General features: G+C 41.8%; 4 protein-coding genes across 6 annotated transcripts in view; all 4 read left to right on the top strand.

Moving 5' to 3' along the window:
* The window catches only part of PRRG1 (proline rich and Gla domain 1), a 43,413-nt gene extending 41,667 nt beyond the window's left edge, over positions 1–1,746 (top strand). For both annotated transcript variants that reach the window (XM_074905387.1, XM_074905395.1), the window contains one exon: positions 1–1,746. This exon is cut by the window's left edge and continues 2,370 nt beyond it. The gene's annotated coding sequence lies outside the window, so the exon portion shown is untranslated.
* A 39,742-nt stretch (positions 1,747–41,488) lies between these two features.
* Positions 41,489–81,195, top strand: LANCL3 (LanC like family member 3). The gene is made up of 5 exons (XM_074905372.1): positions 41,489–42,046; positions 68,630–68,753; positions 69,820–70,017; positions 72,828–73,035; positions 74,138–81,195. Exons 1-5 carry the CDS (start codon positions 41,501–41,503, stop codon positions 74,295–74,297), a joined length of 1,236 nt encoding a protein of 411 aa, XP_074761473.1. The 5' UTR covers positions 41,489–41,500; the 3' UTR covers positions 74,298–81,195.
* Positions 81,196–82,922: 1,727 nt separating this feature from the next.
* XK (X-linked Kx blood group antigen, Kell and VPS13A binding protein) lies at positions 82,923–101,980 on the top strand. The gene is made up of 3 exons (XM_074929612.1): positions 82,923–83,178; positions 91,636–91,898; positions 97,985–101,980. Exons 1-3 carry the CDS (start codon positions 82,934–82,936, stop codon positions 98,809–98,811), a joined length of 1,335 nt encoding a protein of 444 aa, XP_074785713.1. The 5' UTR covers positions 82,923–82,933; the 3' UTR covers positions 98,812–101,980.
* An 11,567-nt stretch (positions 101,981–113,547) lies between these two features.
* CYBB (cytochrome b-245 beta chain) lies at positions 113,548–135,481 on the top strand. Of its 2 annotated transcripts, XM_074929599.1 has the most exons (14): positions 113,548–113,619; positions 116,332–116,427; positions 117,849–117,959; positions 119,461–119,463; positions 121,806–121,890; positions 123,160–123,305; positions 124,101–124,291; positions 128,293–128,422; positions 129,252–129,344; positions 130,769–131,022; positions 131,309–131,471; positions 132,303–132,449; positions 133,663–133,787; positions 134,389–135,481. In XM_074929599.1, the coding sequence occupies exons 1-14, from the start codon at positions 113,575–113,577 to the stop codon at positions 134,513–134,515; spliced, it is 1,716 nt and encodes a 571-aa protein (XP_074785700.1). In that variant the 5' UTR covers positions 113,548–113,574; the 3' UTR covers positions 134,516–135,481. The 2 variants fall into 2 exon arrangements, with proteins under 2 accessions (XP_074785700.1, XP_074785691.1); XM_074929590.1 differs by lacking the exon at positions 119,461–119,463.
* The last annotated feature ends 8,698 nt before the right edge of the window (positions 135,482–144,179 follow it).

The following is a 144,179-nucleotide window of genomic DNA, read 5'->3' as shown; positions in this document are numbered from 1 at the left end:
CCCAAATGAAATGCCAGTGGCATCCATTTGAAATTGCTGTTAATGTCTGAGATGTGTGCTGAGATGTCTGCCGTCTCATAGGGGCTTGGCCTGTCTTTTCCCTAAGGCATTTTACAGAAAGTGGCTGAATGAAAAGAAATATATGGTCATAGGTGGGTATGTATATGCACATTTATGTAAGAATTAGATAGAATGTATTGACAAGTGAAGTAAGGATTTTAGGATTAAATTTATGTTCTCGTTTTTGAAAAAGAATAGGTTGCCTAAGTTGTCTGCTGGAGATCTTCAGTTGCTAAGGTAAATTGTATTAGAGTTAATAGAGGAACTCCAGGCCAAACTGTTGTCAAAAAGATAACTCTTATTTATATTTATTATATATAACAGATATTGGGTGGATAAGTACAGTATGTTCTGGACACTTGTAGTAAGAATTGCCTAGGTTTTGTTTTTGGACTGTCTGACCTTTTCTTTTGAAGTGGTTTTAGCTCTTATGTGTCTGAATTGCCACCTGTAGAAGTTAAAAGTTCCTTTTATACTGAGCAACTGCTACATAGTGCTTTAGGCAGATGTTACCAAAACAAAGTGCCTCATCTCAACATGCAGGAACCACCTCAAAAAGAGCTGGTATTTCAACATCCATGCCATATTGGCATTTCCTGTGCCTGGGAGCACAGCTAGTAGTTTTAGCACTAACTCTTTTTGTTTGGATATAAGACTTTCCTGTAGGAAATGCATAGAGATCACCCATTTCACATTAGGTCATTCAGCAGCTGTCATCATTCCCTGAACAGGAGCACCATCATTTTAGAGATGAGCTGGCTTTTTTTTTTTTTAATTACTCTTATGTTCCACTATCACTTTTAACAGCTTTATTTTTCTGGCTCTGAGTTGAATATGTTGCTGTATCCTGTAGATACTTTTATGTGCAGTGCAAAAATTACGCTTTTCTTTCAAAAAAGGCCACAACCAAATATTTAAAATGATCTGTGAGTTGAATTTATCGGGCTATGCCTTTTCCCTGTACATGATCATAAAAGCCATTGTGGGCTATAACCTTATGTCTCAGTGAATAAATTTCATTATTAAACAAAACTTGCGTGGGACAGTTATCCAAATGCATTTCCTGTAAGTCATGAACAGCTTTCTCCATATTGGAATAATATCAAACTACAAATGATTTTGTTCTGTTTTGTGAAGTATGGGAAAATGGCTTAGTCTTCTGGCTGGCTTTTCTAATCTGATTGAAAAATAAAATTTCATTTTTACTGGGTTTTTATACAGCTTTTATTACAGGTCACTTAGTTGTTTTACCTATCCTGTAATTACATTGTCATGTAATAAATATTATAAATTTTTAGTGGTACCTCTAAAAGTTTTGCAAGTCTGAATGCAGTACTGTCTTGACTGATGACATCAATAGTCAGGATACTGACTTTCCCAGTTCTGAATATAACATTGGATTTCATATTAGGACTGAGATGATTTATCAGCTAAAACTAACTTAAATGTAAGTGTTGCTGTTTTATGAAATCATGGAAATTAATTATTTGCTTAGATGATACTTGGCATTAGTGAAGGTTGTTCTGTCTTCACTGGATGTAAATAACCTCTGATTACAGTATTGCATATTTTAAAGGGGTTTGGTTTACATTAAATTATCCTATTTAAACATTTTTGCCTATGTTTATAGAAAAACTTTTGTAACATTTGTTTTTGGATATGATAAATAAAATTTTTTAAGATGCCTCTAATGTTTCAAAATGTCAATTCTACAACTACAGTGAGAATTAATTCTGTATTTGAGTGGTGGCCTTTTGATTTTCGTTGTTATATATACTTATTCTGTTGCAGTGAATCAATTGTTTTGGTAACTTAAAATACAAATATTTTGTTTGCAGGTAGACTTGGTATTGTTTCAAAATTCAGGCTTGTTTTTAATCAGATTTATGAATTTATTTTTTTCCTTTTTTTGTTGTAGCCATAGCTAACAGTTACAGGCAGAGGGAAAACAGAAATTGTTCTCTGTTACAACATATTGAAACAGTACACTGTAGCAACAAATGTTTAAGTCAGAGGACTTAATTTCAGAGTTGGCTTCAGCTGTTTGAAAGAAAGTGATTGCAAAAGTTTGCATCAGCTCTGGGAATGATATATTAATAACAAACAAAAAAAAAAAAACCAAAACCCAAACCCAGCAAACCAACCTTGCATTAGTGATCCCTGCTGGAAACTAAAGATTTCCATTCCAGCTAAGAAAAAGTTTCTCTCACCCTTTCTCACTCAGCTGCTAGTAAATAGGATGTGTCCCTGGTATTTTTCACTAGCTTACCACAGGACTGGAGTCTGTTGGAGATGTTAGTGAGGCCTCAGAGGAGGTATGTATCTCAGAGTTCTGTGAACACGAGTGCAGTGTTGTACAAAAGTACCAGAAGAGTCACCTGGAGCAACAAAGTGTATGTGACTTTCCAAGCTGTCACGTGCATAGTGTAGCACCTTGATCCCCTTGGTAAGCTTTTATGTGCATAGCTCAGACCAACACCATCCAAACAGAAGGCTCTGTGTTTGGTTAAGTGGCATTTGCAGTGCAGATACACGTCCAGTGTCCTGACCATACATCCATCAGCACTGGCTCATGTGTTTGCACGTGGTTCAGTGCACAATTGCCTCTGCATGCCTGGCTTCTAGCTATTGAAACGTGGCAGATAAAATGTTAAAGTGGTATCATGAATCTTCGTGTCTATAAAAATCAAATCATCCCACCAGGTTACTAGTGATGAATGTTCATTATTTATTGTTTCGTATGCCCTGAACACTGTTCTCTGCTGCTCTAAATCACACCGATAGATTCTTTTTTATCTTCTGCATAATGTGAACTTTGTATTTCCTAGTGCTACTTGGTGATTTTTAAAAAGAAGGAAAGTCTCATGTTTGACTGAAAGTGAAGTGATATCCATAGTATTTCATTGCTTGTTGCACACATATTTGATTGATTTGCTACAGGATAATTGAACTTTGAGCTTTGCCAGAAAGTTGAACTACACTTGTCTTCTGCAGTGGGATCTCAGTAATTGTATTTTTGATTTGGCAGTGAGTTATTGAATCAAGCCAAGTAACGAGTCGGTGCAAGAAATGCCTTGCCTCTATTCTCTGGATTGTATATATTAGGCAGCATCTTCTTACCATTTAGCTCTCTGCAACAATGTTTGCTGTAATATTAGGACCTGTCTTCTTTTTCCTTGTCCTGTCTCAGTGTACCATTCAATAAAAGTGCACTGACTGCTGTGCTGTTTTTTCCCTGTCTTAGAAACAACATCATCTAAGAATCAAAACAAAACCTTTCAGCGTGACCTGCTGTTTTCTTCTCCACTTGGAAGCTTTGTATGTACCTGCGTGGCTCCTGGGGTTATCTGAGGAGCTTAAAGCAAGAAGGAAACAAGTACTTATAAAACCTATTTTCATACTCACAGCAATTAAATCTCTGTGTAAGGAGTAATCTGTACCAGACAGACCCTGGACCAATTCCATAGGTCAGAGGCTCCGAATTTGATTTTTCTTTATTTTCTCACTCAACTGTCACTGCTGGCAGTGGCACAGCACCTGCTCTTCACTGTGCACAAGGACTCAAGTTGTTTTCTTAATGACTACGTACTGCAAGATCTGTATATATGAGAATCCAGGACCCAACCTTGCCAACTTTCCTTCCTTGTCCTCTTACCTTGCTGGCTTGCTTACACCCCCTGCAGTATTTCAGTGCTGGACAAACACAGCTGAGAGGCTGAATGCAGGTATTTGGGTCCAGATGCAGGCATCAGTCTGATGTGACATGTGGTGAGGCACAGACTGTTACCACCTGTGGCCTTTTAACTTCCAGTCTCAAAGCAGCCACCACACATGGATCATTTCCAAGATAAAAACCACTGAAGAAGCATTTCTTGCCAGGATTTTCTGTGGAAAGAGATACTGCCAGAGAATAGCAAGGACAATGTGACCAGCTCAAAAATTTTCCCTGTCTAGTATCCCTAAACTGTCATCACAAGTCATTTCTTTCCATTTACTATTAGAATTGCTATTATTTTTTTTCCTTTAATTTTTGTAGCATCTGCTTTTCTGTTCATGGTTCTATTGTAACCATAGCTTTTTCTCTATGTGTGGATGAAGATTAAATATATCTACCCTCTGAAAGAACATCCCATGCATGAAAGTTGGTCAGACTACATTTTTCATATGTATCCACCTCACTGGCGTTTTAAATAAAACCAAAAAGTTCCACACTGATGTCTGCTGTGTTGCCCAATACTTACTTACACCTCAGTAACCCCTTTTCACGTGCAATCTTGTGGGTTTGCATTTCTGAACACTAGGTTGGTGTCTCTAAATGTACTTCTTCCATCCAGCAACCATGTGAAATCGTGTTTTGGATTGTTTCCAACTCACCTACAACTTTGAGAGTGCTAGTAAAAGTATAATAAAGGCTGGGCACACTTCCATATTCATTTGCAAAGTAGTAGTGTAGGCGTTTGTAAGCAAATTCCTCTGTGGAAGCAGCTGATGTGTGGGGAGGGTTGAAGGTAAATATCAAGTTTAAAGTGAAAACAGCTGCCTTCCATGAAAAAAAAAAAAAAAAGTGCTGACCCCAAAGCTAAGCCTGACTGCTGCCCTGAGCGGTTGCGCTGCAGCAGAGCGGGTTTGGCAGAGGACCGGCAATCTGTGGCACGGCTGTTTGTGCTCGGTGGGCAGCAGCCCGTCTGCCGGCATAGCAAGACTTGTGGGCTGGGAGAAGGCCCGGCATCCTGACGCTCAGCATAACCCAGCCACTTGTTCACGGGCCCTTCTGTGGGTTTTGCCCACAGTAAGCATATTGTATTGTTTTAGGTTCTGCCCTCCGCGTGTGGGTGCTCACCAAAAATCGAGGCGCGGGGGCAGCTGAGAACAAAACGTTGCTTTAATGTCTGTGTGCCCCTCGCGGTCTCCATGGGCCAGTGATGTGAGACGTCCATGCTGTTTTGCCGGCTCTGCCCAGCGCAACATCCAAGTTCTCCCACACCAGCCGGTGCCTCTGTGGAGCCTGCGCCAGGCAAAGCTATGAAAGCCCTACTCCGAGTAGAATTGTTACTGGCTGTAGGAATTGCTACTAACATTTCTGTAACTTTTTACTCTTGGTCTAAGCTCCAGAATTTTTTTAACAGTTCCATAACTTTTGCAAAATGAAAGGATATCTACAATGTTTAGTCAGGTAGTGTAGCAACGGTAAAAAGCCAGATGCATCATTTTTCTATTTCATTTTTTTTTCCTCTTAACTTTTGCACACTTCTGAATAATGTTACGTCCTTGTTCTGTTCCCGCATAAAAGCTTTCACATGGTATTATATCAAAGTGCTTAAAAGTTGATATTCTTATTGTGCAGGTTCTGTAGTAGAAATGTAGCTTTGGAGATAATTTTTACTGTTATATTCTCTTTGATAATTTTTTTCAGCCTTATAAATTGTTATTTGTAGCTCAGTTTCCCTTTTTGTACCTATTTGTGCTGCCACTTTCATTACCTTTCAGCCTTTTCACACAGGCAGCTTGGCCCTGTGAAAATGCTACCCTCTCCCACATTGGCAGAAGTATTTAGAAATAGCTTTTCTGTCCTGCACAGTGCTTTTCAGATTTCAACGTTTACGGTTCTGCATCAGCACAAAATTGACAGCCTGAAGACTGTTCACAAAATCACGATATCAGTGCCAAAATACTCAGTGGCTTGGGGCTGTCAGCATTCCCCCAGCTCATGAGGAAGGCTGGTTCTTGCCATGACCTTGCCATTCACCCACATCCCTGGAGCAAGGATTTGAACTCGGGTTTCCTCCATTGCAGGGTATTAGGCTGCTTTGCACACTAGACTAGGCTAGCAGTCTTCATCTTTTTCAAACTTCAAAATCCCTTGAAATTTCCTATTTCTGTGTATAGTGAATTTAAACTATATACCATAGACGTAATTTACTTACTTAGCTTCTTATGGGTTGCTGGAAAGCAGACCAGTATTTTTCTGTTATAGCGATATCACAGGGTGTGGCAGCTACTTTCGGGTTTTTTGTATGCTGGTGACACCAACCTTCCCATTATACTTTACAGGTCACAAATTCCACCTGGAACCTGAAGTCTCTGCCAGTGCAGGTTTTGCTGCTTGTTTTTGTCAAAACTGGCATGGTCCCATGAGCAATTTTAGCTTCATTGAATTTCTCTTCAGTATAGAAGAGTTTATTAAAAAAAACCCCGAGCAGCAGTAGTTGATGGTTATATGATTGACTACACTGATGTATCCTAGCAACTTGGCTGAAAAAAGAGCATCCAACATTGCTAATTTGTCCAAAGATTTCCAGATTGCTGAGAAAAAATGTGTTTATCTTGATGAGACTGACTAAACCATATCTCACTTTACCAGTATGTCCTACACCAAACTTTGTGCCATACTGTTGAAAATGCTTCTCCAAGAGCGACATTAAAGGTATAAGCCCCTCTCAGACTCCTGTTCTGGGGGCAAGACACATGCAAAATGCCCTCCCAGACAGTTGAGTAGCACTATCCCACATCACCAAAACATTCACTTCCCTCTGGCCTGCCCTTTCCCAGCAGCTCTTCCATGCCAGGGCTTGCAAAAGGTAAAGAAAGACCCGTTGAGTTCATTTAGCTGTCAGACACAGGTCTTTGCAGTCAGGGACAGCCTGTGGACCTTTCACCTGGCATCTCCTCTGTGTTGCTGATGATGACAAATAATAGTCTTGCTAATAGTTAACATAATTTCAATCTTTTAAAGAGATTGCTATCATTAGTTGTGAACAAATGCTCCTCTTCCACCAGATTTTGCAGATGAGATGCTGCAAGATCCTACCCTGCTATCCCCCTTCTCATGGCATTCCTCTCTGCTTTCTCAGATGATAGCCTTCTCAGGCTTCAGTGACACTGTATGCCACCGTCACAACCACTATCTGTGTTGATCAGAAGCTGGCTAACATTCAGCACAGGGATGATGGAGACATTGCTAGGTGACAGAAATGGCCGAGGTGCTGTCCTTTCCCCCTCCTGAAGAAGAGCATCCAGCATTGATGGAGAGCTCATCAACAGGATGTGGTCCTGAGTACAAGCTGCTGTGGTGCATGCCCTACAGTAGCAGTCAGTCTGTCTGACCTGCTGACTGCATTTGACCATAAAGTAATGCCTCTGAGAAGCAGATGCTGTCACTGCTTAGAGGCCATTTTTGCTTCAGCACCAGCCTATTGCAACACGTGGTGCATGACCAAAGCTAATGTGGAAAGAACTGCTCAAGCTACAAGCGAGACATGTATCTGCAGGGCTGTGAGACCTGTGCCAGTTGCCCGTTGGTCTGAGGTAGCCATTCTGCTTTACAAACCCCTAAGGTGCTATGGCCCTCTCTACTTGAGAGATCACTTCTCTCCTTGTGCTATACCCCTGCAACTACAGGCTGCAACATCTTAGTTGAATTTGTACTGCAAAGGAGGTTGAGTGAGCATCAAAAGCTTTCCAGGTCCATGGAGTTGCCTCTCTCTCTCTCTCTGACATGTGGCCTTAATTTTAATTTCTTGAAGCCATGTTGTAAAAGCTGCAATTTTTTACAAGGCTTTGAAGGGAGTATAAAGAAATTATGTGAGTGTGCTTTTGAAATGTTCCTGCCATCACTGTCCAGTGCCTGATACAAATTTTTTTCTTCACTTTGTTATTTAAACTGCTGGCAGGTGAGTTAATTATTTTTAATAGAATGCTACAGGGTGGGTTTTGCAAGTCTAATTATTAGAAGGGCACTCAGGAATGTTAAAATGTCTCTTTTAATGCTAAATCTAAAGAAAGCGATACAATTAAGTAATGGTCTAGTATTTTTCTTAGTTAAAAATAAAGGAAAAGAGAAAAAGAAAAGGAAGAGGCCAGGTCAATTGAAGTAATTACACTAGTAAGAGTACAGGAGTGTTAGAAGTCCTCCATATCCCTTGGTTTTGTTCATGTACACATATCTGTGATAGCTTTCTAGCTCCATTGTCTATATTTGGATCTAGTTAAAGCAGACTTCCCTGCTTTGTCTCGGCCTGACTTTATACTGTGGATTATATCAAGATACCCAGCAAATCCACAGTAGAGAGATCATCAAAACAGGGATATTGGACCAGTCACACAGTATCAAGCACCCTCAAGGGCAACCAGAGATACTGGTCCACTAAACTGGATCAGCCGGTGCAGACACCGGTGGTATCTGTGTGAAAGAGTCAGCCTCCAGAGACAGTTCTTCAGAGGCTCCTTGGCATGGCAGGAGGGAGGGGGTCAGGGAGGTGTGCAGGAATGCTGAGGTTATCTCAGCAACCTTGCAGTGATTGTCTAACCTGATAGGTGTTTGCATTCCTTAGGATTTTTTAAATCATCTATCTGCTCCTTTGGTGGTGTTTCTAAGGTTATCTCTACAGGGCAAGTAGATAGTGTCCCCTAAAGCCAAGAGATTTGCAATATTTTTCTTGTAGAAAATAATTTCTGTCATCAACATGTCTCCTTGTCATTTCCCTTTTAAGGCTCTGTCTGTAACAACAATACAGTTTGACCTGCTGTATTTCACATGAAGAAATCAACAGAGTGGTTGAAGTTGGATTTCTACATATGTTTATGTATTCAGTTATCAACTGTGCTCTACCTTGGGTGTGAGAATACCCAATACCCCTGAGGTTAGAGTAGCAAGTTTCTGTACCTTTGTCTGGCCTTAAATGATTAATGTGTTGAACGATCGACTCTTGCGGTGGTCGAAAAGCACTGATAAGGAACTGTGGAGAGTTATATCTTGCTGTATTTCAGGTATTTTCCCTTTAGTCATGTTCCTCTTGAACTGAACACTCTTCAGAACAACTCTTCACAGATTAGGCTTTCTTTTTTATTCTAGCCTATGCCAAGGTAAATTTATAATAGAAGTTTTCTTTCACTTGTGTATGACCTTAAGAAAGATTCTTTCAGCTGGTAGTTTGACTAACCTTACAAAGAACAGAGTTGAACAATTTCGTCTAACCTCATCATGTCGGAAAAGAGGTATTAAGCCTGTATTAAGAAATGAAAAGATTAAAAATACAGGGGTTGTGCACAAGTCCATTCTCATTACAACTTTCCAAGTGCCATTTCAAGCTTTTGTATGTTGTTGAGCTTTGTTTTTGTCGCTAATAAAAACAATATGAGACAAATAATGAAATATTGATTTAGCAACTTGAAACTTTTTAAACTGCCGTTTTATTCAGTGCATCCATAGGCAGCGCAGCAGACTGAAAGTTTTATTGTAGACTGAATGAACCTATTGGTTTGAGTATGACACAATGAAATTGTAACATAGCAATAAAATTGCAGGGCACATTTATGCTATCTGTTTCATAGTGGAAAAGCAAAAAAACATTTTGGTGATGGCCCCAAATAATAAATCTGAGTTTAGAAAAGAAAAACAATTGGAGCTTGTAATATTAGGAACAGCCTAAGATGTTGCACATCCTCCTTCCCCTACTGTTGCTCAGCTGCAAAGTTCTCCCAAATGTTTCTTGTTTTAGGCATCCTTAGCTGTTATAGTCTGCTGGGTTAAGGGTTTTTAAAAAGCCATCTCAAAGTCACAGAACACTGATTCAACAGATGTTTGCTTCTTCCTATCTTTATTGCCTTTATCACCTTTCCATTTTTGGAGAGGGCAGGAAGACAGGCGGTCAGGTTGCATTGCTCCACGATCAGTCACTGACAGGAAACAAAAGTTAAAGGGTCACGATCTATTAGCAGGAGGGAAGCATGAAACAGTTTTGTTCAGTCTTCCATGAGAACAATGTAAAATCTATGACCTGAACCTTGTGTTATCAGAAAATGAGGGGACTAGATTATTGTAAAACATGTAGTATGTGCAGAAAAGGTGTTTTCCTTGGGAAAGCAGTAATGTAAGATAAGAGGGTTCTCTTATTGTGACTACTCTTCAAATATTCGTTATTGTGGCCCTTATATTTTTAAATATCCTGTGACCTTAAAGAAGGGCCCATAAAATACTGTCCCTGTAGCTATTGAAATCTGTAGATATGGAATGTGATTAAGATGGGTATTAAATCCTTTTAAAAATTATTTTTGTTGCAAGGTTATAAATGTTAGTGCATATATACCTAATAAACAAAAAATATCTTTCTTCTTTGGTGGGTGGGATCTCTTGCAGGGAGTTTCTCCACAGTTTCTTACTGTTTTCTGTGTGTCCCCTTTGCCACAACAGTCCTCTGTAATGTACCTGAATGATCTTCTGTAATGGTATCTGTTCAAAGTCTGTATATTGCCTTTTGGAGGGGAGAAGACAAAAGATGTTATTGAAGCCACTAGTTTCTGGTCCAACTACAGCACTATAATCGCCTCGGAGCATCTGTGTAAACTCCCAGTGGCAAAACCCCTCTCTAGCATGTCCTCCTCAGTTCACCTGCCCGTCCCCAGTTCCTAGACCTGGTTCCTCAGTCTGCTAAAACATGGAGAGTACACACTTCTGTACAGTCTCCTCCACATTCATCTGCTTTATAGAGTGAGACCATCGTAGATAATTGCTGAGTCTACCATCAACTTCTGTGAAGGAGGTTTTCATCCTTACCCAGCTGTCTCCATTAGACATCTGGTTACCTGCCTGGCACAAATCCATGCTCATTGGATTTTAAATGAGAAGGATGGAAGCAACTGGGTTTGTTTGTGTTTAAGCTGCAGAAGGCACAGTTTTCAGGGTTTTTTAGTGTTTGCCAGTTTTAAGATGAGAGCTTGAAAAATGCCATTAAAATAAAGACTGGTCACAAGGTAATAAAGAAACAATCTTCTTGCTTTAAGGACTTGAGCTAAAAGCTAAATGACTGTAGTGGCTCCGACTGTAAAAGCAGTGAGAAATTTAATGAACAGTGACCCCACAGGAAAGTCAATCTGTCTGCTAATGTTTAGTTTTGTCATTTCTTCTGATAAGTAATAAACTTCTATTATATAATCTATTGGTTATGGAACCCGGGGGTCAGGCTCCCATTGAGCTTAACTCTGCCAATCTGTCTTATCTGAAATTACCAACCTTCCCCACGTAATAGGTAACCATCCCAGGCAAGAAATAAGTATGCAGATACTGAGGGAAACAGCTATGGCTGTGAGGAAAGGAAATTGTCATGAACTTGACTGCAAAAGCTCTAAACGGTTTGCAAATTCCCTTAATATTAAGCTGATTCAGTCAGTTAAATTATTTAAAATATAAAGAATGAAACTGTGATTATTAATAGTGGCTGATGCCCCATTTCTATAACATGGGATTCATCTGGATGCTGTAGAGTATTCATTGCAAATCTCATAGCAAAGGTGGCAAACATATAAGAGATAAAAATATGAACCTCTTTGCTTATGTCTAGCTATTAAGAACATGTATTTACTTAACAAGGTAGTGGGAAGAGGCACCTTGAAAGCTAGCTCATTTAAAGAAGGGTATTTTAGCTACAGGCTAAAATAATTAAGCTAAAACCAGGAAAACTGCAAACAGGATAGCACCATCCACACAGGTTGCTGCTGTGAGCACTGTCATGGAAGAGGCTGATGAAGTTGTCTGCTCCTGTCCCCTGCCACAAGACAGAACCAGCCCTGTCCTATAAAGTTTTTCATTTGGGCTAAAGTTTCAGGTTTGCTTTGTTTTATCTACTTCAATCAAAAGCTGATCCTGACTGGTTATGCTTTGTGACCAGCATGTTTGTGTGGCAGCTGCTTTCACAGCAGCTGCTCCTGTGAGAATGGGACTGTGCATGAGTGGAATGTGACTTTGGAAGGGGCTGAGCTGACAAAACTCTTCAGGCTTCTCCACTCTTCTTTTTTTCCCCAGTTAAATAGTGGAGATTTTCCAGAGTTCAACCTCTAAACATGCACATCCCTCACAATGTTAAAATTTAACTGGAGATTTATGAATTGGTTATCTACTGCATGTCACACTATATATTCTTCTTTACGATGCTTTAATAAAAATTGTGTAGCCCTATTTACATATGTGTCTCACAGACTAAATTTCTTTACTCAAGCTTATTTTCACTTAAAAGCCTATTGCAATTTACTGTCAAATATATAACACAAGTGAACTTCACATTTAAAAAGTCACAGAGTTTTTCGTAGTTTCTGAGGTTTTTTCCCCCTTTTCTCTTTTCTGTTGCTGGCTGCCATTTGGTTCTGTGGGCTGGAAAAACTGCTTTCCCCAATAACAATGTCCTTTTCCATTAAGCAAATTTTGTGGATGTAAAGGAAATTTTCCAGCTGGCAGTTTGCTATTGCTGAAGTACAGTGAAAAGTTGGTAAAAAATAGTCTGAAGAAGGCCACTATTTTAATGAAAAAGAACGAACCTATAAAGGATCTTGCTGGTCTCCAGGCTGTCCTGGCAGCAGGGCAGCCCTGGGGCAGAGCCAGGATGGGGATGGTGACCAGGGAGCACCACAGACTCAAGGACCACCACAGACTCAAGGACCACCAGGCACAGCTGGGGATACGGGGCAGCTCCGTGGCCAGGCCAGGGGCCCCACAGGTGAAGCTGAGGCACCAGGGTCTGCTCCCAACCGAGCAGAGACCCGCGATCCTCTTGCTCGTTGGCTTGCCCCACCAGGCCTGGTCCTGGGCAGGGGCTGCAGAGCTCTAGGCACCCCAGCTCTGGCCTGGACAATGGGTTGAACCCCATAACCAGCAGGATCCTCCTTTTGATGCCACCTGTTGCCTTCTGCCTCCTCTGCATGGGTGTGACAGGGCAGGCAGGAGGGCAGCAGCCTCCCAGCCTGGCTCTGGTGCACTCTTTGCCCCGTTGGCACGCCTGGGCGCAGTCCTGCTATACCACTATTTTTACTCATTCTTTAATTTGCTAAGCATTCTTATCAGAAATATTTTCTTTCTCTTTTCCCTGGCATCGGTGTGCATGTTTCGTGTTTGTGTCTAGCACCAGCCACTCAGTTCCCCCCTGCCCTGGAGTGTATCCAGCTTTGTGCTGCACCACTCCCACCACACCATTTTCTGAGCTGAGCTTCCTCGTGTCTTTCCTGAAATAAATTTGGAAACTACAGACTTATTAAAGAATACACTTTGCAGGGAAAGATACCACATCAGACCACACCATGAGTGCACAGTGCCTCTCTGGCCAGCAGAAAAGCCATGGGCAGAAGTGCAGAGGTAACAGTGCTCCCTGCCCATCCACAGCGTCCAAAGGAAAGACAAAACAAAAATGAGAGTAAATTAATTTTTAATTTTTCATTATGGCAGCACAGCCACTTCTCAGCAGAGCAAGGGACTGTTAAAGACTGATCTGTCCTCATCGTTACAGAAGTGTTTGCTTCATTCAGGCAACTATATGAGTGCCAGTTTCTTTCCAACCTGCCGAGACTCGCCCCCTCAGCGCTGCCACAGCCTCTGTGGCATAAATGACTCTGCTTTCCACCATCTTCTCTCCAGCCCTGGGAGGACAGAGGCACACCCTCACAAATGATGGTGGCTTAGTGCATGTGTCTAATACCACATGTGCAGGGGACCGTGTGCATGAGCAACAATGTCATGAACAGTGACTAACCAAACTAGTTACTTCCTCCATTCTACAGAGCTGCCTGATGGTTTACAGCAATTAAATAGCATGATCTGTGGGATAAGCACACATACTAATGTCTATGCCATGCTAAAAATGTTGACCCTTTTCTGTCCGTGGGCCTGGCACAACCTGCACCCTGTTGCTGCCATCTGACCATGCTGGTGTGCTCAGCGGCAGGCTGACCAGCCAGTTTGTTCCAGAGGAGTCAGTGCTGCGTCCCTGCAACGTCCTCCCTGCCTTCCCGTCTTCATCATCTGCTGTTCATCCTGCCACAAATAGTGCAGTCATAGCTGGTACCGTCCTTTATCTCACCTTACTTATTTATTCATTTTAAGCAGTTGCTTGTAAGAATGTCTTTTCTCCTTCCAACAGTGGTAGTCATAGCATTTCTGATGTGGTTTGTCTCTCATTTATCTGTCAAGATCTGGTTAACGACTCTGTGTTCTCCTTTCTAATAGCTGGTGACACTGCAAATCACTAGCAGAGCCTGGAGCTGGCAAGTAACTTCTGTATAACATAAAGCGAAGACAAATCACTCGTTTAGAACTGAATCACTCAGAAGAAAAATATCTCAGCTGCATCTGATAAGACAGCTGCAAAATATGCGTGGCCTTTTGGAATTTAAGACAGAATATGAAATATGTGGAAAAAAAACCTTTCTGGATGGCATTATCAAAAATGTTTAGCATATGGTTAGCAGTTTCCAGCCGAGTGGAAGATAAACCTTTTATAGACTGCAGTAGGAGCAGTGATTTGCTGTCAGTGGCACTTTCAAAAAGCTTATTCACATCAACCAGGTTAGGAGGTGATACAGAAATTTGTCATCTAAACAAGGGAGGTTACAGACCCGAGGGCAAGATACAAAACAAGGTATTTAATTGCATAAGGCCCAATGAAAGTAAGGACATGAATCTACAGAATTTTATTCATACTGTTAGTCCTATTAAAACGACTGATAAACAGGCTACCCCCTGAGGATGAGTTGTAGCTCTGAGCCTCCAGTTTAGTTGTCTTATAGACTGTCTGAGATATAAAAAATGAGAATTTTTATTCCAACGTTTAGTTGTCCTAGATTGGATAGCAGCAGAGGGTCATATTAGCTTCTGTGAGATGAAAGAAATTTAATGCATACTGATTATATGTTACTGCTATAAGCAAAATAGCAACACTTTAAGAGAGTAAATGCTCTTTCTATAAATACCATGCATATATTGTAGAATGAAATTCTCAATTCGAGAGCTTGGTCCTTTTTTAATTAAGGGAGGGAAGTGCAATGGATGTTGCTATATTGCCCTCTCGTGGGGTGAGCCTGGAAACAGCAGCTAAAGGGGCCGGAGCTGCCAGCTCCATTCTCTCCGTGTCACGGGTTTTCACCGGCCTGAGCCGACAGCCAAGTGCTGCCCTGCCTGAGGAGAAAGTGTTGGTAAATATTTAGTCAAATAAGTCAATTACCCCATAAATCTTCTGTTTCTGAATTTCTGTAGGAAAAAGCTCCGAAGCTAGGTCACTACTGGAACTGCAAAGATTGTCCCATAACATCAAAACAATAAACAGTCCAAATACAGTACAACTCTCCCAATTCTTTTTCTGGGAGACTTGATGCAGCAAACAGTAATTAAAAACCAGGAGGATGAACAGCATTATTTTGTGACATAGTGAGTGGATGAAGTGCATGCCAGAAGTGAAGAGAGCGTACTAGGGATGAAAGTCTACACACAGATCCATTTCGCCTTACTGTGAATGATGCCGTCTATCACACAGATTGCTGCAGTCACCTCCCACGTTGCTATATCTCATCTCTATTCTGTGCTATTCTTCTGGGGATTTTAAAACAGCGTATTCCTGTCTAGCCAAGGTACTTTTGTCACCTGCACTGAGAGAGTTGTCTGAGTACTTCATAGTCTCTGAAATATTTATCCTCTCACTTTTCTTGTCAGGTGAGGAAATTCTCCATTTTGCAGATGACAAAGTGAGGCCCACGGATTAATTCGCAGTTCCAAAAAAGAGATTTATGCATACAAAGTGGTGCTTTGGCAGAATTCAAGAGTCTATATCCAACATGTACATTGTGAAAAGCCCCATTCAAGGGCTGGCGGTGTCTGGTGGCAGGCAGGAAGCTGGCAAGGAGTTGCCTTCTCTGCCCAAGGGAGCAGAAAAGTGATAGTGGTTCAGCTCCTTGTTATGAGCCACTTATTTCTGTATATGAAATAGAAGTTCCTGAATAAAACTGCATTCAGCTAGGAGTTCACATACAGCCTGTGATACTAGCAGTCATGCTGGGGTGGAAGAGAAGGCATAGCCTGCAAAGCTCCCAGAGGGGAAGGAGTCAAGATAAAATCTTGTCCTATCCTGCTGTGACTAGTTGAGGGAAACGCTGTCTCCCTTGTTTTGTGCACATGGGACAGCTACATCCCCAGAGAAAATCTTCCCTGAGAGCCTACTGCAGTGTCAACAGGCACGTTATACCTGCTTCTCTGAGCTGACAATCTAAGTTTAGGCTTAATTTGTGAGGCGGTTTGGGGCCTGGCCTACTGTTCAGAATACATTTCACAATCCTGAACTATCCTGGAGTTCAGTTAAGATGACTTTATCACAAAACATGATGTCCTACTTCAGTCCAATAACCTAGAGCACTGCTCCAGAAAATATAAAACCTGCATCATAGGCTCTTCTAATCCCATGAAAGTTTGAACTTCCACCTCTGTGGCACCAGCAGAGAGCAGCCGTGACCTGGAGCTGTGTGTTCACTGAAGGCAGGACTCTGGCTCCTACTCATTTTCTCCATCTTATGCGCGCTATGTTCCAATTTTCTTAGTAACCTGAGGAACCACAGAGCATCCCTCCCCAGGCAAAGTGACTACAGCCAAGGCTACAGATCCAGTCCCCCATGGGAACCCTGGCCTTATGTTCCCACAAATTCAGCACTTTTGACTACAGAACAGTATACATTGTGTAAGAGAGATGAGGAGTGCCTCTGTAAAAAATGTCCCATAAGCTGGCAGCTAATATATTTTCCTGTAATGCAGAGCCATTTGTTGAAATGCTGGCAACGGTGATACTGGTTTGGGATTTAGCTGTCGCCTCCTGGGCACATTTTGTAATCCCTGGCTACAGAAGAGAGCAGGCAAGACATGGCAGATAATGCTTTCTGGGCTCTGAATTCCTGTTTCCCTGGGGGAACATCAAAGACAAGATTTCAGCTCTCTTGGTGTTTCTGATTGACTAGTTTAAAACTCCCACGTGCTCAACAACTTGGAAGACAGGAAAATCACACATCCAAATGAGAATGTCCAAGAGCCATGAACAGTGACTGTCACCCCACCAAGTCACCCTTGCAGATGGCATGGGAGGGTGGGTGCTGATAACAGAGATGCTGCCTGCTGTATATCACATCTCCTGTAGCCTGTTGCCAAACACCTGCTAACATACTCTTGACTGTTGAAAGCAAACAGCCATGCTGGACAGACAATTTTCACTTCTTCCTTGCATTTAGGACAAATAGTGATTTTAGAGCACATCTCCCCTGAAATATTTTGTCTGAAAGAGATCATTCGTGTTGCTTACTAACAGCACTTGCATTTAGGCAACTAATTAAGACATCTAAGTGGGGAGACTAGCCTGCATCATTTCCCTTGTATGGTGTGTGGAGAAATAAAAACTCACCCAGAAGCTTTTCAAAGCTGGAACTAAAGGTCAGGGGCTGTTTGAAAGTCAGTGTTGGGCTAGGTAAAAAATGCAGTGCAACATGTGGATTTTCTGATTTGTCCTCTAAAGGACTCTATCCTGTGCAACTGTAAGACTAGGCACATAGAAGACTAGGCACTTTCTTCCATTAAGTAATGTATCTGAGGAGGTGTTTTGCTAATTATTAGGCCTAGCATAAAGGACACAGCCAGCATAAAGATAAACCAATAACCAAATTGTATTTGATACAAAAGAGTCAGTACATGGGTGAGCACTGGGGGTACAAACAAGTCAGATTATACATAATCAACATCAATCCCACTGACCCCAACACCACCACCACACAACCAACAATGAGAGGAATAAATGGTGAAATGCAGTTTCCCATAGAAGGGACAGGAGACAACCAAGTCAACAAGCCAAATACATAAGACCAAGGAAGCTACATACTGAATCTCTACACAGCCCACATTCACAAAGGCCAGACCTGCCTGGAGCCCAGTTCCAAGGAGGCAGGAGGTCCTTCCCCAACAGGGAACTCTGCACAGCACATCCACCTCACAGACAGACACTGCCCCTTCCTGCAAGTGGTCCCAGCTTTTATCCCTAAGTGGGACACCTGACCTTTGTTTACTTACTGCAGACACCTGGGGCTCATTTACCCAATGGCTCTCCCTGCAAGGCAGCTGCCCCCTGGAGGGAAGCCTAAAGGCAAACTCACTCCCCTTTGTGAAGGACTGTGGGAATCACCCATATGTCAACCTTAACTTGGGGCTTGGGGTTGAAACCCCAGCATTTCAGGAGGTCCCAACAGATTGGCCAATGTGACGCCCATCCATAAGACTGGTCAGAAGGATGATCCAGGAAATTACAGGCCTGTCAGCTTGACATCAGTGCCCAGGAAGCTGATGGAGCAGCTCATGCTGAGTGCCATCATACAGCACATGCGAGACAACCAGATGCTCAGGCCTAGTCAGCAGGGGTTTATGAAAGGCAGGTCCTGCTTGACAAACCTGATCTCCTTCTACAACAGGGTGACCTGCTTATTGGATGAGGGAAAGGCTGTGGATGTTGTTTACCTTGACTTTAGCAAGGCCTTTGGCACCATTTCCCACAGCATTCTCCTGGCAAAACTGGCTGCTTGTGGCTTGGGATGGGCACACACTTTGCTGGGTAAAAAACTGGCTGGATGGCCGGGCCCAAAGAGTTGTGGTGAACGGAGTTAAATCCAGTTGGCGGCCGGTCATGAGTGGTGTCCCCCAGGGCTCGGTGTTGGGGCCACTCCTGTTTAACATCTTTATTGATGATCTAGACGAGGGGATCGAGTGCACCCTCAGTCAGTTTGCAGATGACACCAGGTTGGGTGGGAGTGTTGATGTGCTCGAGGGTAGGGAGGCTCTGCAGAGAGACCTGGACAGGCTGGAGCCATGGGCTGAGGCCAACTGGAGGAGTTTCCATAAGGCCAAATGCCAGGGGCTGCACTTGGGCCACAGCAACCCCCAGCAGCGCTACAGGCTTGGGGAGGAGTGGCTGGAGAGCTGCCAGTCAGAGAGGGACCTGGGGGTGTTGACTGACAGCCGGCTGAACAGGAGCCAGCAGTGTGCCCAGGTGGCCAAGAAGGCCAATGGCATCCTGGCTTGTGTCAGCAATAGCGTGGCCAGCAGGGACAGGGAAGGGATCTGACCCCTGTACTCGGCACTGGTGAGGCCGCACCTCTATTCCTGTGTTCAGTTTTGGGCCCCTCACTCCAAAAAGGACATTGAATGACTCGAGCGTGTCCAGAGAAGGGCAACGAAGCTGGTGAAGGCTCTGGAGCACAGGTGGTACGGGGAGCGGCTGAGGGAACTGGGGGTGTTTAGTCTGGAGAAGAGGAGGCTGAGGGGAGACCTCATCGCCCTCTACAGCTGCCTGAAAGGAGGTTGCAGAGAGCTGGGGATGAGCCTCTTTAACCAAGTAATAAGCAATAGGACAAGAGGGAATGGCCTCAAGTTGTGCCAGGGAAGGTTTAGAATGGATATGAGGAAGCATTTCTTTCCAGAAGGGGTTGTTAGGCGTTGGAATGGGCTGCCCAGGGAGGTGGTGGAGTCCCCATCCCTGGAGGTGTTTAAGAGTCGGGTCGACACAGCGCTGAGGGATATGGTGTAGTTGGGAACTGTCAGTGCTAGGTTAATGGTTGGACTAGATGATCTTCAAGGTCTTTTCCAACCTAGAAGATTCTGTGATTCTGTATCTATCTCCTAAATGTGCCTGTGTGAGGAGGAGTAGCATTAATACTTCTCTACTTGATAATGCAGCTCAGCAGTAAAGGAAAATGTTACATTAGAAAACATACTCTTTTTGTGTAGACTGAAGATACCATCTTTTGAAGCCTCAGTTAGCAAATGACCTGGGAGTTGATTCAAAGCCCACGCAAAGAAGATCACGTCTTAGTATGTACACGTCTTTAAGCAGATGTCTAAGGACATCTCTATTCAGCAAAGCGCACAAATGTGTGTTTAAGTCCCACTGAAGGCCAATTTTACCCATAAGTGCATTATTGAATTGGGATTTTGAAATATATCATCACCCCTGTTTGAAATCTTTCCTCACTTTGGAGCTCTACTGTTTCAGAAAGAAAAGCCATATGGAACTAATCATGCACATTTTGTCTAGCAGATAGGCATTATAGCAGATTGTGTTTTCCCTCCAAGTGATTGTCCATATGAGCATGCAAACTGTGGTGTGCATATATCCAAACATGCAAGACAAGATTTTTAGCCTTAACATCATCTTTCTTTACTGATGTACCTCCTGCTTAGTTACATAATAATTATAATAGATGAGCACACTCATCACTGCCTGTCTACCAGCCAGACGAGGCTTTTTTCTTTTATTTTATTTTACTTTTTGTGTCCTGCCCTCACAAAGACTTCACTCTTTTTTGAGCTTGTTTTCATCCTTATTTGCTTTCATTTAACAATTGGACTTTTTTCCTTGTCTATTGGCTCCTCAGAAACATACAGTAGAGCTCAGATTACATGAGAGATATTTCCCTTTCTGGCAGATATGCTATACACTACTATATTGCCTCAGAGAAAAGTATGTTTCTGGGAAGTATATGATTTCCTGAAACTTCAGTAGTGGCTAACAGGGAAACAAGAGAGGACCAGCACTGCAGAATTTCTACCAACCATAACTCCAGGGCTAGAAAGGAGGCATCAATCACCTGCAAAGCAGCCCAGAAAAGTGGCTCTCCATCACTAATGACACCTTCATGATATGAGATATCTATCTTTGAAGTATATAAAGAGGTTTGAGTGAGCTCCCTTTCCTTATCACTGCCCCCAGACTGGCATGGTTGGTCTCTAACATGTAATGAAAATGAAAAAGACAATATGTGGCTTCTCTTTCACCCACTAAAGCATCTCCTTCTTTGGATTTCAGGGCACTTCAGAGGCACATCCTCAGACCTGAGTCTTATCAACAAGCAATGAATGAGGACTTTATATTTCTCAAGATAATCTAGATTTTTTTTAAAAAAAAAAAAAAAAAAAACAACACACCAGTTTTATTCTCAACTTCTCCTGCCTGCCAGAACAAGATCTGACAGTGGAAAGGGATTTCACCAGAGGAACTCTCTCCTAGTCCCACATGTGGCTCTAAGGCACTAGTCAGGTAGGCAAACTTGGGCCCTTGCCTCAGGCCAGGCTCTTCCCAGAGCCTCTTCAGCCCCCGAGATACTGTACAGACTGCTCCTCACGACTAGGCTATCTCCCTTCAGTTTCCCCCAAATCTTGCACCAATAACCAAAAAATCTTCAAATTAAATGCACTGGGATGTGTCTCAAGTTCCTTTGAGACGGTTTATGGCGTGGCATCTGTATGATATATACCTTCCTCTTCTCCACACTGATCCTTCTAGCTGTAGCTTGTTTGCAGCCTGTTTGGTAGACAGCATGGGCAGACTGTGGAGGTCACATTTTCTCAGCACCCAAGACAGAGGAGACCCTGCAAGTGCACACTCTCACTTCGGGCCATCTTCCTACAACAGACCTTCTTATTACTTCTTTGCCTTGGTAGGAATGGGTTTCTTTGCAGGTTCATCCAAGGTACACAGTCCTTGGCTCTTATGAGATGAAATAGTAGGTGCCCTCAAACTGCCCTATGCTAGGACTCAAGTATGATGTAACATCCATTTTATATCCATGTGCACTATTTCAAGTAAATCAATCAGTCAATCCAAACATGATGGACACTATCTTCTTGATCTGGACCCTGTACAGCACCTAAGTCAAGATGTGAACTAGTGACAAAGGCACCCTGCATCTGAAATTGGTTTTCTTTTAAATTCAGCTTGCCCTGGACTGATAAGTGACAGCAGGAACCTTGAAAAAGACTCAGCTGTCCAATAATCCTTATGTGAGAAGTCTGGAGAGAGAGGATACAGTAAGTGAATGGTTGTACATAGCAAATATTTTTATTTATAATCCTCCAATATGGAGTTCTTTTCACCCTTTATACACCTCTCTTCATCTAAACGACAGCAGTTGTTGATGATCTGTCTCAAGGTAAAGCTCTTAATCTTTTCCTTATTCAAGCTGTCACATTTATGAGTGTCTTACAAGTGAAACTTGATGCCATGGTCACTGACATTCAGTGCTTTGCCTCTTCAGTCAAGGTAAAATGCATGCAGGGGAAAAGCAGAAGGCACCAGAGGATCTTCTTTTGTCACAGAAAAGATGAGACTCTAGGTGGTTCAAGAAGTCAAAGGCTACCATTTGATTTCTAAGAATATCTGGAACCACTAAGCACAAACAACAATGTACACTATGTTTATCTATTAGTGTGGTCAGTCCAGAAGCCAGTCATCCTCACACAGTCTTGAAATACCAAGGTTCAGCTAGACATCACTGTTGCTGGAGACCACTTGTTTGTACCTACAGTCTCTTATACCTTCATATTCTACAGAATAGTTCTGAAGGCATATTGAAGGATACAGTCTTTCTCTCCTCCCATACTATCTTCATTATCAATCATATTCAACAACTAATTAGCCAGGTATCTTTCTACTCTTGAATCAACCATATTAGAAGCTGAAGTGTTGGACAATGCAACTCATGGAGACAGACCACAGTCGTTTCTTTGGTGCTACGTATTCACCTTCCTCATCCCTTTTTTGGACACTCTTCTCACCGTTTTCAACTTCTGCAGCAACTGGCTTATCTTCTAGCACAGGGGCTAGACAACCAGCCCCCCTCATCTCAGAAAGAAGGAAATTCACATCAGTGACTCTTTTCCCTCAGAAAACCTTTGGATTACCTACCAGCAGACTCTCAGTGTCAACTACTTTGACAGACCCCTGCCTGACTGTATTCCCTCTTATAGTAGCATAAACCTTTAAGTAGCTGGAGGAAGTATGCTTTCAAAACAAAACTCTGACCGAGTCAATCTGTACCAGATGCCTCAAGGCTTGAATATAGTGTACGAATTTGTTCATTCTTGTAAAATTGGGTTTCCTGCCCACTGAAGTGATTGTTTGTGCATCAGTGCTTTAGAGATGTGCACTGTCTGGAAAGTGTGTGAGCCCTTCTTTTCATATCAAGGCAAGGATGGCCAATGCTAATTCTACAAGCAAGAAGTGAAGTACTTTGAGAAGCAGCAAACCTCTGTATCTGGGGCGTGATGTCTCAGTCCAGTTTTCTGCAGTCTACCCCTCCACCACTCAAATTACAGGTCATGTTACCATTCTTACATATACTCCAAGTCAGTACAAACAGTTCAAGACAGTAGCTTCACAAAATTTTCTATGATCAGGGATGTCCCATGATCAATCTTCTTGAGACTTGGAAAGGTAGAAGGTCATGGACTTCCTGTAATGGGATTTTGGGAAGAGCGGCTTCGTCTAAACCCAAGGTCCCTGCATCTCACAGCACTGTGGCTGGAAGACTCTTGGGATGAGAGCATACTGATCTTGCCTAGGATGAAACCTCTTTATAAAGATCAAAAAGGAGTCTACTAAATCTGAATGGCCAGTGAAGGTCTCTTTTGACATTACATATACATGTGCCTGTGACACATAGGCAGATTCTTTAAGCATGATCCTACAGTACTTGTTGAAATTTAAGAATACAGAGCTCTCCATCAGTTTGTTGAACGTGTGTCTGACAGCTGTAGCCACTTTGCCCTTTCCATAGAAAAATGCTTTATTTTTCCAATGGACTGTTACACCTCTTCAGAGTTTCTCTGCCAGTCAGGCATCTGCTCCCTGACTGGGACATAAATTTGGTTCTTGTAATGGTAGCGGGCCATACATTTGAATTCAGCATGTCCAGTATCTGCTCTTACCTTTCTCTCTCATCACTTTGGATCGAAATCTCTCTTACCACTTTGGAGAGATTCAGACTCTCATGACTGCTTCGTGACTATTACTCCTTGTATAAGCCTTTCTAGGGAATGACATTTCATTTCAGATATATCCAGAGTTCTTAATCAAACTGGGTTTTACTCCTACCTATCTTTTAAAAAATATCCTTCTTTGGTCATGACTAAAACAGCCTTTATCAGCAACAGAGGCAACACAACAGACTAGTTGTTAAACATGGGGGTTTTATTTAGAGAGGATGCAGCCCTTCCTCAGTTCTTTACATCCAACACAAAGAGATCATATGATAATTACAGTAGCAAGCAGCTTGCATTTGAGATGATCCAAATGTAATACCAGTAGAACAGGTAACACAATTTTTAAAGTAGCATGTAACTACTCCTGTTATCACTCATGTGGTGAGTACTGGATTCACCTAGAGTGGGACCTTATTCTTGATTCAAAGACATATAGCAGATTGTTGAACTGTGTAAGTCAGATGCCGATAAAGACCTAACAGTAAAGTTTAGCAACTCACAAAGCACACTGCCTTCTTTCTCTTTAAAAGTGATGGGTATAGTTCCAACTCAAATTGCAGTGTCTGTCATTGTGTCATTGTTCATGTCACAACACTGGGGCTACAAGGCAAATTCGTCCCAGGCCTTATCTCTTAAGGCTTCTTAGCATGAGGCATTCTGAGTATTTTATTAGCAATTGTTTGGACTCTAAAGATGACATGCTCACCCCAAATCTTGCAAATAAACCTATGCATTATGTCAGGAAACTATCTAATTTACACACATATAAACACACCTAGTACAGATAGATAAGTATGTATATTATTTTCTACTGAAAATATATATTTTAAATATTTATCAGAATATGCTAACAATGTTTTGGGAGGTGAATATTTTAATTTCTGAAAGTGTAAACATTTTTATTAATCCTTGTATGTAAATCAGGAGAGAGAAAACCCAAGAGTAATACAGGCAAAATTTCTCAAATGTTTCCTAAAATACTCTTCTATGCATTAAGCTTCCCTGTGTTTCAAGTTGTGTACCTCAGCACTCTCCAGTTCTCTAAACTAGGGTAGTGGATATATATTCTGGGAGACTCCAAAGCTCCTTGTTCCATTAGCATTTTAGCTCTGAATTGCATTCCATTGATCCTACCTCAAATACTTGTCCAATATGGAATATCAAATGCCAGGAGAAGGTAATATTGAGGAATTTAAATTTCCCACATGGGAGATGGATGTGAAGGGAGATGGTAGGACTTTATGGCAGGGTGAGAATTTGAAACATTTTTTGTAATGGCTATCATTTGTATTAGACAGATGATTGTTGTGTCAAATAGGCTTCCAGCAGAATGAGAGGAAGAAGTTAAATTTTCTTTTGGAGCTATAGTTCATTATATAGCTGTACTTGTGAGTGTATAACTATTTCCTTAATACATATCTAAGAGAATGAAAAGGGTATGTTATCTACATAAACAAACATTCATATTTTATAGTCCAAGCTGGGACTTAATAAATATTTTATGAACTGAAAAGGCAGTTTGAGCTCACTTGGCACAGTTCACATGGCAGATAATTTGAAGCTGGCCTTAATTTGAGCTGTAAGGTTCGCGGTGAGGGAGAATGTAATTGAGGAGGTAGGTGCGTGTGCTTCCTTGTATACAGCAATACTTGGTCTTGAAAACTCTCACTGAAGTACCAATTTGATATAAAATACTTTAAAATTAATGGACACAATGACTCAGACTTGTTTGTTCTGTCAGCAGGTCAGTGCTGCAATGACCATGCAATAGGTTTGCTTAGTCCCTAATTCTGGCCAATGCTAAAGGTGAAGAGATTTACTTCACCAGGAACAGGCAGCAGTGATGATGTTTGCCCTTGCTTCGTAAGGTCGTGCAATCAAAGGCAGGGAGTAAGCAGTCCTTTGAGAGAGAGAAACTATTGATCCAAATCTGCATGAGCTCTATTAATCAAGTTATGAGAAGTTCTGAAAACAAATCACATTTCATTTTTCAGTGGCTTAGAGTAGTGGGGAGGTTGGGTTGATTTGCAGTATTTTCATTGTTCGGCCACTTCAGTGAGAAATCAATCATTTGAAAAACATGAGTGGTTAGAAACTCTCAACTAGCTTTTGATTAAAAGAGAATAGGAATATAGAAAAAAATTCTATTTTTCAGATGGGTTATGTTATATATTTTATACTGCTGTGTGATTTGATTGTTCTTGACAACTTTCCACACATGATGCAGAATTCTCCATCTGGAAAAAATATTAACTCACCTCCCTTATAGAGAAGAAAAATAAGGACGTCTATTGGGCTTAGGCCTGCGAGCTGAAACAGTGTGTTGCACTCTCTGACGATGTGAAGAGAACAATGTCGAAAGGAATTATTCTGGAAAGGTTAAATAATTATAAAAGATGCCATAATTATGATTTTATCTTGCTTCTTATGTTTACCTTTTTCTGATTTTTGCAAAGTGTTTGTTGCTTGTGGTTATTCAGAACACGAGAAATTTTAAAAGGCCAGTGTGCATATGTGTGTGTGTTTGACAAATGCAATAAATAAAATTTTATTTATAGTTCTTATTCTCGAGCTTTGCATTCCTTGCTATAAACACATAAAAGATAGTTTGCAAATAAGTATGACATATCACTGTTTGGTTGCTTCGGTCATTACTCAATGAGATTGTGAAGGTTAAATATGTAAGTGAAAGTGGTAGATTTATATATCTTATTTGAAAAAGCTCAATACCAAAGTCCAGCCACAGTCAAATAAAAATAAAATTTCACTTGTATATGTCTCAATAATATTTCACTTTTAATTTAGAGTCCTCTTTATCATGGGTACTTAAAATATAATAAAATCTCAGTAAGATTTCAGAATATTTTTCACCTGAGCAGCTCTTCTCTTTATGATGAAAAACACGTCCTACTCTCCCTACTCTATATCTGAGAAATTGCCACAGACACTGGAGGCACACAGTAGATCATTAGCCAAGGCAAGAACTGAGATGAGTTTCTCTGATTTGTGAATCTGCATCCTAGCCACCTGATTAGGTAACTTTTATTCCAGTAACAAATATTCAATCTTTATTATGTGCACTGCAGTACAATCTAGGAAGCTACAAGAAGGGGGTTGAAACCTACTGTTTCAGGCACTTTGAAAACACAAACCAAAAATACCACGTAGCAGGGAAAAATGGGAGATGAAAGAGTAGTGCACAAGAGCAGATTTTTTTCTGAGGGCATTTCTCCTTGTTTTTCTGCATATCCTGGCAATACTACAGCCTTAAGATGAATTTGACAGCCTTAAAAGTCTTCTTTCCATTCTTTGGACAACTGATGATGAAATACGATTTCTGAAGCAAACAGTGGCCATGCAGAAGCTGTCATTCAGTGCTCAATATGCAGCAGAGCCACAAGTGCCAATTTTGCGCTTGTCTCAACAAAATCAGTAAAGACTGGAAAGGTAAACTTCATTCATGTATAGTATGAAGCTAGTCTTTTTCTGATGTCACATTTTAAAGAGAATGGTCTCAAACATTACCTTTGTGACTCAGGAAATACTAACCAGCAGCCCTCTGCAGGCTCTCTTCAGCAGGGGCTATTAGACACTTACAATGAAAAGACCACACATAGAACTTGCAAATTTTTATTGTGTCTATGATAGGTAATGGAGTATTAATGACATGGCCAGCCTTATCTGTCAGGACCAGCACTGACCAGAGAAAGCAGAGACTAAGTTATTCTTAGTGTATGACATGCTAAGTGTTGCGAGGACCTTTGGTAGTGCATGTCTCTACATTTTATGAATGCTCACAGCTCTGCAGAGCAGAAGAGCCGGGTGAAGCAGCAATGCAAGCGGTGCAGCTCCAAGGAAAGGAAAGTGAAGGCTGGGCAGCATCACAGGTGCCTGGGAGAACTGAAATCTTGTGGGCAGCAGGGCAGCTGAACAGAGCATGATCCCAGGCAGAGCCTGACCATAAGGGTGTCTACTTAGTTTTGGTGTTTTTTTCTGACTTGAGATTTATATGTAAGAAGAAATATGGAAAATGACTGGACTTCTCAAATGAGCCTCAGGTGAGGATTCAGCCTAATTATTACATGACACTGCAGCAGTAGAATCACAGAATCACTTAGGTTGGAAAAGATCATCAAGTCCAACTGTTAACCTAGCACTGTCAAGTCCAACACTAAACCATGTTCCCAAGTGCCAAATCTACATGTCTTATAAATACCTCCAGGGACGGTGACTCAACCAGTTCCCTGGGCAGCCTGTTCCAATGCTTGACAGCCCTTTCACTGAAGACATTTTTCATAATAGCCAATCAGAACCTCCCATGGCACAACTTGAGGCTGTTTTCTCTTGTCGTATCATTTGTTACTTGGAAGAAGAGACTACACCCGCCTCGCTACAACCTTTCAGGTAATTGTAGAGAGCAATAAGGTCTCCCCTGAGCCTCCTTTTCTCCAGGCTAAAGAACTCCAGTTCCCTCAGCCGCTCCTCACAAGTGCTCTAGACCCTTCACCAGCTTCGTTGACCTTCTTTGGACTCACTCCAGCACCTCAATGTCTTTCTTGTAGTGAGGGACCCAAAACTGAACATGGTATTTGAGGTGCGGCCTCACGAGTGCTGAGTACAGGGGTAAGATCCCTTCCCTGTCCCTGCTGGCCACGCTATTGCTGACACAAGCCAGGATGCCATTGGCCTTCTTGGCCACCTGGGCACACTGCTGGCTCCTGTTCAGCCGGCTGTCAATCAACACCCCCAGGTCTCTCTCTGACTGGCAGCTCTCCAGCCACTCCTCCCCAAGCCTGTAGCGCTGCTGGGGGTTGCTGTGGCCCAAGTGCAGCCCCCAACATTTGGCCTTATGGAAACTTCTCCAGTTGGCCTCAGCCCATGGCTCCAGCCTGTCCAGGTCTCTCTGCAGAGCCTCCCTACCCTCGAGCACATCAACACTCCCACCCAACCTGGTGTCATCTGCAAACTGACTGAGGGTGCACTCGATCTCCTCATCCAGATCACTGATAAAGATATTAGACAGAACTGGCCGCAGTACTGAGGCCAGTTGGGGAACACACTTTTGACTGGCTGCCAACTGGATTTAACTCAATTCACCACAAGTCTGTGAGCTCGGCCATCCAGTCAGTTTTTTACTCAGCAGAGTACAGTTTCTCAAGGACAATGTTGTGGGAAATGGTGTCAAAGGCTTTACTAAAGTCCAGGTAAACAACATCCACAGCCTCTCCCTCATCCACTAAGCAGGTCATCACCTCTTCATAGAAGGAGATCAGATTAGTAAAGCAGGACCTGCCTTTCATAAACCCTTGCTGACCGAGCCTTATCACCTGGCTGTCCTGTATGTGATGCATGATGACACTCTAAATGACCTGCTTCATAACCTTCTCTGCCACTGAAGTTAGACTGATGGGCCTGTAGTTCCCTGGATCCTCCTTCCAGCCCTTCTTGTATATGGGCATCACATTTGCTAATCTCCAGTCAACTTGGACCTCCCTGGTCAGCCAGGACTGCTGGTAAATGATAGAATATGGACATCAGATCTCACAGCAGATTTGTCTGCAGCACAGAATAAGGTATTTTGATGGATTTCCATTGAGTTGTTCAATTTCTAATTGTGGGTGCAAAAAAAACATAGTGCTTGCAGTATTTCTTATCTGTGCTTACCAAAAACACTTCCAGCATTTCAAAAGTATAAAATGAAAAAGGAAAACCAGTTATCTTAGTCTCTCACACAAATGTCACAGTAAACTTAGAACTAGTTTTATTTTTTTACTCCACCTTTGTGTTTGTAGGGGCATACAGCAAAGGATGTGCATTCAAGAAATGTGTTAAAACAGGCAGAGTTTTGCTATAGTAAAAACGTCACTTCCAAATAAAGCTTACAGGATTAAACTGCCATGGAAATCAAGTATTATTAGCTTTTCATATCTTTATTAAAGTCTCATATATAGAGAGACCCGAGTATGGTCTCATGGACATTTCATGGATGTCAGCTCTGACAACAGGCATCCCAATTCTCCGTGCTTTATAGAACAGGTAAACTGCTCTTCCAGAGAGGATCAATTTACCTCTCTGTTTATTCTGCAAATGAAAAGAAGGGCTGGGAGTGAGACCAAGACTCTTTACAGTCATATTTAGTGATTTCACCAGCACGAACACTCTTTCCAAAAGCAGGGTGCACCAAAGGACAGGCCTGCGGGGCAGTCTATGATCCAAGCTCTTCTCGGTCATAGGATTAGCCTGGCCCAGTCACGTGTATGTTCTACCTCATTGCATGAGCATTAACTTAGAGTAAAGAAGCATTAGTGTAGAATAAATGAAATGCATTTTAATTTCTGTCCCCATTAAACACAGCAAATTTCAAGACAACCACAGTCTGTATATAGAATCAAGAGGACTTGACACACCAGTCTTTAAACAAAATACAATATGTGTCTTTAATTCTGGGAGAGTGCCACTACCCTGTAGCATCACTGGTATTTTAATTAAAATATCTCAAAGGAAAGAATAACAAGGAGCTTGTAAAAAAATATGAGAAATGGTTTATGTGTGCAGATGTCAAAGAGAAGCATAAAATATGACACACACAAATTTTTTCTTTTTGTTGCTTTCCCCTTCCCTTCCCTTCCCTTCCTCTGTAATTCCTCGAGGTCGATGTTATCAATACTTCATCTGACGATTTATAACAGAGAAGTCGGGTTTTTGACATGACACGAGACTCTTCAATGTGTCTCATACCCAGGTACGCTTGAGGCCCACCGAGGAATTCCGTCCAGAGCAAGCTAAGCCCGGCTCCCCTTGCTGAGAGCCTGAGTGCGGAGGCATGGCATTACCGGGATGGCTCACCAGATGTCTCCCTTGTATTAAATTCTTAGGTGCAAAGTTTTTGTTGAGGTCCAATTAGAAAATCTTCATGAATTCCATTTAAAAGATGTCATATACACGACTATGTAAATATTGCTGCATAGTCATTTGTTCACTAGAGAAGACAGTTTTAAAGTAGTTTCTCCATTTTAAATTATAATGTTCCTTAAAAGAACATCGTTTGCTGATTAGAGAGATCAGTTTGTTTAGCTGCAGTGCCTGAAGCTTCAAATTTGATTGCATTCATTTTAATCACATAACTGATCTTATTTTCAGTAACATGGAGCTGTTCATTCCAAATGCATTTATGAATTCTTATCTCGGTTATGCCACATGCTGGAAATGATATTACTCTTACTAATTCCTAACACCAGACAACCCCAACCTACACAGAGGAGAAAGTGCTGGAAGAATGAAGCAACTTCTGAATTTATTTAAACTACACCGACTTTTCAAATCTTCAGTCCTGGTTATGCTGCCCTAAGAGACAGGCTCCAAAACCACACATAACTCTTGTGCCTCTGATATGAAAAGACCAGTCAAGTCTCACACACTGAGAGTGACACTAATACGCTTGGCTCAAGTCACACTTTCTCTGGCTGTGGCTACACCTCACCTGCCTGCCATGCTTTACCATTTCTTCCTTCTTACTAGATGAAACCTACATCCCAGAAGCAGCCAGCTCCAGCTGCTATCCCTTATTTCTCCAGCCTACAGGACAAGGGAGGAGAAATGGACTAAGCGAGGGAGTGTCACTTCACAGCACACTTCCTGGCTCCGGTACCATCTCTGCCCCGTGATCAGAGTGCCTACCCACCCTGTGTGTGGGATCTTACTCTTTGGGAGAAGAAAAACCTGAGATTTCTGGGCCTTCAAGGCAAGCATCAAAGAGGGTAAAGTTTTAACAAAGTAAGGCAGGGAGAGGTTTTGGTGAAGGAAGATATTGCACCCGGCAAGTCACCTTCTACAGAACTTGTCTTTTTTCTGCAGCATGTTGGAGGCAGAGACAGCTTTTCAGAAATCTTCATTTTCTGTCAAGGGTTAGAGCAGGACCTACAATGAATTAACTAATAATTTTACAGATAACACATGTAAACCTCTGTTCCTAAGCTCGTACATTTAACGGTCATGCCTGTGGGCCATAAGGTGAAGAACAGGGATCCAAGGACATAATGCGTTAGCAACAAATTGTTGCCTGAGTGCCACAGAACTCCTTTCACAGTCCACTTGCTGCCTGCCAGTGAGCAGGGAGTGCCCACACTCCCCAGGACATATGTGCTGGAGAGAATGTAGGTAGGAGGAGTAGGAGGTTCATTACATTGTTCCAGAAGCTAATGGTCTTTGGGTGCTGTTTTAGGAAGAGGTCATCACTGGGCCATAAAATGCTTGGAACATGTCCCCTCTCACCCAGAAACTCCCTCTGTGGCAACGGTGGGGAGGATGCCAGTGGAAAATTCCTGTACATAATAATATTGGATGTACTGGGTTTCCATCTTTTATAACTGCCCAAGCAGTGAAAAGCAACTGCAGTGACAGCCAAGGCTGATCCAGATGCCGCTTCAGGAAATGTTATTTAGGAAATGTTATAGGACCTTGATGTAAATGGGAGTCCAGGACCTCAATGCAAATGGGATACAAGCCTATTTAAAATATCAGCCTGATCTCCTGCTGAGATACATTTGCTCTAATAATTGAAATTTAAATCCATCTCCTGAACACAACAATAACTAAATCTAAAGTCAAATATGGGAAAATGTGATTGAGTACCCCAGCGTGTGCCTCTGAGCCCTCCTACGCTGGAAGGCAAAGTGACATTAAAAAGAGAGAACAGTTTGTACATTGGCTAACGTGCAGAGGTTTAATTTCTCCACAGTAGGTAACAAGCACTGACATCTGTGAAAGTCACTATGCATTGAAGAACGAGCGTACAAATGTGGGGCATCCAGAAAGCCAGCCAGTTCAGCCCTGCCAGCATCAGCAGCTGCACTTCCAAGCACAAAGACAAAGGTTTTACTGCAGTGACTTCTGATGATTGTGCCCAGCATCCTTTCCAAAGGAGAGGCTTTTCATCAAACTGTGTATTAATGCCTGATTCCGGAGAGCTGATGGCTTTGTTTCATAATATGACTCTGACAGAGGGGAAGAGCAAAGGAGAGGCAGCAAGAGAAGGTGGCAAACACAGGCAAATTCTAAACTAGTGATTCTAAAAAGTAGTGTCGAGGTTGTTCTTTGTACAAGTGCTGAAAGCAATGAGGTGACACAAAAAAGGTTGATTTTACCAACAACAGTGTGGAAACCAACAAATTAACGAAGCAGTAAATGAGTTGGTATAACTGGATTTGTTTGGTTTTAATGAGGTGCAATAATAAAGGTAAAAATCATGGAAAGGAACAGTTACATTTTAAAATTATTTTCAAATTCACCAGAGCAAGTTTTATTTTCAAATTTGAAACATGAGATTATGCATACATATATATAATGAAAGTTTGTGTATAAATATTACATATATATCACTTCCTTTATCTACATCACCTTCCTCATTAAAGAACTTGAATCATCCAGCTTACACAGAGAACTTAAAATAACCATGTTTGTGTGGAAAGGTGGTGCGTTTTTTTCTGTCATTCACTAGTGTGACTTTGTGAAGTCTTATGTGGTTTAAAATGCCCTTTAAACAGCCTTAATTCTGCCTACTTCAGAGAAATCTCAATTTACAGAAAGCTGGAAGGGGTAAATCCTGTGCCAAAGCAGTATAGGTCTGATCCACTCAAGCATGTGCTTTATATCAAGTATGTGAGCAATACTTCTGACCCATATGGTTTACTGAATCAGAGCCTAATTTTGTACTATCCCATCCAAATTTATATCTTAGTACCTGAACATTTTGTCTTATCAACAGGGAACAAGAATGTCTCCCTGCATAATTCATGAAGCTGTGAATTATTTTTATATATCCTCTAGCTTTTTTTAAGACAGGCATTTGCAAACTGAAGACTAGAAAAACAAAAATGCTTAAAGACATTCTGAAACAATCTTAGACCATGATCTTGCAAACAATATTTACTGAAAGCAGTGAGGGACTATTCCTATTTATAAGATAAATCCCAGGTGTAAATATTTCCTGCATCATAGCTTACAGATTTGAGGGTGCAAAAATAAATCAAAATATTTTTGTTCAAAGTCCAATAACAATATTTCATATTATTTTAATTTATAACTTCAAACGACTAATAAAGCTTGCTCCTGCTAAAAAAATCCCTGAACAAACAGAGTATAATATATTTCACCTTTCTGTTATCTACCCTTGGATGTTGAACAAGGAAAACAGCATAAACTGCTACAGATGAATCTTCATCTAGCAGTCTAGCACAGCTTCTATGCATCCCATCAGACTAACATACAGCAGTGAAATGAAGACAGACGGTGTACTAAGTGCAAGAGCTGTAAGTGAATGTGAACAGAAATTGATTTTGAAATGTTCTTGGCACTTTCCCAAGAAAACATTATCTCTGTATTTAAAAAAAAAAAAAAAAAAAAAAAAGGTGCTCCATGCATTGTTTCAGGATTCCTAAGAATTAAAAACTTTGGCCTCCTTAGTTCTCTTCTGAGACCTATTTTCAGTTTAGTTGCAACATGCACATAAAAAACAAACAAGCTTTTATGGACTCTTAAATTTAGTAGACCAAGAATAGTACTGAAGTGCTGTGTCTAGTTCTGTGGTCCCCAGTACAAGACAAATATGGAGCTACTGGAGAGAGGCCAGTGAAGGGTCACGAAGATTACAAATGGCCTGGCGCATCTCTCATGAGGAAAGGCTGATAGAGCTGGGACTGCTCATTCTGGAGAAAAGAAAGCTCAGGAAGGGATCTCATCAGTGTATATAAATACTTGAAGGGAGAGCGCAAAGAGAATGGAGCCAGGATCTTACTGGTGGTTCCCAGTGACAGGACAAGAGGAAAAGGGCACAAACTGAAACACAGGAGGTTCTGTCTGTACATCAGGAAACACTTTTTCACAGTGAGGGTGACCAACACTGGCACAGACTGCCCCAGGAGGTTGTGAAGTCTCCATGCTCAGATAGTCAAAATTCTTCTGGACATGGACCTGGTCAACTGGCTCTGGTGACCCTGCTTGAGAAGGAGTTGGACCAGAAGACCTCCAGAGGTCCCTTCCAACCACAGCCATTCTGTCATCCTGTGAATATATCAAGGATTGTGATATAAAATGTGTCAGTCAAAAAAAATTCCTGAGGAGCTTGCAGTTTTCTTGAGTATCAACCTCATTAATTTTCAATGTCTTAAATTAAGCCATCTGTTCCATTCTTTGAGTGGACAGTAACTATACATGCCAAGTCAGGTTATTTTATGTTTTCCTAGGTCTTCAGCCGTAAGGGATAATTGATTAGCATCCCATGGAGAGAAGTCAGTATTCTGCAGATTCATGAAAGCCTCTAGACCAGGCTGTTCTCACTTGCACAAAGCTGGACCCGTGCAATTTTGCAAGACTCAGCGTTCCCTAACCTAGGCTACTTTACTCCTTAGGTTATGCTAAAAATAGCCAGGATAGAAAGTTCTCAGAAAAAGTTTCATATTGAGGTTTTCCTTTTTGTAAACCCAGCCTTGTCTTACAGTTTTGCTAGTTTGACCAAAAAAATCCACAACAAAACAAACAAATGAAAAAATGCACAAAAAAACCCCCCAACAAACCACCTGAAAGAGGTTTTGTTTCTGGACAAAATTGTATTTCTATGTGCGTGTGTATGTATCTTGTAACACACAGCATATCAGCTGGCACTATGAATGTCTCAAATATGTCAAGCTAAGAGATTTAGACCTGGTCAATATGCATGGCCAAGATAGAAATTTTTTAAAAAGGTCAAATGCTGCACTAGTTTTGATGATTCAGAACTTGGAAATTTTCCATCTATATTAGCATGTATCTAACTTCCTAGCATATCACTAAAGGGTAACTTGTTTCCGGAGGTGTCATCTTTCCTCAAGGACCATTATTATCATTATCATTATCATCATTAGTTGTATTTAAGACCCCAGCACATTTTCTTATCAGAATTAGTCTTATAGCCTGAAATTCCTAGGGTTGCAATTGGCCTGCACTGTCCCCAGATCTCTTCATCACCTGGAGGTGCTGTGGGATGAGGCCCACTGGGCAAGGTCACTGCCCTGGCAAGTAGAAGCATGATTCGTAATAAAAGTCTAACATTTTCATCACAGCAATTACTGAGATGAGCTAGCACAAAGGCAACAGCAAAATGTACAGAGAAGAAAATTCAAGTAAAACATTGTGGATAAAAATGTTAGCTGCATTCAGGTAAAACACTATTTGATTTCAGATATTGATTTTTGTTCCTGTACTTTGAAATGCTTCCAAATTCCAGATCCAACAAATACGTTACAATTAAAATCTTGGATATCACACTGACATCAACTGTAGAAAAGATGCACTCAAGGAAATTTAGAATTTACAATATATGTTGTACTGACAGACTAATTAGTAAGACAAAAATAACTTATTTTGTTTTATTATTAACAGTGGAATGCACAGTGGGATTTTTTGCTTCCTTATTCCAATTAGACAATGTCAGAACCATCATGCAAGAGAACTGCAGATGAACTACTGCTCTCTAAGCATGTAAGAGTACTCATGGTTCATTAGAAATCACCTTGAATGTAAAAAAATGGACATAATCTGCTGAACAAAGAAACTTGTGGATTGTGACAGCCATGTCTACAGAAAAGAGCTCCACCATCCTGTTAGTTTCTGTAGGTTCAAGCCAAGCGAAAGAACACTAGGAATAACAATGCCTATGGAAAAAGCTCAGGATAGGGTCAAGGTAATGCTATTTTGAAGTTAGATTTTTACCAGTTAAGCCAAAACTCAGAATTTCAAACCTCCTGCTCTGCAGAAAGCCCTGGCATTTGTCAACAGCTGAATGGTGATTCACCCATCACAAATAAGTCTACGCAGGGATACTGAAAGATGTAATACTCTCTTCAGAGACTTCATAACAGCTGCCATGTTTTTATCTAAACTGAAACTCTTACCAAAATTAACCCACCCCTCCAAATAGAAGATGTGGTATTATGTAAGCAGAACCAATTCTGTAACAATGAGTACCCACACTTTCAGTGTCTTGTTACAAGAACCTTTAAGTTGTTCACTGTATATCCTCACCAGAAGGAAAAAAAAAAAAACACAACCAAACAACAAAAAGCCACCATCACCTGAACACTTTGTAGCCTTGTTTCTTAAGGAAGCAAGGTTTGCATGATCATGCATGACATTTCCCATTACCTCCATAATTTTGAATCTGTTGGCCAATTTAAACCAAATTTGGTAATAAAGACAGAGTCTCAAAGAAACTGAACCCCTGTTCAATTCCTAAGTTTCACGAAGCTGAGTAGTGGACAGAAATTCAGTGTGCTCTTGGAGCAAAAAGCAATTCAGTGCAGCCCCTTACCATGGGCCAGTTGTAAGACAATTCCACCCGCCAGCCACAGACATCTGCCAAGTCCCCCAAGCCATCTGCAGCACATGCTTCCCACCAAATAGGAAGGGGATGGCTGGGATGCAGAGACCAACGTGAGAAATGCGACACCAGAGAGGCCTGGGAATAAGAAGGTGATAATGGAAAGCAGAAAACAAATCAGACACCAGACCTTATTAGTTCCACTGCTCGCGGACCAGCTTGATTAACAACAAATACATGCAAGTCTCAGGGTGTAGGTCTGCTGCATAAAAGCACAAAAGCAGTCATTGTATACCTATTGGAATTCAAATGAGGTAGGAGAATTTAAATATCTGACATAATATTTAACATAATCTCTGTGAAATAACATGCTTTATCTTCTGATGTGTAATGTTCCTTGTGATTAAACAGCAATAAGTCCACTAAAACTTACATCACTTCTGTCACACAGTTTGTATTATCAACTATACACAAGTAACAGAATAAAAGGTTGACAGGAAAAAAGATTCCATAGCACAATGCCAAGAAGCCTTGTTTTTCAAAACAGGTCCTCATATCGCTTTGTCAGTTGATCATCATGGAACAAAAAACACAAAAGCTTTTGTGTAGCTTTGTAAGTGGAGTCCGTACAGGGCAGGATAGCTCAACTTGAGAAATGAAAAAAACACTTATGGCGAGAAACAGAATATACTGAGCCACCAGAGACTGCTGAGGTGATGTGGCTACCAAATGACAGTGCTATGAAATGCTTGGGGCTGCTTCCACAGCATGACTCCTCCGTATTCTGGCTACTAGCATGGTCTTTGCAGTGCACAGTGATAATTTCCTCTTCCTGAACCCATGTCAGGGAAGACAGAAGAAGGACATACCGGGAATACAAGTACTTCTTTTCTAATGTGGTCATGGAACAGTGCTGCCTAATTCATTCCCTTCTGCCAAATGCCCAAAGGCCAGCTGCCTACCAAATGTGAACCGATGACAGGACAGGGATAGAGGTGATGCTGTAAACCCCAGAGCCACTTGTTTAGGAGTGTGTATTCCCACTACAAAGCCGAAACAGGCAGGGAGAGGAGCTAACTGCAAAGCTGACCTGCAGTGGCAAAGCCCTCTGGGCAGGGAAGAGCAGCACTGGCCAGTAAGGGGTACTGATGGCTGATTTTAACAGGTAGAGTGGGAACTAATTTTGAATTTAACAGTCTGTGCGCTCAAACCAGCCTGAAGACCTTCTCGCACAACCCTGCTAATGTGTTCACACCACTAAGCACACTTCTGTTACTGAAGCTCTCAGCCTGTGTTTGGGAGTCCAGCGTTTCACCTTTGGCTCAGGAAACATGGGGAATACTGGGTAAGAACAAAACTGGCAACCATGTGGGTATCCAAAAATCCTGAAGGCGCACTAAAATGTTACATCAGTAAAAAGTACAGAAGACAAATGACAGACTAACCCGTAAGACATTTTTTAGAAGCCTCCGGTCCCTACACTGCAACTGAGGAGAGGCTACTGTGCTCTGTTGGAAATATCAGATGGCACAGATTCCCTGAAGGAATATATAGATAAACAAATAGAAGTAAACATGCATACATGAACAAGTACACCAATAAGTAGTTAGCCCTACTTTGAGCATGGGTTGGATGAGATGACCTCCTAAGATCCCTCCCAACCTAAATTATTCCATGATTTTACAGTTTATCAATATGCAGCAAGCATATCTCCAGAATATATGTTCTATCATGATGGATTTACTAGAACAGAAGAAACAGCTTTGAGGCTTCAGCTCCCTCCTCCACCATCAAATCCACCCACCACACCAGTATCATATCCCTTCCTTCTATAATCCATATTTTTTTTCCTGCTCCTTGGCTTGCTGCATCAGATTTACAGAGCCAAAAGAGGAGGCAAGGCATGCCCAGGGAGCAGAAACCAGGGAGCTGCAGCAGTGCAGAGGGGCAAGAGGGGAGAATTCACATTTTTCTCAAGCTGAAGCCATACACTGGAGGCCCACACTTACTCAGAGATCCAAGAGGAGGGCAAACCTCAAAGGATGATCTGACGAGAGATACATGATCTACATCTATGAATCACCCCTACTCGTCTTCCATTTGTATCAGGACTGCATCTGTGCTTGGTTGAGTGACAAAGATACAGAACACATTCTGTCTAAAAGCATGAAACTTTTGTACATGAAAACACAAACAGTTTAAGACATTTTTTTTTACAGCTGTAAGAGCATATGTGTAATTTTAATGTAGCTCTCTTTTTGGCTCTGGTGGTTTAATACTTTTACACAGAAGTACAGCAGAAACTGTCATCCTCATTTCTTGCTTGATTGCTGTATGACATCTGCTAACCCTACGGTGGCTAAGCACACTTTACTTTGTCAAAAGACTCTCCAGAGCACGTAAGGTGTTCCTTTTTGGCATGTCCTTATTGACTCCTTTTTGAAAAATATTGTAGCAGTCCAATTTGACCCTCATACAGAAAAGGGTGGCTAACTCAACCGATTTTCTGTGTTTTTCTTAAATCTTTTGCTGCTGAAACTAGCAGAGATCCATTTCCCCTTGCTGAGGTTCTCAAAAAGAGGTGTCTGCACCAAGGTTACTTTCAGTGCAGGGAGACAAACATCTCCAGTGAGAGGATACCTTCACATCAACGGGAAGACCGTGTCTGAGACACCTCCCACCCCAGAAGACTGCGGGAAAATACCAGCCCTTTTAATCTGAGAAAAAAGCTTGAAAACATGAGCAAGCATCCGCAAAATGTGGAATGGTGTGAGAATGAAAAATCAAAATTCCCAGACTTCCACTTAAAAGAGCACTTAGGGAATACACTTCTCTACAACCAACAGGAATTATGCTGGAAAATCCTCATCTACACGCTGAACCCTATCAACAGGCCCAAATTAGCCAATTATGACATAAAATAATGTATGAATGAGATGTCCTATACATTGGCAGAGCATTTTTGTATTCTCAATGATCTAGATTGTCAAGATTTGTCTGGTGGAAACATCATATGGTACGGTTGTGAATAAGACAGAAAATGGGGCTTTAAGGAACGCTGTTCAAACACAGACTAATGGGTGTACATAAACATGGCAAAAATGCACTGATGGAAGGTCTAGAACCCAAAATCAGAGGGTGGATGCAAACATCTCTGAGCAGATCATAAACCCAAAAAGAAGGAAGGGAAAAAGACAGGTGAGTTGAAATGAAAAGTGGGTGTGAAAGTGCAGATGAGGCGCTGCACAGTTGAAGGTACTTTGAGGCGGAGGCAGGAAGAGGGCTGAAACAAGCAGCCAGCATGAAGCAGAGAGAAGCCAGCCATAACTCTAGAAACGTCTTTCAAAGTCCAAAGGACTGTGCTCTAGCTCTTGCTAGTGCTGTTCCAGCTGCTGGCTACTGGCTGGAGCCTCCAGCAAGCTCCTCTTTCCACCTTCTTTTGGGGAGGCCCTCAATTATGGAGGCTGCATCTCCAGAGAAAGTACCAGAGACCACCAGGTGACCATAAGCCATGGATTTTTGATGATAAATGCACTAACGCGGCGCAAGTTCACATCATCGGGGAAGATGTGACAGCTGTGTTTTTGTATTATGTAAGAGCTGCTCTTAGTACCTGCCTCAAGATTTTCCTTCTGTTTTTACTTTTTCCTTTAACTAGGAACGTATTCAGTGGCCTAAATTTTCTGTTCCTCATAAGCTCTGCTCGGCTCATAGATGAAGGGGCCAAAGGCAGCCTTGTGCCATTGCTGGTCTGCCGGGGACCTGCTTAGCTTTCCATGTAGACCGGCTTCGGGCTGCCCTCGTTTGGATTTGGCTCCCTCCTGCAGCTCTGGCGGCACCAGCGCCCGAGGGGCTGTTCCACAGCCAGGAGTAACTCAGCAGCAGCCCTCCGGCCACCCTTCCCGGCCCCGGAGCTCTCCCGCAGGCCCGGCACTCATCATCCCCGAGCCGGGTCCCCCGGCAGCAGCGGGGCGGGCGAGGATGGAAACCCACAGACCCCCTTTTCCTCGGGGTCTGCAGAGGGGCCGGGCGAAGGCGCGGCAGGGCCTTCGATGTGGGTAGGGCGAAGCCCCCCGCCGGCACGAACGGAACGCCGCGGCGGTCAGAGCCGCCCGGCCGGCAGCTGAGCGGCCGCTCAGGCAGCGCTCGCCAAGAACCGGCGGGGCGGCGGCGGCCGCGCCCGGGGTCGCCGAGGCGGACGGCGGCGGCGGACGGCGGCGGCCGCCGCGCCCGCGCTGGGGCAGACCCGTCCGCGGCGCTGCCGGGGCGAGCGGCCGCTCTCGACCCCCCAGCGCCGCTCCCCTCCCGGAGGCTCGGCCACGGCCGCCCGCCCCGCCGCGCCCCCTCCCCGGCAGCCGGCGGGCGTCGGCGCCCCTTTCCCGCCTCTCCCGCCGCCTCCCGCCTCCCCGCGCTCCCTCCTCCCCGCTCCCCCGCCCCCTCCCCCGGCAGCTCCCTCCCGCCGCTCCCCGCTGCGCAGAGCGCCGCGCCGCGCCGGCGGGGGCATGGAGAGCCAGCGCTGCTTCGCCAACCGCTTCGATGACTACCCGGGCAGCCCGGCGGCGGCGCCGGACAGGGAGGCGGCGGTGCCGCTGGTGACGGCCACCATCGAGCGGATCCTGCGGGAGCTGCCGCCCCTGGGCGGCCCCCGCGGCTGCCAGGGCGGGCTGTACGGCGGCGTGGCCGGCGTGGCCTACATGCTGTACCACGTCGCGCAGTGCCCGCTGTTCGCGCCGTCGCGGGAGGCCTACCTGCGGGCCGCCCGCCGCGTCGTGGACGCCTGCCTGCGCTACCAGGAGGGCGGCGGCGAGGCCGACGCCGACACCCGCGCCGCCTTCCTGCTGGGCGGCGCCGGGGTGTACGCGGTGGCCGCGCTGGTCTACCGCGCCCTGGGGCTGCCCGACTTCGCCCGGCCGCTCGGCAAGTTCCGGGAGCTGAGCGAGGTCTGCGCCCCGCTCTCCTTCCTCGAGTGCGGCTCCGACGAGCTCTTCGTCGGCCGCGCCGGCTACCTGTGCGCCGCCCTGGTGCTGAAGCAGCGGCTGGGCATGGAGGTAAGGGGCGGGCGGGCGGCGGGTCACACACCCACCACCACAGCCCTCCCCCCCACACACCGCAGGGGACCGACCCCGCCGTCGGGGCCGTCGGCGGGTCCCCTTGGAGCTGGCGGCGGCCCCTCGGGCCGGCAGCTCCGCGTCCCGCCCCGCGCTGCTGCCGCCGAGGCGGGGCTGTGCCCTCCTCGCCTCCGGTCCGCCGTGGGGGGGGATGCACCGGTGCCGGGGCTCTCCCCAAGAGAAAGAAAATTTTGAAAAGCGCCTTTTCCAGCTTGCGCTTTGGGGGCTTCAGGAAGAGCTCTCGCGGGGCTTTCTCTAGCCGCCGTTTCCCCGCAGCGCTCCTCCGCTAAATAAACGCCGCATCTCTTGCGAGGGGGAGCGCCGGAGGGTGCGGTCCTGCTGCTGGAACCGGGCGCTGCCCCCCGCCGCAGGGCGCTCCCCGGCACGCCGGGAGCATCAGCGCCGGCTGCCAGGTGCTGAGTTATTTGGCAGGAGCCACTCCGGGCTTTTCAAGAATATTTCCGTAAAATGAAGTGGGTTAGAAAAGGAATAGTGTTGGGTGACAGCGTAAGGCACCTTGTAACTTACTTATTAGTGATGCTGTGCTATAATTTGCAAGCAAGGAACCACATTTTTAGAGGCGCTTTGTCTTGCTAAACCCAGTGTACAGCAGCTGGGAGTCTTGGAAATCTGGCCATGTATTTTGCGGCTTTTCATGGATGAAAGCTGGTTTTTTTTTGGAAGCGTGAGATGTGATTATGATTCAACGTGCTGTTTATTTCAGCAGTCGGGACTTTACCCTAGGATATTGTCATTGTCAGCGCTGACAGTTCAGGCCTTCCACTGACTACAGCATAATAGTGCAAGTGGTTCTGTTTGCTGTGCTGTTCGTTACTGGTCAGTGCAACATCTGAGCAGGCATTTGTTAGATTTTTTTTGTTCCTGTCCCTCTTGTCAGGTCCAATCTGTGTTTCCTCTGTTAATCACTGATTTGCAAGTTCATATGCTTCTGGCTTGCTTTCCTCCTGGGAGAGGAAGCAACTATTGCCAGTAAATAAAAGATGTAAAAACAAGAGGCTCTCCCCCATCCAATACCAGTCACTGCAATTAGAGTCCAAGGAAGTTCATTTAAAGGAGGACTCAGGAGGCTCCAGGGTATTCAGAGAAGGCAAGAAGAATGTTAAGTCAGTTGAGAGTTTTGATTGCCTTGAACAAAAATTCTTACATCACTAAGTATCATACCATATGTGCTGTTTCTTTGTATAGGATTGTCTGACAATCATAACTGTAAAAATACTTATGTTATTTTTAACCATAACGTAACCAAACTTTTCATTCTGACAGCATTTTCTATGAGAGGAAAGTTTTGTAGACATCACAATCCTATGTGCAGCGTGCAGCAGTGCCAGCCTGAGGGATGGTTCCTCGCAGAGGAAAAAGCCATCCCTGGTAGTTCAGTTTGCACCGGGGGAGTGTATCTAGTACCCATGTCAGTGCTTATGATGGTGTTGTGACATACCAGCTGAATGAGGTGGCACCCTGGACTCTGCTGCTTCATTAATTCCATCATCTATTTGTCTTATGCCCTATTGAGAGCAATCGCTGAACAGTGTGGAGAGTAGGTGCAATCACCTCTGACAGACAGTGTGAGGAGGGGGAAAGCTCTCCTCTCTGCTTGCTTGTTGAAAAATTACACTTTATGCAGCTGTAAAGGGTTAAACATCCCCACAGATGAACACAAGTATACGCTTATTGTGGGATCCATTGTAATCTATCATTACAATCATAGAGGGGTTTATTTTGCCAATAAAACGTGTTCTGTGTCCCCTTGCTGATGTTTTCATTGGTAAACATGCTTCCGTAGTATTATGTATTCTGTCACTGCATTGTGATTTTAGATGTATAGTGCAGGAAAGAAATCAAAATAATCTAAACTGTTAAGTATTAATAAAACCAACTTTTAGTTTTTAATTGTAACAAAAATTGAAACTTCTAATTGAAATATTTTACTCTTTAATGAGGAAAACAGTAATGATTTCTAGTCCACGGGTACGCATGCTTGCGTGGAATTTGGGTCCTTTGATAAATGTTCCTATCCTAATACAGAATTATTTTAATTAGTACATTGCCAGACCAGACCTTGCATCTTTTTACAAATGAAGAAAGGGATGCCCAGAGAGAGTGCATATCATTTATTACCCAAGGTCAAACGGTAAGCCAGGTACATCCCAAAATAGAAGCAATGTCTTGTGATTCGAACCACTGGAAAACGCTACCTCCTGTAATTTGATTGTGCACAGCCTCACATGGCTCATTGCGGCTTGTTTTCTTGTTTCCCACGTTCTTGTTTTTTTGAAGATGCTGTGCAAACATATCCAGCACAAAGTGAAATCCATTCCTTACATTGAAATACAGCCGCTGCTGTCCATGTGGTTGTTTTTCCCTCTGAAGAAGTCAAATGGTGACCTATATACAAGACATTGTTTGACCTTGAAGAAAGGCTTTTTGAGCAAATTTTACAATTTATGTTATGGGTTTGGTTTTTGTCTTTTCTGGGCAGGGAAGGAAGGAGGCTGTTTTATTTCAGTAAATGCCAATTTAGCTTAGCTGCTGTGTCCTGATGCTTCAGTTTCTTTCTAAAGAGTCTCTGTGTTTTAAAGCTTCGCATGTTCTTCAGAAAGTTAATGGACTGTCCTGAAGCACCCAGTCTGTTGAATAACATTGACCTCACGTGAAGAAGTCATTTGCATTCAGCTGGTTTTCAGAGTTTTAGGCTAATGCAGCATTTCCCCCTGATGAATTAATTGAGATTTTTTGCATGAGTAAGGATTACTTCAACAGTCAAGGCTTAACAGGATCTGACTTTCATGATGCACTATGCATTAGAAAATAAGTTTGTTTTCATCCTTTCTCTGATTTCCATTACATTGCAGTCAGTGCTTCCTGGGCAAGATGGGTAAAATATTGTTTTGGCAGAAACAGGGCATCATTTGCATAAGGTACATATGAATAAGGTGCGGGTACTTTAGCTGTCTTTAACTGTTTTGTTTTTAAGGTTTGGGAGAAATTTCTGTTCTGTCTTCTTTCAGCACCTCTTTTTCTGATGCTTCTAGTGTTGGTTTATCATGTGTTCTTGGGAGGATCTGTCAGCCCTGCTTTTAATTCTCTTCATTCAGTCTCTGTTTGCTTGTGCAAATGGTAGTAAGACACCGTTAAAATGGTGGCCCCATCCTGTTGGACAGTATTTTATCTTCTCATTTTTTTCTCGGTGATGTTTCTGTCCCATTTTGTGGTTGATGGAGCATGGTGTGTCTCAGTAGTTGCACATCCTTCTGGCAGTGTAACTGTCAGATGAGGGAGGAAAAGGTACAGAAGTTCAAGTGGCTTCTTGCATCACCATCTGCTAAGATGTTACTGCCTTTTAGCACAGGTCAGGTTTTCTTTTAGTAACTGACTGAACCGATGGGCTTGACTGCCTTCTACTTAGCTCTGGCTTGCAGCAGAAAAGACAGCAACGGATAGCAGTGTACCACGTAGGAGGCAGGGCAGCATCTTGCATGACTGCCCGGTGCTGTGGTTTCAATAGAGACTGTGGTTTTGAAAGACACTGGGGACACTGTAAGAGACCCTTGCCTGCAGTTGCAGTGGTGAGAAGCTGAACCAGCACACTATACCAGCAACAGGGCCAAACCAGTCCCCTCGGGGGTTGAGCCACTGGGGTGAGTCTTGAGAGCCTGCAGAGACCTTAAGCTCTTTCATGACACTGTGTGGTTAAGATTTCTGTCTGTGTGGCAGAGGGGCATCTCAGTTTCCTTTTCCAACAAATGCAACGTTGTGATTTGGTATGTGTTTCTGAGGTTGCTGTCCCATCACAAGGAGGGAACAATTCTGATGTTACTCTGTTACGGGATGTCCAGAAAGGCCAATGGTCTTTCTAGTAGGACTCCTGAGTGTAGCCCCAGGGCTACAAGTGATACTTAACCCTGGCTGCTGTCTATCGCTGGAGCCTCTTTTCTCATGGGCCACGCAAGATTGCAGATCAAGCTGACCAACCTCAGCTGGTATGTGGAAAACAGAAATAGCACTGCTGTGTGATGTCTAGGATTTGGCTGCCACAGCAAGGGAAGTGTGAGGCAGGACTGGCTTCAAAAGGCGGTAGAACAGACTGATGTGCAATGCATGGGACCTGACAGGTCCAGCCAGTGTATTTAGCAATATTATGGGAGAGAAGACATAAATAAATGAAAATTACTTTCTTTCAACTCCTCAGACAACTCTAGATGATATTACTTGTTCCTTAGAGTTCCTTTAAACACCTCCAGCTGGTGTTTAAAGACTAGTAGGTTAATTTGCTCCATGTTTCTTTCAATATCTTAGAAAAAAAATCGGAAAGTATGAAAGGAAGGAGTTTTCTGAATCCTGCCTAGAACATGTTCATTTGCAACTCTTTAAAGTGGAATATAAATGCATTAATGCTGAACGTAGTGCTTATGAAAGACCCTCAATCGACTGATCTTAGAAAGGGAGATCTGCAAAATACCCACAGAAGAGTCTCCAAGTACAGTCTCCAAGCACTGCAGCACAGAGTCCCCATGTTTAATCTTACTTGCACCTCAAAGGGAAGGGTTGTCCTTTGAGGTGAGATTTCATTCCTTCTCTATGCCCATTAAAGTCCTTTCTCTGTGTAGAAGAATTTGCCAGTTTATCTGAAACGTGGTGGTGTTTGAAATGTCAAATATCGTAGTGCTAGCTGGAGCTGTACTGATTTCATTATTTCATTTTACACAGGCCACTACACAGCCAGGATGTCGGTTTTTGCCACAGAGAATTAAAATGAGATAACAGTAAAGATAAAAAGCATTTGATCCTAGCCTGCCTCTTTTAAATGTACATTCTTCTTGCCACGGTTTCCCAAACCATACACTGGGGCTAGATTTTACATTAATTTGTTTAAATTGATGAATTTAAACTGGGAGCTGAAAATAGGAGTTTTCTAAAGTGAACAGTGAAACAAAGGGGATTATTTGCATCTGGATTTTTTTGGAAAGCATTCTGAAATAGTTTGGGTTTACATTTTAGAACTTCTCTGTTTCTCTTCAGCAGGGCAACATGAATCTTTTTTATTTTAAACAATCTTCAAATTCTGTGATGGGGATGTCTTGATAATGGCTGCTGGGATTCAGTTCAATGCACTGGACACTGAATATCGAGTTAAGAGTTAAAGTAGAGAATATGGGGTTGAAAATGTTGAATTTCAAGTGTATTATTTAACATCCAGTAAAAAAGCACTGCAGTACAGAGAGTTTGGTGTGGATCCTGCCAGGATTGGAGGTTTGATTGACAGAAGTTTAGCTACATACATTATATATTCTGTTGCAGAAATACGGATTTCAGCTGCTTATAGCTGAAGAGTGGTATTAATCTGCCATCGTCTTCTAAAAAGACAGTTTTGTACAGAAGCAGTGTTGTATCTCTGTACTGCTTTGTGCTGTTGGAAGGATGTTTGCCTATGCAGCAGTATCTTTTTGCTGAAAAATCAGCCCAAGCAGTAATACTGATGTTAAAATATCAGTTTTTAACCCCCCAAAAAAAAACCAAAACAGAAACATCTCTTGTATCCAGAATAGATTTCTACTTTCCTGTCCTTCTTCTACCTCCTTTAAGTTTCACATATTGGAAGTCAGCTCTTAAACCTTGTTCGTTCAGTCATCTTCCTCATCATCACCATGGACAACTTTTAAGTCACCATTTGGAATTTGTCAGTACTGCTCCTTAGCCTGCTAGAAGCAGAGGTGTTGAATACAGTCTTTGTTCTCTGCAGAGCAGGGTGTGCTGCCTCTGGCTTGAAGATGAGATTTGCGGAACAAAATACAGGAATTGGAACAAGGGCAAAAGTTTTTGTGGAAAAGGTACTGCGCAGTTCTTTGGACCTGTGGAGTGTATCTGGTGACTGAATCTCTGGAAGCATCCAGAGCTATCAGAGCATTTGAAGCAGAGAAGCAGGAGACCTCTCCAGCAGAGAGGTGCAAGGGCTTCTGTGGAAGCTACTGTTCTTCATAGAGTTACTTGTGGTCGGTTCACTGATACAGTGCAGGAAGTTTCTTGACTCTGTTGCCTTAGGTTTTCAGATTTTTGTGTGTTGTATTTTATACATATTTCAAAGAACTTTATTACAATACCGTGTTTCTACAGGTAGTTATATTTGACATTTATAGTTTTCCTCTGTGACAAAGGCTAATAGTGATTTTTTGGCATGGTTCTCACAAAGGACCAAAAGCACAGTTAACTGTGTCAACACATCACAGTTAACACTGGACAATGACACAGCAGAAGGAAAGAGTGCATGTGTAGAACATGTAGATATGGTGGAGTGTGTGAAGGCAAAGAAGCAGGCAGGCATGGGGAAACAAGACGTTAGCAGAAGCCAAACAGAGAGGAGAAAGACAAAGCCAACAAAAAAATTACCAAAAAGTAAAAGAGTAAGTTGCTGGCAAAAATATAAAAATGGAAAGCTGCAGAGGGGTAGCAGAATCAAAAGATTAAGAGGAAAAGGCAGGAAATAATGTAGACCCTGGAGCAGGGCGAATTTAAAACTAAAATCAGGTTCTGTGTCAAAGTCATGTGGATCTGATGGCTAATGAACTCGATTTAAAAGAAGATAAAAGTTCAACACAAGAGTAGAGACAGGGAGAAAACAGATTAGGGAGCGAGCAGAAGAGTAAACTACGTTTCGTGGAGGAAAATTACTATTTTTGTCTGCTTGTTTTTTGTTTGTCACTCTTCTGTCACCATATTCTCTTTGCATAGGCTCATACACTTACAAAAATAGCTGTCATCACATTCAGTGCTTGAAAATTCAGAGCACAACATTACGTCTTACATTCTATATTTTCTTTTAGGAGATAACTACTTGATGTCTGGAAGCAATTATGGGCATTTTCATGAACATTGATGTACTTCTTCTGACACTGACATTTGCCTATTATATGCATATGATTCTATAAATTAGTATGTAACCTAAACTGCAATACTGTTAGTAAACCTTACTCTGGTATCTGGCTAAAGAAGCAAAAACGTGAAAGGCTGAACTGGTCCTGAGAGGAAGAAAAGGGCATGAGGCTAACAACAATTACCAATGAAAGCATAACATCCTCAGCACTTCACAGCACTGAAATGGAGGGATAAAATTAAGCCTTAAGTTTCTCTGTAGTCATTTAATACACATCATTAGAACATTAGATTTGTATGTAAATCATAGCACAACTATGCACCACAACTAGCAGGGCCCAAATATAGAAATCATCTTCATTTCTTCTCTGCTTCATTAAATCAATAGACCCTACTTCTCTCTGTTAATTCAACTGGACAGTCTTAAAATCAACCTACCACCCTGTTGACAGGGTGTATAAAGACTGCAGAGCAGTTTACTCAGCCAATAAACGGCTGTCTTCAGCCTTGCCTCCAAGCAGTGGATGAGCTCTAGAGAGGATCAGTGAGGCAATTAAAATGGGTAAGTCCCATGGTCCCACTCTGCTGATGTGGGAGCCTCCCATCACGGCATGGTGTAAGGCATTTGCTGTACATGGCAGTTTTGTTTGTAAGCCAACTTCTCTGTTCCACCCCCTTTTTAAAAAATCAGAATTCGATATATATAATCAGGTCATTATTTTTTGGTAAGACAGTCTGTCAAAATGGCTCTTTGTCCGTGTCTGTAGTGCAGTGCTTTGACTATTGACAAGCATGAGATTAAGCACCAAGTGATGTTGCATAACCTTCTGTCCACTCCATTACAACAGAGCTCAATGAAAATACCGTGTCAAAACCAATTATTTCTTATCTATGTTGTAGGATAATTTTCAAGTGGTGGTTAGTGAGCTGATTAATTTTTCTAGGAGTAGCAAGGCAAAATAATTGAAATAGCAATTTCATTTTAGGCAAATATGATCAAGAAGTATCTCAATAGCTGTCCAAGCTGTTTCTGAGTCATTTGGTGTTTCTCATCTTGGTATATTTTGATGTCTGAAAGCAGAACCATAAATCTGTTTTTGCAGCAGATCAGCATTCCTGAATTCCTCGTTTTAATGGCTTAATATCTCCTGTTGAAGATCATCATCAAGATCATGAGTGAGATGGAATGGATGTCAGATAGCACGGAATGACCCAGGGGAAAAAAAATGTGGCAGATAAATACACCTTCTAGCTGCCCAAGGCATTTAGTTACTTTGTGTGGCTAATCCTTTTCTTCACAGGATACTTCTACTCCCTCGTTGGTACAATGTTAAATTAATTGAGGATTGTAGGTTGGGGATATGCTGGTCACATTTAGATTTCAGTATCAGGGAAATGTAAGCTGCTCTTAGAAGCGTGTGGGCATGGGGCTAGAAACAGCACAGGACAAAGCAGCGCTCCACCGCAAAATTGGAAAATGGTGGGTATTACATATTCCATACTGGCAGTGTTCTGCAGTTTGTCTGCTCAGTCCTGACAACCAAATGATATCGCTACCAGAATCAAAGAACTGTTGGGGACCTTGTGAGGTAATTCAGGCTGCCCTCTAGACCCTCAGTCAGGCGTATCTGTGCCTGTGTCATACCTGGCAGCCTCTCTTCATGTTCCCGAGTGATGGAAGGTCTGTAGTCTGCCTTGGTTGTCTGAAACACTGTTTTGTTAGCTTTCCTATTAGAAAGTCTAGCCTACGGACTAATCTGAATCTTTCTGTAATTTGAGACTGATATTCCTTTTCCAGTCCATTGAGAAATTGTGAGAAGTTCTGTTCCTCTTTACGGAAGCTCTTCATATATCTCAAGACTGTTACAATTTCTATCCTTAATCTTCTCTAAATAAACAATCCTTCCAGGCTTCCAATGTGTGTCATATTTTCTACGCTTCTAGTCATTCCCATTGCACTCTGCCAGCCTCCCTCCCGCCTTTCCTGAAAGTTAGTTGCATGGTTCTGGCACAAGCCTTTCTAATTGAGGAAGAGAGATAACTGTGTTTCTTCCAGGTCTTGTTTCTATTTATACAGCTCGGTAGGGTGTTTGCATCTCGCACCAGTGTGACACTGACTCACATCCACCTCATGACCTGCTGTTATCCAGCAGTGGGCCAGTGCTACATGGACAAGTATTCATTAAGAAAAGCCTCTGAAAAAGTGGAGTAGGTAGAGGTCATTTAAAGGCAGGGAATCACTGAACCGCAGAAGCTGTGCTGTGATACGCAAAATGAGAAGCTTCTTCAGCTGAAGGAGCTTTGTTTAATTAATGCTAACTAGAGAATCTCCTTTGCTTTGTTCCCTGATTAAAACTGGGAATATGTTATTCTATGTTGTAATACCAAATTATATATTCGGGGACATCTGTGAAGTGGTAAAAGTTCCTTTGTGGAAGTATAGTTGGAGCAATATATTTGAGAGGACCATATTAAGTCATTTATTTTGTCCACATTAGAAATCAAGGGATAAGTGAAATGTGAAGTGTCTGGAGGTTAAACTTAGTCTGTTCTTGTGATTTAATTTCGTTGCTAGTCTAAATGTAAAGCTGAGTGCTGTCTCTCTCCCTAATTCTGTCATCTTCAGTGAGGACCATTTTATATATCCTTGGATTCACCAGCAACATGAGCCAATGCAAATCCATCCTTTTATTTTTATGTAAGTTTCTTGTGACTACATCCTGCATCGCCAGGTGTGGTTTTTTGGCTTACTGGAACCATCCTAACAAAAGCAAAGATTGTCTTGCAGTAAAGTAATGCTGCAAGCAGGAGTTGAGAGAACCAGCCTTGCCATAGATGCTCATAGGACTTTGAGCGTGCCATTTTCACTAAGGTACTTCTCCCTTTGTAAAGTTAACTCCCGATCTCTAGGTATTTCTACTTGCCATATGTGAAATGGATAGTGTTATATTTAATTGATATAGTTTTCTAAGGCTAAGCCAGTGATTAATTAGTTAAAATTACGGTTACAATAGCAAGGGACCCCAAGATACACATTATCCACATGCAGCTGTTTAAATTTGATCAGACATAAGTTGGTTAGTTATGGACTTGGGGAAAATTCTTAGTAGTAGAACAGCAAAACAAACCTCAGGCTCTTTAAATAAATATTGATTTGTTTGTTCTTGGTCTTGCAGAGCTGAATCAATCATAAGCTCTTTTATGCCAGGCTGCCATTTGTGTACATAAACATATTTATTATGCCAGCAAAAATACCCGGGAATAATGTGTATATAACTGCTACACATCCAGAAAACAAAATGTAGACAGAGTTATAGTATGAATACATTTGTCCTATTTTTTTTTTGTTCTCTAAGCACTGTGGGACTGCTAACTTATTTTGGTAAAACAAATATTGTGAGATGATTTTTTTAAAAAATCACACAGGTAAGCTGAGTCAAACTCAGAGTTGAATCTGAAGATCTCTAGAGGAGTAAAATCTACACCATCTGTCTGAACAGAGTATTGACATAGTCACTTATATTTGGCTTTGTCTCAGTCATAGAGTCAAAGCATGGCCAAGACTGGAAGGCACCTCTGAAGATCTTCTGGTCCAGCCCCCTCCGCAGAGCAGAGTCCACAAGTGCAGGTTGTTCAGGGCCGTGTCCACTTGGTTTTGAATATCTTCACTCTACAGCCTCCCTGGGCAACCTGTTCCTGTGTTTGGTCACCCTCACTGTAAAAGCTTTCTTTTTAAGTAGAATTTTCTGTCACTGGGCACTGCTGAGAAGAGACTGGCTTCGTCTTCTCTACTCTCTCCAATCAGATGTTTATACACATTGATAAAATCTTGCCTGAGCCTCCTCTTCTCCAGGCTGAACAATCCCTGAGTTTAACACATGGAAAGCACCTGTGGAGGGCCATAAAAATTAAATGTGACTCCCAGAAATTGCAGTCATTCCTGCTCTGTTTGCCTCTTTCCCCAAAAGCAGGCTCACGGTGCTGTTCCACCTCCTCTAACTTCCTCTAGTACCTTGAACAGGCAAAGGATTGCACCTTTTTTCCCCTGCTGTTGCAAGGAGGGAAGAGCCTGAAGTCCAGAAGTGTTGAAAGGAGCCATTCAGCACCACGCTCTTCCACAGAGCCTTCAAACACTGGTTGCATCCCTCCTTGTCAAGCTTTGCTGTATCAAGGAAGGGCGAAATCTTCCCCCAGTAGCTAAGTATTAAGGTTGACAAAATTGTTCCTGGCTTTTGCAGGTAATTGAAGTACTGGATTTGAACAGCTTTAGTGTAAAAAATGGCTTTTTAACAAAAACAAAACAGTCTTAGAGCATGGTGCAACCCGTGGGCTTTTCAGTGCCTTGCTCCCCTGCAGCACTGAACATCTGCTAGTGAAAATGTCTGGATGATCATAAGAGGTGGACCATGCCCCACAGTTAAAGGAAGACAAAAAATACCCTAAAAGTAGCTGTCCCACTGAGCTATGGGAAGATTATTTCCTAAGTGCCCATGTTAACCAAACACCTCAGATTGCTGCATGCCAGTGGAGGAGGGGAGTTCCTTGTCCCACATTATGTGTGAGGAGCCAAGGATGCGGCAGGGGAAGAAGGCGAAACCTTTTTCTGAAAGCTGAGTTACAGGCCAGAGGTGATAAAACATTCTTCCTGAAGATAGGCAGGACACCCCTCAAGCATGGTTTTCTTTCTGTTGGGTTTTTTATGGGATATTTTTCAAATTTTGCAAGACAGACATCAGAGGATTTATGTGTCCTTATGAGTTCTTGAAGCTGCTTTATTCCAAGAGCATCAGAATATTAAGCACACAGAATAGGTAGGAAGCATGTCTGGCAAAAAATTTTAAATGCATGTAGTTTGACTTAACAAGCTTGACTTGGAAAACACATTTTGTCATCTGTAGGTCCAGAAATAGCTGGATGGGCCCTCCCGTCTCACTTTGCACAGTTCTTCCTGTAGGGCTGCAGAGAACAGTCGTGTAAAATGACAAATCCAGAAAAAGAGAAGCATGGCATTGAGTGCTCCCCAGGCAGCAACACCACCATGTAATCTGTAGCATGAGGTAATAGTAACTCCTGTTAGTTAATTATATAGCACTTTGAGATCTTCAAATGCAAGGTAATGGCTGGGTGCAGTGAATATTTGTTTATTATTGGTGGTGGTGGTATGATTTGTCTCATGGCTCTTACTCCTCTTCCTCCTTTCTGTGAAGTTTGAGCTCTTCTAGAATAATCAATGGCTCCTTCTGTCACAGCAGTCTTTTTTTCCAAAGCATGCTTGGTTTATGCACAGTCACAACCGAGAATAAGTAGCGCAAAGGGAAGATTGATAACACTTTTCTGATTTTATTATGGGACCAAATGGTAGTCTTTTAACCGGGACAAAAGTACAGATGATGATCCCATTATTTACCAAGTAAGCTACAGTTTAAAGAGCACAGTATCCCACACTTCCTCAAATTAATCCCATGACTCTTACTCTGCCCTTGAAATGTGGCAGTATTGAATTATAAGCGACTGTCTGTATCTGAAGTATGACTTGAATTGTATTTGCAGTTGTGGGCATATTTCCAGGCAATGCTAATGACACAGTATGCCACTGGAAACTCTTTTGTTACTGTCTTTTGCTTTAGAGCTGTCTTTGTTGATGTGCCTGGGAGGATCTGGGAGCCACACACAGATCATCAGGATTTTTACTACAAGAGACTGCTACCACAGTCTATGAGTAGGGTAAAATTCACATGACTCAGAGCACTTGATCACCTTCATCTGGTTTTCATGCATTACATTGTCAGCATTCTTCTTGTAGCTTAAGTTGATATTTCTGTTCAGTGGCTTATTGGCATGGCACAAATTGCAGATCATCTCGCAAAGTAGAAGTGGCATGATGCCAGCATGGAGTTCTCTAGAATTACCTTTGCTTGAAAGCAGTGCTGGTGCTACTTGAAAGTGACTAATTTATGCTTCTGTTAGCCTATGAATGATGCTGGTGTGTCTTTTACCTCATTTAATTTCACAGGTAGCCACCTTGTTCCTCAACAGCAAATATTTAGACATACTTCTAGGTGTCACATGCCTCCTAAATATCTGCATAACAGCACTATGCATATAAAGCAGCATGACTTAGAAGAATAAAGAAGTCTTGCGAGACAAACAAGATCACTTGTTGTAAATAACAGATTTATAAAATTAGTGGCTGATGAAAGAGCAGTAGCCAATACCTTGTTTACATTTGAATAGGGCTTTTGATGCAGTGTCAAAGATAATCCTGAAAACTTAATTCATGCTGGCTTGGATGGGGACATTGTGGATTTGTTATTGGCCGAAAGACCACAAGCAAAGCTAATCGTAACTACTAATAAAGGACTGATGTAGGAACCATCCTTATTTATTATCTTTACTAATGATCCAGAAGAGGCAGTTCACTGGGTAAGAATTGCTTTGGCTTTTAAACTGAGACAAGTGCCAAATACCATACACAGGCAGAGGGAAAGTATGAAAGCAGCTCAAGAGATTAAAAAATGAGCTAAAACGAGGTTTATTTTTAGCAGTACAAGCACATGTATCTGGGGAGAATTATCTATAGTACTTACCCTCTATTCAGGAAGAAACTGAGATTCAAGTAAGCTGCACATGACAGAGCCTGAGTTACTCATGTACTCAGTTCACGTGAGTGTTAGTATATTGTCTGCATGCGTGCTGCATCACTGCTCGTACATCTGGATGTAACATGATAGCACATCAGAGTTCTACACTTACTTTAATGTAAATTAACGTTACATTTCATTTATTCTGCATGGGAATGAACAGTTAATATAAATGAAAAGTTATAACCGGTCCTGATAGACGTTAACCCAACATGGCATCCAGAAAGTCAGTGAAATTTTGGACTGTCTACGCAGCTGTACCACCCAACAGAGATGTTATGGATTCACTCTCTATGATTCTTCAGGCCTTTCCATCGCCTGAAACCCACTCTGGATGCCAAGACGCAAAAGTTCTGTAGTCAGAACTTTCCCCTGTTGGTGACTGAAGTTGGATATGCCGAAATGTACAAGGCACCTAGTTTATGCCCTTGAAAGTCTTCTGGGCATCCTTTGATAGGCACGCAAATCCTGAGAGTGCTGCCTTGTGGGGTACATAAGTCACGCCAAATTCATAAGCCAGTGGCTGCATCACTCTACCATCCATGGAGCTCTGGTACAGATTTACAGTGCTCTCTTTTCTCCATAGTGTTTATGCAACTACTTCCAGGTGCCTTCCCACAGTAGCAGCAGTTTGCACTCCATCTCATTTGCTGTAATTCATCTCTTCCTCCTCCAAGGGAGGCTGCAAAGCTGCAGCTGGGGAGCAGGTCCCACCTAGCTCTTCTTTCACTGTTGCAGTCTCTCCTGGTTTGCTGGAGGTGCTCTTCTCACAGAGCCCCAGGCAGGGTCTGGCCTGCTGTAGAGTAAAAATGAACTAAGCATCACGTTTTTTCCCATTAGCAAGGGCAGAATGTGTTCACCTCTCATCATCCTTACACGTTTTAAGACCAAATTGGGCTCTGAGCAAATTACAGTCCAAGTGGGGGTCATAGTCTCTTCCTTTTTATGTGCAATAACCTTGAGATTTCATCACTAACCTGGTAATTCAAATTCACATCCCTTATTTTTCTGGCATAGTGCAAGAATTTAAGCTTGTAAATTGAGAGTGCTGATGGCCAGAGCAAGTCTCTCTTATTGCAGCTCTGATTGAAACTACTTATATAAAATACTGAAATCTTCTTCAGTGCAGGCCTGGAGGGAAGTGCCCCAAACTCCAGACTCCAAAGTCACTCAGTTTCTTTGTCACCCCAAGCATAAGCATGGAAATAAACTCTGTGTGCAGTGACACACTAACTGCAAAACAGGTTTGAGTGACAGTTTTCAAACTGTGCTACATGCAGCACAACATGAACATTGTCTGAACAGTTAAATGCTTCCACTCTCTTGTGGTGAGGAACATGGTAATATACAAACAAATCTTTCTTCTTCAACGTTTGTTTCCAATACTCCATCTGGTTTAATATCTTGTACCAGTACAAGTTGACTCACAGTAACTGCACAAATGTTGGTGGAAGGTAATTTGAAATGTGTTGTCTGTGACATGCCTAACTGACATTTTTTAAGGACTAGTTTTATGCTCTGAAGCACAAGGGTTTACGTTTCTTCCAGAATTGGTTGGCTAAGTTCTTGGAGTTGATTGGATGACTTGACCTTGCAACATATTGTCAGGAATAGATGTTCTTACATTGTAATATTTAATGAGTTAAAAGGTGATAAAATACTAATTTAAATAACACAGGCTCTGAAGAATTGTCATTTAATTCAGTTGGAGTGGCAGGACACTTCTGGCAGTTAACCCAAAAATCTTTTTTAAAAATTTTCACCTTAATTATAGAGAGATTCAGTTTGTTTGTTAAAATTCCACAATGCAGGTGGACTCAACTAGATTTTGCAAAAATAAATTATCTAACTTCCTTGAGTTCTGAGTGAAGAGAAATATTTTGTCTTTAAACTTGCTGCTTTTCATAAGCTATCATTTTGTTCTTACATTATAAGATAAAAAAACTTTTTGTATTCTTTATCACATTAATTATCTTCTGTCCAGAAAATAACTGCAGTCTTTTTTAGCTTAACTTCTCAGGAGAATCTCTTACTTCTCTCTAGAATACCTATTTCTGTTTGATTTGGGGTTTTTTTTTGTTTTTTTTTTTTTTATTTTGTTACTGGGAAAACAGACCCGGAGAAGTATCAGAAGAAAGAACAAAGCAATGACTGCTAAAGTAGCTTTTTAATAAGCATTTCAGTATCACTGCTATGCATCCTGACACTTTTTGTTTGCTTTTTACAGTGCTGCAGTACACTAAGCAGAGATTTTCACTGAGCTGTTCACAGCACTATGCAAATTGTCACATATAGTTTAGGTCCTTCTCTTCCATAAGTGTAAAATTTTGAGGAGGGAGAGGACTCCTCTAAGGTACCGAACTGTTACAACTGTGCATGTATTATACAGCCACTATCAGGGCACTGCGTGCATCCCTATGTAGCATTTTAAGATGTAAAAGTAAGCTTTTATTGGTTTTAAACAGGGAAAAACCCCACAACATTGAAAGCATTGCGGTTGGGAGCTTCTAGCACTGGCAGCAACTGTGTTCTCTTTCTTGAACCTTTATTTGAAACAGATGAAGAATAGTATTTTGCTTTTCTGTGCTTCTGTAGTTAATATCTGCAAATTTAGTAGAGTAGCCAGCCATAAAGTCTTTAATGGATAGTTTTCCAAATGCTACTTTCTGTAGCAGAATTCATTAGCATTTGGTACTGTTGGTTCTGAGGTGGGAGTGAAATACTTTGGGTTTAGGTAGAAGAGCGCAAAATGGATGCTCTGCCTTGGCCTCTTCTCTCAGCCAGTGTCCTCCCCTATCTTTTTTTTTTTTTTTGTTCTGACACTTATGCCATGAAGCTTTGAGGAGGTATAGCTGTTTTCTTATTTAGTTCGCTAATCCTGTGAATGTAGTATGTTCACTTGTATAGAGGGAGGAGGTATGAACACTCAGAAAACAGGCCTAAAGGCGACTAGGCATCGCTGCACAGGGAAGATAAGAGGACTAGATGGTGATGAAAGATGAGGAATTCATTACCCTTAACATAAAGAGGAAAAGAAACATAAGGCAGCTTAATGATGTATAAAGTGAAGTCTCTGTCTTCCTGTGATTCAGATACATCCAGCATATTTTGTGAGTTGCAGTCATGTGAACAATGCTAAACAAAAAAATGATGCAGCCAAAAAAAGGAGGAACAAATAAGTTATGATACCCAGCAACCTGCTTCATATGTATAAGTAAATGGATGTACAATTACTTACATTGCAATATTTGATTAGTTGAAAATGGTAAAATGTTTTTGACAGGTCTACTACAGACCCAATCCTGTAGTCCTGACAGAAGACAGTTCCCCCAGGAAAACAGTGGAAATTTGACCTGTGTCCTACAGTCACAGCTACATCTGTGAACCATGACCTAGCATAAGAGTTTGAAAGGCAAAGGAATTCCAGTTAAACTGAATATCAAGTGAAATCACATAGTTCTGTCCAGTACAAAAGGTGTATACACAGGGTGCATAAACTGTAATCTTCCATTTTATTGATAGGTTTCTAGTTCCTCAAACAATGTATTTGCAGTAACAAGGAAGCTTTACAGCAAGAGTGTAAAGCTCTGTTGCAACACAAAATATAAACCATTATTTGGAATTCTGGCTTCAGGGAGGTGCTAACTCATACCTCAGCTGAAATTTTTAATCCTCTGATATATTGCCCATCTTATCACAGGAAACAATCTCCTTGAGAATATTTATTGACATGAAGTAAATTCTTCCAGAAGTTCCAGGGAAGACTACTGCTTATAAATGTGGCTACATTGAATAGAGGCGTAGAGTTGTACATAGCTTTGAATTGAAGAAAAAGTGATGAAAAAGCCTAAATATTTCTATTGTGTGTAAGTCATTCACTCCACATTGGTGTAGATCAACGAATGAGAAGGCATCTGCTAGTGGCTTCCCCCCAAACTGACTAAAATGAGAGTGGGATCAATCCTTGAAGAGTTAAATGTTTGCTCAGCTCTATCTGTTAGGTTTCTGCAAGCAAGATCAACATTTTGCTTTGTCAGGTAAGCCACATTCATGTAGTCTCAATCTTTAAAGGCTACTACAGACAAAATTATTATCAGTCTCAACAGACTATGAGCCAGCCCCATGGTATTATTGACAAGACATGGAATAACAAGAATTTGTAAGTATAATCACATGGCATAGAAACTCCGGTTTTTCAACCTGGTTACTAAGTGAATTATTGGACTCCTTTCCTGGAGGTCATGAAATTGCTCTATTTTTATATCTGTGTTAGATATTACACCAACTGGTAAAACTTCCTGCATTTCTTATATAATATTTGCCAGGAGTGACACCCCCCCAAGGCAAGACCCATTCAGGTCAGTGGGGACTTTTATATTAAAAGCAGTATGAATGATCTAATACGTAAAACGACTTTGACAGATTGAAAAAGGCTCTTCTCCATCACTCTGAGTGATTAAGGTGATGGTATTACTTAAGATGAATTGAACTATGAACATTCTTAGAGATATTCTCAAGGAACTAGCAATCAGTCTTTCTCTGTCCCCATTGTATACTTCTTATTTATTGTATTACATAGTTGTTTTCACTGAAATATTTTAGTTTTATTAATCTTTTCTGGTGATCTCACATGAACAACATATTTACTGTTGTTGAAACAAGTGAAGCTTTAATGTTCTATACGATGGCAGCATGAAAATGGTACTTAGGATAAGCTGGAAATGGATAAAAGGTTGTGTGACCATACAGGTTCTGTGAAGTAATTTGGTCAGAGAGATGCCTCAGTGAAGGGTGCAGTAGAAAAACATTTAATCATCCAAATATGCTATCTGTTTTCTCCAGGCCAGTACCTCACTGAATTTGGATGCAGACGATTCTCTTCAGACACAGCTAGTTAAACATAGCCTGTGAGGGCCAGGAGCTCTTTCACTCTTTAAGCTCTCTCTTTCTCTCTCTTTAACCTCTTTCCCTCTCTCTCAGGACCAGTTACACCAACCCGTCTCTGTTTTGTGGCACCCTTTGTAATGTAGCACCAAGCTGACCCTTCCCAGCCCAGATGAGGAGTACAAGAGCTAGCCAGCCGCCAGGCACGTAGCCTCTACAGGAAGAGATCACTACAGCAGTAAAGTTTTGTTAAGTCAGGTGTATAAAGTGATACACAGTGCTCTTGTCTCTTTGTCTTTCTTGACCAAACATCAGTTTAAAAGAACTTTACAGGTATTACCAGTTTCCCATAGAAAACTAGACTAAATTTCTCAGAGCTTCAGCTTTGAAGATGAACCAGAGATGTCCTTGTTTGCTCTTGCCCCTTGCAACAGTGCTTTGTTGTGCCTGATTTTACTTCTCTAATTTAGTGGCATCTTCAAAGTTAACTATGTCTTCATGAACTTGACAGCAGTACAATTCATAATCTTTAGAGGTACTAGCATGAACATTTCTATGTGCACATTTATACCCCTCAGAAATAAACACATTACATGTTATTAGATCAGTGCCCTGTCAGATGCTGAATGCTCTCCTTTGCAGATGAAGTAAAGGAATGAAGGAGTGAAAGTGTCCAGTTCTTTCTGGAGACCTTCAGGACATCTTAAAATATGGCTCATCAACTTTCTTCAGTTTCTAGATACAGCTGCCATTTTCGTTTGTAGAACTCTAAGCCTCGGTCAGCTTCCCTGTGAAAAATATTAGCCTTTACTGACTGACTTGAGATCAAGTTCTGCCCATCTCATGGTGACCTGCAGATATGTACAAACACTAACAAATCCATTTTTCCAAGGAGCAGTCTGCCTAAGTTCCCAGTAGCAAATGGTGGCCAATTAAACTGGACTTGTATCATTTTTCAATTCAAACTACAGACACTGCCACGGTTACTATAATGTTTGGGGAGGCTCTGTCATCCATGTTACAAATCCTGTTTCCTGCTGCTCTGGAGCTGGACGAATGCACAGCACTTCTTATGCCTCTGCATAGGTTGCAGGCATCAATCAGTTCAAGCACTGGGGCAGCTTTGCTACAAGAAGAAACGTCTGTGGAACAGATGAAGGCATGGATTCACTTCCAATAAACTAGCAGACCCGCTGTTAAGGGGAAGTAAACTGATCCAAAATACATGGGCAGAGCAGATGTTCCTTGCTTACCAGTATAAAAAATTGAATGGGATCCTGGGGCAGGACAGCTACAACACACTGGGCTGCCTGTTACCCAGCCAAAGTGGAAAGCTTGGAAGATGTTTATCATCATAACACAGAATTGTCAGGGACACTTACCTAGAGTGCAGAAGGATAGATCTCCCATCAGGAAATGACAGCTCTGTGCTGCAGTTTTGGCATAAGCTAACTGCAGTACTCATGTACTGATGTACATTTTGTCTGAGACTAAGCAGTCAAAGGATTTCCCACTGATGAAGTTTTTACATGAATAATCTTCCTCCTACCTGTGCAGGGAGCATCAATGGAAGGAAAGCGGTATGCATGCAGCACTCATTTGCAGCTGTGATATACCGCTCCGATGTCTGGTGGAGGAGTGGTTGACACACAGGAGTTCCAAAAAAGGATTTAGGTTGCAGAAAGGTGATCACTGATACATCCATTTTGGCCAGTTCTCAGGGTCTGTGCCCTCAGGATGGCTCAGCCATGTATTATGAGGCTGACAAATAATAATAATAAAGGAAAAAAAGAATTCTACTTGTTTGTTGAAAAAAATTGTGGTGGAATTCTGTAATGTAGAAAAAAGCCTCTCCAGGCAGCACCGGGTTTGTTTCTCAGTTAATTTGCAAATCTTATATTTTTACTGTTTTTAAACATGCTTTTCAATTCATACTCTCGGATTTGGGTGCAATTCTAGGGAGAGATGCTTGAAATTAAATTGTTGGCTCTCTGTGCTCTGTGTTAATTAACCCTCTACTAGGCAGAAGAGAGCATGCAGCTGGGGTGCAGATGGCTGTCATTTGAAAGCTGTAACACAGTAGTGCATCCCAGGGTACTTCACTTCTGTGATGGGACTTTTACCCCTGAACAATTTCCTGCCATCTTTGCTGTTGACCAGCCACATTCAGCTGAACAGCCTCTAAGCTCTCAAGACGCAGACTGATACCTCCTAAGTCATGTTGGTTATCTGAACTGCTCTGCTCTTAGAGATGTTCCTTGAAACCCTTCCTGCTTCTCCAGCCGCAGAGAGAGGGCGGTTGCGCTTCCTGGCTTTCTTCAAGTAAAAAGGGTCTCCCAAGACATAGGAGAACTGCTATATTAGAACTTGATAGCTGTATCCAGCCAGACCCTGGTGCAGCTGCATGAGAGATGTTGGGGGCTGTCTTTAATTGGGGGGCAGGGATGTGGGGATAGATAGGAAAGAGGCACAGAGTGTAACTGGAGAAGCTCATGCTCTCTCTGTTCACTGACTCAGGATAGGGGGAGCTTGAAAAAAGGCCAGTTGCTGTTTTTTCATTGCAACTCTCCAGTGTTTAAGTTGAGACACAATGAATACAGATGCTTGTTGCATTTGACCAACTGTGTACCAGCACCAGCTGCTCTCAGCCAGCTTCCTAGCTACAGTAACAGTTGTGCTCCAGCCTTTTCTGTAACACTTCCTTTGCAGCCATGTCTGAAATTTCTCCCTTCTGAAGGACAGGTTTAACAGCAGAATTTGGGGGGTTTAGTGCTACACAGCACTGACAAGTGAGACCCGTGGAAATTTTGTACTCTATTAACAATAACAAAAAGTGCTGTATTGTCTTATTTACAAGTAATCTGATTCATTAGGAATAAATGCCTTCAGTTTCTGATTGGACTCATAGTTAGTGTCCCATGAAAACAGAATAGGAGTGGCATTGCTGTTTCTATGCTGCTGAGGCAAAGAGCAAGCCTCAAAACGCCCCAAATTTTCATGTTAAAACCAAGCAATACCAATGGGATCTGTGGGAAAGCCTGTTTTACTCAAGATTGCAGTCAAGTACCATTTTCCAGCAAACTGACACAATTGTATTAGTAGTTTTGCAGAGTCTACACACGCTGTCATGTAGTTGTATTAATATGAGAAATTTGGGTAAGTGTGCTTGCTAGGAAGTACTGTTCATGGTGCTGTTACAGTATGAAACATACTGCACTAGCAACAGTGTCAGTAGTACTTCAGGAACGAATCTGATTACTTGAACAGAGTTTTCAGGGCATTTAAAAAAAAATGTTTCTTTCTCAAAAGAAGGGTGTATGTGACACTGCTTGTAAGGAAAGCAAACAGCTGTGCACTTGGAGCTGGGTTTCCAGCTGTGTTGCAGGAGAGGTACATCTGTCAAACTGCAGTAACACTAGGGGGAGGCAGACCCCTCTGTCTTTGTACCTGATACTTTTCCCTGGCTTCAGATGTTAGCATCCTCTGAAAGAAGAAAAAACTGGCCATGACATTGCACAGAAAGGTCCCTGAACAATCCCAGCCCCTGTCTTTCGTAGAAAAAGATCAAGCTTAAGAAGTGAGCTTAAACATCATGCAGCGCAGTATCATTAAATTACCAAGCTGGCTCCAGCATCTTTCTGCTTGAGTCAATTGTCCTGCTGAACACAGACATGTGTATCTTCTTCTACAGCATTTTTGAGTATTATAACTAATTCACAAGCTCCCTCTGCTGGGCTTCCGGCATAGGAAACGAATGGCAAAGCTCCTGTTGGGTCACTTGTAGACTGACCCATTTTTTTCAGCTTACTTTTGACACTTTCTATGGCATCAGAAAAAGTGTATGATCAAATTCATGTAAATGGTTTTTTAGAAGCGTGACAGAGAGAGGTTTGATGGGTTAGATGCATATTAAACTTTTTTACATGCATAGAAGGCGGCTTTTTCCATAATAATGTAAGTGTAGCTATTACCTCTTAAAAGTACTGATGCATCTATAAAAAGATAATGGTACTTGGCTTTCAGTAATACCTTCTGTTACTTACATACAGGAGAGAGCTCTAAGAAAATAAATACAGATCTTTTGAAAGAATTAAAGGCTTACAGCCTTCAAATATATCCAATAGAGTATGCAGGTTTATGTAGCAGTGGTTTTCACAAGGCAGCCAGAGGGCCTCTAGCAGGCATTCAGAGTGCTGAAATGGAGTGCTGAAAATGTTACTGTAATCAGAAGCAAAGAGCTAGTCCTGCTTCTTTCTGCCTAATCCTCAAGGTCAAGATACCTGTCTGCAGTTTTTGAAACACTTATCTAGGGCCTAGCATTGTCATAACCAATATATTATGCAGTCTCTCAGAATCACAGAAGCATCTAGGTCGGAAAAGACCTTGAAAATCATCTAGTCCAACCATTAAATCTCTCAGTAGATTAAAAGGAGTTGTGAAATTAATTACTTTCAACTAAACAATCTCGGGCTGAGAAAGACTGCTAACAACAAAAAGGACAGTGTTCTGTGATTGCTGTAGACATAGCACTTTCTTGCTGACTTTTTGACAGGGATTTACTGAATAAAGTACCTTCCTTACAGAATCCACAAATTTGTGGAGGGCCTTAATGGAAGAAGGCATATTGTCTGCAGTGGCACAAGAGAAAAATGGAGAGACTTGAGAAACAATCACAGTAGCTTTTTTACTGCAAGTAGGGCTCCTAGGTACCGGTAGTAGTACCAATACTAAGTGTTATAGTGCTGCTTAAGTCTTACGCCTAAAGTAAAAGGTATATGGGAATGCACGTGTCACCAGTGTGAGTGGAATGGTTATTTAACAGCACACAGCATCACTGGACAATTATTTAAAACAGAAAATAAAGAACTTCACCAACCAATTGATGCAGAAATTGCAGGTGAAATTGGAATGCATGTATTCCAAACTTTGATCCAGTGAGGAGAGTAAAATGACAACTTCAAATGTGATAGGATAGGTTGTGGTGTCTTTAAAAATACAAAAAGACTTAGCTGAAATACTAAACCATCAGCACTATATCTCTTAGTGTTAGTCATCTTTTGGCTAAGTACTGACATAATAAAGAATAATTTTACCTACTGTGTAGCCAGCTCATATTAAATGACATCCAAGAAGTTTGTCAAAAAAATGTAGCTACCTCAAGCATGAAATTTTCTTCTGGGTAGCATATTCTCATATTGGCTTTATTCTTCATCAAAGCATCTGACATCTTTCACCAGAGGATGCGATATCAATATGCGATTTATCCTTTCAAAGCCTCTGGGATGATCAGTGTATTTCTTTGCTGTCCCTAATTAAACATATTGCTTCAGTAATTCCCAGGGACAAGGAGGCGTTGCGACTACACTGAAATTAAAATGAACTCTAGAACCATGGCTACACCATCTGTGGTTATGATTAATTTATTTTATGATTGTAATTTTGATCATAAGTTCTTAGCTGTTTTATTAAAGATATTGAGAGGGAGTATACAGAGACTAGCCACAGATTTTATTTCTTGTCAAGGTGAAAGATATCTGAGCTTTTGAAACAGAATTGATTGAAACAAAATGTAGCAAGCCACTGGAGATCTGAAGTGTGATTTCTGATCATTCAGCCTTTTGAAGGCCACTACTAATGGTGGTGAGGGTTTCTGTTATAGCCAAGCATTTTCTAGAATAAGGAGCAAATACAAATCTGTCATATTTAAGTGTGTTGGAAAACAGAGGCAGAAGCCCTACAATGCAGTGGATTGAAGCACTAGATAAGAGATATTTGGAGTCAGCACAAAAATTTCTTATTTTGCTATCAGGACACATCCCCTACCTGCCTTAAGCACGCCTTAAGGTCCGTCCAAGTGGCCAGAGGGAATGTTGCTTTCAAGATAGACAGGTTATTTTCTTTTGCATTTTCTTTGGTAATGTGGACGTGGCTCAAGATGGGTTGTTTCCTATCATCCATTCTAATCATGATTTTAAATAATAATTTTTCATCTGGCTTTGCATGTGGGCTTTTTTTGCATTCTGAAAAAGAGGTGATACTCATTAGCATACTGCGTGATGTCAGCCAAAAGGGTATACTGTGTATACACTTAAGTAATCATACTGTTTAAATGTTTGGCTTTTTACACTTGCTTTATATTAAAAAATGGTGAACAATGCATTTCTTGCTAGCTGATACTTCTTTATGCAGCATTGTGCAAGGCTGGATTTAGGCAGAAGTTTAAATCTATTTAAAATACACAATCAGCATTTTAAAATAGTTTTTAATTCGATTTAAACACACTGAAGATAATAAGCTTATCAAAACGTGGTTTGTATTGAAAGCCAGTTGATTTATTAAGTAAAGAAACATACAGAAAATGAACTGATTATTATTTTTCTAACCAGCATGCCTTTGCCTTCCAGAGTTACAACTAGGAGATCTTACCCTTCACATTTATTTTTAAAGGGTTACCTTACTAATCCTTTTACAAAGTATAGAATTTGCAGGACTAGGACCCAAACTGCAAGATGGTAAAATGAGAGCTCTGGAGAGAATGCAGTGTGTCTCACCATGTCTCTGCTCACCTCATTTGCTTAGGATTTAAACTGTTTCTTGAAGTTCAGTGAAGCTAAAACAATTCATTTAAACATGACTGGAAATGAATGAAGTCTCCAGATGTTAAGGGCTTATTTATTTCTACTGCAGTAACGTTAAAGAACAGTAATCAAGATCACAAGTAGGTTGTTCTCCAGATTGTACAAATTTCATAGTCATTTGGAGAAACTTTAATAAAATGCCTTGTTGTCAGGCAGCAAGGTAAGATAAACCAACAAGATTTTTCAACCATTAGTTTCCAGTCAAGTTTTAAGTGACATTAATTATCTGTAGCATCTTTTACATGCCAAATGAGAGAATATAATTTATAACAGATGCTACCTTCACACTTAATGCTAACAGTATTTTTTAAACTTGAAGAACTGTAAATCCTATGATAATACAAATAATAGCAGAAATATTTTAGTGACAATATCTTGATATTCCAGTTAGTTTTAGGATTACTGTTTATCCCATCAAGGCTATTTCTACAGCCTTTTTCTTTTTTCTGCCTCATTTTGCATTTTTTCTGTTCTCTTTTCATAAGTTGAAATATATTTTTGCAAAGTACAGCTGCCATACAGGCTTTCCCCTAAAGCCAAAGCACTACTTAAACTGTATTATTTTAATGACATATGTATTGGTCAGTAATGTACAGACAGATTTGGCTGACACAAATTGTAGATGATTGCAGTGAATTGCATGGCATTGGAGCTGTAGTTAAAACCTGTAAACCCAATTCCTCACTGAATGCCTTAGGTCAGTAACTTGGAAAAGCTTGTGTCTGGTGAAATACATGATTTGTCAATCTTACTTACATTTGACATCACTAAGAGTAAGGCATTAGTCATTTCTTAGGACTGCATTAAAGGCAGTGTTGACCTGTCATGATGCTGAAAGTCCCATAGACATAGCTAGCCTCTCTCCTTGGAAACCTGTCTTGCACTTCATTTTTCTTATCATTTTATTCAAGTAAGAAGGCCTGATTCTTTTACTAAGATGTTTCTGAACCCACATATGTAGTATTGATTTTCAGTAAAATTTAGTACCCTCTTCCTTGCTTTGTCTTTTATATTCTCCAAGAAAAATCTGTCTAGTTCAGTTGTCCCAATAAAGCCTGTAACATTTACTTCTTCTGTAGGTCTGTTTTCCTTTGTCTCTCCTAATGTCTGTTCCTCCAGTCTGGAGGCTGTTGTTCTACAGCTCTCTTGGTGCTTCTTGTCAGCTTCCATCAGACTGATGGATCTCTGGGCAGGAAAGGCAGGAGCTCTTAGGGGACCTCTTTTCACCACATTTGTGCAGCTAAAGATTTGACATTCACTTTCCTGAAACGGGATGAAACTGTTTTTGAGAAACATTATGTAAATTTAGTTTTATGTAAGGAACTCTTAATAATGATGTACATTATGGCATGCTCATAAGACTCAAGGCAGTACTTTGTCTAGTGCACCAGCAAAAAAGCAGCATTTTGAAAATGTCTAAAAAATAGAATTATTATAATAGACTTGATGTTTGTTTTGATTCTTCTGTTTAGGTGCTGACCTCAGCACAAATAAAATCAATTTGCCTGGCCATACTAGAATCAGGAAAGCAGTATGCAGTGAAGAAGAGAAAACCATTCCCACTCATGTATTCCTACTATGGAACAGAGTATCTTGGTGAGTAAAACACACCAACTACTTCGAAAGTGATGCTCAGCCAATAGATGCTTCAGAAATAAAATATATAAAACCTACAGTGTGGGATTTCTCCTGACTGAGGTGGGATCATCCAACCTCCTGCAACTGCTAAGTGGGACTGAGGAGCTGGAGGGAAGGACTGATGCTGCCTAGCGCTGGGGAATGCAAGAGGTGCCTGTGCTGCACCAGGGGAGCAGCAGGCAGCAGCTTCTTCTTCTCCTTTCTGCCCTGATAAATCTGCCCTTGCCAGATGGAGGCAGTGAGGTGTGGTGCCTGTGTAGAGAAGGTTACCAGAGAGAACTGTCAGATGTTATTTGTAAGCTGTTAGTGCCACGTGGGGACTTGCAGAGCATTTTTGGCCGTAGCAGTGCAGCTCAAGCATATGCTTGGCTCCAGCCCATTGTGAGTAGCTTAGTTGGAACTCATCTGAGCAGTGGTAAGGGGTCAGTGAACAGGTCCCTAGCAGGGTCCACAAGGCAGAATCCCACTGCAGAAAGAGTGAGATTGGTTAGCAGATGTTAGTGAATTCTCTGTCAGGGGAGCAAGGGAGAAGTCAGTGAGTGGTGCTGCTCCATAGACCCTGGCAGGTACAGACAATTCCTGCAGTGAAATTCTGGTTTTAGCTAACTTATACTGTCAGTCAATAGCTGGAATAACATAAATGGTCCAGTCTCAATTTGAGTTCAACAAAGACTTCAGAATAATGGTCTAGATTTGGTAGTGTGTCAAGAAGAATAACGTCATGAAACATTATTCAGTTTAGGTTCAGTTTAACTTTACGCACTGAGTTTCAGGCATACAGAGTGAGAGCAGAAAAAACTCCCATATTTTTTTATAGCTAGGGGAACTGGAAATGACAGAAGTAGTAACAAATCATAGTGTCATGCACTTAGAAAGCTTTTATTCCAAGCACTGTTGTAATATGCATAAGGAAGATAAAAGAGCCATGCGCTTGACAAGGAAATCAGTCCTGAGGGAGAGTTGCTGTGAGGTGGGGGTAGGACCTAAACCTACCCTCGAATTTGACTGTTTCTGTTCTTTACAGGTGCAGCACATGGGCTTTCATCAATACTTCAGATGTTGCTTTCCTATTATGAGTACCTGCAACCAGCAGATCAGGAGCTTGTGTGGCAGAGCGTGGATTTTCTTATGGACCAAGAACAGAACAGCAACTGGCCTCCAGAGCTGGGAGAGACAATCGAGCGGGAGAATGAGCTTGTACACTGGTGTCATGGAGCTCCAGGTTCTTTTCCCATTGGTGCTATGTATAGCCAGATGTTGATCACATTGCTTTTCCACATTAGATGGTTCCATGTAAAAGATAATCTCAGGTTAAATTTGACCGATTTTGACATTTCATGAGATGCAGGCAAACAATTTAGGGTTTTTATTCCAGTTAAGACTGTTTTGTTTATTGCTGAGCAGTTGGAAGGATAGGCATATATTCTCCCTTAAAAGCATAGGTGATCATAGCGAAAAGAATTGTAGCAATCCGGAACTGTATGTTTACTGCTCTTGCTCACTTTTGTGACAAGACCTCAAGGAATGGTACAGCTGAGTCAGCATATTGCTGGACAGAGAAATAATATGCAAAATAACATAGATGCAGACACATCTGTGAGTTTAGGAAGTCCTTCAGAATAGCTCTTTTTCCCCCTCATCAGAATCAAAGTTTAAGCTGCACTTACTACGTTAATAACGCATAAACTCAACCAGTCTTTTCATGTGAAGGGGAGTTTTTACTAGCAAGAGGTATTTTTTCTGAAAGTCACCCATATAAAACTGCTTTTCAGAAAAAAAGAGAATCAATCCTTAGTTTGGGTTCATGAGGTAAGGCTGATGTGTGTCAGTTCAGAATCTAATACTATATGTTAGCAATTTTGGCAAGTAATGCTGTATATTGAAATTGCTTTTTTACCCCCAGGCAGAATTGTATTGGTAACTAGTCATATTGGCTTGGTAACACGAACCTAGAATGTTACAGAAAAAGTTATTTTTTAAAGAATGTCCGTGAGCATTGATGGATTGCTTTAAAAGTGTGCTATTTAAATTACAGAAGTACATTGTAATTAACATCCCTTAAATGTGCTTTTTGTTGGTATGATTAAGGAACAGGATTCTTGCTTTCACAGTCTAATGAAGTGAAGTGAAAACAGCTTTTGCTTACCAACCTTTTTTATTTTTAAGAGATAAAAAATAAATCTACATCATGGCTGGCCTAGTGATGAAACCTGCCTTCTTCATTTCAGTATCTTAAGAGTGGTTTAACTGTTATTGGAGACATATGCTGTGAGACTCGACCAAAGTGACAAAATCCCAAAGGGCATCCCAAATGTCTCCTAAAGTTACTTAAGGAGACATATAGAGATATGCAAATTCATTAATTGCTATTGTTCTTCCCCAGAAAATCCCGTTTCCCATCACTGTTCTTGGGTGATAGCGCACATGTAACTTACAAGAACATTTTCAGCTACTTCAGTGTATGTTATATTCATACCACAAGTGAGCTATTCTAAATACTTCCTTAGGCGCTTGATTTGGTTATGTGTCATACACATTCTTTTAAGGTTACCATGAACTGACCTGTGCAGTGCTCTGTTGAAGATTATGATTAATTTATTTGAATCCCCTCTAAAAATAAGCCAAATATCTTCTTCGGTGGGTTTTTTTTAAACAACAGTTAGCATGCATAACTGTTTATAACTAGAATAAATAGAAATGTTTCTGTAAGTATGTGAGCAGCAAAAGAAAGACCAGGGAGAGTCTCCATCCCCTGCTAGATGCAGAAGGAAACATGGTAACAAGTGATGAGGAAAAGGCTGAGGTGCTTAATGCCTTCTTTGCCTCAGTCTTTAATAGCAAGACCAGTTGTACTGAGGGAATCCGGCCTCCTCAGCCAGAAGACAGAGAAGAAGAGAATGAACCGCCCTGCAGTCCAGGAGCCAGCAGTGTGCCCAGGTGGCCAAGAAGGCCAATGGCATCCTGGCTTGTGTCAGCAATAGCATGGCCAGCAGGGACAGGGAAGGGATCTTGCCCCTGTACTCGGCACTGGTGAGGCCGCCCCTCGATTCCTCTGTTCAGTTTTGGGCCCCTCACTACAAAAAGGACATTGAATGACTCGAGCGTGTCCAGAGAAGGGCAACGAAGCTGGTGAAGGCTCTGGAGCACAGGTCGTATGGGGAGCGGCTGAGGGAACTGGGGGTGTTTAGTCTGGAGAAGAGGAGGCTGAGGGGAGACCTCATCGCCCTCTACAGCTCCCTGAAAGGAGGTTGCAGAGAGCTGGGGATGAGCCTCTTTAACCAAGTAATAAGCAATAGGACAAGAGGGAATGGCCTCAAGTTGTGCCAGGGAAGGTTTAGACTAGATATTAGGAAGCATTTCTTTACAGAATGGGTTGTTGGAATGGGCTGCCCAGGGAGGTGGTGGAGTCCCCATCCCTGGAGGTGTTTAAGAGTTGGGTCGACATAGTGCTGAGGGATATGGTGTAGCTGGGAACTGTCAGTGTTAGGTTAATGGTTGGACTGGATGATCTTTAAGATATTTTGTAACCTATACAATTCTGTGATTCTGTAAAGCAGCATGGACCCCACTGAAAAAAAAAAAAAAAAAAAGCAAGTTTCTTTTTCTCATTCAGTAAAAAATTGCATCTGTTGCCAATGTAAGAAATTATCTTGCCCATCCTTTTGTTTCTGTCACTGTAAATAGGTGAGATGAATGGGGATTTGAAACCAATGGAAGACAGTGCTAAGAGTTTACTATTTTAAAGGCAAAAATTTGACTACTGTTTTAAATAGATAAAATATTGGGAATGTTAGAATAAACCCTGAAAAGGTTAAGAGTGGTGTTGTCACAGGCAGTGGATAAGTGCATCTTAGCATATGCTTTTTAGCATACCAGAACCTCTGCCCTTCATATGTAGCATATAGATATGTAATGTTGATGTGTAGAGCATGAGACTTCATTTTTAAAGTGTATTAATCTTTATTTTCTTTGTGTTCTATGAAACCCTTGGCCTACCTATTACAAAAGACAATCTCACTGCTATTTTCCTAGGCATTGCATATCTGTTTGCCAAAGCTTACCTGGTTTCCAAGAAGCCTCAATATCTGGACACTTGTATCCGCTGTGGAGAGCTAACTTGGCGGAAAGGCCTGTTGAAGAAGGGACCTGGAATCTGCCATGGAGTGGCTGGTAGTGCTTACGTGTTTCTGCTGCTGTATAGGCTCACTGGAAACTCAAAATACATATACAGGGCACAAAGGTTAGCATTCCTACCTTTCTGGATTCAGGGTAATACCGGAAGGTTTCAGGAACATGTATAAAACAGCTCAGAGTCTGTGATCACCACCCTCGGCTGTAACCTGAGTGTTTACGCCTCAGGTGCAATTCTACCGGGGGGTTGTGGGGCAGGCGAGCTCTGGGAGGAGCCCTGCAGTCCTGCTTCCAGGCTGCCTGCGGCAAGTTCCCCCCGACCCCCTCCCTCCCTGCCTGAGAGCCTGTGCTCCTGTGGAGGGGACCAGGGTGGAGGGAGAGGAACTGCACACATCCAGGTCTCATCCTGACATGAGGTCGGAAACAAGCCAAGCTGCATCCAGGAGCAGCGTAAAATGTAATTTGTTCTGATTTTCAGAGCATTTAACGCTATTCCTTACTACTAGAAGTGGAACTTAAGTATAGGACCTGATTTGCTGTTATTTTACAGGTTTTTAATTTATCATTCCCAGATTTAGCCAGTTTGACATTGTGCTGTTCAGCTTAGCTAGTGGGGTTAATTCCATTTTGTCCTGATGCAAGCAAGCATGGTTCACTGAAAAGTCTGTCACAATGCTGCAATTATCTTTAATTTTTCTGTATTTTACTGTACATGTTTAAAAACATATTATTCAATGTTTGTTACCGTTTTCTTTACAGCATAAAATAATGAGGGGAAGATATATAGAAATCAGGGTGACTTATTTTCAGCTGTTTTGAAGTGAAAACATTTTTATTCTGTAGTTATTTCAGCATTACAGAATTTGTTGCATCAGTGTGAAACATTGCTTGCATCCTGCTGAAAATAACAAGCATGATAAAAGTTACTAAAAAGTATTTCTTTAACAATAGATCTCAGAAATCGAAAAAGTTTATGGCTCTCAAAGAGGCATAACACATGTACAGTTCACAAAGGTCCAGCTTTTCTAGATCTCATGGACCTCAGTTTATTGTGGAAATCAGAGTGTAAAATGTGCACTTAAGGTTAAATAATGAACATTCTACTTTTTTTAATCATTGAATGTTATTAAGATGATGCTTTTGAACAACAAGTAAACATCCAGGGACACCAAATAATAACAAACTCTTTTTTTCTTTTTCCTGTTTCTTAGGTTTGCAGAGTTCTTATTTACAGAAGAATTTAAGGCTGGTTCCCGGGCGTTAGAAAGTGTATATAGTCTGTATGAAGGCTTCTCGGGAACTGTGTGTTTCCTGACTGACTTGCTGCAGCCCAACCAAGCTGAGTTTCCTCTCTTCAGTGTCTTTGTCTAGAGAGCAACATTCTCCAGGGCCACATCCTAGGGGCGAGGGGAGGGGGCACTGCGGTTTCACTTACTTGTCGAGAGAGGCTATTTACAAAACAAGCCAGTGGTACCACTAATGCTAGCCTTAACGTAGCTGGGAGTCGGGTGAAAAAGAAAATACACTGGGGCTTTGGGAGGGAAGTGTGTGGTCAAAAAAACAGGTCAATGACAAAAAACATGGGGGAAGTGATTAAATCAGATAGGGTAGATATTTAGCTCTTAATACAAAGCAAAATCTAATTACTCAAGTGAGAGAGAAAGAGGCATTATTAAACTTTTAATTTGGTGGTTACACAGGGGAAAAAAAAAGGCAAGCTAGAATTACAGGGACATGCAAAGAAGAAACAGTGATGCATCCAGCAGGTTTTTAAGAGACCTGCAAAACAAATCTTCATGCAGCGATGGACTTAGTGGAGAGGGTGTTGTAGACATGTCACTACACTTCACAAAGGCAAAATCTGGGATTTTTTACCTAAACCACATCTACTAGTTCTAGTAACATGTATTAGAAATACCTGTATCTTGCAGCTCTTTCATCTTTGTATACATATAATGATCATTATGTAGATAGCTGTATATTCAGCCTGTAGTTTCACAGGTTCATTTCAGCTAGCGGGGTTTCATGTGTGTAAATGAGAACTGAATTTGACCCTTCCTTTCAGAGCTCAGTCTGTGGTGAGGAGCTGGTGTCCTTACTGATTTCTGTAACCATGTCACTTCTTGTCAGTACTTTCCCTGTCACAGGGAAGATGAGTGGAGCCACAGACAAGACTTGGATCAAAAAGTTCTATAGCAAAGATACAGCAGGCAGATGCTTTTTTCATGGTACAGCATTACTAGATAAATATTGTTCAGTAATGCAAAAGCTTCCTTTACAAATTAATTATCTTTAGCAACATGCCTGAACAATAACATACATATTTCAGAAAATGGAAAAACTGTTTTCCTTGATAAATTTTCACTACAAACCCTGCAATCTGAATGCAAAACTTTGGATGGCATACTGATCTTAAGAAAAACCAATACAACTCAAAAATGCTTCTTCTCCTAGTTAATAAAATAATGTATATGTCCAAATGATCTATAACTATAGAAATAAATGGGTTGCTCAACACTAGTTGCACTAGCACTTAAGATTGCAGTTATATGCTGTTTTATATGTATTATATGTATGACAAGGTACTTGAAAGCTAAAGAAAATGCTAACGTAGGTTTGTACTAAAAAAACTATAAAATCAATAGCTATTTAAAATACACTTACTATTTATTTTTATTTATATGAGAATAATGTAATGCAATTATCTTTAAAGACAGATTTGGGAAGCCCAGTATGTCAAAAATTGCAGTTATAGTAAAAAACTGCCAAACAATGCAGTCTCTCTTCCTGCATTCTCAGCTGGAGGAGATTACAATTTCTTTATTTTTAATGCCTAATGGATTAAAGTTCCTATTTAATTTCAGTGGGCCTTGATCGGGCTATAAGTTGGAGCCAGGTCTTGCAGTCCTTCCACATTTTAATATAGTAATCCTATTCTTACTCTTGCCACTGTTATTTTAATGAGATAGCTTGCATTATTATGAGCTGCAGATTAGGATTTCTGCTATTCTGTTTTGCACTATGCAGCTCTAATTAATTACTTAATCATAGAAGTAACCATATTTCATTGGTGAATAAAGCAATGCAGTCTGTATCAGTTTGTCAAGAATTTCGGGATTTTTTGGTGAATGGAAATGTTAAAATTCAATATACAGTTGATATATGTTTATTATTTCTGGGATAAAAGGTCTTTTAAGAAAATGTCACTTACTGTGTTACTCTGAGAAGTGAGATGTTTACACATAGGGGTTAAGTATTTCACAGGGAGGTATACATATGAGGCTAAATCAAAAAGGCAGTGGAGATGTCTGCGTGCTCTGCCCACCCAGGTTGCAATGCTCTCTGGGAGATCAGAGCAAAGTCAGTTGTCAGTAGTGAAGATCCTAAGTCTGTTAGGATTCTTCTCTAGTTGCTTGCTGTAATGTGGGTGTCCAATACATTTCATAACTGGAATCTTTTTAAACATATTTAAGGAAGGTAAAACTTGGCCTTTCCACTTTTTCCCTGGGGTCAATAGCTTTTCAGTCTCAATTTTTATTGTAGGGTGATGTCACTCAGCTAAAACATGTAAGCAACAACATTTGTGCCATAGCTTTTAGATAGCTACCGTATTTTTTCCTTACTGTAAGACAGAGAAATAGGTTCTGCCATGACCTAGACTCAAGCTGTTGCAATCCTACGTTTATCGCCAATCCTTTTATTTAGAGATGCAAACATAAAACAAAAATGCCTAGTGGTTTGATAACGACACTGTCAAAAAAATCCAAGCAACTCCAGATTTAAGCCTTAACAGAACCTACGCATATCAGAATAGTATTCATGACTTTTTGATTTTGTCCCTGGTGCCTACTTTTTAATTATCAGTGCGCCACAACATTTAATTGTTTCCAGTTAGTTATTTCTCAGGAGATTCTTGAAGAACTTTCCCAAAACCTCGATAAATCTAGAGCACAATAAATCTCTACAGTAACTTAGATCCTGACCAAGTCAGGAATGATGATATTGTAACATATACCACATGTATGTTAAAATTTACCATACTAGCAGTAGATAAAATCACTCCATTTTACAATTATTAACTTCTAATGGTCATGCTTGCATTTATCTTTTAATGTAATTCTTCATAAATGGCAGGAAATACACATCAAGAATTCCATGTCCGTTTTCTAGTGGTTTTCCCTCTGTCTCTCTTTGTAGAATTAATTCCTTTTGATTTACATTCAGAGGAGACTCTGATCTGCTCTGTGTTGGGTTCAATAGCACCTGCAAAACAAATCTCTCTTCAACCATTCTCTATATATGAAGCCATGTGTTTAGCTTCATTTGATACTAATCTTGTGAGGAAGAAAATAGTTATCCGAGTAAGAGTTAGTCCATTCAACAATGGAAAGACCCATGCAACCACACAGTTTTCAAAATGTAGGTCCGGAACATCTCCCTGCAAGTTACACGAGTTTGGCACTGACTTCAGCAAGGGCATCATGCAAACTCTGTTTACTGACACTTAAGATCAGTAACAGTAACACAAACATCCAGTCTCATGTGATATATCTTGTAAATTATTGGAACATAATTATTCACCTGTTTCAGCAGACATGTCAGTTTGAGCTCATTCTTAGAGCTTTGTGGCTTTTCTTACCTGACCTAGCCAGCTTAAGGTGGCTGATTGACATGCTGTTGTCACAGCTTCTGAACACAGTGTAAATATACCCCCAGGCTCTTCTGAAAATGCCAATGATTAAATGAGCAAGTTTTTTCATCTATTTCTTCCCCTTAATTGTCTTATCTGCTTTTTTTTTTGCACTGTATATGCTGTTAACGTACATGCTGTTGCAACCTTTATTTGTTGCTTTTAAGACATTGACATGAAAGCAACCTGAGCAGAGCCATCAGCACTTTTCAGTGTAATAAAAAAAAAATAAGGTCCTTTGTGTTCCTTCCTTACTGCTTCAGGAAATGAATTGTGCAACATTTGCCAGATATTCTCAGCGGGATGCTGGTTCCTCCTGCTCCCACATTGGGCTCTGATAGACTGAAAAAGGGTATTCCTGAACAGATTCTGCCACGGTGTTGTGACAAAAGATTGTGTTACTGGAAACTTGAGAAGCCTCTTTCAAAGTGTAAAACACAAGTTACTACATCACATTTGCACATTAGTTTCTTGACTGTGTTTAGTTTCTAAAGTGTAGGCAGTAGGAATTTAAGTGATATACTAGTATTTCTGATTATGCTGTTAAAGCAAAGAGGATGCATTGTGTGGGTATTGGTGCTTATTTGTGATGTACCTGTGTTTGTGTGGTGCTGTTTGTGAGTAAATCTGTAGATTACAAATCAGTTTAAGGAGCTGTATATTATTCATGACTTTCAGTAGGTCATCCATAGATTACTGTCAAAGAATAATTTTGAGGAAAACTAGATCTGTAATGTCCAGATTCAGTGATCTCAGGATTCATAGAGCCAGATGCAATACATTAACACTACAGTTCTAAAAAATATACCTTAATTTTTTTTCTGCTACTCACAACTTCTCAGCATGGTAACATACTCGGTTTGTGACACTGCTTTCAGTATCTGCTTTGTTTGCATCTTTGTTTCCTTCAGTTTCCCTGCCTTTCTTTCCCAGCCTATGAATAACTTAAGAAGAATGAAGCAGCAGCTCAGGTCTTTTGTGCTTGAAAATAAGATTGATTAATTTTGCTTAAGAGGGGTGTTCCACTTATTTGCATTACATTATTACATGCTCTCTTCTCACTGGCTCTGCCATTTCCCACCTGCTAAGGAAAACTCATTATACTGTATAACAACTGTCACTGATGTTTTATATCATTAAATAAAACAAAGAGAGACTTCCTACAGAGCACGTTCACTTCTCTAGTATCTCAATTCTATTAAGACAATCAAATAGCTGTGAAATAGCTAAACATCCCAAAATACACATTTAGATCTGGGAGATGTGCACAAACTAATGCAAGTAAAGTGGTCACCTTTTTTGCTACTCTGTGAAATTAAGAAATGCCACTTTGATGTTCTAATTATATGGACATGTAGAAAATATGATAAGAATATTGATTAGTTTTTAAAATAGTGTGGAAAAATGAAATGCAGGTATCTAATGTATTCAGAAGCATACAGGTGCAATATGTGCAAATGGAAACTTTCGTAAGCAATCAGATTTTTGTATTTGCATCATTATCTGCATGTACAGTTACAGCATCTGCCAACATATTGCATGTTTTATGCAGTGACCTATTTTAGCATATGTATGCGTCTTGAGTATATATCCTTGTTACTTGGACTTACAAGATCCATGGACAGAGTGTATCTTCGAGGTCTGCCAGATAAATCTCAGGTGCGGTTATCTTCTACATACCTTAAATATTCACTGGCAGGAGTGCATATTCTAATCTGTAGGAAGATTATATCAGGAATAAGAATTGCCCTGTAGATTTTAAAGAGCAATCCTCCTGTGAAGAACTATGCCGATGAGCAATTACTGGCTAACAGCACTGTACAGATTGCTCTGAGAAGACATTTTAGTTTATATAAATATGTCCTGGACTAAGTAGTAAGCAGCAGAAAGCTAAATTGAAAGAAATAAAAAAATGACCAAAAATCACATTACTGAGGGAACTCATACTTCAAAGCCATAAGACAAAAATGCTCAGGGCCCACAAAACAATACAGCAATTTAGGGATGTGAATAAGTATTTTCCGAGAGAACAGCACAGTCTGCTTCATTGCACAGATAGTGGTACAGTGTGCACTGTACAGGTTTTAGCTGCCTTGAACAGCGAGCGCTTCATTGCCATTATAGCAAAGTCATCATATGCTGAAAAAAGTCTGCCCGTGAAGGAGTTGCCTGCTGCCTACTCCTATCATTTAATGGAATGAAGTGATGAATGCTATTGATGCTTAGGCAGTTTAAAAAAAACAGATCCAAGAAGCGAACATGCACCAACTTTTCGACCTGCCTTTGAGTTATTAAACCTCCTGACTAATTTGTCATGTCACTGATGATCCTATACCCTGTATATTTAAAATTTTACATCGTGTACTGAAAAAAGTCAATTTATAAATAGGAATCTGCTTGAAAATACATAAAGCCGTATTTATTTTTAATACTTACAAGGGAGCCCCTTGACTTTGTTCATTGCATAACTCAAAGAGAACGTGGAGGCATTTAGGTCAAGTACAGCAATACCAACTAGAATGGCAGAAAATTAATTCAAAACTGTTTTTGCCTAGTGGTTTAATATTTGAATAAAAGATACTTTATAATACAGTGATATTCAGCAACAGCACTGTATGACTATACATGCATACTCCCCAGAAAATTTTACTTGGAAGTCCTGAAGTCAATTATGTGCCATAGTGAATAGAAAACAAATTCTCTTCATTTATTTCTACTTCATAGAGAATAGAAAGGCTGACCAGAAATTGAACTCTGCTTCTGTCTTCATTACCATGACCATACATGAGAAAAGATTTTCTCTAATGATGGTCTGATTTTGCCACTGATTTGGCCTCCTGTGCTCATTTTAAGGTCCTGATATGCCACCTGCTGACATCAGTGGTGAATCTGCACTTGATTTCTGGCCTGCGAGGTTAGGTCCTTCCACATGTGTGAAATAGGGGCAAACCTGCATTATTCTGGACGCCAAGCCTATAGACATTCCTTTACACAAGTCCCATGGAATTAGTAAGGCTTGTTCATATAGTAAGAGGAAAGCACAGGTGTTTGCATATGCAGGGCTCTATTTGATAGCAGTTTTATACCCATTTTCCCTAAATATGTCTGCAATAAACATGAATGCCAATTCCAATAAAAAGTACAGGGAACTTACATTACTTCGTGTCTAGTTTGTGTTGGTGACACTTGATTATTCAGTATATTCCAACATATGGTGTTCATCTCTTGAGTACGTGCCACACCCTAGATTGTTTTCTCACTGTAATAGCCATTTGCAGCCATAATATGGTACAGGCCCTTAGAATCAAGGTTGATTTGATTCTTTAGAAATGCACCTTATTGTTTAAAAGCAGGACCCCTGCTCTTCTAATGTTTTAAACACTGTGATCTTTCAGAATGTGTTTATTGCATTAGTTTTGTATTGTAGATTATAATAGAAACTAGATTTTATAGCTTTTTAAAAGCAGTGATAGTACTAAGCTTTCATAGTGGCAGAACAAACTCTGTGTATATCCATATTATGAATATTAAAGCTGTGATTGTATTTTGCCTTAAATAAAAGCCCAACCTTGAACAGTATGATTTTGCATTGGATTGCTTATTTCTGTGCTTATCTTTCACAGTCCTGGCAACTTTTCCTCCCGGAGAAGTCATGACTCAGGGCTCCAAAAGCTTTTCAGTGGTACTGTGTTATCAAAGGTAAAATCATTCATCTTAGAATTAGACAAAACATCCAGGCTGCACATAGCGATTAGGTAAAGCTATCTCATGGTAGTCTCCCACAAGATAAGAAAAGGCAGGTTGGTTTTGGCCTGTAGATTAAAGTTTCCCACGCATTTATTTTCAGACTGCTTATATCTCAGTACACATGGCCTCTTCTCTTTCCAGAAAGACCCCTCTGTTTCCAGTGAAGGGCACTAAAGCATTAAATTCACGTAGGCCTGCCCATAACAATGCCGTCCTGAGCTGAGCTCAACTAAAGGTGAGCAATGGGACTCCAGATTTGCTAGTGCAGCAGTTCAAGAAATGACCTGAACAAGGGGTTACTGACATTTTTTGTGTAAATCTGGTAACACCCTAAGTTGCATTAAAGAACAGTAGCAGACACGCAGGAGTAGCCCTTCATGTTATCCCATTAATAGGCTAACAGCATCTCAAACTCCGTATCTTGCCTTCCTGTTGTGCTCCTGGCAGGTCTGTAGCGAACCTCCACATGCTGAGCTGCAATTACCTGCAAACAGGCAACGAGAAACAAGATGTGTCAGAGCAGGCATCATCAGAGCCAGGTGAGCATGAACCAAGTGCCTGCACCAAGAGAAGGGGCTGTGATTGGAGGCTCCCCCTGTGCAGGAAACAGGCACCATCTGGCAACCTGACTGCAGACCTCGGGAGCTTTGTTTCTTGGCAGGTGCTCAGGTTCAGGATGTTGTGGAGAGACCGCAAAGACTTGTCCTACCCTGGGGCTATTACCTTTTGCTGCTTGTCCATGTGGGCATCAGTAATACTATACTGCCGGGGTGACCCTGTGCATACCCAGAGCGACTCTGGCGCTCTGGTGGCATGGGAGAAAGGCATGGGGTGGTCTTCTGGCTCCTGCTGGGGAAGGGCCCAGGGGCAGCAGGCAAACGCTGCTGGGCAGCAGCTGGTGTCGCAGCAGGGCTTTGCATTTTATGATCCTAGCGAGCCTTTCAAGGAAAAGGCCTGACAAGCCAGGGTAAGATCCACCTGGCAAAGTGGTAAAAGGGCCCCTCTGCCAGCAGGCTCGCTAATCTGGTGAGGAGGGCTCTGAATGAGGTGCATCAAAGGAGGCTTACCAGGACTAGCAGCCCCTTTTCTGCCTTTTTTTTTTTTTTTTCCTTTTTGATCAGCCGTCCCTCAGCCTTTATTGTTGCACATGGTTATTTTCCTCCAGGTGCAGGAATCTGCCTTTGCCTCCTCCTTCCAGGCTATGTCTCCAGCCTGCCGAAGTCGCCCTGAAGAGCAGCCCCCCCAGACCACCCCCCGCCCGTTAGCTCGGTTATGTACCTTAGGGCCGAGGGGGCGGCCCACGGGGGACGCTTCCTCCCCTGACTCTCCACCCGCGGCAGCGCGGGGTGTCGGGTCACGGCGACCCCTGGGCCCCTCCCGGGCGGCGGCGCTGAGCGCGGCGACGGCTGCGCCGGCGGCTCCCCCTTAGCGGGCGCCCCCTAGCGGGCACGCTGCCGCACCGCACCCGCGCCGCGCCTCGGCGGCGCTTGGGCGGGCCGGGCCGGGCCGGGCGGCGGCGGGGCGGGGCAGGGCGGCTGCAGCGCGGCGAAAACGCGCCCCGCGGGTGGCGATGAAATTCCCAGGCTCCGTCCTCGTCTCCCTCGTCCTCTTCGTGGCCGAGACGGCGGCCGCGCTGTGCCTGAGCGGGGCGTACCGCGCGGCGGGGGACCGCATGTGGCAGTGGCTGACGCTGCTCTTCGCCCTCCTGCCGTGCGCGCTGGTGCAGCTCAGCCTGGTCTTCATCCACCGCGACGTGAGCCGCGACCGCCCGCTGGTGCTGCTGCTGCACCTCCTCCAGCTGGGGCCCCTCGTCAGGTCGGTGAGTCCCGTCCCCCGCCGACCCGACCCGACCCGCCCCGGCGGCCCGGCCCGGGGAGAGCCCGAGGGGCGGCCGCGGTGCCCGCAGGGACGCCCGGAGCGCTCCGGCCTTTGTGCCGGGCGGCGGCGGCGGCTGCTCTGCGCCGGTGTCGGGTCCTCCCCAGTCTTATTTCTGAAGCAGCGGGAGCGGGGACTGCCCCGGTAAATGCCCGGGGCGCTGGGCGCGGGGGGAGCGGGCAGGGCCCCTCCTGAGGGGCCGGTGGCGGCGGGTGCGGCCCCGCCGGCGATCGCTGCGCTCGTCCGTCTCCTCGCCGGGTGGCTTTTTGGGAATGGCTGAGTCTGTTCAGTGCTGGCTTATCCGTGACGCCGTACCCTGAAGGTACTTCCAAGGAGGACTTGCCCAGTTGCCAGTTCAAAACAGCGATAGTACTCATCCCACCCGTGCACCTTGGAAATACTAGTAACGGGTTACTCTGTCTCTTCTTTCCGAAAGTGAGCTTCTTGCCCCAGACGGCTTTGGGGACTTTTCAACTTCTGACTGAAAATATCCTTAGGGAAACAAAAAAGCCAGATAGATAAAAAGGTACAGAGATGGTGCAGCCCCGTGACAAAATGTTTGCTGGGGGCTTTCATTTTAAACTTGCATTCAAAACTTTTCATTAAAAAGAAAGGGAATTAAATACAGTATCTCGGTAGTAGAGGCTAGGAGAAGTATCGCCACCTTTTCGAAATTCCCAGACAGTGTGGAAAAGGAAGATTTATTCACACTAATAAGGGTGAACGGTTTGGATGTTACAAAACATCTTACACTTCAAAACCATTTAATTCCACTATAATCATGGGTGGATATTTTTTTGGTTGGTTTGTTAATATTTTAGAGATTTAAGTTATGTCTTAACTGTTAAGTTCTTGAAGAGTTCTGATTTTTCTAAAAACTGAGAACAAAATACTTCCACATTCTTTGGAAAATAGGAGTGGAACCAAAGAGAAAGCGACTATCAAAATGAAAATCATGTTCATGACCGTTGTCATTCTAAATCAATTTCTTGAGGTCAGACAAGAAGGGAATGTCATGTCAAGTTGCAAAATGGGAATAAGCAAACAAAAGATGTGAGCAACAACAACAAATTAGATTATTTTCTTTCTAATTATCTGAGACATAGACCTCTGCTTTGACCTTAACCCCCAAGCACGATCCCACTTTTTTCTTTCTCAAGTTTTATGTGTTCACAACACAAGTCTCATTTGTTCAGAACATACTTTCTGCTGTGTTGGTGATCTCCCAGCTGCAGTCGCTGTAAAACTAGTGGGCATACAGAAGCCCGCTCCTCTCCATGATGTTGCAGTGTGTGAGTATGTCACTAGCTCTGCACTTCTGCTTTTCTCAAAGATTTTCAAACTTAGCATTCCCAGGGGGTTATTCCAGAACATAAGCAGTTCTGGAAACTTTGCAGCATCCTTGTGTCAGTCTCCGCAGCATGGTTTGGGCAGTGCTAAATGATGCTTGTTAACCTCTCTCTAGACACAGGATAACTGGAATTATAATTATTAATAAAGAGGGTAGTACATTCATGCCACCTGAAAAACTTATTGCCTGCTAAAGGTTGGAAGGGCTCTACAAATCAAGAGGAAAAGTTTCATAGAAGGCAACCTCTCTTTAGATTCAGGGACATACATTTGTTTGTAGGATATACAGTACAAAAGTGTGGGCAGGTGTAGTGATCTCTCAGAGAGAGACATTAAAGGGCTCTTTTTCTCTTCCTTGCCTTCCTATCCATTGCCACTAAACATCACTGTATCTGTCAGAAAACCGATTGCTTCCCACTAGGTATATAGATCTGCACTGTAAAAGTTCAGGTGTTTCCAGCACATGAAATACCTTACGTTTCCCTACTTTGCACAGGAGGCTTTCTGTGCTGTTTGGACAGGAACACACATGAGTCTGATAGCTAGAAGGTAAAATACTTTTTGATTGTATCATCACTTAACTGTGGCTTTTACCGTTGTAAGCTGAAAAGTATCGTTGTCCCTGGAGCCATTTTGTGCCATCCTTTTGCACCATAGAGTCCTGCTGCTGTTAGTCATCTGCTTCCCCAGTATAACGCCTTGCTCCATCCCCTGTGTTTGGTCTCTCTTACATCTATCTCACTGGCACAGCCTTTTAGGGTGGGCTGGGTCAAATAGACCAGACTGCCCCAGCCTCTGTCCTCTTGTGGCATCAGAATGAAATGCTGAAGAGCCTTCAGGCTGTGTGAGACGGCATGCTTCAACAGAGGGCAGTCTGCTTCGGTTGGCTTTAAAAAAGCTAACAACTTTTTAACCATCTCTACTGGGTTTGTGACATGATACAGGTTAGTTACTGTTTCTCTGAGACTCAAATACTCAGATGTCAGGGCACTGGTTGACAGACAGCCCATGTACAAGGGTAAGAGGATGTGCAAGTTTCCTTCATCCTCTTAAAAGCTAAACATTTTTCTCCCCTTCCTTTTTCCCATAAAATGTTAAGTTTAAATTTTGGGGAATGGTATGGAAATATCTTGGCAGGGAAGGAGGGTATTTAGCTTTGCAAGCCAAATGATCCAGCCTATTTTGAATCCTCTGTGTGACAGGAAAAAAAGTACATTCTCATATAAAACCTTCTTGCATACCACCACCTTCCCCTAACACCCACATTCCACCTGTTCAGGAGGCACTTGCTGTCCTGCTGCTGCCACTGGAAGCACTAAATTTAGGAAGCATCCCTCTTCCTGGAGAGGACTTTTGCTGTACTGGGAGAGTACTGTTAATGAACTCTCTTGAAATTCCTTCTCCCACCCCCTAAAAGTTTCTCTATATACTCAGAGCAATTTGTAAAGTTCCTACCCCCCCTTGGTGGCCTGGCTCTGGTCCCTAGGATACAGACATGCTGGAGATGATGCAGAGACTTGGCTGGAATGAAGTTTCTGCAGGTTTCTGGGCACTGGGGGGGGTTCCTGCAGCGTTTCAGGTCAGTGCCACTTCTTGTGAGTGCGCTAACTTGGATGCTTAGAAAATATATTTGGATACTTTCTCTTTTGTGTTGTTTTTTGGGGTTTTTTTTGTAAAAGAAGAGTCTTTTACCATATAAAGTAATTTATTACACACCAAAAAAACCTAAAATGATGGCCAATGTCAATGAGAAATTTAATACATTTTTCTTTTCTTTAGAGAGGACCATGATGAGCTTTTTGGCTCATTATGAGCTACTCTGAGCCAAGGACTGTCTTAGTTCCCTGTTCATTTGGACAGCACCTGTAGCAGTGACATTGTCGTGAGGTTTTAGGTGCTGCTACAATTCTGATAAATAATAACTGGGTGTGTTTTTGCCAGCGTACTGCTGTGCACTTAGGGATTTATTCAAGTGCAAATAGCTCTTCATGAAGGTTCCCAGAGAAACCCCTGTGAACTTGCTTGCCCTTTTCTATTCTGCAAGCAACGAGTAAGTGAGAAGCTGAAGTGAGGAGTGCAGATTTCCAGCAAGGACTTGAACGGTTAGGGCTTACAGTCATGAGCCAGGGGGGTTGGTGGCATTATACTGCACGTCTGCTGGGTGGGGTGATTCCTCACTATCTAGTTCACTGAAGGCAGTACTGAAGTGTCTTATCCAGAGGGGACTGGTGTGAACTTGGCAGTGCTTCCTTCTGATACTAGCTTCATGGAAAGGAAAGCTAAGTGACTGCGGGTGTCTTTGAAGCTACTGTCCCTTGTGCTCTCTTAGCTGAATGTGGGCCTACAGGTTCTTCCTTATGAGAAACATGCAATTAGGAGATGGCTCTGTCTGCAGGATGATGAACTTCTGAGAAAAATCGAAAGCCAATAGAACAGGCCCCTATATAGAACACTAATGACTGTTTTCCTCAGATTTTAATGGGACAAGGATATAAACAATAGACTTTTTTTCTTTAAATGGGATCAGGCTTTGTTTCTGAAGGCATAAGGAGAAACAATTAGATGTGTCTGTACTGTGCAGACAGCAGTAAAGCAGATGCAGTAGGAAGTCTCCATCAAACTGCCCGAGGAGCTGCTGTTATGGCCAAAGTTAGGTTCTGTGAGCTGCAGGAAGTAAAAGTAAAAAAACCAAACAAACAAAAAAAAAAAGGAAAAAAAAAAAAAAAAACAACCCCACCCAAAACACAAAACAACCCACACCTCAACAAAACAAACCCCAAAATTATCAGAGTCATGGTTTGGATGCCTTATTCTACAGTTTGAAGTCTAATAAACTATAACATTGTGCAGAAGCATTGTTTCTTGTGGGTAGTCTTTCTTTCCTAGTGACCTGCTTTATAGTTAGAACAGCATAGGTCTAAAAACCTCTCTTCTGTGTATGACTTCCACAATAAGATCTGCCAGTGAGAGATTCTGCTAGCTCTAAACTTTACAACTGTTGATGCATCTCCCTCTTTTTCCAGATGGGAAGAATATGCCTAGACCTTCTTCAGGCTTTTCTTTTTTCTTTATTCTTGAGCAGATGTGTTAGGTGTCCAAGATGCGATGAACAGAAAGTCAGTGCATATGGAAGGTAGAACAATGAGTGAGGAACAAATCTTTGTCTGACACGGGTAAGTAAATCTGCAGGACTGATAAGTCTTTTGTACACTTCTCTAAAGAAAAGGAATTTCTAAAAATTGAGTCTTTAGTGAAATCTGCTTGCACATTTGGAGTGTGTGTGGATAGGTCTCTCAGATAGATGTTTGCTCCTGGAGCGCTTGTTGGCTGTGGGAAGTTCCCTGTTTTCATTGCCTGCTCCCTCTTCACACCACCGTTATTTTGCCTGTATTTAAATCCCACGCATTCATGATTAAAAGAGGGAATGAGGTGTCTTGTTCTTAGCAGGCCTATAAGGATAGGATTATTCCTCCTACTGACTGTGTAGAAGATGACTGTATTGCTGCTGAATCACTCTTTGTAGGCACCATCAGGATCCTCGAAAAAGTATAGCTCTTCTCTGCCAAGATCTGGTAGCAGGGGAGAAAGCAGCACCATCTTTTTCTTACCTTTTAATTTTCACTATAGAGAGTAGGTCTGATTTTTTTTGTTCAAAATAATTTTAGTGCCTTCAGAGCCCATACTGTGACTGTCATTACTTTACATGCAGTGAAACTGGCCAGCTGCAGGCTGCCTGGTCTTGGTGCCATGTGAGTACCTGTTGAAAGGGCACTAAGCATTGCAGGAGATGGCTTGTGCAGAAGTTGGGATCTCCCATTCCTGGTCCTCCAGAGCAGAGCAGCAATGAGAAATTCCATGTTCTGTAGCACTGTTTGTAACTGGAGGAAAACTGGCTTGAAGCAATTGCCTTCTTGCATTGTCTTTCAGTTCTGTTTCATACTGGAAAAGAACAAGCCAGTTCATTTAAAGACAACATTTCTGAATGCACTTCATAGACAAAGTTGTAAAACATGGCATAGGTACATCACCTGAATTGATTCTTCATTGCTGTTCTGAACCCTTCTCACCTGGATGGTTCTTCAAGTACCTATGCCCCTCTTACACTCTATTACTTAAACATGTAGATTGGTACTCTTTCTTTCCAGTCTATCAGCTGCTAGTCTGCTCCTGTTTGAAGCAGTTGCCTGGGCAGTGATGTCAGCCAGAGTCTTTAGTACATTTGTTATTGGCCCCAGAAGGCATGACCTCCAGAGACACTCTTGCGCAGGATGGGCAGAGCGTGGAAGATGGCCATCATTACTGATGTAATCTGAGTCCTTGCACATACCATTTTTATTACGCTGTTGTACTGGTAAAAGTCCCCTTTGGCCCTAAGGTTGGCTCATCAGACCATTCATTTCACATTGCATTTGCTTTTATGTGGATATAAAATTTCCCATCGTAAACAATATGCTGCTACTTAATACCTAGGTAATAAATACAAATCAAATGCTTGCTCAAAAAACCAACATTTTGTTGATTATATTTGCTATAGTCAGTAGTCAGTGATAATGTCTCTTACGGAATTACTGCATATTTGTTAGATGGGTCCCTAAACTATATCTGCTACTAGTCACACACACCAGGAGTTCAGAGGCTGATGCTGAGATCTCATTTTCCATAATAGCCTCATACTTGCCCTCATCTCAGGATGAATAGATGGCTGTGAATACTAAGAGAGACAAAAACGTTCTGGGATCTTTCTTGGAGTAAAATCAATTTGTGTTTTCAGAATATCTGTTGGCTTCATAAGCTGTTGTGCTTTATTAATTTTTCACACTTTATTTTTGGCTGTGTGGATTCTTTCTCGTGGAAAAAGACTAGCAGGGACTGAAAAGATTAACAAGGGGAAGATAGAAAGTCACCACTGTGAATGGAGCCTCCAGTGCAACAGGCTCTTCAGATAGCTTTAGTGATAATAGTAGCTGAAGGCAACTGAATCAAGGATAGTACTACAGGATCCTAAAACTGCTCTCCATCTAGAGCAGGTGAAACTTGCTGGTGGTGCAGTTATGGGGAAAAAATGAAGTTTATTAAAACAAAAATCAGTATGCTTTTATTTCAGTTTCTATTAGTGCTGCTTTACAGTTTGGTCTATGAGCTTTCCACTGAAAAGTTGTGTTAGACTCTGACTGAGCAACTAGAAAAAATCAAGCTGAGAAAAAGAAATGGGAATTGGAAGTCTCAGATAAGCATGGCTCCGTGCTTTGTGATTGTGAGATCCTTTTAAATAGGAGATAAGCCTTATTTGTACATTACAAAAACTCACTGGCCAAATCTGAACTGTCGGAGACTTGGAGATGCTGCATTCCAGCCAGCATTACCTACAGAGGCAACCAGGTGGAGGAGATGAACCCCAGCAGGCACTATGGAAGGAAAGAAGACAGCTTAGTCCTCATCAGAGGATGATGCCTACACAAGAAGATACCGCGTGTGTCAGGCCATGGGAGGAGATGTAGCCAGAGCTGGTGCCACAGGTTGCCCTTGCAGTGGGGGTTTCTCTCCCCTGAGCTTTCTTCTGGGCTGGAAGCCAGCCCTCAGCAGTCCTGTTGCTCACACTGCAATTGTTTTTCTTCTTGAAGCCTGTACCAGTGTTAGGCATAAAAGAGAAAACAGGCTGTGTCTGCACTGGGCTTGGTCTTTTGGGGTTTTTAGTAATCAATGCCATCTATCCTTTATAGTCCTGCTGTGTATGGACTCTTCTACAGCAGGTCCTGTGTTTTTAGGACCCTATGCAATATGACAGAAATAGTGTTTCTTTTCTCTCCCTTCCCCCTCAGTTTCTGACTTCATCTGTACCTCAGTAGATCCTTGCTTATTACTTCACAAGACAAGGTTGACTGTTCCCCTTTGTGATTTGGGTCCTGCTTGACGCCTAAGCCCACCCTTGACCCCTACTATCCAAGCAACTCTCTTAGAACAGTTTTTCTAACGTTTTTGCCAAACTAAAAATAGGCATAGGAAAGAAGTTGCAGAAACTTTGCTTTGATTAGTGTCTAGGGCTGTATTCTTTAATGCTCAAGGAGCCAACTTTGCCTCTTTGCTACAGCATTTGCTGCTGCCAACCCCTTTAGCCCTTTTTCATTCTCCCCCAAATGTATGAATTATTCTCTTTGCATGAGTAGAGGCAGCATGTATTATAATATGTAATTTATGAATAGAAATGTATGTGCTGGCACCACTTTTTTTCTTTGGAAGTTAGTCTGTCAAGCTAGACCCGTATAAACAAGAGGGTTTGGTTCACCTGTGCTTAAAGTACAGAAAGCTGCAGCAACTGAAAACACTGCATCTTCTTATTTAGAATATTTTTGCAAGATTGTGTTTAATATTCCTTAAACAATGCAATAAATGTAAGCAAATGTAAGGAGTAAAGCTCCTATTTCTGTGTCTTCTGAAAAAAATGTTAATATCCAGAGTTGTGAGGCTCTAAACTGCTTGTTCTTGTTGCTGCTGCTGTGGTTTGTTACTTGTGTTTTCGGAACGCTGCTTGGTAAAGCAAGGGCTAGACTCCAGCTGTGTAAGGTGTGTGTACCTGCTCATACCCTGAGCTTCTCTCCAATGTCCTGAGGTTGTTTAAGGCAAAGGTATGAAAAGTGGTTTTATTGACATGTCACAGATGTACGGATAGCGCCAAGAAAGACATGAGAATCTGAAGAAACACTTCCAACTTGGGTCCTGGGTTGGGAGCCTCAGAGCCTCCTAGTTTAAGGACTTTAATAGGACAGCAGAGAGCAAGGGCAGCTCATAGGAAACAGCTAAACCACCTCATGTGTCTGAGTGCTACAAGCAGCCCAAAGGACACTGCCCAATTCTTGCTCTCCAGTCACATGTAGTTCATGTTTTAAGGGGTGAAACCTGTCATATTCCAAATGTACTGAGAGGAGAAAATGTACAGGCTTTACTTTGTGAACAAATGACTTAGTATCTGATGGCTTAAAATACTAAGAATGGGAAGACCTATGCTTTTCTTTCATTTTTTCCTGTTACTCTTTACTGATTTGCTTGTAGGTGTGTGGAAGTCTTTTACATTTACTTCCGTGCTGGCAGAGTTGAAGAGCCCTATGTCAGCATCACAAAGAAGAGGCAGATGCCCAAGGATGGATACTCGGAAGAAATTGAGAAGGAAGTGGGCCAGGCTGAAGGCAAGCTGTGTACACACAGGTCTGCATTCAGCAGGGCATCTGTGATCCAGGCGTTCCTTGGCTCAGCACCCCAGCTCACGCTCCAGCTCTACATCTGTGTCCTGCAGCAGGAGATCACGGCTGCCAGAAGTAGGTAGAGCTGTTGTTACCACCTCCATATTTTGGGGGAGGGAGAGGAGAAGGGTCAGCAGTCAGGTGTAGCTACCTTGGGCCAGAACCAAACATATTGCAGTGGGTTTCACCTCCCTGGCAGCTTTTGATGGTGATGTTGCTCACAGGTTTATCTATACAATTGTGTTTTAGACTGTGATGCTTCCTGTAGCATACTTGGGTTGTTTTAAAAACATTAATTTGATAAGTGGCCGTTATGGCATGAGAGGGAGGCAGCTGGAGGGACTAAGCTGTCTCCATGAAGAGGAAAGAAAAAATTTACCTCTGTTCCATTTTGGGTTTTCCAGAGAGCAAACTCTCTGGAAGATTCCTTGTGGTGCAGTGCAGAACATGTTTTGCGGTGCTGCGTTAAGGAAGATGTACTTTCAGAAATGCAGTTTCAAATACGGACTGAGAACATAAACTGTCTTAACTCATGCAAGACTCTGAATTTGGAATCAAAAGGCAGGACTCAGTAAGCTGGTATGCAAATGTGGCCATCTCATCTCTGGACCTAAGCTGTTAAACCTTCACCAAGCAGTGATGCACCACATGGACTTACCAGCACACATCTCTCTTATCATGGATCTCCGCATCTTGCTCCATGATGTGCTCCAGCTCCTTGAAAAAAGAGTCCTGATTTGCTGGCTGGATGCTAAATGAAGAACCTACTCCAGCTGGTTGTAGGACAACCAGCTTTGAGGTGTAAGAAAGGACTCTGGCACCTGTGTGAACTGGAGGTGTGTTTCCAATGAAATACAAAATAGCTCTTGTTCTATCTCCAAGGCCCTAAGAGGTGAGGGATCTTTACCAGCTTCTTAGCTAGGGAGGCTGAGGCTAAGGTGACATGTTACGAATCTGATTGCTTTCCTCAGTTCTGGTACCTTGGTTGGCAGCATACCAAGGCAAGCAACTAAGATTTTTGGAGAAACCTTTATAATAACATCAAGGTTCTCCCTCAGCTCAGGGAATGGAAAACTTTAGTATACCAAAGGGCGAGTCAGCACATAAGGATATTACAACAGGCTAAGGTCTTTATACGAAAGTATTTGTTTAAGGTCATAGCAGTAGCTACTTGAAAGACATTGCTCCTGACAGTTTCTGAGTACTTCACACTAAGGTAGGCTCTTCAAATAACTATGGCATCTGTGACATGGGATGAGAACAAAGCAGCTGAATCCTTTGCTGAGCAGTGCAATTAGCAAAACTTCCAATGCCTTCACTGCAGATGGCATTTGCTTGAGAAAGGTCACCTTATTGTATTTCTTCTACTTACTGGTGTTGACCTTACTGGTCCTGATTGCCAAGGAGAAGCACTGTGTTCCAGATGATTAGAGAATTGCATATTTAATAGTGATTTGTAACACCCAATTACTTCTGACTTTTATCAGTCATCGCTGAGAAATTTTGAATCACATGCTAGTAAGTGACCTTCTGTGGATGAGGTGAAGTTAAACAACCAGAGATAAGCTTGCTCACCAGGGAGTTCACTGAACCCATCAGCAAATGCAGTAGTTATCTCATGTCTCCTCGAAGCCTTTTCCATAGCAGGTGTAATTCTAAAATATAGAAATGAAAAGGAAAAAGAAAACATGTTGATTTGGTTTGGTGTTTTTTTTCTTAATCAGTGATTTCAGAACAATGGCAATTTCTATAAGAGCTTATTCATCAGAAAAACAGAAGTCCTAATCATATTCTGAAATACTGAAACTTTCTGTGATCTCTTTAGCCAGCTTATTTCTGCAGCAGTGCCTTTTGTCCACCAGGATTATTCAGCTTCCAGAGTAAATGGGAATGATGCGTAGCACAGTTCTTTTTGCTTGTTACTGTGTATATGGGGATTTTCATGTATAGGGACATGACTTCAACCTTTGATCTTGCAGCATCATCAAAGTCATTTAACAGCCACTCCAGCTCTTCTTTCACACTTCTGATGTCTTAAACTTCCCTGTTCTTCGACACTGGTCCTCCAAAGTGCATGCTTTTTTCCGTTTGTGTCAGTTATCACTTTCTTCTTGTATTTCTGCATTTCTTGGTCTTCTCTCCTCATCAGTCTCTTACTTTTCTGGCTTCCTACCCTACCATGTCTGTTATTTTGTGTAAGTTCTGCTTGGTCAGTGGTAATGAGGTCAGTATCACCTGGGAACCTAGAGCTGTTTACTGTCATACTACATAGCACGGTTTGTCAGATCTGTTTGAAACTCATTATTGCTTCCAGTATTGAGTTGAACAGTTCTGAAAAGAGTATGCATACTTGCCTAGCCCTTTGTCAGCCAGAGCCATGCTGTATCTTGTGTATTTCATGGCATTCTTTAATTTCTCTGGATGTTTTCTTCTGGGTGATCAGATTCTTGCCAATGTCTGGCATTCTCCAAAACTGCCACTTCACTGTCTGCCAAGAATGTAAGATCAAGAGAACTAAAGAGAGTTGCAAAAGCAGGACAAAGCCTCTAGGTTAGTGATGAAAGACATAAAGCTTTGGTGACTGTTTAGCATGAAATGTGTAGAAATGTTGTTGGATGAAATGTAACATTGCAAACCCACATGTAATAGCTTACAGGTTTGAGACATTCAGCTCTTTATTTCATTACAGCATTACTGGGAAGAAGTTCCTAACTTGTTACTGTATGAAATGCCCAGTCTGACTTCCTAATTGCCGCTCCCCGAACAGATGCCAAGATCTCTCTTGTGCATTTGGGCTTTGCCCTGTATTAAATGCTTCAGCTTCTCTCTGTATCATGCTTTGCCTTAGAGCCAGCTGTAACCTTGCTTAAAAGAGGTGCCTGACTTCAGGCTCAGGTCCACTTACACACTGTTAGGCAGCTACCCAGACCTCTTCCCTTACCACCTGGAGAGGCATAAGGTCAGGAGGTGCCAAAAAGACCTGAGTTAGTGTTAATTACAAAAACGGCTAGATGGAGACAGGGGATGTATGCTGTGGCCTCTTACCCTTGAAAAAGGGCCAGTCCTCAGTATGCAGTACTGAATGCAGAAGATCTTTTTGTAAGTTTAAAGATTTTTGTCCTGTTAACAGCAGTTAAGTTACCTTTTTCAAGCGTTGCTTACAGTGGTAAAATATTCTCAAAAGGCAGTTTTCTTATAATTTTAAAATAAAATTATTCTGCTGAAAAAGGTACCTTTGCAGTGACTGCTATCTTCAAGAATAGAAATGTTGGGTTTATGATTTTTTTTTTTTTTCAACTTACTAGTGTTTGCAGTGTCACCTTCCTAATGTTCATCACTGTAGGTGGTCTCACTAGATGCCTTAAGATACTTCTACAGTTGACTCTCTTCAACTCATTAACCGTAGAATACTTTTCTTGTTTGAACAACATAATTTAAGTAATAATTTCAACACTGAATAACAACTATTAAATCTTAAGGGGAAAAAAAAATTGTATCTAGGTATCTTGCCCTAAGTAACAAAATAAGTGCCTCTTATTTTTTTAAGTGTTCTCACTATCAGTTTAGAAAACTATAGTGTATCTATATAATAGATAATTTATGATTTGTCAGCTGAATGTAAGATTTCAGTAACAGGTGTCTGATGTAGCTCATCTAAAGCAGAATTCATTCTCTTAGCAACTTATGAAGTGGGAAGGACCAGGTCTTGAAAAAACTTAAGACATAATAAAAACCCATAACAATGGAAACCAGCACCTTCCTGAATGACTCTGTGAGTGTGCACCTCTGATTTGTAAGAAAAGTACAGCCTTCTGGGAGTAGAAAGGAAGATACATTATCTTTGTAAGGACTATTGGGGGATTTGGGACTGTTCCAGGAGAAGATACTTTGCCTTTTAAATTTTCACTTCTTTGCTTGCTCAGGATAAGTAAAAGCAACAATAATGTCACCCTCCCACATTTCCCTTTGTGGTTGCTTCAAACCATCTTTCTCACAGACTTAAAAGTGATGTTTGAACTGAAGGTTTGGTGATAGGACTGAGCTTCTGGGGAAGGAGCAGGACTGGACTACTGTATTAAACCAGAGTCAGCATGACCTGGTTTCTGCCGATGGAGAAATGCCTCTTTGGAAGGCTTGAGTTTTTAAGACTAAGTCTGAGATTAATACAGAATCCCTAAAATTAAAGTGGACAATAAGATAAATGTCTCTGCTTATCAAAGCAGAAAGGAAGCAGAGTTCCAGGACAAGCAGCATGCTGTCTCCAGTGGGTAGGGTTTTTTGTTTCTTTATCTCAGAATATTCTTTTGCTTCATTGGCTGCTGGAATTTACTTGTGCTTTCACAATTACAGAATCGGCTCAAAACTACAGGAAAGATTTTTTTCTAAAGAGCCACAGGATATCAAGCATTATTGTTGACTGCACTTATTTGCTCTTCTGCTTTCAGCCAATGTTTTTTAAGACAATGTTTTAAAATTCTCAGATCAAGTACAACGCTGTGAGAAAGATGTTTAAAAACACTTATTAAAAATGTAAGTGTTAAACCAGCAAATATATAACTGTTTTCCGAGAATATATATATATATGCCACCAAACTGACATGTACAAATTTATCATATAAAATGGCAAATGTTTTTCAGCTTACTGAGTGCTACTGGAAAATTAGATATAAAGGATTAATTATTTTCCAAAACAATTGAGAGGTGCTTGCGTATGGGGGTGGGAGACAAGTTAACTAAAATGATAGAGAAAAATCCTGTTAGAAAGTTGTTAGAGACTCTAAAATACACTTTCAAAGTCATGCTTAAAAATTAATAACTTTAACTAGAAAAAAACCTGACAGTCGTGGTTATATAGCAATAGCAAAGCAGGGAATCCAGTTCATTTGTAGGAGGATATTGACACATAAACTAATTGAAGGCTGCAGAAAGTGCTGGTTGGTAAGCATTGCAGAAGTAATTGATATAAACAAGAATTTCCAACTCTACATCAGATAAAACAAAATAACCAATATAAAGCCCCGTAGCATGACCAGTTAGCTTAGTTAGTGAAACAACTGACTCGTTTTTACTGTGTTTAACTCATTTGCATTCAAAGTTTTCCTTGCGTGGACAAAATGCTAAGATTGAAACTGGAAGCGTCGATTGGGGGTGCCTAAAGCTAGTTCCCTAAATCAGCTGTTAAGTATGTTGGTAAAAATTGTGAAGAAAGTATGCAAATACTAACAAAACCGTGGGCAGTTAGCACTTCTGAATATCAAGATAATTCTCAACGAATGCTTATTCTATGCATCCAAGGTTCTTGTACATTTGTACCTACTAAATGTGGCAAGAAAAGAATCCCCTCTGCATCACCAGAAAGCTTTTCCCCCATTCCATCTGGAGGGGAAGCCAGGTAACAACAGGCTTCTGTCTTCACTTTCTGCAGAATTTAAAGGCCGTGAAACCTTCACTTGAGAGACTCTGGGTAGATGGGAGATACTGAAAGTTAATATGAATTTAAAGACATCTTTAAAAAGAGTGTTGTGTTTTAAATGCATGATACAGATAGGTGTATAAAGAAAATAGATATATAGGAAAACACAGCAGATCTCTGTTTACACAGGCAGAGAAAGAGCAGATGGTTCTGGGTTTAAATTGGTTTGGCTTTCAATTCTGAGCTCCCTCAAGGAGCTTTTCTGTGAGCTTAGACAATTTGCTTTGCCATAGAACTTCACAAGCACTGAGGTGTCAACATGCCCAAGTTAGTCCAAAATTTCAGCTTGTTTTGTAGTTTTTCATGTGTACAGAGAGGGAGTAGCACCCCTGTGCAGTACTATGAGAATTTGAGAGCAACTTGGATACTCTTATGACTGAACTATATAATTACCAAGGACAGTATATGTAGAACAGCCCTCAGTAGGGAGAGTAAGGAGAGACACTTGTGACTGTTAAGTGTGTTTTTTCTTTCTAGCTACTCAGAAAAGTAACAGATGGGGAAGGAACTAGGAGGTAGGGTTAGAGTAAGAACCCAGAAGTGTGTACAAGGAATGGCTTTTTTGGCATTATTACCTTGCTGGGAATACTCAGGAGTGCTGTGAAGACAACTGCATCTGCACTACTCTGATGTAATGTCTTTAACTTCTGCTAAGCTGAAGGTCCTGATTTGTCTTTTCTCTTTGTAGGTATTTTTATGGTCCTTTCTCTCCTGTCGATTGTATATGGCGCCTTACGCTGCAACATCCTGGCTATTAAGATTAAGTATGATGATTATGATGTCAGTGTGAAACCAGCTGCCTATCTCTGCATATTTATGTGGAGAAGCTTTGAGATTGCTACTCGGGTTACAGTGTTGGTCCTTTTCAGTTCAGTCCTTCAAATCTGGACTCTCCCCGTTGTGCTAGTGAATTTCTTTGTTTTTTTCTTCTACCCTTGGATTCTCTTCTGGCAAAGCAAGTCCCCATTTCCCGAGAACATAGAGAAGGCGTTGAGCAGGGTTGGAACTACCATCGTCCTCTGCCTTCTCACCTTCCTGTATGCTGGCATTAACATGTTCTGCTGGTCAGCAGTGCAGGTGAAGCTCAATGATCCTGACTTAATTAACAAATCCCAAAATTGGTACCGACTGACTGTGTATTACATGCTGCGGTTCATCGAGAATGCATTCCTCCTGCTGATGTGGTACATCTATAAAACCGATATCTACCTGTATGTCTGTGCCCCGTTGTTGGTCTTGCAGCTCCTAATAGGTTACTGCATGGCAGTCCTCTTCATGTTGGTGTTCTACCAGTTCTGCCACCCGTGCAAAAAGCTTTTTTCATCCAGCATTTCCGAAGGTTTGCTGTCCTGTTTCAGATTCCTCTGCTTTATTTGCAAGTCTCCCAAATCCACCATACTGATGGACAAGGCAGAGGTGAAATCTCCTGAAAATACTGACGAAGCATGGAGCAGTAGCAAGACAATAGATTCTCGAAAGGGCAATCCTCATCAAAGTGTTTCTTCCAATGCCTAGTACAACTGGAAGCAAGTAGGTGCCTTTGGAAGGTGGCAGGTCACCTGCTGGGAACGTTGTGTATCTTGGACATTGTGTCTTGTGGATGGGATTTCTTTCTTGCAGGTGTAGCACTGCATGACGACTGACAAGCCTACCTTTGTGGAAAACTTAGTGTATGAGTATGTGTATCTCTGTGTGTTTGTGTACAAGAGAGCAATCACTGTTTGCAGACTTCTACTTCAGGGGGGTTTTTTGCACATAAGTTTATTATCACTTGTTTATTTTGAAATCATTGTAGAAGACATTGTTCAAAAACTGGCCTGATGCTCATCTTACTCAGGAAATCTGACAATGGAAGGAAATGCATTTTATTTCAGATAGGATGTCATTATGGCATGCCACCCTAGCGTGGAAACAGAGCATAGGCTTTGACTATGTATTGACTGTAGCTGTAGTCTGCTTTGATCAAACTGCAGACTTTTTTACACTCTAATCAGTGTAATAAGATAATACTTCTCTCTGTGGTATCAGAGTCGGACTTCTGCAGGGCAGTGTAGTCTAGGTTGCCAAGAAACAGCCAATTAGCCAGCACTAATACTGAAATGGGACTGTTACTGAGAATGAACAGAGAGGTTATTGGCTTTGCACTGTTTTATCCTTCTTATTTGCTGCTTGTTAGTAAGGGAATTGAATTTAACACATTAATTGTGATGTTCTGGAATAGCTAATTTTTCTGACATAATTTATTTAATACTTTGTAATGTTCTGATATTAGGGTGGTGTTCACTTTGTATAACTCTAAATATCTAGAAGCTGGGCACATAGTGTGAACTAGTCATGTAGGCATGTAGGTGCTCTTCAGAGCACAACTCCAAGTAGTAATTCAACCCATCTTAAAATGTCCTGTAAGGCAAGTGATATGAGTTATTCCTTGGAGACCAGTGTTACTCAGTGTTAACCAGATGCCTTGATGATTAGTTTTGACTATCCATCTCCCTTTTAGATGGCTGAAGTTGAGATGAGCACTACCCTGATTGTCAGGGAGTTGGTAGTACACCAAGCAGACAACTCGGTGACTTGTTATGTGGGGATAGAAGACACTGAGTCCTTTTTGAGGCTGTAATATGTTATGGTTGGTTTAATATCAGTAGTTCAAAATTCTCTGACGACTTTACCTCAGAAGTGTCACAGGCTTGAAATCAGAAAGATGAAATGGAAGTCATTGACTTTTTCTTCTATGCACTGTAACACCACAAGTAAAAGTGTTTCTGTGTTTTGCAAGTTGCTCAGAAAACTTTAGGAGGTGAACACTCAAGAATTTAGTGGAAATACACAAAACCAACTGTATTTTCAAAAATTAAGTGAAAACCTTTTGCACTTTGTTTGCTTAGCACCTTGCATTTCTTTTGAGTGTTACACATTACAGCTGTTTGTGGAAACAAATAATTCATCACCCAAAGCATCTCCAAGTGTCCTAAGCTGAGCCTCCATCCTATCATCAGGGAGGATGTGAAGTTCTTCAGTAGGGATGACGTCAGCATTGTTGTATTACAAGTGTCTCAAGTTCAGGTCTGAGGTCATTTATAATGAAATATGTCACACAGAGCTAAGCTGGTCTTATTTTCTTTACTGCACTGTAAATGAATGTCTTCATACCTCAGTTTTAGAATGGCCTTATGGGGTTTGGGTTTTTTTTTATTTTGCTTGATATGTATCTGTGTGTAGTATGTGCATGTAGATCTCATTAAATTATTGGTGGGGGGTAATGGGTAATTTTGGCCTGAGCTTGCCATGGGAATGTACCTCATGTATCTGAGGAAGACACCAAACACCTCAGTTGTAATTTCTCTCTCTGAAGAGCACAGAATAGTGAAGTTACTCCTTGAAGACACTACAATATTTCTCTGTATTTCTGTATGTAGAAGTACAGTATAGTATTTCTCTGTACTATTCTAGATGTCAAAGAGTATTTCAGATTTAGTTTTTTTCAGTAGTTAGAGGAGAAAGAATGTAACCCTTGCTTCCAAACCTGCAGAGTTTAGCACACAGGGCCAAATTTTCAGGTGTTCTTAGCTAAAACTAAGTATCTGACTTTATAGTTGGATATACTCATCAGTAATCGGGGAATTATGGTGGTTGCCTATCTACAGATGTACCTAGGTCTGAAATGTTAAATCTTTGGGGGGAAAAAAAAAGTGGCTTCATATGTAGAAGTACTTCATCTCTAAAGAGAGAGCATTCTCAAATCCTTAAAGCAGACTTCGGATACTAAGATACGTTATCATTGTGATTTTTGCCGTTTGGAAACAGTGGAAACTTCACAAACCTCAGCCAGTGAAATGTCTGTGCTACAGTGAAGTCAACAGTAGGAGAGTTACACAGCCAGGAGTCCTGTATGTATACATCGTGAGTACCATTTAACTTTACATACCAGTGATGAAGACTAGTATATATGCATATTTCTAGAGAGTGTGCCATATTACTTCCTATTTTTGTACCAGTCTCCTGGAGTGCATGCATAAGGAACTGAATATTTAAATCACTGTTATGAGAAGGGAGGGGAAAAAGAAAGATTTGTATTGGTTATATTACTGTCATACGGTTTTGCCTTAGCTGTGTAGACTAACAAAATACAGCTGAAACACTCCATGAACATGAGGGCAGCTGCTTTTGCTGTGCCTCATGTCACCACAGCATGGAGTGCAGATTAACTAACAGTATTGCTGTTCTAGAGTGTGTTTTGATCTATCTGCTGTGCTGCCATTGCTGGTAGAAGGAGAGTACGAGAGAGAGACATAAGAGACAAAGATATTCTGTTAAGACCATTGTTTTAAAATACAAGCTTATTTTTCTGAAGTGTGCTATAATGCTAGGAGAGGCAGTTTTTCTCAGGATAATGACAGTCCAGACAGTGTTGTTATCAATACACCCAGTGGCTGCTCTAAGAGGACAGTATTAGCTACAAAGGATGTATGTGTGTGAATGACTGATCTCTTGCTGCAAGTTTACTGTAGTTCTACTCTCCTCTGTGAATGTTAGAGGTGTGTGTTCAGTGGAAGGATATAGGGCTACCGTTGAAAACGGTACCCAAGTAGTCCTGACTTGCATAAAGGATTGCTCAATAAGGATTATTCATGTGTATAAGAGTATGCAAGATCTGATACATAGGTATTATTTTATACTTGTAAAACAACACAAATTAAAATGTTGAAACACTCCCTTAAATTGTGTTGGTATCGGTTCTTAGTCCACTACTCTCAGAAATCCAAGGTAAAGGTTACATAGCACACTATCATCTGTTACCATGCAGTAGAAGAAATGTTTTCAAGCAGACCTGGCAGAAGAATAATCTGTGCTTGGTTTGGGAGTTACTTACCTTCAACCAGTGGTGCTCACAGTGCTGTTTAGCTGGCTGGAGTCTCAGCATAAAATTTTGTAGGAGGCAGGCAGTTTGAGACAAGTGTTACACAAAACAAGATCGGTACCGGTTATTTATTATCAGGATGAGAGTATTTAGTTGGCTTACATTGGGAATCAGAAATTATTACCTTATAAAGGATCTCATAACTTCTTCCTGCACACTTGCTTCAAGTTCATCTGGATTTACCATGTGCTTGTCTCGGACCTCGGGAATAGCCAGCAACATCCATACTGAGGACTAGTGTGAAGGGGCATGAATTCATAAAAAATTTGTAACATGTTTAAGTGTTTGTAAATATATATAGATAAGATAAATATTTTAAAAATATAGCTGTAAATAGATACATCGTAACAAGTTGTAATGCATGGGTGTCAAATGAGGCACAGTGACAAAGGATTTTAGAAGACCTGGTGGCAATGGACACCACTGTCTGCTAGTAAGACCTACGGTCCCTAAAGCACAAAAAGTAATTAATCTTATTTTTAGTCTCAAGAGATTATTTTAAAATGAGTATCCACCTTTTTTTTAATCAAATATAGAGTAAAACCTTAGTGAAAAATTTCAGATTTAGGCACAATGTTGATTGATTGATTGACAAAGATTGATTCTTCAAGAAAAGCTTATGTGACCACACAGTTTCTCTGTCAGCCCTGTTCTCCTCGATACATATCAAACACCTTGAACACATTAAAACTTTTTTTTTTTTAGGGCATGTATCTGAGGAAATAAAACAAGTTTATACAAGCTTTGTGAAGACTGTCAGCTTACAGAAGGAAGAGATGAGAACTGATAAAATGATCCTGCTGATAAGAAAGGTTTCAGCATGACCTTCTTGCTGACCACTTAGCAAGCCAACAAATCAGCGCACTTTAAGTGTTATAAACCTGTGTATCACTCAGGGATCCACACCCCTGCTACTTCTTGCCCTTAGCATGAAAGAGGACTAGAAGTTGTGGGGATAAAGATACAGAGAGAAAGAGGAAGAGAACATCATAAAGTCACGGGAAGTAATAGGAGTCACTTCGGTTTAAAGGATACAGTATGAACTCTACAGGACATTATGCTTTCTGCGTTGTTCCACTGATTGCAGAACAACTTACTTTAAGTTTCTAACCATTCTGATAAAGAACAGGGGTTTATTAGACTTGAAAAATGCATGACAACTAAAATGAACCCTTTTTTAAAAAAAGATTATTTGCAAGTCAATCTGCTGACATTTGCAGCCTGACTCAGAACTGGTAAATATTTGGGGTTGGTAAACTAATGTAATTAAAAAAAAAAAAACAAACAGGGGACTTTTTCTAAATTCCCCAGTAGTTCCTGTATTTTTTCCTGGAGCAGCTGATAATATCTAGTCTAAAAAAATAAACCATTTTCTATTACTCCCTGCCTATTTGAAAGGCTCAAGTACTAAAGAAAATAGGATTTTGAACTGAGATATTTGCAAGCCAAACATCATAGTGGATGGTTATAATCCTGTATTTTAAGATGCAGTTGAGGTGACTGCCTCTAGTCACTCATGAATCATCATAGAAACATGAATATATGGTAATTTGGCAGAGATGGTAAGTTTGAATCACCAGAGACAGAAGACTTGAAAAGTAAGAGGTGTTAAGGATTATGTAATTTACTGACCAAGAAAAATAAGTATAACTGTTAGATCATGGGTTCACCCAAAAACTAGAGTCAAAATGAAAGGTAAGTGCTTCAAAATGGTAATGTGAAAGTTTACTGAATCTCTCCCTTGAATGAACGATAACTTTATATCCTGGAAAAAAAGGAATGGTTTTATCCTTTTTTGTATTTCTCACAGTCATAAGGAAATTCTCTTGCCACTGAAATTAAGTTTTATAGAAATTATGAGTGTCTGTATTCAGGTATGCAGATTTCACCTTTCAGGTGTGAAATTCAGATATGAATGCTTCTGTGTGTAAAGGCTTCAAACCACAGACTAGCATTAATGGGTAAATGCTTCTAAGCAGGGGTGGATGCTATTTAGTTGGATGTTGCTTGCTCTGAGATTCTTCTGGAATAGCATCATAGTTGTAACTTTTTGGCCCTGAAGGTGAGACCTGATTTAATGAACCAGAAACAGCCTGTCTTAAACACATGTTCTGTGTCTTCATGTTCATAATTGCTTAAGATCCTAACTTGACAGAACAAAGTGATGGGAATAAATGTTACATATTTTAACTTCTGAAATTTCTTTCATCAGCTAGTCTGTTTATCTCATTAACGTGCCCTGCCAGTACAGAGCTTTAATCAGCCAGTTACTTTCAGGAAGATGATCAGGAATATATTCAGATGGAGAGAGATACCAGAGGTAGTCAAGGTGAAGATTAATTCCTATCTGACTTCTAGAGTGGGAGCTAAGTATCAAAACAGCAGCATAGTACCTTACAGACAAAGTACCAGTGTTGCATTTTTGTTGTCTTTATGCATGGATTTGCAGTTCTTGTAAACCTGTGTTGTAGTAAGATGTGCACTAAACTCAGCAGTTAACAGAAAAGAGAGGTGCTTGCAATTGCTTCAGTTTTGCAGTTGATGGCCCTCATAACACAGTTATGTTCTTCAGAATATATGTCTTAGCTACTCCTCCTTCCTCAATGCTGCTTCATGGTGGTCACTTCTAACAGAAATGGAGAAACAAGGCACAGTGTAATACTCAGCTGTGTTTTTTCAGTAGGGTTGCTCTTTAGAGCCGAAGTTGCATGTCCATGGAAAGCACTGAACTAATGGAATGCGTCACTTCTTCATTGCCACACTGAAAATTTTAATAATAGTGGGCAGTACAGTAACTCAGAAGCATGCAGGTGTCATTTAAATTAAAAAATAGAATGGAAAAGGAAATTTTCAAAAAGGAGTAGCATCAACTTTGGAACTACAAGGAAAGAAAAGAAGCCTTACAACTGCAGAGTAATCAGGTGTTTCTTGAACGTATTTTTCATTGTGTGTGTGTATTATTGTGGGCTTCCTCCTCCCCCTCTTTTTTTAAGCAACAAGGAGAAAAAAAAAACATGAGAAAAATAAATAGGTTTGCAGTGACTTTATTTTTTTTATACAGAAATGTGTAGGACATCTCAGAAACATGTTGTATTGAGGGTGCACCTAGATTTATCCTCTGGTGCTCTCTAAGGTGCATGGTGCAAACCCCAGGAAGGAGTCTGGGTACAGACAGGCAGCGTGCCTGGCCTCAGAAACTAAGGTGGTCTACCTGATCAAGCCATAGCCTCATTTTTAAAGAAAAATTATCTTTATTATTTGTCTGTTTTAATACCAGCATAGTCTTAATCATGTACATTGTGTTGCAGTTTTGATTCTGCATCTCAACACAAACAAGTAATTTCCATACTAATGGTCAGAACAGAAATATTACTAGTCATATGCAGTTTGTTTAGCTGATTCCACCTTCCTTATGCATGTAAATAAAGCCAATGACCTGTGCAATATATCAGAGAATTTTTAACACTGTGTAGCTGGCTGGTTCCTGCTTCATCAGCTGACAAGATGTGATGCCCTGAAAAATCAGTGTCTCTTCTTTACAGAAAGATAGAATTACAGTCAACTGGAGAAACCTAAGACACTGCACATACTAAGTCTTATTTGTGGTGATTTGCCTGTGTACATCAGAAATGAACCAAACTACTTCAGAGTAAGAGGAAAGTGAAGACATTGCAGGGGAGACAGGTTATCGCGTGGAAGAGGCAAGGAATGTAAGAAGTGAAAAATTACTTCTGCCTTGCCATGAAATACGGACCCCAGTAATGATGTTGATGTTGTGCCATAAAACTTGAGAGTAAGGCAAATTCAGGGAAGGCTAAAGAGTGCTGTACGACTAACTTACCAAACAACTGCCAATTACACCTGACTCTTCAGCATAATTCACCACTGGTACAAAATGAAATGGAAGCCACCAGGGGCCCCACACAGGAATCCATTAGCACTTACAAATCATTTGTCCTATAGCAGTCAAAGGCTTATGTTTTGGAGCTGCTGTCTTGATAAACCATACATCACTGTACAACAACAAATGAGCAGTTGTCTCTTCAAGCAAGAAAATGAAAAATTTGGCAAGGGAAAGGGAAGATTTACTAAGGGGAGATCTAAAATTAAAAACTACAAACTGTCTGTAGTTTTTAAGCGTATCATTCATTCATTGGAAATCCCAATGTACTAGAAAGCTAAATGCAGTTTTAGCATGTGGAAGAGCATCCTTGTATGGGAAAAAAAAAAAAAATACTGGCAAAAGATTGGAGTATGATTTGGCAAACTCTCCCTGCCAGGTAATGAAAGTCTCAGTGAGGTGAGGTTATGTCCCAGAATATAAAAGAAAGTGTTGTAAGTCACTGTAATCAGCTGTCAAAAGCTCTGATTTTGATTCCAGGTGGACACAACTCCCTTAGCTTTGGCAGAAAACTATGTGGAAGAAAGATCTCTAAATCCAACTGGGAAAGAACTGAGGTATCTCCAGTCTGTTGCTGCTCCCGTGAAACTTGAGCAATGAAAATAGCAGAATGTCACTAAACCATCAAACCTTACATTAAAGATCATAAAAGCAAGAGAGAGAATGAATAAATAATACTGTGGAAATTGTATTCCCCAGTCTAATCCACTCATTTTAATTTCAATTTTAATAGTGGTTTCTCTGGACTGAGAATAAGAGTACATCTAAAAATGTATTACTGGAGGGACGTATGTATGCATAAAGTGCTGTAAACAGTCTTGCAGCAGGAGGCTTCCGTAGCTATTGATTCAATGGTAATTCAGCCTGGAAGAAAGTCATCCCAGTTCAAAGCCCAGGTTGTGTGTCATTTGTGTCTTCTGTAGGTTTTCCAAAGAGAGGGATGGATGCCTACAAGCTTCTGCTGAGTGTAACTTGAGCCAGGTAGGGCTTTGCAAGCCACTCAGGCAAGTGTCCAAGTTTTCAGGGCAAATCCAGAAGTAAAAAAGCTTTATCATGACAAATGAGTGAAGGGAGACATAAAAATCTAGTGATTGCATGGCTGGAGCAGTGTAATTCTATATTAAGAGGCAGTTTAAGTATGATTTAGCAGCATATAGGCTCCATGCTGAGTCTTGGCACAGGGATGAACCGCATTTTAGTAATCTAACTGAAGGATAATTTTTAAGCAAAAGCCTGTTACTTGGCGCCACAGCTCATTTTATCATTTTACCTTGCTTAGACATGTCCATTGAAGATGACATCATCCCTGAGTGTTTCACCTGCTGATACTGCTGAAAGCTAAAGATCTTTGGTACAAACAGGACTGAGCCAGAGGCTGTATCTGTCAGGTGTCTGGTGGTGGACAGGCATCTGCTAACTGAACTGGGTCACCCCCTCACGCACATGCTGAGGACTGAGAAAGAGAAGAATGAGCAAAAAGCTATCACAGCGCTCATTTGTATTTTAGACAACAAACTGCAGCAATGAAAAGTAACATAGGCCTGTGTAGGCACTAAGGCATTCACATGTGGGTTAACTGTTGCTGTGCCTGAAGGAGGATACTGGAATACTTCGTGGCTGTGTAGTTACATTGAAGCCATTTCTTCCACTGCTGTAACACAGACACTAAGGCACCCAGACAGCTAACAGATAAAGTTGTATCAGGGCATGGTGCAGGTTTAGTTTAGACCTGGGATTACAGACCCTTCTGCCAAGCGATGGCTTTTGGGTGTATGCTCCCAGGCTGCCTCCCTGTATAGTATCGTAACATGCTGACAGTCAAGTCATGGATCCAACTCCAGCCACTGTGCAAATGCAGTTCATACAGACATTCTTTTTCAAAAACTGTTTTTCAAAATCAAAGATGAGAGACAGGTGGCCTCTCTTTAACACCAGAAGGCTTGTGATGAGTCAAGTCTGCTAGATTTTCAGATCCATCAGGGAGAATATAGCTACAAAAGTCAGCGGTGGGCCATGTGAGTGGGAGCTAGGATCCTGAGGGAAACACTGAGGAAGCAGAATTTTTAGTTAAAAGAGAAAAAAAGCTGCTTCCTGGAGATTGTAGGCCATGGTGGCCAGTGGATTGACACTGTGCTGATATTATACCTAAGTTTCACACCAGCAACTTTCTTCTTTCTGATTTGTTATCACCTAAAATATTTCCCCATGGAAGTGCAGAACCCTGAATGGTAAATTAACATTTAATACAAAATGTAAACTTAACATTTAGTGACAGTGGGCTTTTTTTCTTCTCACTTAGAAAAATTTCACAGGCTCCCCAGTGTCTTTAGAAGTACTGCATTGTAGCCTAATGAATGAAAATGAGCCCCAACAGACACCTAAGGAAAACCTGCCTCATTCCATACAACTGCCCACAACCCTGCATGCTACTCCAGGATCCTTTGGGGAGCAGAACAATGAGGTCTCTCCCCAAAGAAAAGCATGGGAGATTCACTGCCCGAATCGGTCCAGGGACTGCTGGAAAAGGCAATAGATGCAGAGACACACAGGTCTCACTCCCCAATGCCTGGCCCAGTCTCCTAACACCATCTGAGCAGACCACACCTCTCATGCATTTTTAAATGGACTCCTCTTCACACAGCATGCTCAGTCATGAGCTACTAAAGCACAGCTATAGCAGGCTGTGAGGCAGCTCACTCATTTCTAATTGTGGGAGCGGTGATGCAGACGTGTCAAGAGTGACGCAGCTCTAGTGGAGCCTATTTGGAAGCACAGAGGTGGGATGATGAATCTGGAGGTCCTTTCCCAGACTGTGATCGTGAGCTGATAATTAGGAATGGGATTTGACAGCCCAGCACTGAAAGAGGGAAAAGTAGGAAAGAGATTTTCAACAGCGGTGCAATAGAAAAGTGGACACGAGGGCAGGTGCGTAGAGTGTGAAGGTCTGGGACAGAATGGGCATGTCTCTGTCAGCTGAGCCGTACCCCATGAGCGATGCGGGGCCCCGGCTGCGGGTGCTGCGCCTGGGGTGGCCCGTGCTGCCCAGTGGGTGGCATTGCCTGCCGCTGCATGCAGCCCTCCCGCGGTCACGGCCTGGTGAGCCACCGAATTCCCCCTAGCTGCAGCTCGTCCGCTGAAATCTGTTCGTTAGGTCTGCGTTGAAAGTCGTCTAGGCGATGCACAGCAAGAGCATAGGAGAAAACTGCCCTCCCTCTCACATCTTTTGAGATGTTTTCTTGGGTGGAAAATGGGTGGTCAACAACCTCTGTTGAGGTGAAGTCCCTTGCTCCAGGCAGAGAAGAGTTAGCCCCGGCTGTCACAGGCATGTATAAAGGGAGTGGATCTGAAGCCATGGGAAAAGAAGTCCACTACACAGGGAGAAGCAAATAGGTGATAGTTGTGTTCCAGTTCCAGAGCCAGACTAGCAGATCATGCATCCTGCTACCTGCTGAAAGGCTGCAAGCTGTGCTCCCTCTCCCTCAGTCCCACATGAAGTCAAGTTATTTTGGCCACTGCCTTTATGCATGGGAGGTTATTGTCTCCTAACTTTACTCCAGCTCTACCTGGAAACTACTGCCAGCTAAATATAATGCAATTTCTCTCTATACTTAGGGTAACGTTGTTGGTGGTGGCTCTTCCTTCCCACAACACAGCAGTGCACAGCCATTCTGGCCTGGTTTGTGACAGTGCTGTTTGACTTCAAGCCAAGATGATATGGCAAATAAGGCCTGGATCATACATGGATTTTTTGAATACAGCACGTGGGTCTCTCATGATCATTGCAAAAGGCAGCGTGAGGAAGTACCAGAGCAGGGAACTACACTGAGGGTTGTAGTGTGAAGCAAAGACACAGAAGGATCTGGCAGTCCTTACTGGGGTCTCACTGACATTTTTTTCCTAGCTCACATCTATTCACTTTTCTGCCCATGTCTCAGCGTGGAAGCATTTATTTTGTAAACAATGCAGAAAGAGCAGAAGTTTCAGACTGTCATTCCCTTGAGTGAAGGCAAGTGCATACAGTGACACCTTCAAGCTGTGTGTGAAGGCAGTCCCTTCAGGAAAGAGAGTTTGACAAGTCTCTTGTCTGCTTCTTTAATGTAGAATCAAGGTAAGGTTGATAAACAAGGATTGCACGACATTGAAAATAAAGATTTCAGCCTACAAAATAAAAGAGGCTGATCAAGGTCTCTCCTTGGCATTCCTCCTGCTACATGGGAAGGAGCTCAGCAACATCCTCAGTAGTGCCAGAGCTGGGTCTCTCACTCTGTTCTTCGTATCACTTTCTCTTTTGGGGTTTATAGATGCAGCATTTTATATTGTCCCTTTTAGGAGGGAGGTGTGAAACACCTAGGCCTATTGCAACTGTCTGGCATTAAATTTGTGCAGGAATACACAGAACATTATTGCAGAGAGCAGGAGAAGAACTAAATTAATTCCTAATCAAGGGAGTAAAATTACTGCAAGGTAATGAATAACCCTGAGACATGAATACTTTTGCAAAACTGTCATGCTGCAAAAGGATCACTGTTCACTGAACTTTTCAGTGTAAAGAAGGATGAAAAATGCTGTGCATAATCAGCTAGCTTGAAAGAAATTTTAGAAACAGAAAATGTGATAGTGTTTATTGTTTTCCATACTCCAGTTTTACACACTTTTACGTAATTAATGCACAGCTGCCAATGTTTCCTCTTCTTGTATATGATGCATTTTTCAAATTAGACCAAAGTACAAACCATGCTGGTCTTTGTAATATTACAACAAAGATGTTTCACTTGTTCAGGTGGTGCAAGCACCAGAATTAATCAGGGGTGACGCATGAGTGGTTTTGATACCGGTTCTGCTCACACCCGTCACTTGCAGCAACCACACAAAGTTTGCTGTGCGTTTTTCCATCAGAAACATCAGGGAGCACCAGAACTCACCAGCTGTGGAAGGGTCCAGCACCCCTACCCTTTTTTTGAGTTCAGGCAGTGAGATCAGCTATGTGCATTTGGTAACTGTTATGCTGGGAGCAGCTGAAACATGTTCTGATTCATGACCTGTATTCAGGCTGTAAGAGGACCTCAGACTTTGCAACTGTTGTGACTGATCTAAGATCAGCCCCTGCTGGGTTTTTGGCCTGCCAGAAACCTCCTGAGCCAGTAAATCCATGTTTCAGTGGCTCTGGTGCCTGAGGAGCTGCCAGGCAAGGCAGGGCTGCCAAAGCTCAGAGCCCCCTGGATGCCCACACTTGCTCACCCCAGAGGAGCTGTAAGTACTTAGCCTAGAGGGAAAAGAAAGGCAGCAAGAGTACTGACATTTCTGGGCAGGGAAAATGGGCTAGTCTTCACAGCAAGAATGGACATCCATATCAGAACTGCCTCCCTCCTTTCCTTTCCCAACCACTCTAGCTGTTTAGCTCCCAAAGGCTACCTCCATAAACAAAAATATGGGGGACCAGACCCTCTGCTGACATCTGTTTGGGACAGCCATCAAAGCAACTGATACCATGTGAGAGCCTGGCCCATCACAGAGCCTGTCAAACGAGGTTGCTGCAAACCCCATTTAACAGGTTTTGAAGACTTCATTTTGGTTTTCAGTTACTGAAGGTTGGGAGGCTTCTGTGGAGGAAGATTAAAACACTGCCAGTCCTGCCTACATGAGGAGGTGAAGGACTGCTGTTTGTCCCTGAGCTACGTTTGAGCTGTTACTTCTGTACATCTCAAGAAGGAATAATAATGGAGAAGTCACCTCTATCATTCAGATAGCTGGGTTTGTCAACTTGTTTTTAAAAAATGTAGAAATGTATGATTTTTCTTCTGTAATGGATCTTTGTTCAAGTCCGTTATGCCACCTTACGGAGGTCGTATTCCAGGAGAAATTTAATGAGGGCAGTAGTATGTTTGAAGTAGAGGCAGGAAGAGAGCCATTAGCCAGAGCACAGGTATTTGCCCTGGCTCCCCTCATCCTCAAGTTTTACATCATGACCAAGTGTCTCATCACTGCCAGAATCAGTCCCTAAGAAAGCTCGTTTCTAAGCGAGTCCAGAGTAAGGTAGGCTGTACTGAGTCACTTTCCTGATGGATGTGAGTCACACAGGTTTTATCCCCTCTCCAGCTCTTGCCCTCATTAGCAGTTCACCATCATGCTCTCAGTTGTAGATCAGATCCGCATTTACTTTGGAGAGCAACCTTCAGTCATACAAATGCAATAAGAAGCTTGCTGTTTACTCCAGTAGGTGCAGGATCAGGCCTGGGAAAATCCTGCTGTGCTGTAAAGCTGTTAGCATGGCGCAAGGCTATACTGGGCTCGCTCAGGCTTTCAGAACCATGGGTTCTGCAGGGTCCAAAAGGGTGTCGCAGCTCTGGCAGACAGATACCAATACTCAAACTGCCCTTCTGCTACTTTCTAAAGCCTAAAAAGATGTTTCAAGGACACCTCACGTACATACACTTAACCTCTTAGGAAAGGAGATAGGTTTGTGTCAGTCATTTTGGGAGAAGATCTGTATTTCTGTGACCGAGTGGGTGGAATACACAGGAGACTGAGCCAGCTGGAGGCAGGTCTGGATGCCTTGCTCCTCCCTAGGGCCTGGGCCTTGCCAAAAAATTGTCTCTCTTAATCCCAAAGCTTCCTCCAAACTACCATTTTGCACACTTTATTGCAGGTTTGGGAATTGTGACACCACAGAGGCAAAACACTGAGAAATCATTAAACTCCTTTTTTTAAAAAAACAAAACAAAACAAAACAAAAAAACAACTCAGAATAAATATCCTCCATCTTATAAGCTCTCATATACATTTGGACAATTTCCCATATTTTTGCCTCTAATCACAAAAGCAAAACACTCACTTTAATTTTTTTCTTATATAGTGACATGGTTGCTGGGGCTGGGGACTCTGCAGGAGTGCAAAATATGAAAAACAGCCTATCTAGTGGTACATGTTCTCAATTTTGGCCCAAATGTACCACACAACAGGAGGTTAGATTACATTTGGAAGCTTCTGTGGACATTGAATAGAAGAGAAATATTTCTAGTGGTTATTTATCAAAGAGGATCAGCAGGAACAGCAACTTAGACTTGAGGTAGTAAAAAAAGACAAGGCTGGGAAGAGATAACTCTTCTGTACATTCTGTATTACATTTCAGCACTGAAAGTTATATAAAGTGGCAATACATTTTTTAACAGAAAACCTGACCAGTTATGTTATTTATTTTATTCCCTGTGTCACAAGGAAAACATAGTCTATTATTTCAACAGTTTATATATATTTGAGTCATGCAAAGTTATATATAAAGATGGCAGAAACATGTTTGAAACAGAACTATGGACATGATTCAATGGTTAACATTTCCTAAATGAATGAGAAAGGAAACAGGTTGCTGCAAGCTTCTGCTCTCACTTCCTTATGAGAGAAGACATAGACACTGTCCCAGAAAGAACAGGGCTGTTGTGCACACTCGTCTCAGGCAATCATGGGTAACTGGGTGGAGAATGAAGGACTGTCCATCTTCGTCGTTGTAAGTACAATCTTTATTGTGATTTGTGTCTAGTAAAAAGTTCTACTGAAAGTTGTACTAAGCAGATCTCACTGTGCCAGTGAATGATGCATCTGATTATGCTGAAACTAGGGCGGCAAGTGCACTGAAATGCTTCAAGAGAATAATTTTTAAGGAGCTCTGTCTGGTATCTCAATTGCTGTAGGCTTCGTTGTCAACTGAGAAATGATCTTGTGTTAACTTTCATTTGCTTTGTTAGAAATAAGTGTCTGGGCGTTTTGGATGCAACAGTGACTTAAGGAAAACATTATCTCACTTAACTATGTGTACTTCAAGAGAGAAAGCAATGACAACTACCTTTTCTTGCACGTTTATAAACAAAAGTGGGTGTAACTGAAAGCACAGTGTCTTGATGATATAAAGTTTGTATTAGAGTCAGATTCCAGAATTTAGAGCAGAGATTCATGATTCCTTCATTAAGACGACTAGTACTTGAACTGAGTTTGTATATAGCTTGCACAAAGTGGCTGTGAAAGTAGGTTAAATTAATTCCAAGCAAAAATTAAAGTACTGAAAATCCCAGTTGCATTTAAAAGTGCAGTAAAGGAGGGCAGTCCTCCTCGGAGAAAACATAGACAGAAGTTAATATTTCAGTGTTTTCTTTTTTTTTCACTTCTCAGTGTGATGAAAGAGCTATAGGTATACAATTTTACAATTTACATATATATATATATATATATAACCATATACAAAACCAAAATGTAATACCAGTTTAGGTATCGTTGCCAGGTGTGGTTAGTAGATGTAAATACTGAGAGGAAGAAGAAGACATAGGATTTACATATTTGTGGTGACTAAAATGTGAACATCTTTATTCGAAAAGGTGTTTCTTCTGCTATGAACAACTGAAATTTAGATATTACACTGAAGATGTGTAGCTCTAGTTTAGGAACATAACCCTGGCACTTCAGCACACTGAAAAGGAGTAACTTTTTGCTGTTACCTTCAGTGACTTAAAAAAGTTGAAACTGCCAAGAGGTGAATTCTGGCTTTTTTTTTTTTTTTTTTTTTTTTCCCCACCAGAACAGAAATGTTAATAGAATTAAGTAAGAAGCCCTTATTTTGTTCAAATAAGGAATTTGGGTTTAGAGCCTCAAAGCTTTACCAAGGGCAGCTAATAGGGAAGGAAACTAACAAAGTCACTGATAAAGAAATGAGCTAAAAGGACTGTTCCCTGGAAGCCTTAACAAAGTGTTCTGCATTGTCCCCTACACTGCACACTGACTAGGGACAGGGTAGTCCAGTGCTTGATAGAAACAGGACGGCCACAATTTCTATTGATGTACCTCAACAAAACCAGAAACATGCCAGCCTTAACTCCAGCCTATGCTGCCTCCACTGGCCCTAGCTAAAGAGCACGGATGGCTGCTAACTCTGCCACTAAACCCAAATTCCCAGAGGGTGTCAGTGCTTCTCAAAGGGTCCATATTCCATGTGGGTCAACACCAAGAAGAACTGTGAGAGACCATCAAGGGTCATGACAAACATCTTGGTCTTCTGGACATGCTGTCAGGCTACTGTACATAGGAGTGGCACACTCTCACTTTAAATACATATCCGAAGCATTTAATCCTAAAATGGGCTTGGTTTTTTAATGAGGAATGGGGGATTTCCCATATACTGCCTTACCCTGATGGAAATCCCTTCATTTCCCTGTATTTATGCCACAATGATCAGACATTTTCAAGATCTAAACTAATCCCAAGTTTTTTACACTGTCAGCCGGGCCAAAGAACTAGCAAAACGTATGGGTTAGGAAGGGTGAGGGACTGTAATGTCACAGTTTCTGGCATCCTTAATTTATAACCAGAGACTGGGTTTTCTCCCAGTTCTCATACTTTCTCCTCTGTTTTCATGCACCACCTAGTAAATCTTAGGCTGAGGGTGCACTGATACAGATTGGTTTCACTATGGGATGTGAAATCAGTCAACCAGTGCCAGGAGGGCAAATGTCCAGATTCACTATGATCTCTTTGGCTGGATGGGCTCGTAGCTGCTTTAGATAGCTTTGAGAAGGGCTAATAACTTCTCTTTCCCTAAAGAAACCTGCACCGTAGGATGTGTAAGTGTGAGAGAATACTGCAGTACAGCTACAAAGAAGCCCAGTTTTGGGTAGTGTAACCACTACCAAACTGGCTGTGTTGAATATTTCATGCTGACTGATTTCAGACCTTCAGAGCCTCCTACTCAGTTAGGCCCTACCTGTTATTTAGGCCATCTGTACTTAGATCTCAAGCTTCTTCATCTTTTGGTACAGCTCTTAAGTCTTCCTCTTACATAGGTTAGTATGTCTGATGAACTGGCATTTGGAAGAGGCCCTAACCTTTAATGATGTTTGGAGATTCAACTAGACTCACAGACTTAGCTAAACAGCTGTAATATGATGGTCCTTATATAATCATGGCTAAACCCCTTGAGCGATGCAAAATTTTCAGCTACCCATTGCTGTATTTTTGGTTTATTGCCACTGTACTCTTGTAGGCACACATCAGAGCCCATTTCCACCATAAAAATGTCTATCATCACTCCTGCTGAACACTTTATACCCTGCAGTATGCCTCTCCATGCAAACAGGAGCACAGTGAACTAACTGACCATTCTCTGAACTGTGTAAATTCAGATGTATGATATCTAACAGCAAACTGTAAAGCTTCCTGTTCGTTTCTCTTTCAGCTTGTGTGGCTGGGATTAAACGTCTTCCTCTTTTGGTGGTACTATCTGGTATATGATGTCCCACCAAAATTCTTCTACACCAGAGTACTCCTTGGCGTAAGTACAAAACATGGATTATATTGGCATAGACAGAGCACAGAACATTTTTACCTTGTTTTATTTGATTGAAACAGGATCGGGTGTCTGGAGCAGCAGCTTCATGTAGGAGTTAACAGTCATGTGCAAACAGGTAACTGAATGCAGACAGGTGTCCAGTGCTTCTGAACAGAAAGCTGCTACTCAAAATAGAGAGATCCCATTCTAAAGATGCTTTCAGGTAACTATTATGCTCCTGGTAATTAAAGTGAACATAAATTGTGGCTGCTTTATTAAGCAAAAGAGGAATAAAATATTGCCATGGAACTATTGTGCAGTCATTTCCCCTTGTAATTATTTTTCATAGCATGAAAAGTTTACAAAGCTATTAGCTCTGAAAAGCAATCATCATTCATATAGTCATCCAGCATGTGAATAGCAGTTAAGTAGTGAAGTGACCCTGGACTCTGGGCTATTCAATGTAATCCAACTGGTTAACGCAGCATTATGTGCCCTACTACAAATTTGCTTCCAAAGCTACCACAGGTCATGACCAATTGACAGGGAAAATTAGTTTGTTCACTTATTCTAGCAGCCTGATCACAGACTTAAAAACCAGTCTAAACTTCAAATTACAGAACACAGTACTTTGTAAACGGTTTGTAAAGCCATGGTTTAATTCAACAAAGCATGAAATCCTATTCTGCATACGGCTTCAGATCTGTGGATCAAATTCTGTCCTTTGCAAACCTGGTGCAGTTGCCTTTGAAGTCACAGAGACCTGTGCTTAGATAACTAAAGCTCAGTGTAACCCCAAGTAAGTAACTGATTTGAAACCGGAAAGAGTCCCAGTCAGTGCAAGGAGAGCAAGCATTAACTTTTCCTTCCCTTCATTGTGTTTGGATTAATATGTTCATTATTCCCTCCTTTCAAACAGTCTGTTCAAAAATCTGCAATCATTCAGAATGTGAAGAACAACATTAAGGGAACATATTCCTAAAAGATGAGGCAAAACACTTCCCTAGACTCTTTATACTGACAACAGATATCATAAAACCACATCCCTCATAAGCTGTCCTTCTGTCCAGCATAAGCGCTCAGCCAACTGAAACCACAGCAGTGAGACTTTCTTTACAGCCTTGGGACAGAAAACTCTACCAATGGCTTACACTTGCATCCGTGCTTGTCCACGTCAGACATAACAGGGAGCTTTTTGCACAGCCATATTATTTCAAAACTGGATATAGAAGGTGTCTATCTGGAGGAATGTGTTCTGCCTGCATATGTGTCTGACTACACTGAAATGTGAACATTGTTAATTAACTCTAGAGCTCACGCTCATGAAAAGTTGTGATATAATAGATAAATTAAATCTGTGTCTATCGATGTCTTGGATAATGTCTTATGTAATGCATTTAATAACAGCATCTCTTCAATTACAGCGTGCTTTGGCTCTGGCAAGGGCCCCTGCAGCTTGTCTGAATTTCAATTGCATGCTGATTCTTCTGCCAGTATGTCGAAACTTGCTCTCCTTCCTCAGAGGATCAAGTGCGGTAAGATGAAGAAAGAATTTCAAAATTTATGAAAGATACTAAACCAAACAGCCTTGCAAATATACCAAGCAACTTTGTCCAAGTTCCCCAAGTATACTGTACTTTGAGGATGTCCTCTTTTAAGAAGTAGATAAGCCTGGAGTTTTGCTATGAGCAAGACTCAGGACTATATGCCAGTGGTGTGTCTAGAGCTCTGTTGAGAGGTTTAGCCTTGAATTAACCTTCTTTGAGTCTTCCCTTTTTTCTTGCCTCCTGGACATCATGCTGCCCTGGATGCAAAGCCCCTCTGGCTGGCAACAACCCTAGCTGGTGCTTACACATACTTGCTTTATTTGTCACTGGTGCAACACCCATTTATAGCAGGAGATATTAGCCCATGTCTTCTGTCTTTGCATGTTCAGTTCTTAAAGTAAAGGTAGTCTTTCACAGGCTTTCAGAAAGGGACTTTTTTCGACTGGTTCATAAATTACATTCTGTTTTGTCTGAGCTGCGTTTCCATCTCAGGATGAAATAGTTAACAGGATTTTTCACCATTTATAGCTCCCAAATGCAAATGTTACATACAGCACCAAGGAACCACCACTAAGAAAAGGGCAACTGATTCTACGTGACAGCTGGAGAGGCTTCCTGTGATAGTACTGACTGTATCACACTGCTGAAATCTAGATCTCTGGCTGTTACAGCAGAAGTCATGCAGACAATGCATGCCATGGTGCAGTGAAAAAGCAATATTCTTCTCAAGCTCATGAACTCTCCTTCCAAGTATATGATTCCTCTTTTTTTTCTAACCACTTTAAAATACACATGGTCAACAAAACCAGTTCGCAGAAGTTAGTTTTCATCTGTAAATCTAGTATAAATTCTTTCACAAAAATGAGACAGCCCGAGGGAGCTGAAAAAGCAGAGCAAAAGAGAAAACAATAGAGTAGATGCAGTGTTTCAAGAGTCCTTCATAGGAGAAGAGAGTGGGATACACAGTAGTAAGAAAATAATCAGAGACAAGCCAGGCTGTACCTCCTACATATATCCTGTACAGTACATATATCCTGACAGTCTGTGTGGCTGAATAAATGAGATGTGTCCGCTACACTAAGATCCTAAATTACATTTAGGACTAAGGCCAGTGCCCTGGCCTTTTTAAGGCATAACACTTAGGAATATAAAGCTGGAACTACACAGACCGGCTTTCAGTCTTGTGCTATACCCCTTCAGATTCTGGGATGCTACAAAAGCAGACAGCTGTACCCCTCATGTATGTAAAAGGAAGAGGAATAGTAAGTAAAACTAGGGTTAAAGCTGTTCTTTCCCCGCCCTGAGAAAGATCAACTAGCATCTGCCAAAATTCAGAGCTGAGTCCTCAGGATGCAGAAGTCAATAATGAACATAAATTTAGTAAGAATTGATGTTGCTATTGGATAAATGCAATTGGAAAATATCAATGAACCCTTAATCACACAAGGCCTTCATGAGGTCTGGAATAGATTCCACAGAGGTCGAGCAGAAAGTAGGTTAGGCAGAGGTCTTCTGAGGTCAAAACAATGAAAGATCTGAAGACACTTTTGGAGAGAGTACCGGAAGGCTAAAAACTGATTCCAAGGAATCAGAGAACTTTATTCCAATCAGGATTTTATGCTACTTGTCCTGAATTGCTCATCTCCTATCACCTGCAGCTTGACTTTTCTAACCAGGATCCCAATAAAGCTTATCTCTGTGTCCTTCTTACATCTGTGTCCAAGCTACAGACTAAGTAAGTCCTTCTGCCTTGGGCACTGTGATACAGTCCCACTCAGGCTACACTCAGCTTGCAAGTGAGAACCATGCAGAGAGCTACAGCTCCGTTTCTGCTGCCTGCCTGCAGCTTGCTATCTTGTTGATAGAGCTAGGCTGTATGAGGAAGCAAAGGTCTCTGAGGATGAGCAAGGAGGTGAGGGAGGGGCATAAAATAGGACTGTCAGACAGCTGGAGCTTGTTTAACTTCAGTTGCTTTTTGCAACAAAGCTATACTTCAGGAAGGAGGTAATTTTATATCTTAAGCAAAACATGCACAGCCCGGTGTGCCAGTGGTGGTATCAGGACTGTGTTGGCCTTAGTGCAGGGGTACAGCTGCTTATGCTTGTTCTGCTGTTGTCTCTAATTAGCCCTGCTCTGCACCTAACACCTGTGAGGATCTCTTAAGAAAAATCAGGATTTTAAAATGTCACATAGCTTACCGAAAGGGCTGTGACCTTTCCAACAGCAATGTCACTGGGGTTAAGGAGAGGGGAGAATTGTTCAAACCCACTGTTCAATAGGAATATGCTGGCAACTCTTGCCCTTTACATCCTGCCATCCAGAAAACACACACTACAAAGTTATTTGTTACTAACTGAAAGAACAGCTGTATCATCTTTGCATGCCTTTTATTGCTGTATTCACCGCTGTTGTTAATGAGCCTCACTACTGAATCTAGCTACAGCATTTTGCCATTGCTTGGCCTTCTGCTTCTTAAACATAAAGATCAAGGTAGTCAAGAAGAGATGGCATTTTCTCACTATGCTACAGTTTATTCTACAATCTTTTTAATTATGTCTCAGGATAAATGATACAGAGAAGGCCAAATTTCTCCTGGGTGTTGTTACAGTCTACTGAAGTCATTGCAATAGCCCCAGTGTGTTAGAATTTGCCCTTTAATCAATGTATCACAGCTGTAGAATAACTGAAGAACTGTTTCCTGATTATCTATTTATCTGTACAGTTAATACTCATGAGAGATTTAGAAATGAACTGGTATGGAAGACCACTGCTGGTATCTCTACTAAGTAAAGAACAAATCAGAAATTAAATTGTTCTGGTGTTTCATCATCCCTTCTTCTGTTTCACTCCTGGATGGGTGGGATGATCAGCTTCATGCTATCTGCTGAGAAGATACTTTACCTTACCCTGCCATCTACAAAGTTAATGTCTGGCAAACAGCTGGGAGAATATTTTGATCCTTCTTAATTTGTTGTGGGAAACATCTAATACTTCTTGTGAGGAAATCTTTGTGTTAGTTTGCATAGTGTTTTCTTCCCTTTGCCAGAGAGCAAAAGCAATATAAAGACACAATACAGGATAATTATGCTTTCTGCTGTGTGGAGACAGTAAATGCTAGCTTTACAGGAATTTAGAAGTTATAGGAAAGCTCCCACTGACCACACCACAATTTAGATGGGGCCTCTTAAGAACCTCTCATCATTCTTAATGAAAATATCACTCCATTTTCTTCAACAACCAAGTTCTTCTGTTCGTATCAGCAGAGATCCTTTTTTCTTTTTCTCTTTGATAACTCCAACAAGAAGTTGTAAGTAAATGCTAGCAAGTACTCCCAGCTTTTTGGAGAAGGAATCACTTCATATTACTGAACATAAGTGACTAGGATGTTTGGGGTGGAAGCTCCCTGAGACAGTTAAACCCAAGCTTTACAGTCCATTTCTACAGTGTGAACCACTGTAGAATCCTGATGTTAGGTGGCAATTTGAGACTCTAACAAAACAATCAACCTGCCATGGCTGAGTGTGATCCCTCCTGTTCATAATGTGCAATTTAAATTTAACACAGATAAGATATATACTTCTGCCATAATGGATGCTAAGCTTTTTTCTCATTATGAAATACTTTGTTTCAGTGGGACATGTTACAACACAATCTGTTATTAATGTATTCTGAAGTATGGGGAAAATATTTTTGTCTATATTTAGGAATTCTAAATCTTTACCAGCAATGCCATTAATTACTGTGCTCGGGGCCTCTGTTTTTTTACCTGCATTTAAATAAGTATGCATAGACATCACAAATTATCTTCAAATACTTTTTGCTTCAAACCCAAAGTGCTGCTCTACCCGTGTCAGACGACAGCTGGACAGGAACCTCACCTTTCACAAAATGGTGGCATGGATGATCGCCCTTCATACTGGTTGGTGCTCAGACGTTTCTTTTTTTATTGCTTTCTCATGCATTTTACACAGTATTCAGGTGGGATTCAAGTTCTTAAGGATATAAGCAGTAGACCTGATGTCATTAACCTAAAGAAGTCAGCATGTGCCAAGGCTTAAATAATTTTCCAAATATTATTCTGCAGCTGGCAGACAGCAAAATATAAATAAGAAAGATACCTTTCTCTTGAACCGTTAGCACTATTGTGACACTGGTTAATAAAGGGTGTTTAGCAATGTCCTGAGAATCAGATAACCTGGCTTTAATTCTTGCCTAGCCTTATTTCTTAGCTGGCACGTCTGAATCAAATAATAGAAATGATAAAAGAAAAGGATATAAAAAGCTTAGACAGGCAATAGAAATGTTTTCATATTTGAGCTCTCATTTTCTAAACTAAGGGGGTTTTATCTTTTTTCCCCTCATAAAATTTGTTACTTCTCAATGCAAGTACCTTACAAATCATATATCCTAGAACAGTCTTTGTATCAGTAGATTGCTTGACCTGAGCAGGTTCCCTTCCTGAGCTGTGGCTGAAATCTCCCTAATCACTTCATAGAAAAGGAGCAGGGTGATGCAATTAACGTAGCAGGGGAGGTCTGCAGAAGAGACAAGTTGTTCAGGGGTGCGAGATCTGTACCCATCAGGCCTGTTTTGAAAGTGAATAAGTATCTGATAATTAAAAAAGGGAAAATTTTAAGAAGTGTTGTACAGCTTACCCCTGCAGTAATGTGTAGTAGAAATAGTGTGAAGCACCTCAGCTGTATGAGGTTTATGGGATGCATCCAGCTCAGCAAGAACATTATTAGTGATTATTAGCAATACAGCAGAGCAAAGCAGCACTAGCAAATGTGACACCAAAGACATACAGGTTAACTTTTTGGCTCTTCTACAGAATTCCTGGATGGTCTCTGACCAATAATTTAAGCCATTCCATGTTTCAGTTTCCCAGGTATAAAATTAGGGTACTGCTCTCCCACCTGAATTGCTGAAGGCCTTTGTTGAACAAAGATGTGCTGGAAACTTCTTCCCTTTACTTCTTTCCTTCCCCCACTCAAAAAGATGTAAACTTCAGATGGTAAAGCTTTAAGAGTAAAACATAACGGTAATCTAAAATTGTGATGAAGAGGGTGAAAGTGGCTAAGGTCTTAAACTGCAGTTGACAAATGTTACAATGTTTAAAACGTTACCCAAAACCACTGAGTACTTTTCTTGTGCTTAATCCCAATTCTTTCTGTCCCGTCACTCCTAGCAATTCACACCATCGCACACTTATTCAATGTAGAGTGGAGTGTGGAAGCCCGTGTTGAAGAGAAAGGAACTCTGGCAGCTGTGCTTTCTAGCCTTGGTGATAACCCAAATGAAAGCTATGTCAACTTTTTTAGAAAAACTATTGGGGTAAGTGACATCAGGCTGTGAAAAATCAGTATTACATTTGTTTAGATGACCATATAAGACAATCTGAGCAGAGTGCCTATTTCTGGTGTGCACAATCTGGGTTTGGAACATCTTGCAGCAAAACTTTGCACAATTCATTCTTCTGTATTTGTCAGTAATATTGTTGCTGAATTTTGGTAGTATAAACTTTTTCACCTCAGGAATTCAAAGTAGTTTTAAAACATTACATAAAAGCAAATACCCTGTAAAGAAGTCTTCTGACTAAGCTAAACATGGCATACAGAAAGGTACACAGAAATCAAGGCAAAAGTTTTGAACCTGGTCTCCTTAACTCTGGTTAAAAAAACCACAACAGAATAAGGAACTTCCCCTTTCCTCAGAAACACCAAGCATCTGACCTCCATATGTATTATGAGACCCACAGCTGCACAACACCACTGGAAAGGAGAGCTTTCATTTAGCTCCCTAAATATGGTTGTAACAACAGAGCTGTGCAAAAGTGTTCACTTTCCCCAAGCCCATACTGCTGAGCAGTGACAGAATAAGAAAAAATGTTTGGTCTGGGAATCAGTGGAAAACCCTTTTTCTCTATTTCCACTTACCTTTAGTACAAGTAAATCTGCAGTGCAACAAAAATGGAGTGGGATTTTGGCATTGTTGGCTTGCATATTCATAGAGGGTGACTTAAAGACTTACAGCAAGGTAGAAGATTTGGCGAGTGAGATGGACTGACGGTTCAGCTGGCTCTGCTTTGATGCAACCCCTTCCTTAGACTAACGTGCAATTATTTCACAGAATCCTGTGGGGGGCCTGTATGTGGCTTTCACGTACTTGGCTGGTCTTACTGGCGTTATCATCACGCTGGCCCTCATACTAATCATCACATCATCTACCAAAACCATCCGAAGGTCGTATTTTGAAGTATTTTGGTACACCCACCACCTCTTTGTCATCTTCTTTATTGGCCTTGTCATCCATGGTGCTGGGTGAGTATTCGCACTTAACAGTATGTGGTAACTACTGTATCTTAAAAGCCCTCTACACACAAAAATATAGGGACTTAAGTCACTAAGCAGCAGTTATTTTTGACGGTAATGATGGGCTAGTACAGGCTCTGAGAGCAAAGATGTTCTCACTGATACATGCAACAAGCTATTCACATGCATGATTCTGGCATATCTAAGCTCACTGATACTCAACTTCTGCTATTTTAATGGGAAAGCTCTCTTCTAAGGTTCCTATTTCTAACTGTTAATTTATCTTTCTCTTCTAGAAGGAATTGCATCACACACATGCATGTAAGGAGACTGCACCATAAAAATTATATAGAGCCCAGGATTTTACTGGCCAAACGAAAACTATAATAACAGAGATTTATCTTTTAGACTGGGATTAACTTTTAATATCAGCAGCATTTCAGAATAGATCTTTAGCAGTTGCAGCTCAAATATAGGCAACTGTAAGTTTTTGTACCTTCCAAATGCCAAACATCTTTTTCTACTGTTGGCTTATTCCATACGTTCTGAAATAGCTGAAAGCCTAATGAAACAATTCTAGCACTGTGCAAACACAATTTTAGCACTTAGAAAAATGAACTTTAGCTCCATTTTATAAAACCACGGAACAGATGCATAAAGAGAAAAAAAAAAAAGGCTGAAGTATCCAAGCCATATTTCACAGAATCACAGGATCGTCTACGTTGGAAAGGACCTTGAAGATCACTTAGTCCAACTGTTAACTTAGCGCTGACAGTTCCCAACTACACCAGATCCCTCAGCGCTACATCAACCCGACTCTTAAACACCTCCAGGGATGGGGACTCCACCACCTCCCTGGGCAGCCCATTCCAACCCCTTCTGGAAAGAAATGCTTCCTAATATCTAGTCTAAACCTTCCCTGGCACAACTTGAGGCCATTACCTCTTGTCCTATCGTTTATTACTTGGTTAAAGAGGCTCATCCCCAGCTCTCTGCAACCTCCTTTCAGGTAGCTGTAGAGGGCGATGAGGTCTCCCCTCAGCCTCCTCTTCTCCAGACTGAACACCCCCAGTTCCCTCAGCTGCTCCCCATACGACTTGTGCTCCAGAGCCTTCATCAGCTTCGTTGCCCTTCTCTGGACACGCTCGAGTCATTCAATGTCCTTTTTGTAGTGAGGGGCCCAAAACTGAACACAGGAATTGAGGTGCGGCCTCACCAGTGCCAAGTACAGGGGTCAGATCCCTTCCCTGTCCCTGCTGGCCACGCTATTGCTGACACAAACCAGGATGCCATTGGCCTTCTTGGCCACCTGGGCACACTGCTGGCTCCTGTTCAGCCAGCTGTCAATCAGCACCCCCAGGTCCCTCTCTGACTGGCAGCTCTCCAGCCACTCCTCCCCAAGCCTGTAGCGCTGCTGGGGGTTGTTGTGGCCCAAGGGCAGCCCCCGGCATTTGGCCTTATGGAAACTCCTCCAGTTGACTTCAGCCCATCGCTCCAGCCTGTCCAGGTCTCTGTAGTTCATCATTATACTATATTGTCCATTTTAAAGGAAATTCTAGGTGCACTAGAAAGTGGGCTTTAAAAATGCCCAGCAAAGATGACTATTCAAAAACACTTCCTCTCAGTCCAGTAGTGCCAGAAAAAAGACAGAATTGAGACCACAACAGGAAGAACAAAAATAGAAGGCAGATGAGAATCGCCACCAGTTTATTTGTCCATTCCAACTTCCAAAACAAGGAGGTCTGAGCAAAATCTGTTAAAGGAAAACAAGTGGTTCCTGTTTCTTGCAGCAAATCTTCTATAGTTATGAAAAAATGTCTAAACTTGCCAGTAATTACTACACAATACTATCAGAAAGCAAGCACTGCTCTTTCTAGAGGTCAGTGAGGAACATATATTTCATAAAAGTTGACTTTTTTCACTTGGATGTTCAGTATACTTCCACCATTTTAATTGCACTGTACTGAAAAGACAAAAGTCTGGGCAACAGTGTGGTTTAACATGGTTGTTAGAGAAGTTCAGATGTCCTTTGAAAGGAGATAAACATAGGTATATTATTATCTGTAAAGGGACGGATGCTTTCTGGCCTCACTTATTTGGTCTTAAAGGCAAGAATGACATTTTGAGTCATACTAATACAGTAAAAAATATTGGACAGGCTTTTTACACTCAAGATAGACATCTTAGATGTGAAACGATGGATGTTATGGAATAAGTATGATCTGACAGTCTGAAAGTAACATGTTAGAGAGAGCATAGATGTCAGTATCTCAGGAGACAGAAGGCTGTGTGTCATACATATTTATATATACATGCATACATACATGTATATACAGAAAACTGAACCAAAGATAATTAATAGAAGCGAAGGGGCAGATTCTTGTCTGTTACAAGCTGTTACAGCACTTTTGTAGCACTGGTTTTTGTGCATGAGCTGTGTGTCACAGACAAATGTCCCAAACTTTCCATCACAGTAAATGTAAAGAGGAGAGAGTACAGCGATGCAGATCACCCTGCTTTGGAAGCTAAAGTAAACCTTTCAGCTGAAAAAGAATTATAAGGCTGTACTACTGAAAGCTTAGTTACAGTACTAGAAGAGCATCTACCCTGAATAGTAAGGGAAAGTAAGTCCTTTCTTTATCTTGTACAGGGTCCTGGCATTGTCAGACTTTGAATGGAGCACAGGGCAAGGCCAAACCCCCCAGGCCCATTTTCCCTTAAGCAACATGGTGAGGAAATTGGCTCCTCCTGTTCCCATAACTCATCCCAGAGTGCAGCTCAGCTGAGCCCATTGTCATTGGTGGGGAAGTAAAATGCAACTGGTGACGTTCCTGCAAATTGCAACTCGTGATGCTCCTGGGGACAGTATCGTTCCTTCCCTTTATTTTGCAGACAGGATGTTAATCAAACCTTTCATGAGGAAGAGGTTCATTAGTAATATTTATGAGCAGTGCAATCTTTTAACTTTCAAAACTGTGCACAGGCTTTCTAATAATCCTCTGATAAACTGTCACATAAAGCTAGGCATACATATGACTTAGATACCATGGTTTTTTGAAACATCAGAAATGTAGTCTAGTTAACAGCAACTGAGCTAGAAAAGCAGAAGGAGAAGTCATGGGAAGATGTCAACAGAATTATATCAGCATAAAACTGAAGAGCCTGATCAGAATCAGAATGTTTCTAGGGAAAGTCAGATCTCAATCTGCATTTTTCTACTATGACCCTCATCCTCTTAATTACCAACATTTTTGGGACTCACACACCCCTGAGGTTGTCAGAACTCCAGAGGCAGAAAATCGTGTACAAGATCAGAACATATTTCTCCCCCTCAAAACTGAAACTGTCATTCAGCCCTAGCTCTGCCACTGGAAATACAGCTGAACTGGAGCAGTCAGAGTCTCTATAATAAAACAAACAATAGCTACAACAACAAACCCTAACCAAGCAAGAATACAGACCATCAGGTGACACAAGCTGGTATAGCTGGCATAGCTGCTTTGCGTCAGAAGGGTCTGTGCTCATTCTCACCAACTGAACAGCTGCTCCACAGCTTCCGAGAGAGAGGAAGGGTCAAAGGAAGAATGTATGTTGGAAAGGGCTCTCCAAATTTCTAAGGTAAACAACAGAAATAATTTCTGTACTGGTCAGTAGGAAACTGATTACCTTGCCCCCTCCAGGTTTTGTTTTTACTTAAGAAAAAGGTAGGATAACTCTGAAAAGAATGAAGCTTTCCTACTGTGACCACATCCTGAAAATGGTAACGGACATACTTCTCAGTTCCTTGCCTAGTCTTGTAGTCAGTATTTTCTCCCACAAACTTTCCTGCCCACTTTTATTATTTTAATAGCAAATTTGTGGGTTGATTAGAAAGAAAAAGCTGTATCAAAGCTGTAGCACTGCAGAAGTCCACAACTCCACATAAATACAGTACATAAATAGAATAACAATAAGGGACAGATACCTTCATTTTCTTTTCATTGCCTTAATGATTCTTACTTTTTTTCCAGGCGTATTGTACGGGGACAGACAGCTGAGAGTCTGGCTGAACATGATCCAGAGATTTGCTACAAGAACTTCACTCACTGGGGAAAGAAGGGTTCTTGCCCAATCCCCCAGTTTTCAGGGAATCCTCCTATGGTAAGAACAGTTGTCTTGAGCATAAATCCAATTTAAAATGTTTACAGTTTACTCTTTTAGTTAAATAATGTATGCACTTGCTGTAGAAAAGCAGCTATGTAGCCCCCAAAGCTCTTCAACAGCAGCTTTCTTTACATAAAGCAACAGATTTTGACACAATGGATTATAAACAGAAATGGACTACAGACGGACAGACAACCCACTTCCAGCGTGCCATGAAATGAGCGCAATTAACAGGCAAAGCAAAAGAGTAAATTGTATCTGACAACTGTTTACTCAGAATGTATTTTGTGACTTTTGGGGATTTCTAGAAAGTGCTATAATCCACATAACAAATAGTTACACATTATTAAAAGACTAATGATCATTAAGAGAAAATTAATGTCTCTGGAAATGTGACGTTGAAACTTCAGCTTTTATTGACTAACCAGGCTGGTTGTTTGTTCACATTTCACACTGATCTTTTAACAAAACCCACATCTTTTTCTGCAGTAATACAGATCTGAGTCAATAATACATTCAGAGCTTTACTGCACATTTCACTTAGTTACCTTAAGTTTTAGACAGAGGCAAAATCCCTCATAGGAAAATGCCTTGCTCTAACTCTAGTAGCAACAAAAAAGCCAGCTGCAACTCTCAACAGATAAAGAAATTCCCTCTGTGACCATAAGTAATTTTGAAAATGTCATATCTCTTAAGGGTTCTCTACTCTGGTTGATAAAGAACCTACATTATTTGAATTTCACACCTGCTCATAGCATTTCCAGGACTCGACTTAATTTAAGTTGCCATCTTCATCATCTGACTTCTCATTTTATTCTGTTTACAGACATGGAAGTGGGTAGTAGGTCCCATGTTTTTGTACCTGTGTGAGAGGCTGGTGCGGTTTTGGAGGTCACAGCAGAAGGTTGTTATCACAAAGGTATGTGTTGACACTACGCTTAACACCAGGCAAAACATTACCAATTTTTCCAAATGATGCAGCAAAGCCAGCAGCTCTTACAACAACTGACAGTGTTATCAGTGAAAAGAATGTTCTGGCTGCTATCGTTATGCTAACCTCTAATACCTAAATGTAGCCTGCCTCTAGAAGAGAGCAAGAGGAGGAAGTTAGCTAAGGCACAGAACTGAACCTTAGGAAAGAGAAATTAATTTTCTTTGTATTGAGAGAAAAATTCCACAATGTAGAAATTTCACTGCCTTCAGAATAATATAAGATACAAAATCTTTGTTTTCAAAACTACCCAGATATTTAGGAATTCTGATTTTTCAGCAGAACAAATAACTCCTGAAAAGGAGAGCTAGGAGCCTATTTTGTGCAGCCAAAGCTAATGTTGAGCTTCCATTCCTCATGTTGTGTTGCAGAGATGTTAACGCTGGTTCTGAAAGTCTGACAGCCAAATCAGCATGGCACTAAGCTCAAACTTATAAAATTTCTGGTGTATTTTCCTCCCATGACACTGTGCTGCATCTTGTGGACATACCCTGTTCAAATCCTAGCAGGGTTTGGGGGATGACGTTAGATGTTTCTACTGTGCCCTGGCACGATGTTGACATATTGGAAGGCTCCCATATACTAGTGTGCTTTTTGGTAATTTAACCAAAATATCTCTGAGCCATTTCTACAACATATGTCTATGGCGTCTGCTTAGTTCTGTGTTGGCAGAAAATTTCTTCCCCAATCCTAAGCACTATTATTAAAACCTACATTAATAGATAGAGACTTGATTCTCCCTCTTGCAAATCTCTCCAGAAAAATGAAAATAACCTTGGCAGACAACTTCAGGATTAAAAAATCATAGTGATGGAAATACTAGCCTTCCTTCTAGAATATTGCTTCTATTTATTCTTGGCTAAAGACAGGCAGAATGCAAATTCCCATATTATAGGTCTCACCCAGACATAACACAAAAGCATCAGTTTCCAGTGGTACTATCTATCCAATTCCCTATCTGTATGATAGCCCTATGGTTTTGCCCCTATATATACAGTCAGATCCATTAACACTGTGCTCCATGCCACTGTGTAAGGTGCATCTGGAATTAACTATGTGCACACATAGATATGATGACATGTTACAAGATGCGCTGGTCTGACCTGTCCTTTCTGGAGTGACTACAAGCATGGTGTGAAGAAATACCAACCAAAAATTCAGCATCTTCTGCAGTCTCTCATCTGGCTGTCAGGTGCTGTTTCTCACTCCCAGGTCTGTTGGGAACAGGGTTTCACCTGCTTGCCTTGCTCTCATAGCAAAGGATGATGTTAGTGATGGAGGATGTAGATACATCCAGTGAACGGGGAAGACAGCCTTTTTTCCCTTTTTTTCCCTTGTCCCTCTCACTGTAGGTGGTCATTCATCCCTTCAAGACAATTGAGCTCCAGATGATGAAGAAGGGCTTCAAGATGGAGGTCGGGCAATACATTTTTGTCAAATGTCCAGCAGTGTCTAAACTGGAATGGCATCCATTTACATTAACCTCTGCTCCAGAAGAAGATTACTTCAGCATTCATGTCCGTATAGTAGGAGACTGGACAGAGGGCTTGTTCAACGCCTGTGGATGTGATAAGCAAGAATTCCAGGAGGCATGGAAGTTGCCCAGGTAAGTACAAAGAGTCTCCATGATAAAGTCAACTAACACCTCTGAAGGTCTGAGTTTTGCTCAACCAGTTTGGTGGCACCTGTGATACAATCCTTAACTACTTCTATCATAGATGTGGGCCTTAGCTGGTTCTTTACAGTTTCTTCCTATCAACCCCACCTCTTCTTTTGCTGACTAGTATTCAGTCCAGATGTGCATCGTAGCAGACAAATACCTTTTTATTGTGATTTTAAATGGTGTTAATAAATATCCACTACTGTTTTATTAAGTGTACTTTCCATTTCAGGATAGCTGTGGATGGCCCCTTTGGAACAGCGAGCGAGGATGTATTCAGTTATGAGACTGTTATGCTTGTTGGAGCTGGAATAGGGGTTACCCCCTTTGCATCTGTACTCAAGTCTGTTTGGTACAAATACTGCCATGATGCGACCAACCTAAAACTCAAGAAGGTATGTGTTCTCTTTTCTAGAACCCATGTAATTGTTCAAGACCAACAACCCAAACCAAAACAGGTCCAGCAAAGGTGATCTGGCTGCAGACATGTGTGAGTCCTACAAGAAGAGTCCAGTTACCTCACAATACTAGAAGGCAGGGAAGCAGGAGGGTCAAAAGCGAAACCATAACAAAAACAGACGTCTATGAGCAAAATCACACACGCAAATCCTGACTGTGGCCCTGGGGGTTTCCACTTGCAGTGGGGATGTTGTTCGATCTGCATGAGAAACACAAAGGCCAAGGCACTAATACAGCCCATGCAAATATTGCATTCTTCATCTAAGCACAGAGGGAGCAACTTTATGTCAGTGGAAGAGCACTGCTACCATCCTCCCCTCCTGCCCGTGGAAACTCCCTGTGCATACGTGTGGGGTCACACTCTGCAGTTATGGTTATACTCAGAGAACAGAACTGGTTTTGTTACCTGTTTTAATTTACCTTGCCTGACAGCAGACAGGGGGGATAGAGTCCACCTCTAAATCATTAATTTATGTCCTAGCAAACTGTTTTACAAGGATGTAAGTGGGGAAACATAATGAACTAAAAAACTGTAACCTGCTGGCAGAAGATAAATAGATGCTTCCTTGTTCTTGTAGTTGCTCATTCTGCTTCACAACCCTCCCAGCATCAAAACTCTTGCATAGCTTTGATACCAGCCTACCCATCTACTCAAGTGATCAGGGCAATTTCTACAAGAACTCTACAATCCTCATTCTGTCTGCAGACATAAAACCAGAAACCATAAATGCCTATGTCCCCTGACAGCTCACTCTTGTCTCTTCCAGATTTATTTTTACTGGCTTTGCAGGGATACTCATGCCTTTGAATGGTTTGCTGACCTCTTGCAATCTTTGGAGGCTCAAATGCAGGAGAGGAATAACGCAGAGTTTCTCAGCTATAACATCTACCTTACAGGCTGGGATGAATCTCAGGTAACAACACGGTGGAAAATACTGCTTCGATATGCACTGAGGTCAATGTTAGCAAGTCTGTTATGTTTTGATAAACATTCAAAAAATGGTCTTTATCCTGGGCCTCTGTCTGGCTCTCAGAGGTTTTAAATGCAGACAGGTATTATCCATCAGAAGTTACATGGGATCAGCTGCTAATGTGCTCTCTGACTTCCTTTCTTGTTTACTCTGTGCACTCAAGGAAGCAGTCTTTCCTCACAGCAGCAACCTCAGCTGACCTTGCAAGTATCTCTAAGACAGCTAATACTGCTTAAAGCATAATTAATGGCATTTAGGACTGGACAAGTTAATGCACAAAGTTTAAGTGATGGCAGCATATTTGTTTCAGGACTCTCATGAGTTCTCTATCTGGTCCCACACATATAGGTCACTGTGGGACTACAAAGGAGCAGCTCTTCCATGAGCCACCTGTGAATGTATGGTTGAGTCCTGAAAGGTGCCCACTCTTATACTTTTAGTGATGTTTTATTTTACTTATGTCTCACCATTGCAAAATTCACCATGTGCCTAAGGTGCTGTAGCTCAGCTAGACAAACAGGGAGGGGTAGGAGCAAGGTAGGAAGTCATCACGCATGCAGTGGGAAAAAACAGGAGGGAAATAAGAAAAGTCACAAAATGTTTGCTTGGGGAGAAAGTTACCTGTAACTTTTTTCTCATCTAAAAGTGCTGCAGAACTCTGCAAGGCCTGAACTCATGCTCTTAACCACATCTTTTCTTCCTGCCTTTACTTAGCTTAGCTCTTCTAGGCAAAAGTTACACGGGGAGGGTGGACGAGACTTCCTCATATGGATCAAACCTTTGAGAGATCAAACTGGCAGGACTTCATTAAGGTCAAGGGAGTTGTATTATTCTACCTGAAGGGGAAGTTTTGTTTTCATTTACAGCTTTATTTTACAGTTCTTAGACTAAACCAGTTCACGGCAGAAGAAATGCAATTAACTGCTGTCTTCAATTCTTCAAGCTTTAACTCTTGATATCACCCAGTCTGGGCAAAAGGAAGAGACTTTACTGATAGTCAGGACTTTACTGATGTTAGCTGTCCTTGCTAAACACCATAAATTCCATATTCTCAATTTGGAAATAATTCAGTGTGTACTTTTTTTTTTTTTAACAGGACATAATGCTGCCATATCTAACTGACTTTATGCTGTCCTTTGTATTTCATTTCCCACAGGCCACTCACTTTGTAGTGCATCATGAGGAAGAGAAAGATGTGATTACAGGCCTTAAACAGAAAACCCTGTATGGAAGACCTAACTGGGAAAATGAATTCAAAACTATTGCGGGGAAGCATCCTGGGTAAACTTACAAGTTGATAGTGTCTATGGACTTCCTCTATCTAAATGCCATAATAGCACAATCTTATTCCTTTGACCGATAAAGTTTGAGGAGCGGGGTTTTTCTAACAACTGAGGTATTTCATGGAGTGTCTAATTACTAGCAGAAGTTTTAGGAAAAACATACCCCATCATTCCAGTTGAAGTAGATAAGAATATCAGGTGATGTCTACATACCTCCAAAAATACTTTCTACCTCAAAAAACAAAACCTGAATATCGATGACCTTTAGCTGAGCCCCCAAAATTAGTAGGAAAAAAAACCAGAGCAGTTCCTTTCAAGAATTTGTGCTGTAAGCTCTTTGAAGCTCTACTTCCTTGATTCCACTGAGGTCAATAAACCTGTCTTCACTGACTTCTGCTGAGATTTAGTCCACCGTTTGCTTTAGAAGCAGCAGTAAGTGCCTTGCAAATTATAAGTTTTACAGGATAGACATCCAGCTCTACTTTACTTCCTGTAATTGAGAAAAAAAGTTGCACCTAGAGAATATAAGCCTGATTTACATGAAGAACATCCAGCTGCTCCATACCTAGTTTCTGACCATATTTTCATTTTCCTAACAGCTCCAGAATAGGTGTTTTTCTCTGTGGACCTGAAGGCCTAGCTGACACACTCAACAAACAGAGCATCAGCAACTCAGAAGCTGACCCGCGAGGAGTACATTTCATTTTTAACAAGGAAAATTTCTAAATCCCAAGCAGGCTGGAGTCATTCAATGCAAGTCTAAAGACTGGATCTCTGTTTGGAGTCTGGGAAGGACAGCCCAGCTTCTAATGTCAGCTACACTAACCCAAATCCCTTTGCTTCTTGGGAAATATTTCAGCGCTGTGGTAGAATAAGAGTCAAGTTTTACCTTAGGGAAGTTTGCACTGCCCTCCCATGCTGGCAATTTAGTAGAAATCTATTCTCTTTGTCTGTGTGAGGGGATTTCCCTCAATTAACTGCCTTTATCCTCCTATTATTCATAATGACTGCTGGAGGGTCTAGGCAGCCATATGCATTTGGGAGCCAAGTCACACTGATAAAGCTTAATGCTATTAAACAATAAAGCGTTCTAGCATAATGCTTGCTATTAGGAGACAGCTTATCCTGGCTGCAGCTAGTCCCTGAAATGAGGGGGGTGGGGGGGTGGTGATGGGGAAAGATTGCTCTTTATAAGAGGAAATCTCCTTTGCACACCAGCATCTTTCAAGTTTCTGAATACAAACGTAAATGTCTTGCCCAAGAGATAATGCAGGCAGCTGAAGAGCAGCCGTTCCTCTTTAGGAAAGCAGGAACCACCTGGATTTCTGAGCGCCACCCCCACCCCAGCTGCAGGGGATGACAAGGATGGAGTCAAACCAAGTCCCACACCCGGCATGTGAGCCATTGTTTGGCTGCTTCGAACACTCTCAGTTTCACATCTTCAAATTCACGGTTCAGGGATCCAGACAAGAAGACGTGTGTTTTCAAGACTGCCAATTCTGATTTTCAAGGCTGAAAAATCTTGTTGCTTAATGATTTAATGGGTATTTTCTCAAGCATTCTTAAATGCATACAGTGCTTTTGGCCCTATTGTTCAGCTGTTCTTCTCTGATGGTGAAACATGTTTGAGAAAGCAATGATCATGTGGGCAGTAGCTGTAATAGCTACAAATAAAGTTTCTGATATGTACCAGACACCCATACACAGCACAAATACTTCTGTATGTGCACTACAGGTAACATGTTCTTTAAGAAAAAAAAAAAAAAAAAAAAAAAGGAAACAAAACTTTTAATACCAGCATCAGAGGGGGGAAAAAAAAAAAAAGGCATTAAAAGCAACAGCATAGGAAAAAAATTTTTAAAAGAGCAAAAAGCCTTGAAAAAGCCACAGTTTAGTATACCATGGGTCTCCTGTTCAGCCCAGTCACCTGCATAGTGACTTCTAAACTGTGCAGCCAAGCCCTGTGATAGCTCTTACACAGCACAAGACCTTGCTGACAGGTTCTTGCAATCACAGAAGAAAGTGGTGTCTCCTGCAGTTTCAGTCAAGTTTGTACAGCCATCTGGTTGCATGTAGCATATTTGACACCTCAACTTGCTAGACTATTCTCCCTTCACACCATTTTTAAATGTTATCCAAGCACTCCATGCTACTTCAAAAGGCCAGTTTACCAATTCCTATTTATTAGTACCAGTTTCTGACAAATGCTGGGAAAGACCCTTTTCTGGCAAAACCGGGAAACTTTTCAGTTCTTTCCCTCAGAAGGGCCATATTTAAATCCACATAATTCTGTTTGAAACACACCTATTAGAATAGAACATAAGCAAAAGAACTTCTGTGGAATAAAAAATATTGCTAGTGAAATATAATAAGGCTCTCATACTGTGCAGAGAGCACTGAAATATTTGCGTTTGATTTTAACAGAAATATGATCAGGCTTTTATACTGTTAGAAAGTGGAGAAAGATTAATTGCAAGGGGTTTAATGGAGACAGCATATTTATCGTGTGAAGAGTCTTGGAGGAGTGTATTTTAATTCACCCATTAATTTTCTGAACATTGTCGTGTTTGTTCTTAAAATTCCAGGGATCTTTCCTTACTCAGCCAGTTGTAAGGACCTGCTGCACACTTGTACCAGGGGTTCTTTGTCACCTCGCACTCAGTAAAAAGAATTTTGCGCTTTTAAATGTCTTCCTAAAACATATAAAAGAATAAGCAGGTGAGAGCTTGTCAGTTTCTTTCAAAGGTTTGTTATATTAAATTCTGCTAAAATAGAAAGCCATGCCTTATCAGTCATGATCTGAATATGAAGGTTTTTAAAATCTAGGATACATGACTGAAATACAGACATAAGAAACAAACTAGCTTGAGTCCCCTACTCTTCAGCAAAGCACAGAAGTATGTCAGTAGTACTGTTTTATGTAAATGCTACTGTCTCCTAGGGTGGTAAAGGACTAAAGCCCTTTCTCCAAACACTTGTCTGCTCTATACAAGTTCCCCACATCAGTGGTTTCACTGATGAGCCACCTTAGACACAGACCTTTTCTTAATAAAACATCTTTTACAACACTTACATTAGATATAAAGACCATGCCTTAGTTAAATTCTTAAGACAGTTGTGGCTGCAACACCACCACAGCTTCCCAGGCAGGACATACAGTGCTCCTCATTTACCTGGAGGACAAGGCTGGGCAGCGAGCTACAGGTGAGCTCAAAGGTCAGTCCTCTTGTGGCCATATGCCACTGCTTGCCATCTGACCATTCCTATCGGCTGGACCTCTCCCTGAAAACTTCCTCCTTCCGTGTATTTGGGGATTTTCTCTCCTGGGGGCAGGCGAAGGGGTCACTTTCACAATAAACTGATTCTCTTGCTGTCAAATTGCTGACTCGAAAGATCCTGCCCTAGAAACAAAGGGTGGCCTCTCACCTTTGTTTGGGAAACTGCACATGGTACTCAGCAGTTTAGGCAACACTATCTGGTGCCATGACCCTGCTGCAGTGGCACAAGGAACGTTTTCTGAAAGACAGGAATGTCTCAAGTTTGCTCCTGCAGACAGTGTGGGGAAGCAGTGCAAGGAGGATGGCAGTGAGTGGTTGAAGGCAGGACTTGAGGGAGCTCCATGTTTCATTGTCAAGGGACAACTGCCACTGCAAAACTCTTCCTCCCATTTTTACTAAGCTCCTGATTTGCTGGGTGCCAAAGTGAACTACTGTGCTTGCTCTGGCAGGGCTCTGCCACTGCCCACACTCACTGGGGTCTCTGGGCACGCTCCAGAATTACCCCCACTTCCAGTGGGATCTGAACACGAGTGGCTCTCTCATTAAGGCTGTCCTTTAACACAAATCTTTGGTCCTAGCTCTGCTGGGGAGGTAAGAATCTCTTAGCACTCCTGATACTGTCAACAGAGACAGGAGTGCAGTCTGTGTGACACACACTGTTGAACTCATGCTGCATCTGTGTTTACAAAAGGGACTGACATCTGACCTGTCCTTCCATCCAGTTCCACAAATTCCTTATTCAAATGAAAAAAGTGCTGCTGATAGCAAGATTATTAAAATAACTGTTTCAACTAATGGGACCAATTAGGAGTTCAGTTAAAAGTGACTGAAGAAAAAAGTTGGTCTCACTTATGGCCTCAGCTTGGCATGTTTTCCTTCCCTTCTTAGGTATTTTTGCTGTCTTCCCATATGCAGTCATCTGAAATAAGCAGTTAATTAATTCACCAATATCGTAGTTAGTCTTACAGTTAAAGATCCTGACCTTCCAGGGTGCTGGGCAGCTCTGGTTTCCACTGGCCTCATCTTGACTTTGGAAACTGGAAGGAGTCCCTGGAGGGGGCATGGCAGCTGGCCATATTCAGATAATATATTCAAGTGAGACCTCGATATGTACCGTGTCTCATCTAGTCCTCCTTCCTTCCCTGGTACATACTTGCAAAGTGTGCTCACAGTCAAATGAAATACAAGTTTTCCTAAGTTTTAACCTACAATAAAAATGCTACTCTGCCTATTCACCATCGAGCACGTCCCAGGGGGAAACCACCCCGGTTGCAAAACAGGTCTTCCTCTTTTCATTCTTGTAAGACTTTCTCTGCTGGGTGGGGACTTTCTGCCTTTCAGTCCTCGAACAGTGGGTAAAACCAAATTAGAAACAGAAAAACAAAAAGCTATGAAACACAAGGTACTTTTGAACAAACAAGAAATAATGTTACAGTCTCATTACAGCACTTTTTCTCAGAATCCTGGCCTATTTTGGAGTATTCTTAGCAAATTAAGGTTGACTGGTTTTATTTTTTCATCTTTCAATAAGTTCTTTGTAGAAATCATAGCCAGGTGTAAGCCCTGACACCTCAAACACATAGGTATATATGTTCAAAGGAAGTTAGGAGCATACATTAAGATGCTAATGCTTATAAGCATTGGCAGGATCAAGATCCTCATGTCTGACTGTGTACAACAGCATCAGTTCCACAGACACAAGCCAGACTAGTTATTTGTCATGAACAACACATTTGGTTTTGCATTTCATACAGACCTTAGCAACTCACTGGTCTTATTTATATCCACCACACACAAACCAACCCAAACTAGCAGCAAAATTAATTACAGTAGAGTGGAAAAGTGTTGAGAGACTTGCTGAAAGCTTACAAATGCTTTCCAGCCCCATTCTGCACCTCTGCTAACTCCATTCCCTCCCTTTCTGCTGGTATTCTTCTCCCTGGCTAACTGGTGTATCTTTGCCTGACGAGCTACTGCCAATTTCTCTCTGTCCATCCTCTTCTACCAATTAATTGCTGCTGTCACCCCTTCACTCACCCACTCCTCCCTGATCCCCAGCTCTGCAAGTTTGCTGAAAATCTCCAGCTCCCACAATCTTTTGCCAATTTTGCAAATGCTTTTGCATGCACACTGCAAGTGCAGGAAGAGGTGTGAGGGCTTCGCTCCCAGCTCCAACCAGTGCAGCACATGTCTCTCATGACAGGATTCAGCCGCAGCCTCCCTGACCCTACCAACAGACCAGGGCTGTAGCCACCTCCACATTGACCAAACAGACTATTTTGTTCCCCTCCTGTAATATTCTCTCCTCCTGCTTAATGATTTTTATTTTAAATTCTATGATGAAGGGAATTTATGAGCTGCTCTACTCTAGTATTTTATCATGTGTGGGTCAAATTATGTACTTTTATCCTGTAAAATGTACCTGCATTTGACATCGTATTTCATTTGCATTGTTTAGAAATGAGGGACATGGACAGAAAACTCACTTCCGCCCCATATACCTACCCACCTTGCAGAGCATTATTGTAGCAGGAGGGAGGGAAAAGCCAGCCAAGGGGGAGTCAGACCATCTCTCTCCCTTGGAACTGATGCTTTATAATTTGGGCAACGATTTACAAAGCAAAGTGCCCTGCAAATAACTCTTTGGTTGATTTTGTTTTGTACTTGTAGGTCAACTGGTGTTAAGACCAGAAAACATGCAAATACCATTCACCATGATTTTTATGGCCCTCTGGAGAAATGGAATGCAGAGACATCTTCGGTCAAGTCACCTTTGAAGTAAAGTGTATATGTTTCTTATGCTGTTTTTGTGTTTTTATACTCCTGTGAGTTAGACTGGACCATGTAAAAGTCCAGGGTCTGTACTGTGGCTCTGTAAGGTTTCTCTCTGGATGATGGAGAGCGCTGAAAAAATTCCGATGGAATTCTCCTGGGTGCAGAAATGGCATAGGGAAGAACTGAGACAGTCATCATCTCTTTGCAGGCCAAAATGTAGTTGTCAATACCGGTGTTAATAGCAAGGCATTGTGGCACAGCAAGTGTCCAGTTTCATATCATAGCTTCCCCACCTGTCTAGACCAAAGAGAGTTCTACCCTGCAATCCCATGCAGACAGGGCATAAGTGAATACCCCTGCAGGATGACCCAAGGCTGGGAAATCTCCCATGAACACTGAATGAAGACAGTTGCTGCTGTGGTTTTATTGTCCTCTGCCTTTTTCTCATACTTCACTTTCATCTGTGACAACCAATGCTAGCTCAAGTCGGTTTCCAGGTGGCAAATCCACACAAGCCCTCTGAGATCTTAACCTTGCTCAGACAGCATCAAGGAAATAATCAGCAAAGACTGACAAATCAACTGTAAGAAACACTTTCTAGAGCCAGACCCCCTGAGCAGCCAGAAAGAGCCCTGTAGACCATCAGCAGCCACCTTCTGCCTCAAATGATGAAAGTTCCTCTCATCTGTTAACAATTCATTACATGCTCTCACTGTAATAGGGCTGCAAATGGTTGATATGTGGATTATCATCCATTACTGTTGTCTCATGTGCATAAATTAAGTACTCAATAGCAAAGACCTAATGCTACAAACCAAAACATTGATAAAGAGTGTGCAAAGGACAGCAACAGGAGTTGCAATGAAATACTGCTTACAGAGGACTGATAACTCAGTTACCCAGTATTACTTCGCATTCACTTTACAGGAAACCTCCAAAGATTATAGTCTCTGCAGCAGTTATTGCTGCAGCTGGAAGTCAGCCCTTTTCCTGCCATTTCACACCGTCTGAGGCAGGCAGCACAAGCATAGCCAGGGAATCTTGCCCCAAGTCAGTCGTTGGTAATTTAATGAATGCCCCAATGCCTTTATTTGCACTAATCTGTCAGATGTTCAGTTGGTACCACTGTAACAGCCATCATAATAAATGAAGGGGCTGGTTGGGGACTGCAGGTTTGTATGCAGTGTGCCCCCACATCACTGCCTGGGACATGCCAGCAGCTTGTCCCCAAGCAACTGCTCTGAATAACAGCCCTCCCCCAGGATAACCGCAGTGATAGGAGTGTTGGCTTGAGCGTTGCATTACCAATGCATTAGTATATTTAGAGCACTTGCCAGTGTTCTTTATGGATGGCCTGCAAGAAGCCAATACCCTGGTTAAACCCTTTATGCACCGACTCCCTCTGTAGGAATAAATCCTGCCAGGGTGGTGGGGTGGTTAACTGTAAATTAGCAGGATGCAGCTATCAGTGACAGACTAGAGATAAGATCTCTGTAGCAACATTTGGGGAGGGGATCTTGAGGATGGCAGAAAGGGAACAGGAGTAATCAGGGAGGGAAATGATGAGAGTGACTATATGAGTCTTGGCTTGTGAGGCTGGATAGGAAAACCAGCATTCCCCAACTGTTACGCTGAAAAAAAAAATCTGCATTTCTCAGACTTAGTCAGGGGGTGATAGATATAGGCAACTTACTGATAGGAAAATAGTAGTACCACAGGTATACTTGCATTTATGTAAGCAACAGAAACTAGCCCCAAAACCAAGAAAATTATGAAAGTCCTCATGTTACTTTCAAGTCATTTGCAAAGGCAAAGCTGTAACCCATTAAGATGGCCACTTCCCCTTCAGAAGTAACAGATGTTCTCTCTTTATTTAGCTAATGTCCACAGCCATTTAATTTGTTCCAAGATGCTAGGCCTTTTCCTTCTCACCCTACCACTGGACAAAAACACTGTTCATCGCCAGCTAATGGGGACAGCTTTTGCATTTTATAACCGCACAAGGAAGCTCTATCTACAGAGAAAATACTGCTGGGCCAAGCTAGCAAACCGCTGCCTTGCATGCCAAGTAGGTATTTACTCCTGCCAAGGAAAATGTCAGTGGGAAAGGTTGCCCAGGACTGGCCTTTGCAATCTTATAAACACCACACAAGCTGCAAAGGGAACCTCTCACCTCATTTGTCTTGTTTTTCACCCAAGAATACTCTCATCTTTTAAAACACTATTCAAACCAATTTCTTGCTAGAAACTAGAACTATCAGCCCTTCTTCTGTTCCATCTGCAATGGAAAAAGTGTTTTATACGATTGCTGATGCTCCCATTTTCATCTTAAACCTTCTCCTGTCTGACTTCTAACTCTGTGCAACTCTCAAAATGCTGCTTCTAAGTAGACAGATCCCTAGTCCCCTGTTGTTGTTGCCCTCGATGTATCGGTCAGCACTAACGTGCTCAGCCATGACTTTCCTCAGAGATCTTCATCTCTGTCCTTCTCTTGAGACAACTGTCGGACTCAAATTCCTCTCTAGGACCACTGCTTTTGGGGTGGCTAATATTGCTTCCGTGTGTTCCTAGGATTGCCTGTGTCCATCCATTGCACTATTCCCTTTGCAGTCAAACTGAACATCCAGCATAGCGGGGCATCGTTCCCAATTTAGTGCTTCTAGGTGATGCAGTAACACTAACATCATTCCAATAACAATACTAGTAGTACTACTAGTATTATGGAGAACCAGGATCACACATTCTACTTGGCTACTCTTTGAGCAATTCTTAAACTAGGTTTCCAAGCTAGGTTTACTTGTTTAATCTGTTTTCTTAAACTAGATGGGAATTGAGGGAACGAACAGATTACTGAAAAAGGGAGAGACAGAGACCAGGTTTTGCAAATCCAGATGCATTTGAGGGCTGGTCCTATAAGTTAGAGTTTGCCTCTCATTCAGATCATCTACCTATGTGGAAAATAAAAAATAAATCTGGAGCTCTGTATTCTTTTTTAAGTTTCTGTTTCAGCTGTTGGTGTTTTCCATGCCCCACCACACTGCCTCTCTTCTTTGCTTTTCTCCATTTCAAGTCTGGCTTGTAAAAGAGAAAACATGCAAATTTTTACAAGTCCCTTGACCAACTCCAGTGAGTGAATGAAGAAGGCTGGCAAAATATAACCCCGATGCTATTTTTAATTCCCCAACATCTGTTCAGTATCAATGTATCACTACTGTTGCGGTCTAATATATGAATGGCAGTCCCGTACCTCTTCTCAAGAGAAAGTGCTTTTAATAGTAGCAACACTAAAATTAAAAGTATGTTATATATATACTTAAGCACGTGTAGAAAAAATTTACTTTTATGAAGCCCAACAGCTAATACAAAAATATCCGAAGTCAAGAGATGGGGTGGTGGCTGTCACATACGCAGCTTATAGCTGCTGCCGCAACTCCCGAATTCCCAGTAGGGAAGTAAGAAGAGCGTCTGTGGGGCATGTCAGCTAGCCATGACAGACAGTTTGCAGTCTCATGTTTCTTGGGAGGCTACAACAATTTCACAGAAAACATAGGTTTCGAGAGGAATGGCATAACCGTAACTGCCTCCAGCTGTTTTGTAAGAAAGTTACTGTTACTTGTTACTACCACTGCTTTTAAGACCACAGCCGGGCTATTTCCCACCTTGGCGGTTTCCATGCCAGGGACTGCGTTTGGCTGCTCTCCCGCCACCTCTCCTTTTCACGGTTCCTCGCTGCCGGGAGCGGCGCTGAGCCCGGGCCCCGGGCTGTCTCCCTCAGGCCAGCCCCTGGCAGCAGCTGCCGACCAGCCGCTCAGGCAAGGGCAGCCCCGGGATCCTGTCGGGGTGCTGCGAAGCGCCGCCGGGCGGCGTGGCGCTCACCCCGGGAGCCGCGTCCGCCCTCGAGGACCGGCCTCTCCCATTCCCTCCCGCCCGTAGCCCAGCCCGGCCAGGCCGCGCTCTCCCTCTTCCGCGGCGGGAACGCCCGGGCCGTGCCCGGCCGGCTGGGCAGCCCGGGGAGCTTCGGCCGCTCGGCCCCGGGCCCTGCCCGCCCGCCTGAGCCACCGCCGGGCCTGGCAGACGCCCCGGCCGCGGGCGGACAGCGGGCGGGCGGGCCGGTGGCTGCGGACGTTCTGCCGCGCCACCACCCGCCGGGTCCGGCTGCGCCTCCCCACAGGGCGGCGGGGGGACGGCGCGTTCCCTCCGGGGAGCCCGAGCGGGGCGGGGGCGCTGCCGGCGCTCGGCCGCGTCCTCCCGCGGCGCCACCTGCCGCCGGCTGCGGCCCCGGCCCGCCGTGCCCGGAGGCCTGAGGGGGCCGCGCCGCGCTGGCCCCCTTTGCCGGG

Source organism: Athene noctua, chromosome 1 (genome assembly GCF_965140245.1).
Source record: "Athene noctua chromosome 1, bAthNoc1.hap1.1, whole genome shotgun sequence".
Classification (NCBI taxonomy): Eukaryota; Metazoa; Chordata; class Aves; order Strigiformes; family Strigidae; genus Athene; species Athene noctua.
This window is presented reverse-complemented; position numbering and strand designations above follow the sequence as displayed.

Coding starts and splice junctions, on each gene's coding strand:
- LANCL3 (XM_074905372.1), top strand. CDS start 41,501: ATGGAGAGCCAGCGCTGCTTCGCCAACCGCTTCGATGACTACCCGGGC. Junction 70,018..72,827: donor CTGGTGTCATGGAGCTCCAG/GTTCTTTTCCCA, acceptor CTATTTTCCTAG/GCATTGCATATCTGTTTGCC. Junction 73,036..74,137: donor TACATATACAGGGCACAAAG/GTTAGCATTCCT, acceptor CCTGTTTCTTAG/GTTTGCAGAGTTCTTATTTA.
- XK (XM_074929612.1), top strand. CDS start 82,934: ATGAAATTCCCAGGCTCCGTCCTCGTCTCCCTCGTCCTCTTCGTGGCC. Junction 83,179..91,635: donor CAGCTGGGGCCCCTCGTCAG/GTCGGTGAGTCC, acceptor ATTTGCTTGTAG/GTGTGTGGAAGTCTTTTACA. Junction 91,899..97,984: donor GGAGATCACGGCTGCCAGAA/GTAGGTAGAGCT, acceptor TTCTCTTTGTAG/GTATTTTTATGGTCCTTTCT.
- CYBB (XM_074929599.1), top strand. CDS start 113,575: ATGGGTAACTGGGTGGAGAATGAAGGACTGTCCATCTTCGTCGTT. Junction 129,345..130,768: donor AGAAGGTTGTTATCACAAAG/GTATGTGTTGAC, acceptor CTCTCACTGTAG/GTGGTCATTCATCCCTTCAA. Junction 131,472..132,302: donor CCAACCTAAAACTCAAGAAG/GTATGTGTTCTC, acceptor TGTCTCTTCCAG/ATTTATTTTTACTGGCTTTG.